The sequence below is a fragment of the Eleginops maclovinus genome, chromosome 7 (genome assembly GCF_036324505.1).
Source record: "Eleginops maclovinus isolate JMC-PN-2008 ecotype Puerto Natales chromosome 7, JC_Emac_rtc_rv5, whole genome shotgun sequence".
Classification (NCBI taxonomy): domain Eukaryota; kingdom Metazoa; phylum Chordata; class Actinopteri; order Perciformes; family Eleginopidae; genus Eleginops; species Eleginops maclovinus.
Window position 1 is genome coordinate 10527906 of NC_086355.1, and position 144179 is coordinate 10672084.

A 144179-nucleotide genomic window follows, 5' to 3' on the forward strand; every position below is an offset into this window, starting at 1 on the left:
AAGAGAACAAAATAGCAGGAAGGGATGGAGAAGGGAAGGGGTTTGAAAAGAATAAGAAGAATTCGGTGCTGCTTCTTGCAAGGGAAAAGAAAAAAAAACATTGATGACACCCGGTTCCATTCTTCCGCTCTCCCCTTTCTCTGCTCCTCGCCTCGCAGCACGGCGGGCTAAGCTGGGAGCTGTAATGTCATTAAATTGCAAATGCTTTTTTTTCATTTCCGACACACACTGTTTACTTATCTGGCAAAAACATATGTTGGAAGGAATCCGTTAAATTCTGCCCATTGCCTTGGGTGAAAGTGCAATAGAAACGGGCCCACTGAGCTCCTTCTGTCGTCTCCTTTTAGCACTTTGCCTTATCTACAAGGCTGCTTAGCAGCAAACTGGCGAGTTCAATGAAAAATGAAGATACAGTGCAAGATTAGGGAAGAACAGTGAGGGGAGAAATGCTTGGAGAGAGGGTCATCCCATTGCAAATGATTTCACTCCTCTCCATCTGCATAAATGACTATTTTTAAGGCATCTCCAGCGTCTGTATATTTTTCTCACTCTGCCACACATTTAATTTCACGCCCCGTGTTCTGAATATGCTTAAATGCATATCTCTGATGCACCTTTAAGCCAGAGGAAAGAGGATGGGGGGAGTGGGGAGGGTACGAAAGCAAAATTAAAGATAAAATGGTGTGATTTGCACTACAAGTCTATTACTTTATGGCATTTACATATAGTTTACCTCTGCAATTCCAAGATTTTTTTTCCTACCACCTTCCTATCAGTATTTGGGCTTGTATAAATATGTATAAATCTTTGTTGAGAAAAAATAGAATTCCTAGCACTGCACTGGAAAGTTTGAAGGGTGCACTTTCTTGCTTCAACTTCTTCTCTTGCTCCCACGAGATTGTCAGCATATCTGCTGGGGGTGTTCTCTCCCTGCTTGCCCCAACAAAGACACAGGCTTCAAGCACTTTGTGCTCCGTGATCCCCAGATACTCCTCCCCTCAGTGCAAGGAGTGGGGAGAGGGATCCTGGGTCAAGGCTTGGCCATGGCTTTAGAGGAAGAGCCTGGAAAAGCAAAGCCTGATGCAGGCGAGGAGCAGCATCCTTGTCAAATGAGTGGGTGAACAGCTCTATGAAAGCACAACATGGACTCCAAGTATTTCATGAAGATTGTAATGGACAGTATTTACAGAGGACCAAGACTCCCACGCAGGTCTCTCACATTGACATGATGAATAGTGACTACATATTTGCTGCTACTGCTATCAGGTGTTGTTCTACAGAGGAAGTTTGAGCTGCGAGGGGAAAGCCCGCCCCTAACAGCAGAGAAGAGGAAGGCTGTGAATTGGCCTGGGAATGAAAAGGAGAGAGAGAGCGGCTATTCAGAGCACGATTCCTTTCCTTCATTGTCTGCCCGCTTAGATTTGAATACGCTCACTCAAAGCAGACGAGAAAAATGCTTCAGACCCTCGCATTGTTGGCTTTCTCTCTCTTCTTTTCTATTTGCAATTAAATGCATTTCAAATGGAACAACTGTACAGAAAGCATTTGTGATAAGAAGGAATTCCATTGCCTTTAACCTCCTTTGTAATGGCTTTGCAATTTTTGAGCACTCTTATTATGAGAATTGCACAATCAAAACATATCTTTGAATAGAAAATGCCATACAACTTAAGTATTGCTTCATTGAAAATTAAATTGCATTTAGAAATCATTTTTAGCCCCCTGTGTTCCTCATTTCTTAAGCCAATCTTAGTGTTTCTGTTTTGTTGCTTTGTGTGTAACATTGTGCTTTGACAGGACCCTTGTGTCCTGAGCAGTATCATACATGCTGGTCCTGAGCATGAGATGAGATCAGTCAATTAGAATTAATGTCATCTGGTCATTTACAGCTAAACACCCTCCATATGCATTGTGTTTGCTTTGTGTGCAAAGCATCAACTGCAAAACCAATCTCATCCTCCAGACATGCATTTTTGAAGGATTTGAACGCTGTAAATAACTCCAAACCCTCTCTTACGAGGTTTACCCCTGGAGCACTTTGTAACTTATCAGGGCTGCCTTGTGCCTCCTCTAATGCCTGCATTATGCTCAAATGTAAATCGGTAAGCTGCCAGAGAGGTGGGCGGGAATCACTGAAGAAAGAATCACTGAAGGGTCTAGCCAATATTCTGATTGGGGCTTGCAAAATAAACAGTATAGTTTTTTTTGTATTTGTTTTTCAGACCCAGATGTTTAGTTTTGTTGTTGTTTATGAACAAAAATATATCTGTTATACTTAAAAACAATAGTTCTTTATTGTAACACATAACAAAAAGCAATTCTCCCGCCTTCGGAATATTAATATTTGCAAAAGTTTTGAAGGTTGTGGGTTTTCATTTTCAAATGCCAAGCAATAAAGTTAACTCTGAGATTTTCTCAGTGAATGATGCCTACGGGTCTGTTTTGTATTTCTAATTTCCATCTCTAATGGTACAAGAGACTGATTAGTAATTAGAAGAGACTCATTTAAATGCATGTAATGAGCATTATAGGTTTCCCATATACTGCGCACTTCATTCTGATAAAAATGGATAGCATCTTTGTCAATTTGAACGCATGTTGACCTTTAATGTCAATTAATCTACAACACAGTTCTTCATGCTGCTTGTCCTTGAATTGGCTTTATACTTTAATGAGTTTATCGTTGGCATCTCCCAAATAATTGACCTCAAGCATGTCTTGCAGCATAACTATTAATCTTATTTTCCAGTGAATAATTTGATCAGTTCGCACGAGAAGAAGAGAGGGTTTTACAAGTACAAAATAGTGCAGAGGGATATGTGGCCCCTAGATATTAATTTAGAGATGGATAGGAGTCTTAAAGAGGATTAAAACTCTATGCAGGCTAGTCATTTCATATGACAGCATACCACCCAGCCGACTGTATATACTGTCAGTCACCGCCTGGCATGGTTGAAATTTGAAATGGTGACAGTTAAAGTACAAAGATGTCCAATCCTAGACTATTTCATGGCATATTTCTCGGAGCATCCTGAAGGAAATGCAAACTGTTAGGGCCAGTCATTCCAGTGAACCAGGGCCAGCAGGAACAGCAACACTGCCCCCTGCTATTGTCTACAGCCACTGCACCCCCCTCTCTGCACAGTATCACTCCTTCTCTCACACTACAAAATACTCTCTATTTTTGTGAAAGTAAGTTAGTTACTTCCATAGTTCCTACAAGCACTGTCAATGTGTTTGTATGAAGATCTCAATTAGGACATTTGTGGTTGCCAAAACTAGAAATGTAAACATAAAACTAGGAAAAGACATAGAAGACTTTTCTAGTTTGGTTTTGTGACATAAACAGAGAGTAATGTACCATGTAAAAGAGATTAATCACACAAAGTATATTTAATGGTTTGATAGGATAGCATTTGTTTCTTCAAATAATTCCATGCCCGGATTAAAAAAATGCTAATATTGTATTCCCATTGTTGGAATAATTAAAGTAAAAATAGTTAAATAGCTGACGTAAAGTATTGCAAATGTATATTGCACTTTATCTAATTTACAAGCAATCATATGACCTGTGATATGTTGTAAACTAGCCATGATCTACTGGTTTTATTTTGAAATGTGCCTTTTTTCTGTTTTTTATATTTTGTATTTTTTGTATGTGTTGTATCCTTGCTTGAAAAGATTGGATCAGAACACGCATAGGCTACATGACCCATACTTAATCCTCCTTCATTTTAATAAAAGTTTCGTTTATTTGCATTTTCACAAACACATTAGAATTAGTGATCAATTAAAAGAACAAAAAAAGGAATATGAATATGGAGAAGTAAACCAAAAACACACCAAGGGTTGTCGAGTGGATCTCACATTACATATCATCAACATGAAATAATAGCAAACAAAATAAAGCAAAAATGTATGAATTGGTTGCTTTTAAACAGTTTCCAGGACACCGAGCTCAGTTCTCTGCAAATGTAACTGAAGTGGCTTCAATTAAAAACATATAAAAGACCTTCTCTTGTTTAGCTACAGGATGTTCCAATGAAATGTATGCAGAGTAGGCTTCGTGTTAAGTGCAATTTCCACAGAGCTGTCAAGAAAATGGAAGCATTTCTTTATCCACATGGTAACAGGTACATCATTTAACAAATGAATAATCACCGGTCTTTGAAAGACTATTAACAGAATGGTTTCCTTTGTCCTTCTCCAAAGCACGCTATTATGAGTATTCTTATGTTGGACCTGAGAAGTGGAACTCTAAATGAATAGACAGTGAATAGATGCATTGAGTTTTATACCACAGAAGTGAAACGTTTCTTTTCACTATTCCTTTGTGGTTTTATATAAAAAGATCTTTGATGTCTCCTTAAATCATTATTTGACAGTAATAAAACCATTTTAATCATTTCTTATTTTATTGTAGACTGATGAGCAGATATTTCAAGATGAAATATGTTTTATAGTGAAACCATCATCCTTGTATTAAATACAGTAGTCACCTAAGCAATCCTGCCATTCGGCTATATGTGAAGGCTTTTCCCTTCATGGCTCTCTGGCACCATCCTGTGTTCCAGCAGGAATAAATCTGTTCAGTCAAGTCAGTTTCAGTATAAAACATACCAAAGCGTGTTAAATTAATGGAAACAAGATGTCTTAAAGAGTAATATTTGTATTAAGATAATTTGAAAGGACATGACATGACTGGTGTATTTCAGTGTTGTTAAAATTCAGAGTATTTTGAATAAATAACTAGATTGTAAATTGAGTTTATTATTCCTTACACTAACTATTGAATAAAGAGACATAAACAAAAAGTAATTTAAAAACATGACATGCTATATCATTAAAAAGTTATTAATCTAGTGGTTATGAAAAGATTGACAAATATTATCAGCTGCTATACATAATCCTAGTTAAGCATTAAAGTGCTGCATTCAAAGGAATACATCTTAAATCAGATAAATTAGTTTTGTTATATTTGTTCTCCTTGTTTAGTTTGCTAAACTTTTAGGCAGGCATGTTTTTCTTAATTTGAAAACATTGGTTTTTATCTCCTCTTTAATGTGATTTGGGTTATGCCTTTTTTTACAAAAAGATATGATCATTTCCTTGACAGGCCTGAGCATTAATTTTCCTCTCAGTTACACAATTTAGGATTTTTTTCTGATATAAATGTGAAATAATTTCTATAGAAACATTGAATTGACTCATTCCAGAAATTCCACTCACTAATCCTGTTGAGAGCAGTGAACCTCACATGGTCGAGTTTCCTCATGATCCCATGTTTACGTCTCTTCCATGTACAGACTCTCATACTGTAAGGGTATCTCAGACTGGGACACTTTTTCAGAGTCTCTTTTATTAACATAAACAAAGAACATTTAATGTGATTTAGTATATCTTAAGTTTAAACCAGGATTCTAATTATAACAAAGCTAGACTGCTGTATTTCTTTGCAATGACAGTGAAATAATGTGCTTATAGGATATGAGCGGACAGAATGACTTTGTGCTTCAAAATCAATCATTATATGGATTGATTTATGACTCTAAAAAGAGGTGAGGAACAGTACCAGACTACCAGTTTTTTATATTTCTCCTAATCTAACCTGAGTAATGATGAGCAGTTAATTTACTTTATAGCTCCCTTAACAACAGTTTCAAGTGAAAAGGTTTGAAAAACTCGTGTTAGCTTTTTCTTTGGAGTGGTTAAAGCAGTCACATGCCAGACCACTGCATAACAGTCAAAGGCATCAGGAGTTTCACTCATATAAAGTGTCTTTTATGAGGGGAGCTCCTGAACAAAAGGCTGCTTTACGAAAACAAGTTAAACAATAACTATTTCTTAGATGCAGTGATTACAATCATGTTCATTCATCAATATTAGCACCTTACAGGAAAGTATAGAGCAAGTGATTATCTTCCTGGTAGGTCACAAGTGTGGGATGCTCATGTGTGAATCCATGTGTGGTGAAGGATTTCAAATTATAGGTTAAGGGTTCAAAAGGAACACATTAAGATAATAATTGTTTGTGTTTTTGTTATCAATACATTTTGTATGGTTGCTTTCTTTTCCTTAAATTCAAATGTACTTTATTGCTCAAAAAAAGAAACATATTTTGTAAGACGCATAAAAGCAAAATAAAAACATACACAGAAAAACCTAATACATGCTGGTGATAATACAAGAGAGACAATCCACATAAATGGTGTGTTTGACGTGCCCACCTCACTGAATTCAGTTTCAAACTGTACTGGTGAACAGGACACTAGCTCACATGACAGCCATTCATTCATTCCTGAGCGTCATCGACACCATTCTTTGAAGTACTCATTCACACATTCAATTTTCTCAGAATTATTGTCACAGCCGGTATTTGTTTGTGTTTCTTTTCTAGGAAGGAACAACACAAACTTTTGGTCTGCTCCTTGTTGTTTGAGTTTCATAATGCATGCACTGTAATATATATGTGCATGCTGATTGATTTTTGACTCAACAAAACGTTATTTGATGTCACACTGAGCAACAATTTTTTAAAAATACTCTCAAAACTCAAAAATTAGACATACAATTAAAAACACAAGATGTATTTATTCCTAGAGACGAAATCTTTTATTATTAGTATTCAAATCCCAAAAGTACAAAGGTTTAAGCAATATATGCTTTAAGTGACAAAAGTATAAACACTTATTCCATGGTAAAATATTCCACTTACTGATATATTAATACATGTGACAATATAGGATATCAGTGTGTCTAAGTGTTTATATATCACCAGATAAACCTGGGGATTTGTAAAACAGTTAATGGGGTAGGAAAGAGAAAAAAACGGACTGGATTTGATTACCTCCTTATACTTTAATGTCAATTTAAAAAAAGTTTAGCGGAAAAATGACTCGGCCTTAAAGGGAAACTAAAACATCAGAACCAGTTGTTTAATCCTACATAATGTATTGTGTTGTACGAGCTTATTTCATTTTGATTGTAAAACCGCAGTCTGAAAAAAAGGAGTGAAATATACAAATTAATTTGATTAAAATATTGAAGGGAAGTACAAGTGCATCAAAATTTGACAGTATTTTAGTTATACAGTACTTTTTCATCCCTGCAGATGTCTTATGGATTGTGTTTGAAAGAGAACAATATACAATTGTTAAAGTTGCTCTTTCATCCCCTCACATGCACATCACAGGCCTTTGGGGTGAAAGGTTTGACATATGGAACAAAAAGATATTTAGCGGCTCAATAAATTAATCTAAATTTATGGTCTACTTAAGTGGATCATCGGCAATACAATTTACTGATTTACTAAAGGAGTTATTGCCTCTGTGATACTGGCCCCACATACACTTTTCCAACTGTTATTTTATTAACATACAGAAGCTATGAATGGCTCAACAAATCTCCACAGTTGGCGGAAATTCTAACTTAATTGCCACTCTCTTGTTTTTCTATTTTTCACCATTTTACATAGAACTACAGTAACATTGAAGTCTTTTACACTTGTACAAAGTGATATATTTTATAGTTCCTTCAGGCAGTTTCTTGGTATTCATACAGATCTTAGTCCAGCTCACAGCTCACAGCTCTGCTGTCAGGTGATGATCACAAGACCCAAGACTTAATCCTGCTCGGCTCTATTTAAGCAAGGACATAAATCACAGGCTTTCTTAATATGCATGTAACCCACTGGAACACTACATGATTTGGCTTTAAGTGATGTTTACACAGAATTTAAAACTATCCCTGAATCTAATTTAAAGATACACAACGGGACCGTAGCAGACTGAGATTCCACACTCTCCTGGTGGAACTAATTGACCTTATTACTGCTGAAAGTTGATGTACAAACTGATTTTTCACGACTGACTGGAGGAAACAAACTGGTGAAATATGATGAACGCTCTGGGTCTCGGTCTACTTTGTTTGCTGCTCTGGCCTGAGCCTGCAGATGCTCAGTTTCCTCGAGTGTGCTGCACAGTTGAGGGGATTGTGTCCAAGCAGTGCTGCCCTGCTCTGGGCTCAGACCCTGCCAATGTGTGCGGCTCTCTGTCAGGGAGAGGAGGCTGTGCGGCTATTAGAGTGGACAGCAAACCCTGGGGAGGACCGTACAGACTGAGAAATGTTGATGACAGAGAGAGGTGGCCCACAAAATTCTTCAATCAGACTTGCAGATGCACCGGTGAGTAATTCACAATGTTGTGAAACATTTAACCATGTAACTATGTTTAATTAATGGCTCACACTGAACATGGAATAACATCAACATGATTTGATGTGTTACTTTTCTCTGTATGTTGCAGGTAACTATGCAGGTTATGACTGTGGTCAGTGCAAATTTGGCTGGACTGGACCAAACTGTGACCAGAGGAAAGCTACTGTTGTGCGGAAAAACATCCACTCCCTGACCCCCGAAGAGCTCCAGGAGTTCCTCAATGTCCTGGAACTGTCTAAGACCACCACCCAACCAGACTACGTCATTGCCACCCAGCATTGGTTGGGACTCCTGGGACCAAATGGAACCGAGCCCCAGTTTACGAACATCTCCATCTACGACTTCTTTGTCTGGCAGCATTATTACTCTGTCCGGGACACACTTCTTGGTAAACGAGCAGTGTCACATTTCTTTAAAACTGCTGTAATTATTGCCAGAATGATTAGTTGTTATGATGTCTAGACCTAATCAATATTTTTTTAAACACAATGAAAAGTTTAGATTTTTTGTGGATTTAAAATGATTAAAATGTTGGACGGATGATAGAAATAATTTTTGATGAAATTATTTGTCAAGGATTCAAAAGTATTCATAATCATTTTACATATAACAGTATATTAAACAGGATGATGTCTTTGTGACTTAGTGAGGTCACCTTGTGATCACATTGAGCTCATGCAACACTGTGTCTCCTTTTAGGTCCAGGTCGTCCGTTCAAAGCCATAGATTTCTCACACAAAGGACCTGCTTTCATCACATGGCACAGATATCACCTCCTCAGCTTGGAACGAGAGTTACAGGTATGTGTAATCTTCTGAAAACAAAAAAAAAAACATTACACTTTTTGTTCTGGCATGACTGGATGTGATCAGCAACAATGCAAGGCTTTATTTCTTATTAATCCATTTTAAGAATCAGACAATCGGTCCAACATTGGAAAAATGGTAGTGAAGTAGAGGATATTTAGATCCTTGAATTGAGGGAGTCACAGTTACAGTAAGGTAATTGGGGGCCTGCGTATGGACCGTCAAAAGTGTTGATGTTGATAACTGTAATAAACATTCTAACTAATTATGTAAACTAATTTCAAAACATTTGTCTGCAGAGATTAACTGGCAATGAGAACTTTGCGATCCCTTACTGGAACTTCGCCACAGGCCAAAGTGAGTGTGATGTGTGTACCGACTCTCTGCTGGGGGGCCGAAACCCAGATAACCCGTCCCTCATCAGCAACCAGTCCAGGTTCTCCAGATGGGGCGTGGTGTGTGACAGGTCAGCACAAAATCATGATGGGAAACAGTCTATATAATTATTGGTTTGATTATGATGAAATAATGCATGTTTGGGTTTTGAAAATCACATCTTAATGTTTCATTTTATTAATTTCCAGTTTGGATGAGTACAATCGCCTCGTGACTCTGTGTAATGGCACCAGTGAGGGTTTAATTCAGAGAGGGATAATGGAGAGGGGAAACACGTCCCTTCCCACCATGACCGACGTCAGAAGTTGTCTTGGAATCAGAGACTTCGACAGCCCTCCATACTTCACCAACTCCTCCTTCAGTTTTAGGTACTAAACTCTAAAATGTATTACCAATTATTATTTAATGTAAATACCTAAATGTATACCTGCTATTTCTTTGCAAAACTTAACAGACTTTGTGCTTTCTGACACACAGAAATGCTCTGGAAGGGTACGACAAACCAGATGGAGAACTTGATGAATCGGTCAGTAACCTTCACAACCTCGTCCACTCCATGCTGAATGGAACAAGCGCTTTGTCTCATTCTGCAGCAAACGACCCCATCTTTCTGGTGAGCATCTGATTTCATGGTTTACTCTAACATCAAACAGTACATTTTCTTTCCTTGTAATCACCATGGTTTGCTTTCTTTGGTTGTTTATTTTGCAGGTGCTCCATGCTTTCACTGATGCCATTTTCGACGAGTGGATGAGAAGGTTTGTTCCATCCAACGCCACCTTCCCGGATGAGATGGCTCCCATTGGTCACAACAGGGACTTCAACATGGTCCTTTCTTTCCTCCAATCACCAACGAGGAGATTTATATTGCATCCGAGCAGCTGGGATATTCTTATGCCCTTGCCCTTGAAGGTGAGCAAGGTGAACAGTTTGATGTTTTGGGAAATATGCTTATTCACTTTCTTACCAAAGTAAGATGATAAGATCAGCTCCAGTGTACTTGTTTGTTAAATATGAGCATTAAGACTGGGAACAGCTAGCATGGCACTGTCCAACTTACAACCTGTGGTGTGAGAGAGAACGCTGGCGTAGACTGATCGCTGCTTTTCCGCTTGTATCTTTGTCTTGTTTTGTTTTTGTTTTTGCCAGTAACTGGCCGCTCTATTGTTGGCCTCATGCTAAATCGTGTCTTACATATCTTCACGCTTACTGTTCACACGTCTTTATACCAGAATCCTCTGGTAATTTACCTTTATGCAGCAACTGCTACACCAGCCACAAATGGAAAGCGGCCTTGGGTACCTGCGCTATATAAATTCAAATGATTAATAATAATAAAACAAATATTATTATTATTATTATTATTATTATTATTATTATTATTATTATTATTATTATTATTAAGTCTGCGAATTAATCTGTTTTTTTGCTTTTTTCTTTGTTTAATCAGAGCAAAATAATGTCAAACTTTTTACCTTAAACGTTTGAAATTTCACCTGAACACAGATAAGACTCTAAGGCTATAAATTTGTAAAATGTTAGAAGAGTCACTTGAATGCATTACTTCATGGGGCAAAACACTCATCAACCTTCTTTAACAATACAATCATTTTTTAAAGATTGAGAATCCATGTTAGTTAACGGCATTGCCATTTACTATCTAGTTGAGTGTTTTTAAATTGCCATACGGGGGCAGTTTCTGTTGCAAACAAGGGGTTTTAAAGTTAGTGTTTGAGTCAAGAGAGCTGAGAAACGTTGAGTCAGTGATGTCAATTATAAGCCTCATCAAACCTATCAAATCCCCATTTCGAACATCTTATTATGTGGAACGACATTTAGTTTTTCCTGCTGCAAATATTTCTCTATGAATATCAGAATCAGAATACCTTTATTCGTCTCACAGAGGGGAAATTTATCTCACCTGTACTTCATTTTTTTTACAGAAGATGGGCCAGCTGTGTTTATGCTGGGATCCACTCTGGGGGGAGTCTTCATCGGCCTCCTGCTGCTTCTTCTTATCTTCGTGCTCTACCTGCGTCAACGAAGAAACAGAGGCTTTGAACCTCTGATAAAAGCAGACTTCACAAACAGAAAGTACACAGAGGAAGCCTAGATTTCCCCCGTTGTTCTTAAAAACACTTCAGTACTTTAACAAACCTGAAAGAGACGGAGCTGCCAATGTACTGTATTCCCTACTGTGATGCAAGGGACAATATTAACCCTAAATATGAACTAAAACGTTACTTTTGAATATTAAATCATATCTCAAATAAGAACAATGATTTAACAATTATATCTGAAAAAAGACCAATCAAAATTGATGTTTACTTTAAGTGCTTTGTTAGCATTCCTATTAGTGAGCTTCTAAAAGCATAACCCCCTTTATATTTTACAATGTCTTTGTAACAGCCACTAAACATACAAATATATTGGAATGTTTTTAATAAATATTTATTCTCAAGTACAGTAACAAAACACAACTGCAATCATTTTAATTGCACTGGAAAACAATAAGGCATATTTTCTTAACTAGTTATTCACCCCTCTTTGTTTGAAATTAGAATCAAACTTCACTTCATTAGTATTTAACTCCATACAGAATTGCATTGATTGTAAAAAGACGTTGTGTTTCCAGCTAATTTTATTTGTCAGATAATTTTTCTGACCAGACATTGAGTTTTTAAATTTTATTGCAAAAATATTACCATTAAAAGTTCAATGATACAAAACATAAAAAGGGCATCCTGTAAGATCATAATAAAGAATCCTTTAAAATGACACATTTGTTCTATATTTTTGTTCTTGCAATGTGGATGAAAATGCTGAATTAAATGCAATAAAGAAAAGCTTAACGAATAATCAATGATATACTGCGAACACTGGTTAATTCCTTGAATATGTAGGCTTAGCTGGCCTGGTGGTTATGGAGCTGGCGGCTCTCAGAGAACAGTGGACGTACAAACAGGCTGGTTTTGTCCTCCCCCCTCAGCAGTGCCAGGCCTCTCACATTCTCTGTAAGTACGCTCTACTGAGGAGCTGCACCGGAGCATTCAGGCCTGTCCGGTCTCCACAGATTCCCATTTCACAGGTGACTGTGGTCGGCTTCCAGCCTGTCTGTGCTGCAGACATAACCATTCGAGCTTTACAGATAAATTTAGGGGCCCTTTCTTTGCATTTCCAGTAACCACTGTGTGCTATTTCTTCTCTTAATCATTTTCTGACCTTTTAAAGAACAGTGCTAATACATATGCAGAAATAGCAACACTTGTTTTTACAGTTTTGTAGAGCTATACACACAATGCAAATTTTAATGACTAATCCAAACTGTGAAATAAATTACAGGATAAGCTTTGGCTAATCAATCACATATTCAAAAGTGTCAGTCTTTTCTTTTTGTTACTGTACATTGATATTAAACATTTCTTGAAGTTTTGAAATGTATAATATTTGTGAAAGTACTTGTAGAGTATTCTGAGGAAGAAACATATATCTTTTTGGGGGCCAAAGTTACTTTAAGGACATTTCAAAATTCAAGCAGGGCAAGATTTCCATCTGTGAGAGTGATGTATTGAGTTGGTGTGCCTTTTATATGGACAATGTCCAGGTCATGATTTTTCATTATTTGGCCTACAAGGCATGTATAATGTCAGCATGGTATATTTAAGAATAGTTCAAATATCTAAAGAAATGTATACCAAAAAAACATCATTTGTAAATCTCAAATAGAGAGCGATGCTTACCGGTTCAATGAAGCTCTGAATAATTGGTGAATGACTCTTTATGGAGAACAAATCAATCAATCATTATATATTAGGGTGGATTCAAATGTTTTCTCTGACATTCATGAATAACCATCTATCCCACAACCCTACAGAACCAGCATCACTGGGATGGTAATACTCTACACTTGTGGGACCTTCTCTGTAAGTAAGTAACTGTTACCATTCATTCTGTCCAGGCTGCTAACTCCTGAAACAAGCACTAAAAAACAGCATAATAGGAGATGTTTTAAAGATTTATCCAAGGCAAATTAATATATAAAAATGTCAATCTTATCCCTTTTAACAAAATGTGAGTTTAGCACAAGGCGACTGTTGCACAGAGCAGATCCATGACCAACCAATGATACACTTAAGCTAACAAACATCATGGTTGAAATGACTGTGAAACATAAGATTAAGCAACACGATTCAGTGACTGCATCTGATCTAAAAACAAACAGATATGTGATGATAAACACATCGAAAATCAATAATTGGCACATGATTTAATGGCAATGGAACAAGGATTCAATTAAAACTTGCGGCAAAAACAAAATGTTCCTTTTTTTTTTCTTCTGTCATTATCCTCTGTACTTGTTTTAAAATATAATGTTACCTAATGTGACCACATTCTCAACCTTTTTCAACACAAACATTTTTTGCGTAAAAAAGAAAATCAAAACAATCAAAGTGCGTTTTATATTTTTCCACATGGAGAACTACATTAATACCTGCCATATGTGCAAGAAATCTCTGAAGCAGAGTTTGTTGGGTCGGCATCAGTGTTAGGTGGTGAGGTGATGCCATAAAATGTCAAGTGTAAGGATGGCACTGCACGATCTTTGGGAAAGTGGGAAATCACGATGCATGGCTGCTCTCTTTTTCAGAGCAGACTCCTCTAGCCTCGAGGTTGGCAGCATGGATAGTCGGCCTGACTGTAGCTCCAACCTGCCCGAATACAAAAACTGCAAAAAGAAAAGAAAAACCCTGCTGTCCATGTTTAGCTGGTTCCTCCAGCATTATCTCCATAGCTGGTGGAGTGCCAGGGCTGAGAGGGCCAGAATGGTTGGCAGTGCTACAGAGGATTCACGGTGCGGGGCAGAGTCATCCACAGGCCCGCGCCGATCAGCTTCCACCACCGGGGCTTCTGAGGCAGCACCGTCCATTTCTGTGGGGCAGACTTCTGTGCAGCCGCTGCCACTGCCTGAGCCACTGCCTTCATCACCTGCGACACCATGACAAAACACAAGCCAGACCAAGTACATCAATGAAAATGTAAACAATAGTCAACAATTCATCCAACGGCGATGTGATTCAGCAACAGATTGAAGCCTCTGACGCAAAACGAGTGACTGCTGAAGCTATCTTATATTTTTAGGTCCAGTTTAACAGGATTCTGCAAACAAAGATCCCCCATAGAGAGTTAAAGCAATTTGCATCTTTTGCACAGTCATGTAAGGCTGCGATAACTAACATTTTTATTTTATTAAAAGTGGATCAAACGACTGTCTATGTGAGAGGTGTTATTCATAGTAATAAACCTCCAGCCAACTATAACCTTTCTGCAAATCCCATTTTAGCTCCTTGCAGCATTTTAGCGTCTTTAAGCCAACTGTTTTGACTTTCCCCATCTTCATCTTTTTCAAACACAGCTTTGATAAACTGTACACCCTATGCCAAGCAACAAGTGACAGGCAGACAAAGTTAGAGGCTAGATAGTTAACATAGCTTGATATTTTACCTCACGAATTGGTGATGACCAAAACAGAGCTAAGAGGAGAGTTATAATTGGACATTATCAAGTGACACAATTTCACAAATAATGTTAAAGTAGAACTTGTCTTTATAAGCTGGATTTGTGTGCTAACAGGTTTTCTGTATCAGATTAAAAAGTTATTATATTTGAGTGTTTTATTCTATTTCTGTCTTCATCAGGTTTGCTGGACCGTTTGACATTGTGCTTTTTTACACACTGCCTGCTATTTTCTCACTCTGTGCCTCTTGTGGCTTTACTTATGTTGATTACCTTCACCTCAAGGCTAGGTACTATTTCAAAGTTAACAGCTTATCAAGATGAGTGACAAGTTGGAGCATGCATTTGACCAACCAGGTCCTAAAAATACATTTCCTGCCTTAAGACAAAAAGTAACATGTTGTCAAGTGTGTGCATGGGGAAAGTGACAAATTGCTTACTTGAGTCTTGGAAGTAGATGTCATTGCCGTTGTAGGCATTTTTCAACTTGTTGGTCATCACCCTGAGAGCCATGATCTGCTGGCGGATTAAGGTGTCCGGGCGGGTGATGTCCACACTCACCTCAGGGTTATTCAACTGGTTGGTGAGTCCATCCTTTTGGACTTCAGGAAAGTATCTTTAAAGGAAAGAAATACAACATATAAAATACAAATAATGGCTTGTTAAAAGGAAAGGAATCCAGTGAGTGTCAAAGAAAAAAGTAACTAAGCGGTCCATCATTGGTTTTCCAGTGAGAAACTATTTTTTTAAATGTCCAAAAACATTGAAAAATACCTTGGAAAAAAACGGTTTGTGCTTTGGTTTGATGGAATTTTCATTTTCCTTGTGAATTCAATAAGGCATGTCATGAAAATGTCACGGTATTGTATGTAATAAAAAAGTTATAGTTAAGTATGGTACAAAAAATACACAAATCAATGAATATTTTTCAAACTAATTATAATAAAGTATGTTGTGAAGTCTCTCTAGAAGTATGTGTTTTACTGACATACCATCTTTTGAACGTTCTATGTCACAAAGATCCAAATTGTTACAAAAAATGTCAGGGTAAAGTAAGCCACATAAAAAAGCCATAGCATGCATAAAGTATGTCCAAAAAAGGACAATACTTAATACATGTAATAAAAAATGCATAGAATATCAAAAAGAAAACCCTTTTTTAAACCAAGTTAATAATATAACCTCATGGTTGGAAAATGAGGACCTCTGCTGGGGATTTTCATAAATGCTCTTAATTTGGGTAGGGACAATGAAATGGGGTAAGTAACAGTTTCCAGATTTAATTCCACTCAGCTTAAAATAATATCTCTATACATCACACTAACTAATTAACTTAGCTTGATATGAAGCTACTGGCAACCAATTGAAATGCCTTGTTCTCCTGACAATAACAAGTTACACTTAACCCATTTTGATGGTATTATTTTTACTTTCAGTTCAATCTTTTTCAGTTGTACTATTTGACTTTCTAATGTGAATTGATAATGCAAAAAAACAACAACCCAGAAACGACAAAATAGTTTTCTAATTTTGAAGGAAGGATTAGACTTGAGTACACTGACCACTAGACAAAGGATTATAGGCTGCGAGCTCGCTCACGTGCAAAGAATTATCCTTATCAGGAGTCCGAAGTCAATAGTAAGAACTAGAGAAAGGCTAAGGGTGCACTGATACATAAATATTGTTTTAAACTGGAGGTATAATTCTCACACAGACTTGAGAATAGCTCTCAGAGGTTAGAACAGTGTTGCTGAAATACATCCGAATCATGTAATGTTTCTTGTTGGAGTCAATGTTCTGACAAACTTGTAATATATTTTTTCAGAGTAAGCACATCAGCTGCCTGCAGTCCTGTCTGATAACTAAGCAGCAGGCCATCATGTGAGGGACTTTCAGAAATTCTGCCGCACAACATCATTTTCCAGAACAAACCTCGGAAATCTCAGTGAGTTATGGAACATTTGATGCACACTGGGCATCATTTATTTAGTTATATATCTATTATATTATATTTGTTATGTATATATTATATTATATTTGAATATTATGTATATATTTGTTGCATATCTATTTTTTTTACAGAAAATACCAGCCAATTCCATATCCAACACCAATATAGAAGATACAATGACCATGTTTAGAGTTATCAAAATAATTGAAATATGGAAGCTGAACATCTTTTGATCATACAGCTGATGGTATGGATATAGGTAGCAAAATCAATTAACTGTGACCTCAGCCATGGCGGTGGGCATTTAGTGCACTCATGCCACTTTTTTGTCTAAAATGAAATCAGATTAACAGGGACGCACTCTGCTAGTTGCACATTTTAAAGAATGAAAACACAAACAATTCTAAACTATAATACTGACAAAAAGCCATTGAAACATTGGAATATAAAGTAAAGGGTGAATACAAACCAAAGAGACCACTTCCTATTTTAGTGGTTGATTAATAACAGTCAAAATATGCCAAACCCTTGCACAGCTTTGTTTAAATAAGGTTTAAATCTGGTTATTATTTCTAGGATTAATCCGATTAGACAGAATTGAACCGACTTTGGACTTGAAATAACCTTTTGTTTAAGCCTGCATTAGCCCGGGGCCCTGGTGCACCTACCTGCCCTTGGTGTGTCCATTCCAGCACTCCTCATCGCTGGCATTTCCAGCGGTCACTCTGTCCTCCACACACATCGCCTCGGGCAGCTTGGACCAAAATTTCTTTGACAGCTTCAGTTTCTCTTTTATGTCAAACACCTAAGCAAAGATAGGGGTCAATACATAAGTGGAAAAAACCCTGTAAAAAAATCCAGTCTGTGTTTCAATATAGCAGTTTCAGCCTTTGAGTTAAAGCTGAAAATGATGCACATATCATATTTGTACAAACACAGACACACAGTAATTAATGCTGCAAATATAAGAGAATACATTTGTATTGGCAGCACATTAGACATTTTGTTTATTAAGGTGTTATTCATCCCAAGCATGATATAGGCACAAATATAGCGTGTGAACAAAACTTTTCCTTGAACATTGTTGACAACCGTTCACATACCCCATTCCTTTAATTATGCTGTAGCCTGCAAAGCATTTCATCAATATTACTAATTACCAAACATCCTTGGTAAAGCAAGAAAAACATTGATATATGCCCTTGAAGTTTCTAATGACAAATGGTAGGTACAAATCTAGCATTTGTGTCAAGTACGTCCTAACTGAGCTTAAGTCTTTCTAAAATATCTCATTTGAAAACTCATTATAAACCTGCCCCACCGTCACTTATTACCCCATCTTATCAAAGGGATTAGACATCTTTGTATTTAACCCTAAGACATCTTAACTCTTTGACTCCCCCAAAAAATGATAACAGTTTAATTCTCCTTCCATGTCGTCTATCGAATGTTTGCATCATGAGAAAGTAAGACCATGCAGGCTCGCAGCAATAATTTCAGCTTGAATGTCAGACTTAAATATTTCTTTGCATCCCAGCCATGTGACATAGTCAGATATCATTTCCTGACTTGAGCCTGTTGAACTCCAATCTTTCATCAAACACAGAATTTGACATATTTCACTGAAGCTGAGGGAAAGCCTGATAGCAGCAGGTTGGCCCCATTATCTTTTTCCGTCTGACTTGCTGTTGGCTTACGTGAAATTGTGGTGAACCTGAGCAGAACATGAAAGGTGCTGTACTGACTGTGTGACGCTGCTGTAGGCCCCGACTCTGCTTTTGATGTGTTAATCCTGTCACACTGATGCCAAAGCACTTCAGCGGCTCTGATACTGCCCAGAGGGTCAAAGCTACACTCAATGCAAGCGATTGACTGGCAATGTTTGACTAAACCTCACACATTAAGTTTATTTTAACAAGTGAGAGATTAACACTTTTTCTTGCAGGGAAAACCTGTAGCAAGTGTGAATTAAACTGGGAATGAGTAACTCATCTTTAGTTTATTCACATATTTAATTAGCACCTCACGTGAACACACTGCCAAAATACACTTACACATATTTGACTCTTGGCTAAAATAGAACCCTTATCATATTAATTGACGTGCTAAGATGACTAACAGTGGCTTAATGATTACTACATTTCATATAATGTGCACTATTGACAAGAAATAACCATTATAGAGAGTGACTGAAAGTTGGATGCTTCCTATTTCAACCAACTACACAACACATCATTTTGAGTAGTTTCATACGATTCCCTATTGATAAAGAAAACTTCAAAAATTCACTGAAAACCTCCCCAAAAGTACCTGATGAACATAAAATAAACCACATGTCAGATGCAGTAAGGATATAAAGAGGATAGGCCTTTTTTACAAGATAATACATGTGCATTTGGGAAAAGTCTGCATCTCTTTATTGCGCATTGCCCATGAATAAATAATACGACTGCAATGAGCAACCCTGGCGTGCAACATGCTGCAATGCACACTAGATGGCACTACGTCTTTGAGAAATGGGGAGACAGATGAACGCTACCAGAAAGCAAATACAGTAGATGAAATAGAAGTGAGAAAATGTATTCATCATTTAAACCAATTATGTCTACTTGTGATGTTTTCTTCTCGCATCAAACTTCACATTCACATGAGTTTGAGGGGTTTAGCATGAAGACCATACTATATACTTGCAATACAAACAGATGAGATGAAGAGGACTAATGAAAGACTATAGCATCAACATCAATCATGTCCACATAATCATCCCAGTATGGTCATGGTATGTGAGGAAGGAGGTGTGTGAAGCAGAAAGCTTTATTATAATCAGCCTGCCTATTACTGACAGTGTTAATATTGTCATTAAAAAATCACAATGGAGATCACAGAAAACAAAACACCTCCCAGTCGCCTCATATCAGGAAATTACAGTGCATTGTTTTTTATGACATCCTAACAGATGAGTTTAATCATGAAGTGTGATGGTTATTTCAATCCATGATGACATGTAATGTGTTATTAGTGTGTGATATATATGGTTCGGTAATGAGGGCTGACAAGGCAGTTAATAGATACATTTCCTCACTGGAAGCCATGATTGTTTTATATTATCATTTTCCTTTTCCCTTCAAAGGACCTCATGAGCAGATACACTGCCAACATTTGAATCGTAAGTGCTGGGAGAAATTAACTGGACAGATTTTTTACTGCATGCAAAGCAGCATCATTTGTAAATTGTGCGACTTATGTACGTGAGCTTTTGACACACACAACCCATTTAAGGACATTTTAAATTGGTCACATAACAACTACTCCTGTTTTAATACCGCTAATGAATACGAAATAGCACAGGGGGAAAAAAAGCTGTTTTTGGGAGATAGTTAGATTGTTGATTTTACAACAACACAACATTACTCTCCAACTGTTATTTTTTCTGATTCAATATTTTTATTATACTGTTAAAAGTATAGGCACATTTTCGCTCAGTCACAGCTTGATGTGTCTTTCAAACTGATGCACAGTAAACTGAAGAATAGAACAAATGCATATATTTTCCACTTCCATAAGCTCTTTAAGAGGAAGGCTCATCCTTCATGGCTTACTCTCTATCTGTTTAATGCATCAGATCATCTACGGTCTCTATTTCTTAAAGGTATCATATATACTATTCCATAAAACTTTGTGAAAATTCTTCTCTGACCCCATAAAGGGCGACTGTGGCTGTGAGGGAGAGCAGTCGTCTTTAAAGCAGAAGGTTGTGGGTTTAACCCCAGCCCATGCAGTCAACATATCAACGTATCCTTGGGCAAGATGGCATGGCCAACGGTGTGTGAATGCATGAATGTAGAGCAAGTGGTACTGCTCTGCATGAATGGGTGAATGACTCGTAGTATGTAAAGCGCTTTGAGGGGTCGACAAGACCTGATAAAGCGCTATATAAGTTCAGTCATTTACTATTTATTGGACTTAGCCACAAACCAAAGATTTGAATCAATTTAATTGTTAAACAAGAGTTTTAAAACAGATGGGATTGGTAGATAATTACAGAAACAAAAAGCGGTTTTGTTGGGAAGGAATTTTGGTTGCAGATGAATACACATCTGGTGGCCAGGTGAGTATACAACAGCAGGAGAATTTCATCGATTCAAAATAGTAGATCTACGGCTGTGTATATTTCAATGAAGAAACAGGGGAGTTAGTCGGCTAATCTATGTGTTTTTAATATATAGAGTTTAAAAAACAATGGAGCTCTATGGCACCAAAAATACTGCCCTGCCTTATATCAGGCTTTGGCTTTTTTTGAAAATCTAAAGAAAAATCCATTTTTTGGGGGCTTTTCGTTGGACTTGGTAAGGATGCTAAAAATACAAAATTTTGCACGACTTATCCTCTAAAATAACTTACCAAATAAAGGTTAACAAAGGAGAGATTCGTGATATTGCATCAAATTAAAACTTGCAGCAAGGTGTAGTTTTGCCTACTCTTCCTCCAGTGACATATTTTTCTCCTTTGCCCTCTGTCTCCCTGCTTCCTGTCAGGAACCATATATTAATTCATGCTGTTTCTCTCTCTCTCTCTCTCTCTCTTGGCCCCCTCACTACTCTGGTCTCCTTTTCCTTCTGTCTCTCTATCTGCTCCACCAGTCCTAAGTGAAAGTGAAGGTTTCATGGCTAGCTGACCTGTAATCTTAGACCAGACTCCTATTCCAAAAAGCTCTGTGAAAAAAAGCCCCTGGTCTTCCTTTCAGACGTGATATAATAGTGTACTGTATGTTCAGTCCTTTCTTCGCTATAACGCTTCTGCTCTCTCCCATCGTTTCTTCTATACTACCACAATGTAAATGAGCTGTACAGCAAGATTGTAAGCACAATCATTTTTTCTGCCTCTTATAATTTAAACATTTTTTTCAATCATATGCGTAATCAAATCAATGATCTATAATTTCTTCTCTCTCTGTTCCTGTTCTGTCTCCTTAGGAACAGCAAACAGGAAGTTTACCAAGCAGCTTGAGACAGAAGATTAATCCAGCAGTAAACAGCATTGAAAAGAGGCCCATAATGAGTTACAGCTCACACAGCTTTGCACCGCCTCACCTCTATTCTTTTTTCCACCACGAATAAAACCTGGTGAAAAACAACATATTAACAGTCCAATGTTAACCCTCTGTACAAAAGGAATTTGCTATCTTAAATAAGCAAACTTAGGGAATTGTTGACAGAGAACAATAATTTACAAAAAAAAACCCCAGTATGAGTCAATGAGATAAAGGCATTAGCGGCTTAACGCCTGTGTGTACAGATACTCCAAGCATTTCTCGCAGTATTTATTATCAGTCTTTTCTTTTACGCACACAGACACGGATTATCGTTAACAGAGCGGCTTCTGTGTGCCACCTTTCAGCTCAGCACAGTCATGTGAGCAAACTGTACATTGAACACTGGTTTTCGGATGCCCTTGCCTATTCTCAGATCAAAAGCTGACGTGTCACAGGCTTTGAATCTGCAGTCACACTCCTGGCAACAGCACAATGACAGCGGTCGAAGCTCTTATCTGGCAGGATGATGCCCGGGCGTGCTATTTGCCTTTCAGTATAAAAAAAGGAAATCTGACTATCTCTTTAACTTTTAGTCTCATAACACATCATGCTTAGAGCGATGCCAGAGAAGCCCTACAGATGGCTGTTGTGTCGCCGTAAACTTCCCTTTCTCACACTCACAAAAAAACCCAGCTCTTTAGTCACGCCTTCTCCCCCTTGTAATAACACCTCTCTCTTGTTCAATTAACAATTTGACATTTTTCCAGCCACTACCTAGGGATGCCGTCACTTCTCGACATGGATGGAGCATATCCCTCTGCTGCAAGTTTGAGCTAAATTAGTGCATGTTCAATCTAATCATAGACCCGGCAGCAGGTCTCACCACTCAACCACAAGGGGCAGGCAACTCCTCGATCAACTTATTTTCCCTGGCAGCTGCTCCTCCTGTCTGCGTTAAAATAGTTTTTCATTTGATACGAATGCAGTATTCATCCTGCATCTCAATTACAGAGGTCAGGGAGTCGGTTCTGCTCATACCAAGACCTTGACGATGCCATGAGTCTCTCCCTGACCAGTGACCACTTTGAGGACAGGCTGGATAGTTTCTCACAAGGAGGAAAGCCACAGTCGGAATAACCCTGCCTTTTCATCACATTCTTGATCAAGTTTATATTGTGAGTCAATCTTTAAAAACTAATACACTCTCCACCCCAATGTGGTCATGAGGCCAACAGATCGACTGCCACAGTGTGAGGTATCAGGGTGCCGACGCCCTGTGGGTGCATGTCCCCGGACACGGCTATTTAATCTTGTGTCTAACATGACATAAAGTCCTTCTCAATCGCTCAGGTCTACACATAAACAGAAGATTCTCTCAACCAAGGCCTGCCATCTGGACTTTAAAGTACTGTTAGCACAAAAACAAAAATGGTAGAGTAAAAATAATATTGGCTAGCCCAAAGCATACCAAGTAAATGACCTCTGTGATAATGTTTTGAGTAGTAGTTGTCCCACACTTGTCAGGTCTCATGTTGTCCTTGTCTGGAAACACTCATCTCAAAAGTGACTGGCAGTGTTGCAGAGCAGGTAACTAGCTGAGTGTATTATTGGTGTTGCCTGTTTTTATCCAATCAATATCCATCAAGAGAGGGCAAAAGTAAATATGTTTTCACTCTGTGACTTCACAATAGATGAAACTAGAAGGACATCGCCCAGTTGTTTATTCTGCACTACTCCCACAGATCGGAATGGTAGACCAAAGCAAATCATGGTTAAAAAACAGCAGAACCACTTTAAAATTAAAAACAAGGATGGATATGACAGAGCAGCCGTGGTTTCTGTCCTCTGCTGACGGGCTTCACTCTGTGTGTTCATGACAAACAGGTTTTTAGCATCATTCTGTGGGCTATTGCCCTTTCTTCAATTCTCTGCAGGAGCCGCCCTACTTGTTTCCCTTGATTACATCTGATTATGTCCCAGCATAAATCTGCCACAGCAGAATACTACGACATGATTTACCATGGACATGTCGACAAAGCCTCAGCCCGAGCAGCGCATATATCTTTCTTATATCTTACGGTGACAGCACTGACAGTGACAGCACTGTGATATTGTTATATGCTGCTTCCTGGGAGTAGATACTTGAGATAAAGTGGAGTTCTATTGTTATTCAAAACTGGCCATTATTTTGCATTTGTTTAGATTTTGAAGCCCGGGATTTGAGCATTATAGCAGATATCCTGCGAGATGCATTTTAATGGTATATCTGACAGAAAGTGATGGGAGGATAAAGATACTATTCAGGAAATAAACAAAAGGTAATGAATATTTATCACTTCACTTTCACCCTATCACATACTTAAGATATAAAAACTGCTGCCTAAAACAATACACTACACAGTCTTGATGAAGTTGCATAATTACAATACTTGATTTGCTGCCATACTGTGTGACAGTGTTGTCAAAATAAGTTTTGACTCCATACATAAGTTAAAAAAAAGCTGAACACCAATCTAATCGCTCAGTTGTATGACACCCTGGAGACCTAACTTTATTTTCAACTTTCAAAAGTGTTCATAAATGTTGCAAGGAAAATAATTCATCATGCCTTTAATTCAATGTGACGTTGAATTTCTGTGTACCTTGGGAAAAAAGGAAAAGATTATGCTTGTTCCAAAAATAGAAGAAGCTGTGTTGTTGCAAAAGATGCATAATTACAACGACTTTGGCGTCTTTAGGCTAATTTGATTTGCCAAGATGGAAAAGGCAAAACTACATAAGTGATTCAAGGGATATTTGTGTTAGCCCGATAGTTAAAATTAATACACAGGTGTTTTTGAAGCCCAACGTTACTAGCTTCAACACATTTTGCAAATAGCTCAATCAGGTCTTTTATCTTATAAATGGCAAACCACTTCATGTTGTTGAAACTCATGTAATATTTACGTAATGTCAATGAACAGTGGGGCCTACTCAGAGGCCCGTTTTACATAATATTGCCTCAAACCATTTGTTCAGTCCCGTGGTATCTTCAGAATAAGGCAATATGGTATATCATGGTGAGCAAAATTAATCACACAATGATCCCACAGTTGGGGGAAAAAAATGACAGAATATTGATGAAACAGTGGTGAGTTTGTGCTTGTGATTCGCCCAAGGCCACGACAGAAGATGTTTGAAAAAGGGAGATGATTAAAGGGAAGCTATGCTCTGTGGAGAACAGAGCAATCATCAGCAGGCCTGCTCTCCCCACTGCCCGAGCTCTCCAGAGAGGCAGGCAGCATAGAGTGTAATGGGGCCAATGTGCCTCATTAATGTATTGACAGATATGGAAAAGAAGCAGTGTCTTTATGGCACCGGTATTAGTCGTTGAGAAGGAAGGGACGATGCATAAAATGATTTAAATAAATCAATGCGCTTCTTATGAGAAAAATTACAGTCCTGCATTAAAACCATTGGTTAAATTAGCCCTTGATGTAACCTGAAGAATGGATGTATTGTAAAATGAATGAGTTATGATGATAGTATATGACATTTTAATTTTATTTAAGCTAAATTGTTATTAAATGAATGTGTTGAGTATTGGCAGATTACATCTTCACTCTCTCTCTGTTTGTGCTTTCTTATTTAACTATGTTAGTGTATTAAATGTGCAACCATATATGTAGACTCCATTTATAGTTGTCAAGTCCCTGTCATCCCCCTGGATAATACCCAGATTAAATACACAATTATCCAACTGTATACTTCTGATTGCTAATGTGATTGCAGCAGTCTTGGTTGTTCCTGTGGCTTGGACATAATAAAGGTGAGGTGAAATTAACATGGAGTATTAGACTCATACAAAACTGACTTGGCAGAAACACTATTTAACATTTAACACCGTCAAACTTTCCCATTATGTGCTTACTTTGAATGATGCCATTCAAATTTGGTAAAACTTTTAAAACTAGACCTCTGAATGTTATGTCTGAGCTCTGTATTGGACAGCCTATAATAAAGCTCTGCTGACACGAACACATTCACTAAATCAGGGTGTTCAATTAATGTCATTTATTCTAGTGAGGATGGAAACCAGAAGCCAGATCTCCCTTCTCTGGTTTTGTTTCCTTTTGTTTCCCTCTTCGAAAGCTCCTTATTATTGTGTCTCAGTTTTTTTCTGGTTGGTAGCTGCTTGGGAATTTCGCATGGTAAATGCCACATGTTTATCCTTATATGGTCCCAAAAACCTTTGATAAATAAGCGCCAAGAATTCACTAAAACAGTTCTCCCATTTGATGTTTACTACCAGCCATGAACAAGACTTTGAAAGTTGTAAAAGCACTAAGATGAAATATGAATTTGAAATATGATTGAAATCTTTTCATATAGCCTATACAAAGTCAAACGTTTTTTAGTTTAGCATTCTTGAGACCACAGCTTTGTAATACTGCTTGACTCGGTCATGGGTTTACTTGTGTTGCCTTGTGAATGACGACAGTGAACTGTGGATGATAAGTATTGGGTTGTTGCACCTTTCCGATAACTTTAGAATGTGTGACGTCTTTATCTCACCACCGAACCAAGGACATGAAGCGCGTACTTTGAGGCTGTAACAATGTTCACTTCGATGACAGTGGGATTGAGATATGCCGCTCTGTGATACGTCACCTTGCATGTTTGTCAGATACATTATTTAATTATGAAGTACCACCTGACACAAAGTGATGGCTGTGTTATGAGGGCTCTGCTTTCTAATAATCCTCATGCACAGCTCTGTTCTCTCCCAGAAGGTCTGACTTTTTAATCATGCAATCAGAGAACAACGCTCGCGGCCACGACTGTGTGCTGCATGTTTTGATGTGTAACACATTTATGAAAAGAACCAGGAAGGGATCAAACTGTAATTTATCTCTAATGGCGTTCATTTGTGGTTACTGTGGTCCATTCAAAGCAAAGTGTGCAGCCTGGACCATATGGTTGCATTGAGTATGCAAGTAGAGAGACGTAGCTGCACACACCAACACAAACTGGCCTTTTTAATTTCAATTAATGTCCTGCTTTACACATACACAATTGCAAATATTGACAACTGGAAGCTATCCAGTTTCTTCGCAGTTCAACTAATGATGTTATAGGTACCTTGCTCAAAGATAAGACAAAGGTGTTACTGATGGGGTAACATGGTATAAGTTGGATATCGTCTTTCAGGGCTTTCCTATTTCTGGTGTAGGGATGAGACCAACAACTGACATGTAACTGACAACAGTTCTTGTAAATAAACCTGCAATAGGGATGTTTTTGAAGCTGGAGCTGCTAAAAGCCAGCAATTATCCGCATTTACTTCAGCATTCAGATCCTTTACTCCTACAAAGTAAAAGTATCAATACAATTAAAATGCAAGTAACTATCATGCTCAGAGGTAGACCCTTGTCCATCCCACATTAGAATTTGAAGAAATATACTTAAACCACAGTGCTTCGTGAATTAGGAAATTATGTTTAATCCATTTGTGTTCCATATTAATTTGGAAGTATATGTAAGCAATTTGTTTTGAGAGTAAATCATTTTAGAGGTAAAAAAACCCACTGATCTCTTTTCTCTTTTTCTGACAGCTCTGATGGAATTCAGGACTTATCCTCAGAACAACCACAAAGTTAGAATGTATTTTAAAAGTGAAAGAAACCCAGGGTTTCTGAAGGTATAACCCCCTGGAATGAGGAAGAGATTTTATTCCCAGGAAATCACATACTGTCATTCCAGACTTTCAACTCTATACCACAATGACTATACCCAAGCACCCCCGCTACCTTAACTGGAGATGAGCAGTTCACCTGACATCAAGTTTGAAAAGGTCATCGTAAGACAGTGTGGGTGATCGACACTGAGTCAGTAGATACAGTATAAGTGAATAATGCTTCAGTGTGTTGGTCGTTGAAAAAGAGAACGTACAGTACTGTACTATCAGTGCTGTGTGGGAACAAACAACAAAGGTGCTGATTTAGTATGCCAGTTCCTTTAGCAATATGTGAAATGTATCTGTATGTGGTGTAGAAAAGCATGACTAGTGAGTACTACACATGCAGTTAGCTGGAAAAGCAAAATAATCATGTGTGGAAAAAGTAAGAGAAATGTCCTCTGACAATACCCATCATACAACCAATAAGTAATAACCATTTCAATTCATGTTTGTTTCCCACATTGCTTTAGTAATAAATCATAAAGATGCCAGACCAAACCTGTTTCTGCTGAAGGGTGATTTACATTTAAAGTTATATTTGGTATTTGTCAGGTTATAATTTCAGAGCAAATATTTACACTCGAGTGCCAGCCATAACCGAAGGGATTGTTTAAATTACGCTCAAACAATGTCTGGCTGAAGTATCATGCCACATGGGCATTTCTAGACTATTTATTTTTGTGCGGTCTTAGAAAAAGTATAAGTTATGTTAGAATCTGTGGAATCCACATAATTGCCTGGTTTGGGCAAGATTCAGTAAATACAACAACTTTGAGAAAGGAGCTGTGGATAGGCCCACTTTGCTTCCATTAAGCTGAATCCAAAACAAGAATGTAACAGTGGCTTGACATGTTCCTGGACGGCAGAAATATAAGGCCAGGGTCAACATTTTGAGAAAGGAGCGGTTGTGCTTTTTCTCCTGACAACTGACTTTACCAACCACACACGGATGTTTCCTACTGAACACGGCAAAGAATGAGAGAGATTGTGAGCATGAATATTCAGTTTGACCTAATGTTAGACCATTATAAGTACTAAATGAAATGTATGAATGAATAACATTCCCTTAAATAAAAGTGAGCAGAGACTAAAAGGGAGGTTGTAGTTTTTACAACACAGCATATGCAATGAAAAGAAAGTTCAGTCTGATAAATGATGAGAAAAACTACATTTTTGCACCTTTTTCACACTTTTCACACTCTCCCAATCAGAGTCACGGAAGGCTGGAGCTAAAGTAAGAGAAAACCCCTGGGCACATCCCTGGTCTCTCACAATGCTAACACACACAGACAGGCAATACCACAGTCACACTTAACAGCAGTTTATTGACTTGCATGGTTGGCATGGAGTACCAGAAGAAAGAAAAAGCAAACAGGGAGAAAGCCAAGATTAAAGTGCAAAAACTTTCTTGCTGTAAGGGAGCAATTCTAATCATTGATCCACCATGGCGCCATCTTTCTTACTGAAAAGACTAGCCAAAAGGACAGAGTGATTGTCTCTATCGGGCTTGAACCAACTACTGAAATTGGCACACTAGTACGATAAGGCAGGTAGCAGACCTGGGGATATAACGCACATCACACTGTCCTTGATCTATGATGTCACAGTAAGAGGTGGCTTTTGGTTATTTTCTATAAAGTCAAATGCGGCTCAGAAATATGTTTATCTCACTTGACCTTCTCTGGGCAGAATGATGTATCTGCAGAGTCAGACACTGGAAGGCTGTTTTCACATTCATCTGCTAAAGAAGGGAAACTTTTCTGCTCACCTTCAATTTGAGTTTAAGACATATATGAAAGCGCATGATTTATTATATTATCAAGGTTTGGCCATTCTGCTTAAAAAAAGGAAAGGATTTCAACCAAGTCTAACTGATTTATTCCAATAGTTATCAGAGGCACGATGGAGAAAACATATGCAGTATTTCAAGAGACAAACAAATGCATCACGTTCTGTTTACTTTGGTTTTCTTCAAGGGTTGTCTCTTATTTATTGTGTGACACAATGTTGGAAACCACTTTGTCCTGCAGTTTCCACAAAAACTATTTTCTTATAATATTATGTAAGTGTTTTTTTGTGGCAGCAGTCAGGAATTTCTTTGGCAAGTTTAGACTAACCTTGGGGTGTATTCCTGAATGCATGGTTGAAAGCCACTGGTGATTGTTGACTTTGGATTCCAACAGTGTTTACTTTTGCCAAAAGTACGAAAATGCTCAACGGGGGAGACAGGCGGGGAGAGAAGGAACGGCAGAGAAAAGCAGGTTTAAATATATCTACACAGATGAAAAGGAAGCTATAATTTGTTAACAATTATATGTAAGAAGCCACGATCATCAAGACTAGGTTGAAACTTAGTGTATACTTTAGCTGGACCGTGTAACAGGATATTACATATTCATCTGTGTCTTTTTTCTACATTGTATTTGTTCTTAAAATACACCTAAGTGGTTGAAGTTGTGTGCACAGTAAACAAACAAAAACACCAAAATATTAGATTTAAAAAGATGCAGGTGGAAATAAGATTCAAAACATTGAGACAGTTTGAAAATATTCAGGTTTAGAAAAATTTGGAAAACATAATCTAATTTTTTGAAAAAGTACTTGTTGTAAGAAGACCTTGTTTTAACTGAAAAAAGTTTGGAGGCAATATTACAATTTTTTTTTTTTTAACAGGGTACATCAAATGACCTGGGTGCGCAAGCAGGGTTCAAACTCCCAATATGTTATACCGAATTGGAGAATTCTGAATAACAGCAAAACAAGTCAACGTGTTGTTTTATGTTAGGTCAGAAAGGGCAAATCCCCCGTCATTCAGCACCATGGACAGGGCCGCCTGTCACTGAACTAAAAGTGAAAAAAGTTCTCCATGTGTGCAAGGCTCATTGAGAGTTAAAGGTGAGTAGGCAAGCAACAGCCTGACAGCTGATCGAGGCATCTTAATACTGCTATATATAACAATTAACGTCAATGTGCTGGAGATAAACAAAAATAATAAAAAGATAACCTGAACAAATGCATTGATGCTGACATTTAATAAGTTTGCCCTGGTAATCCATGGTTAAATCAGTTGTGCAGTGCAGCTTTTTCTTAAAAATGTTTTGATCCTATACCCCAAAAACGACCAAGTAGCCAACAAAATGAGGAATAGTAATCCCACATTATTCATTATGTATCGACATTAATTTGCATAACGTATCCTGAGGAAGATAGTGGTGTTAGTTGTGTGTGTAGTGTGTCAGCATATCACTGAAATGACTGCAGGTAATAAATATTTTCCAAGTTGGAGTGTATAGTTTATTTATATACTGACAATAGGTCTAGTAAACGATGCAAAATCCCATTCAATCTTTCTTTGTGTGTTCATGTTGTGATGCTCAGAACCTTCCAACATTTCCTGAGGTAATGCTTTCCCTTTGTTTAGCTGTTGTAGACCTTTGATTGTAATTGCTACAGCTGTTTCAGAGCTGCAAGACAAGCAATGTGACTTGCTGAGTATTTAGCAATCACCTCACCTCATCATTTCAATTCTCCTACATGAAGTCCTTTTGCAATTTGTGTTGCTGCACTACATAAACCAAAATAGGTGCGCATAGAGATGCCATCACAGTCTTTGAGAAAAAAAAGATAAACCATGGCCAACAGTGAACAAAACATGTTCACCTTGCCTGTTAGGGCATCTGTTGTTTTCTAAAAGAAGAATAAAACAAGTTAAAAAAAAACGTCTAAATCAATCTTTTACTACTACAGATATTTTTCTTAGTGATATTCTGATAAACCCCAACCAGTCTTAGACTTACACATAACCAAACTGACCAAGCCTTAATGAAGAGAGCTTTCCAAATAGATCAAAGATGTTGGAGCTGCTATTTGAGGACTTGGGTTTCATTAATTAGTAATAAGCAAAGAGTGTGTATATTCATAACCTTGAAACCACTGATGATCTCCTTTTTATTTTTTACATCTGATTGACTTTTAAAAAGTATCCACTGAAAAAAAGGGTGGATTGCTTTTAACAGAGATACAGCTGTAAATCAAAGGATTCGTCCTCCACAAACATTGTTCCCTGCAGTCTCTTTTATACAGTCTCGCCTTTGTTTGTATTACCATACTGATAAAATGCGAACCTTGTAAAACACAAGGGAGACAAAAAGGACCAATAAAACTACACTAAATTGAACTGAACCAAACTTGTTACAAATGTCAAATTAAAAGCTCCACCTCTTATCTATAATGTGCCTCTGAGCCTGACAGACTGTTGTTCCTTTATCCCCTCTTTGGACTTTCAAATCTCCATTTCTCTAAGAGCTTTGAAGGCGTGTGCTCTGACGGAATGTCAGGCAATTAAACAGTCATGGCTCATTGAGCTGGAGGTGGGCTCGCTACTCCAGGCTTCTCCATAGGCAACAAAAGAAATGAATGCAGACTCTCCCTGCCTTCCCTTGCACATTGTGTGTCTCGGAAACTTAGTGGTTCAATCAGAAAAGAAGTTCTAATGAAATGACACCTTAAACATTGCCAGCTTTCGTGAGGCTGTCACTGTCACAGTTAATTATGTTGTGCTAGGATGTAAACCTGGACAGTGGGTGAGACAACACAGATGTACCCAGTCATGTCTGCTAGACAAACTATAAAACATAAATGCTGTCACATTAGTGATGGCAGGGGTAAGCAGCTACCTCAGACTAAAACCTTCACACCATCTCCAAGCGTACAGCATAGAAGCATGAAAAAATAACAGGCAGCAGCTTCGTCACTGACAAAAAGTCCCCATGCATTATGGTATTTTTGTGATATTTCTGTAACAAGCCCCAAAACCTGCTTAAAACCTACATCTGAACTTCGGAATTTAGTTAATATATACAAGCCACCCAACCATCTGTATCACCTTAACTCTAACTAACAATGGTAAGTAAAGGGAAATGCATGTGATGCTTCACCTCTTTGGTTACACGACAAACAAACAATAGCATGTATCCTGATGCAACTTCTTGCTTCAAGGTGGACCTTTAAATCATGAATATGAGTGGCTACTGATTAATCCACAATACCTCAGTTTCTTAATTAGCTAACCACTCTGGTGCTTGCTTCAAGTGACAAAGAGTTATAACATAATAATGTGGAGACATGATTTTGGCATTGTCAAAGACCAGTGATAAGGTAGACCCTGCTGTGTTTTATAAACTGATAAATTAAGTCCGGAACCCCATGTTACCTGACTCATTGTACTACACCTTTTGTAAAAAATAGTTCGATTTTTCTCAAGTTTTCCAGATATAGTGGAAACTTCCTTAAGACTACCTCATGTGAACTAGCTATCTGAGCAGTAGGACATGTGTCTGTGTGTTCCTGCCATGCCTTTGCTTGTCTGCAATAAGTTAAAGGTTTGGTATGTGAGATATTTGACAGCTGGAGGTAAGCTGCAAGAGTGACTTCACAGCAGATGTGTGTGGTATCTTTTAATTCAGTGTTATAAAAAAAGAAAATGACTAACAGTTCAACATGTTCAAACAAGTGAAAAGAAGCACCCTGAAATACGCTGTTAACATACTGCCAGAAGAGTGCCTTTTTCTGTAATTCAATGTCAGCTAAGCAAACCCCAGCTGACATTTAAATGGTTTATTTTTGCCACAACATGATTTATTAGAAAGGTAAAGGTTATATTTCACTGTTGGATAATATTTTTTATGATATTTAGTTTAGAAAAGTAAATGCTGATTAGTACTGTTTCATTTACTGAAATCACAAAATGTAAAACCACACAAGCACTGAGCACACCTGTTTCATTACTGATTTGACAGTGTAATGCTACTGTAGTAACAAACTCACTGACTTCATTGTTTAAATGGATCCTATTGTGCACCAGGCAACCGTTTACAATGAAAAAAAGTTTTAATTATCCACAGTACACTTATTTTCTCCCCAGCAGACAGCAGGCAGACAGAGTTAACAGATAGTTTGTGAACACTGAGGAGCTCTTAACAGCTAAGGGTCAGATATGTTCTCAGTAATTAGTAGACAAAGAAAAACAGAGCTGTGACTACATGTCAATTTGTTTGGATCACAACCTGCAAACGAATGCTAACGATGCTGCTTTGATTTTTAGCTGGCACCTGACTTCAGCTGTAATGATGGACGGGAGCAGGACTGAGAAAACAAAGGAACCAACTATTTACTTTTCCTACCATGAACCATACTTCCCCCCATTACAGCATATTACAAAGGGTCACGATTTGCAGCTTGCTTTGTCTACCACGATCAGCATTCTGCCAGCGAAGGGATGTTGATGATATCATTTGCTGCTCAGGTATACTGTTCTAGTTATGGGATGTAAAAACAAGCTCCTGTCACTGAGCTTCATCTTGTGCGAATCTCCAGGCAGGCTAATTGCCCAGTTATTCATGAGCAGTCTGAAGCTCCCACTTCACTCTAGCATTACAGCAGATGCTGGTTTCAACACTCCCCCACCAACTCTTCACAGCTCTCTCCCCTGCCATTTCTGACGGAGCAGGTCATCTGCTGATTTGTTGGCTTCCTCGAGAAGTTGGCTCTATTAGCTGAGAGAATGAGGGTCTTCGTCGGGGATTTGTTTAGAATAGATGCGGTGTTCAACAAAGGTTTGTGTTCGACATCCAGAGTGGAATCGTAGAACACCATGGCACGTGTTCAACAATTCCTGTGGTGTAAGCGGCTCAACTGCAAACTACCATGTTTAACAGCTGATACTCTGATGATATATTACACCGCAGGCGCTATAATCGAGGTCTGGCTTGTTCCTGTCGTAGGTCCCCTAATAAATTACAAACAAAATGCTCCTTAGTAGGCAACTTCATGAGACAGGTGACACTGACCTTTTTGTGAGATGGAAATGAGACTCGTCTGACATTTACCGGCCACAGTGTTTGTTTGCTGTAATCTTTAACGCTGAGAACACGTTTCTATCTATCACCAACCACACAATATTACAACATCATTTGTGCTTCGTCACAATGCGCACAACAGCTGTAGACAATAATCCCAGCAAAGAAAACACAACAGAAATGAATATAAAACGTTGAACCTTACACTGTGTTGCATCGCATTCCAAACAATCCTCTGGTTTGCAGCATAAAAGCAGGGAAACAGAAAGTCTTAATTAATTCAGTGTAGGTGGAGGAAATCATTGACGGACATATAACGCTAAAAAGGCGACGGCTGTATATGAGACATCAAAAATGTGTGGAAAATAAATTAAATGTGCTTGATTAGCATTGAATAAAACACATTATTAATTTATTGTTATGGGATTCCAAGAACCAGATGGCAAAACATGCTGCTGTTCAAATGATGTATTCATTATCTAAAGGAAACAATATTAAATTGACACAATGCTAGAACTAGCATGTTTGAAACTATGTGGGAGAGACAGCTTTTCCGCTAAACTGAATTAGTAATATTTGCTACTTCTCAAAGGTCATTATAGGAAAACATATTTTTGGGTTTCTGACATAGGTAGCTCTAAACACTTTACTTGGAAAAGGGCTCGAGGGGAGAAAGGAAGGGCACAGTGGCTGCAAAGGTAATCCATGATGAGAACTGTCTCTCAGCTAAATTGGTCCGTCAGATCCGTGTTAACCTTTACCCTGATGCAGCATTTTAGGTTTCAAGGTTGTTTGAGATGGAAATCCATGTATCAAGATCCAATCCAACAAACATAGAGCTAATCTGATAGAAAATAAAGGTGTGCTTTACAGCAAACAATTGCTATGGTGAGCCTCAAAAAATCTATCCATCTATTCTTTCATCCCTTTATTTTCTGTTTGCCAAGTACACAGAGATGAGAAGGGCACTGAACGCAGCACACCTTCCACTGCCCTCTTGGGGTAAAGCTGTTGATTCGTTAACAAACACAAATCGATAGAGGGGCCTGAATGGAGGACAAGTACAAAGAATTAATTTCCGGCTCCAGGGGCTTACAACGGCAAATCTACAGCTTTAATCAACAGTGTCAAGTCAGTGAGACAAATGATGTTTACACTGAAGGAGCGTCTGCCTGAAAACAGCAGCATTGACTCTGTATCCTTACCAGTCTGTCTAAGCTTGTGCCAGCTGCAGTGGTAGGGCGCTCCTCTGGGCTGTATGGCCTGAAGCGAGCGCTGAACACATCCGAAACACCGCGGGTAGACCTAGTCATTCCTGCGGCTTTGGGCTGGCCACAGCCTTGAAAAACCTGCAATTACAAAAACATGGGCACCCAATTGTCAGGGGTTTAAATTACTTAGGAAGCGGAAAATAGAAGAAAAAAAGAGATGCTGTTTTGTTAAGGTCTTATGAAGCATTTTTCCCACATTACCCATGTGACGGTGCTTTTCATCAAGTTGAGGTAACCATGCTGATAGAAAATTCAACTAGGAGTTTTAACCAATGCTATTTAAGATGATAGAGTAACATTTTTACGGCCTTTTGGGAAAATACCACATATACTTAAAGCCATAAACAAAGCTGCATCTGTTGCATCGGAAAAACCAACAGAGCATTTAGCTTTGAATAAGAACAGGCATCCAAAACTGCGTAGGCTGAAAAAAATCTTCACAACCACCTACATTTTTATTTTATTTCTGACTACAATTTTGTGGTCAAAGAAAAATGCAGTAAAACACAGGAATCACATTTACTACTGTTAGTTGAACTAAGATTACCTGACCAAAATTAAAACATATAATTCAAAAGCAAGACCTAAAATTGGACATAATTAGCATGGGTTTTACTACACACCTTAGAAACAGCCCTGTATGACTTCATGAAAGCTTCCCTCTCAATTTTACTTCAACTTTGACATCAGCAGCCTGTCCGAGGTGTTACTTTCTCTCTTAAGGGAATAAGCCTAATTGACATACCCTGTAGGAGACCTGGGCACTGTTATCTTGCATATTCATGATGGCCTCTGAAATCTTGACATCAATAGGCTCCATGACAGATTCAATATTGAAAGGTCCCTCCAGCCTCTGTGCCACCAGCAGCATGGCATCTGTCAAAACAGTGGTAGAAAAGGAGGGGTGTGGGGTGGAGGGAGGAAAAGAGATGCAGACAGACAATCAGTTAAACAAACATTCACTGTATTGCATTCACTGGCACTGGTCAAGACCTCAAATACAGAAAAAAAATCTTCAAATATTGCAGTTATTGTCAAGTTCACTCAGTTCAGTCGTGCCCATTAACAGTGATTCTGTATCTGCGAGTAATTGCTTTCATTTAGTTTAGACCTCACATATATTTGTTTCTACACTTTTAAACTGCTGTAAAAGTTGTCTTCAGCTTCTGTCAGCTTGACCAGAACATTTAACTATTTTGATAGTAGTTACTTTCATTGCAAAAGGAACCAAGTTGTTTCCATTTTCTCAAATTTGGATAGCTGGTTATCTCCGTTTTATATCACTGTACTTTTTGGTTTTTGGCTGAATAAAACAAGCAAATTCAAGATCTTAAAATATAATAATTGAACTCAAACTTAAAAATCAATCATGAAAGGCTTAGCTTCTAGGGCATTGTTTTAGTAAAAGCTTCAAACAACAAAGTAGTGTGTATTGCCTTGTGGATACAACATTCTATTCTCAATAACCTCAGACTTCATATCACAGTCCACCAATACACATTTATTAAGCATGAATGTATGTAGATCAACTTAATCAAGTCAACAAAATGCTGTTATGCTACATGCAACGAATAGAGCTGATCAATCATTGATTTAATAAAACTTTCGAGGGGGAAGCATTTATTTACATCCCCTGTGGCCAATGATGAATAAGGTCAATTGCTCATTAATGTCCTTGTGTGGACAAGAGCCAGAAATCCTTGTTAAACATGAGTCACTAATTGTTTTCATCCCTTTTAATTAAACCCCTCTGACCGTGTAAAAAAAAATTGTTGCCGTCGAAATATTTGATATTTACAGCTATGGTCGTGAGTTGAAAATGAAGGTTAGAAGATGTGCCAACCCCTTCACACAAGTACACACATTTGGAGTTTGGTTGAAACAAAGTTAAATAAAATGTTCTAATGCATATACAGTGTCACGCTATTGAAACACTCAGACAGCATACTGATGCATTGAGGCACAGGGACCCCGCTTTTCCCAAAAATGGGGTGACATTTTTTCCACTGGTATAATTAAAAAATCTCGCAAAAGAGGATTAACAAATTGAGATAAAAGAACAATAATAAGTCCCAACGACTGTAGGTCTATTAGTACTAATGAGGGGTGTCCATTTTTAGAAAATAATGATTACAAATCTATAATTATAAAAACTGACACACCTTACTACCTGTGGTTTTTGAGCACATTACATTTGGTGTTTTTATTTATATTAAACTTATTTACCGAGTGTAATGAACAGGTTCTTATAGAGGGGGGTCTGATATTCAAAAGTCAATGGTCATGATTTTAAGATTTTATGGCAGTTTGTCCAATAGTAATATGATGATGAAGTGGGATGATACATATCCTTTGGTTGGTCCTCTGGTTGTATAGAATGGAGATCCGATCAGGCATACTTTGAAACACACGTTCACACACAGACACACATTTGATGGAGTTTAAAGTTGGAAATACTTAACCAATAACATTTATGAAACAGAGGAGACAATGCCAATCCTCAAAACTTATTTTGAATTAAAATACTTTTAATAAGCTGTTGTCCTTTTAGCGGTTCACTGTGTTAATTGATATGGCCACGAAACAGAAACCGTGCCAAAGTGCTGTCCAGCCCACAGGGTTTGTACTAATGTGCCAGAGTCTCTGTAATGGCAGTTCTAATTTGAATGCAGTGCCACAGGGAGTTGGACATCACTAAACCACAACTCATAACTGAGTCAGTCCCAGTTCTGGAGACGGTACTTAACTCATCTGCCAGGAGAGGTTTCTCCATCCATAGACCTCCCAGCACAAGACCTCCCCAGTAGGCTGTCATAAAGACTCTACATCTACGCCCTTACTAAATAAGGTCATCCTGTAATTTGGTACTAGAGAAACAATGACCTGTGTATTTAATATCCACTACATATCCATCCATGCCATCACCACATCCATCATAAGACAATTGTGTTATTTGCTCACACACCGTTAACACACAGATACTATTCCAAAAACCAAAGCATAAAAGCCATGATGTAAACCATGTGTGGAAACAATGGATCTTAACCGAAAAAAGAGAACTTTTTTTTTTTACTCTGTGTTAAAGCAAAGTCTTAGAGGGGATATTGGAGACAAACAGTGTACATAAATAATTTAAGAAATTACAATGCAGTTCTTTGAGCATGTCCAGCTTTTCAATCTTGTGGGACCTGAGATCCCTAATGGCAGAGGAATTGAGCCAATAAACATTACCCCAGCTCTGGCTTCATTTCCTTTCCAATTATGTCGAGGTCTGAGTCTTTGAAGAGCTCTTCTGTTTGTTAACACAGAACAATCTAATAGCCTGTGATGCTTGCTGAGATTTTGTGAGTGCCAAATTGTTTTCTGCAGTAGCACTTCACCGGAACCATATCTAAATGCAGATGACCCCTGTACCAGCAGAAAAATCAAACCAAACAAAACAAAATGAACTAGTCTATTAGCACTGATGCTAATCAGCTGCCATAATGTGTTTCTTGACACTGAACCTCAATTTAGGCAAAGTGCTTTCTCCGAATTCTTCGAAATAATTTGGATTTGGCATCGCCATATAGCTTTCTGTTTAATCTGATTATGATGTAAATTCATTCAAGAGCCTGGGGTGTGTCTGCTTACTTGATAACAAAAACATAACATTTTAATTCAAGCATTGGTTAAAAAAAACTGTCAAGTACAAAAACTGACAATTTAGGTCAGAGGAGCCAACTGGGAACAACTCACATTTCATAATAGGAGAAGAGAAGAGAGCCTCAAGCAACAGAGATGATGGAAACCACAGTGACTTATCTACAACTTATCAGATACGCTCAACAAACAGAGGGAGCCAGGAACTTTGTCTTCATACAAAACTGAGGCAGAGAAGATAGGGAGCGACAGCACTAGATAGAGAAACAAGAAAGCAGAATAATAGTGGGGCTGATGGGGTTGAGTCAGGCCAGTGTACGGCTTTGTCCCAGGGGAAGGGCTCCTGCGCCTTATGTGGAAAAACTCTCTACCTACATGGAGAATTAATGGCCATCATTTATAAGGAGTCCATGAAGTCCAGTCCGCTGTGGCATTGCTGCCATTCTGAGCCAAGTTTTCCCTGCATCACTCTTGCAGCACTGAGATAGGCCACTGGCCAGCCGGAGGAAATCTTTTTATCATCATGACACAGCCATGCAAATAGATGCATCTTGTCCTATTCTGAGCTGAAGGCTTTTAAAAACAACAACAGACACCATGCCGTGAAACCACAGCGTGGTGAGGACATTTTGTTTCATATAAAAGGCTAATGTTTCAGTTTGGGATGTGAAACATGTTTATTTGCTCTGTCCTGCTAAACAGACAGACAAATCCAAGGAGGTAATATTACTCTGGGCCTCTTTATCGAGATTGATGTCCACTTAAATTCAGGCTATGTCAGCCAGCGGCAACCTCCAGCAGACAAGGACAAATAAGGAAAGTGAACAGGCCCATCTACGGCTCTATGTCTGTGAAGAGTTCCACAGAATGAAAAATGGCTCTGTTGTAATTTGGATTCCGCAAAGCATAGCTCATCTGTGGTTCAGTCAACCAACTAATGGTGCTATATGAAACGGTATAGAAATGTATTCCAAAAAAAATTAAAAATGCATGTTATTCCTTCACACCCTTTGTCACACTTTGTCCTGGTCAAAAAAGTCCTTGAACATACACATCTCCACGTAATGGTAAAAATAAGCTTTCTATTTAAAGTATCTACAGAAGTAAAGAGCATAAGCAAATTATTATGAAATCACTTTTCTTACCCAACCTTTCAAGCAGTTTCAAAATGCCATTTTCTTTTTCTACTAAAAACCCTCACAAATAGATGCTCATGTTCCCAGGGGAATGATTCTGACAGACATTGGTGATTTTCTGAACGTTCCTTTGGCCCCGGCAGCAGGTCCAATTATTCTGTTTCTAGTAAATGATCTCTTAGATGTATTGGGCTAATATTTATTACAGACATTCACATCTCCAAGACAATGCATCCTGGCAATGTTGCGTGAGGTGAATATATAACTCGTTGATCTCCTGACTTATTATCTCAAGCCACCATAAGGTCAAATGTATTCGCAATTTAAATGTAACCTTACTATAACATGCCTCTCCCCCTTTTTCCCTATTAGTCTTCCTATTAGGCTTAGACAAATCAATTTGTTGAAATTATCAACTATTCGGGGTCAACACAAAACAACACATTGAAAAGTATACAAGACTACTAATGTTAAAGCCATTTACTGGAGCAGCACTGATACGGTTCTACACTGCTAATGAAACTAAGCAGCATAATCCAATAATGAGCCCTTCACAAGCAGATTGTGTTACTAATGGGTTTGGAGATGTAATGGAATTTCAGTCAATGGATGCTGACAGGAGTGTTTTAAATATTTTGCCCACAAATATGTAAGAGTCCTTCCCCCCAGTCAGTATCCTTGTTTTCACTCTGTGAAATCCACGTTACAGGGCACATCACCACCACAAAACTCAGAAGTGATCTGGACAGGATCAACAGCAAAGACAATGGAGCAGCTCAAAGCAAGGACAATGTCATGCACCACTGCTCATGAATACACCAGAGTGGATCATTTCTCTCTTTTTACAAAATGTATCTTTCTGCACATTCTTAATTGTACAGGTGGGAAGTGAGTCTTTATTTAGAACCACTCAAGCACATCTTCATGCAACTGTGAATGATTGGGCAACCAAAGGAATACAACACATAATGGAAATGAATGTGTTGTCACTTCAGATGCTTTTGCACATCAAACAGTGAAAAGGTTCATCTGGGACTGCATTGTAAATGAGCCCAATATGTTTTACAACATTTGTTTAGTGTGTTTAGACAAATGACGTAAAAGCGTGCCACAGCCTGGGTCAATATCTGCCAGAAATACCTCCTGTGTGCCGAAGCTATATAAAGTAATGTAATTTCCTCAGGCTTTTAAGTTAACAGTTGTCTCACTGTTGGGAAGCCTTAATAAAGGACTCACAGTTTTATTTGAAATCTGTACATTTGAAATGCCGCAAAAAGCTAAATTCTAACAATATATATAATTGAATTGTGATTACATATAATTGTATTGTTATGCAAGAGTTATTATCTTGTCAAGTACCATTTGAGCAGTGTGGTGAGCTAAATGGTCTTGATTTTTTAGACATTACATGTTTTTGCAATGAGCTCTGAAAGTCTGTAAATGGTTTGCATGGATTTCATGTCTTCAAAGAAAAAAAGCTTACCCAACTCGGTATGACAAAAACAAAGCAACATTGCAAGTAAGCAGAATAATCTCAAAGTTGAAAAATCTAACCTGATTAACATACTCTCAAATGTCTTTAAGTCATTACTCTCTAGTAAATACAAGAGAACCACAGGTTAGCTCAGCACAAAAACAGTTGGAAATCAGTAACCTGGCAATCCGTAATGAAATGCAGCCAGCTCTACCACATAGTTTAAACTCAGTGCTGCAGAAATGTGAGACTAATTTGAGTTTCGTTGCACATTTGAGGGCAACGAAAGCAAGTTGTGAAAACACAATGACACATCGTCATCTTTTAAGCTGGCAAATATATTAACCATCAGTTTTGCATTTTATACATCAGTTACAGAGCAACAATATCCTTCATTTGGAGGAGAGTTTCTCAAACATGTAAGTTTATTATCCACTCTCTTTCAGCTTGGTTTTTGGTCCCTATCATCTCATAAGGAAAATGACTCTTCTGGAGCTAAATATTTCGTTATGTTTACCAGCTAGTGCTGAGCAGGAACTACTGTGGACTTTTTTGAAGTTTCAATGAAAATAGCGATAGTTGAAAATACCACAATATGAGAGCAGTGAGAATTACCTTTGTTAAATTAGGTAAAAACTTCTGTGAAACATCATTGATTTTGGTTTACTAATAAGCGTCAACCCTCCTGGTGAATTTCCTTAGGTATAAGGAAACAAAGGCACATTTTAAAGTATTATTTTCTAAATTAGGCTGAACAATAATATTAATCTTAAATCAAGCCCCTTTGATGTGTCAGTATTTATAATCAAGATTTTTGACTGCATATTTTGTTTTCATACTAGCACACATTAGTAGTTTTTAGAGGGAGATGTATGGCAGTGAAGCTTTGTATTTTCTTTGTCTATGGGTGGTGAAACTAGCCACAAACCATCATCATGAATCCATTTAACTCCAAACGTGTGGGTGAAATGGCTTTTAGACATAGCTGTTCCAAGGCACTTTTCTAAATCATTTATCCTCCGCAAGGAAGTTCACAAAGGAAGGAAACATGAATAGAAATTAACTCATTTTCTTTTGACATTACATCACATACAAGACAATGATAGCAAGTCCTATGGGAATCTAAATGTGGGGTTTGCAAATTTGAGGAGCTGAAGACCTGTGGCTGCTTTTTTTTGCTGCTTGTGAGTGTTCAAGCTCTCTGAATTCAAACCCGCTGTAGCTCTGATTGCACAATCAGGAGTTTTTTTTACCGCACATCAGATGCAAGGAAGCGTTCTGTCTCGCCATCCAAGTCTAGGACCAACTAATAAATCCTTATATGCTAGAAAAAGCAAGATTCCAAAAGTACAGAGGTAGCAGGCTTGCTGCGAGATATGTTGACAGCCATAGAAATCAGTGGACGTTGCTATATAATAGTTAGTTCAAAATAACGAAGTAGAAGTAATTGAAAATATTTTTCATACAATCAGTGTTGACTACCGGTAGTTTTATCTTGATTATTAATTCACACAATCTAAGGATAAAAATAGTTTAAAAATCACATGGCTGCTTCTTTCTATACAAACATGTACATGTGGTTGTTTTTGCATTAATACATATTAAAAACATATATCTAAATGAAATTGCTTAATATAAAAGCCAGTTCACTAAAACCCAGTGTTGTCGGAGGCAAGGCAAGGCAAGTTTATTGATATAGCCATATTTAACCTGGTTGTGGAAGAGGTTCATTAAGCCAGGTTGTCTGATGTGCATTGACCTATTCAGACCTGTTGCAAATGCTTAACTCACGTGGCTTTGTAGGCGGGAAAGGAGTGTTAGCCTGCCTCATTATGGTAAAATGTAAAGGTGTGATGTTTATCAGTGATTAAATTGATGCTGGGGAAAGGACACCATCAGTAATCTTGTGAGCCAAAAATATTTGGGTCTATTTGTCTGGTCGGAGGTCTAGCCATAGGCTGTCCGTTCACAGTGTGTTAGGCACATTTTTCCACACAATATTTTATTCATGAGAAAATGTTTCAAAAAATAGAAGATTTGTTGCTAGAATATATGACTTCAATGTTCAAACATGGTGAGGTAGTGGCTGGATCCAGTTACCAGATGAAACAAATCCTAATTAAAAATAAATGAGCAAATACAATCGCTGAAGATTACTTCCTATGTGTTGACATGTCTATCTGAGGAGAACAGCAACAGCCCGGTAAACACCAAAGCAACAAGATAAACAAAGCAAACAAAGCTGTGGCACCAGCAAATATGTTTGAAAAGACTGCATTGGTCAATATTCATCATAACAACATGTGATTGGTATTAAAGCAACAAGAATGTATTCAGACAGCCTGATAAATAACATCAAAATGGTTCAAAACTGCCGGCTTCAGAACATCCACAAACAAAAGAAAGCACAACCGGAAGAGTTCTAAACAACAAAAACAAGTAAACACACACTGTCAAAGTGATCATCTTAAAACAGATATCCAGTGATTTATGCAGAAAGCACTATACATCCCAGAGGACCTGGCACGTGGGCCTGATTCCGTTCAGTGTAGTTCTCAGGAGCAGTGAACAAAGTGACAGCTGTTCATCGACGCTTCAGTTCCTGTAACTAAAATCTAATCCCACTAATAATCACATCAAAATGCACACAAACTGTTTTTTTTTCAAATGCAAAAGTACTTTTTATAACAAATCACTTTCTACGGTAAAATATTGTATTTATAATGTAATATGCTCACAATATACTGCTTAACAGCAATGTGTCATTAGCATCTGGTTCCATAATAATTGCCCACTGTCTTTAGGAGCAGATTGGGGAGAGGTCAGCAAGGATTTGTCCTCTGGTAGGAACAAATGGATTAGAGACTGACTACTCAGCAGAGCCCATTTAATCTACTGTATAATTTATTCACATTGGATTTACTCAGTGTAAAATTAAGGAAGAAATGCACATTACAGGCTGATATTATAGCTGTTTAGCGTATGTTACCTAAAACTATAGGCACCATTTTAGCTGCTGCCTGAACACATATTTAGTCAAACTACATGGCAAAAGTGTTTCATAGAGTATCATTGTATGAGATGACCCTGACTAAAGCTGTATTAGTTCCAGAAACAACACCTTTCAAAATGATTCTGAAATGACAAAGTGAGACAAGCATATTTCAAACTTACAGGGGCTTTTTTAAGTCTACAGACAGCTTGTCTTTTAACTGGAATTTCTTGGTCATGTCTGAATTGCTTATCTTATTAATCTTTTGCTTTGGGGCAAGAAAAACAAGCACATGCACAAGGACATCTGGTGTGGTAGTTGAATGGTAGTTGAATATATCCTCATCATTTATTGTTCACTGGCCTTAACAACAAATAATTCATTTAAAAAGAACCTGGAAAATCTAATCAAAACATGCAAAAATGTAAAACTTTAGGTAGTTATTTTTCTCTTGCTGTGAAAGTGCAGTACATCATCTGAAAACTAGCCAATAAATTCAGAATTTATACATAGCAGTGCAGCTGCTCTTCAAACTCACAGCTGTTTAAGATTGTGTTACGACTGAGCAAACGGGATTGAACTCAAATGCACGACTCACACCGGTTTTAACAAAAAATAGGTTTATTCAAACCAAAGATCCTCTATGACGGACACAAAACAGCATCAACACAAAATCACTCTTAAAGAGGAAAAAACACTGGGAGCATGAAAAAACAATAGCAACTAAATCACGACGTGGCTCGAAGCTCTGAGGCGTATTAATGGCTTAATGACACCGGTAGAAATTCACCATGAACAAACACGAAGTGGCACAGGACAAAGGGTGACGAGGACAATAAATACACCAGGTAATGGGGAACAGGTGGAAACAATCAGGGGCGGGGCGAACAACCACAGGAGAGGGATTCTGAAATGAGAGGGAAGGTTAGTATTCAAAAATAAAGGGAAAAGTCACAAGACCAAAACACTTAAATAAACTTAACATAATTTCTGAGATATGACAGTTGCCTGTTTATGGAGGACACAAACTTACATTATGGATACCTGAAAGTAAGACCTTACTTTGTGTGAGCTAGTCAATGTTTTTGTTGAAGTTCTGTCACAAGTTGGAATTCATTAAACAGCAGAGTGTTATTTCCTGCAAGTGGCTTCGTTTAGAGAGAGGTTGTACGGGAAATTGTTGGTCTCCTGGGCAGAGCCTCGAGGTTTAAAGGATTTATCACTCTTTGGATGGATTAATTTTCACCTCCCAATATCTTGTCTGCTCTGGTCAGTGGAGCAGGTATCTGATGTTTGTTGGAATGAAAGCCATGGGAATCAAGATGAATATCTTAGTCTACACCGGCTCTCTGGCAGCTCTCTGAGGTGTTCCTCCATATTTCTCCCGGAGACCTCGAGACAAAGCTTGTGATGCTTTTTACCAACAGATAAAACCCATTTTAGCAGACCACAATGTGTAAATAACGGGAAAAGGCCTTACAGTCGGACAGTTTGACTAATAGCTATTTACTGCTATGTAAAATAACGATTATAATCCTAGACGCATCATCAATACGGCATTCCACATTTCAATATCTTCATCTGTGCTGAACATGGCATAGCCCTCCTGGTTATTTAACACCAAGAGTCAAGTCAATACCTTTTCTGTTGTTAGACCTTAAGCTAATTGAAAATCATTCATCTTTAATGAGCATGAAATGTCAGAGCCAAAAGACATACAACTGGCTTTTAATCTTTAAGGGAGCAATAATCCAATTGACAAGAGCCCTGATGAAGATAGAGTGAACGCTGTCCCGCAATTTAAGAAAGCATAAATGTAACATGGTCAAATTTAAGTGGAGCCGTGTCGGAGCTGATAGTGGAGTTGATGTAGAAATGTTGGTTTCTTTAAAATACACTGGGACTGTATCTGTAAACAAGCAACAACATATGATACTGAGACAGAATAGTATATATTGTAAAATATTAGTAGAGACTGATGGCCTCTTCACTGTAGAGTTTTAAAAAATAGATGAATAGAGATAACAAAACTGTACATTGATACAAACTTAACAGGTTTACTCTGCAGTAAATTTTTTGTAATTATTAGAATATGATTTTACGTCAATTTGTTTCATTATCAATTTATCTGATGGTGCTTTTTGAATAATTTATGATCAAAAGCAGCAAATGCTCGCACAAAACTGCGTACAGGCTACTTCAGGTTTTAAGTGGTTGGTTGAGTTAATGAATGTGTTAATAATCCACTACACTCCCGCTTTCAGAAGAAAGTGCCCTAACAACCTGTTCCTTCTGCTTCCACAATGAGCTGCTGTTGAACACATAGAGACATCCTTTATTTCCTATCATCATGCGTTGTATAGCTTCAGAAATCAATTTTTAGAAACCTTGGCTGGCGTTTCTCATTTCAGTGTATAAAAAAACAGAAATGAAAAAGTCATATGCTTTGATATTCAATAAAGTTATTGTTTAGAAAATAAAGGAAATTATTTTAATGCAATTGCTCTTTTTAGACATCTCTGTTGTACAGGGTCATTGCTGTTCAAAGTCCACATCAAATATATCTTCAAAGCTCCATTGCGATATATTTTTGATGATAAAACTGATTCTATTGACTCTGTAATGCGAAAATGTAGGTAATGCTGCTAATCCAACCATTCACCCTAAAGCTCTCTGCAGCTCTCATCCTGTTTGATCCGCTCATTGTTTTGGTTCGCTGGTCCATATAGTCCCAATGGCTCTCAAAACTATGTCCAGCTGCTCCAAGGTCACGCGCCTTCACAAGCTGGTTGTACACGACATGCACACTGTAAAATGGACGAGTGCCAAAGATAACGATGGATATGTGATAAGCACGGAACATTAAGCAAGCCAAAGTACAACAACAACAACACAAACAAACGGACCAAACATTAGCTTGAAGGATAGTAAACATGAAGGTAAAATCCTCCAATGCTTAGAATCTGCTGGATGTGTAAGTTGGTATTTGTTGGTTATTGCACAGTGGATCGATGGGGAGGTATCTGTTGCTGTGAGTGTTAAGTCTCAGCCTTAGGTCTCAGTGAAACAAATTTAGAGTCAATTTCGTATCTGTTATTGTTTGTGACATTTTTCCAGTGAAACAGAGTATGTGTGTAGGGGAATACTTTCAAGGGGGTTGTGATCAAATCTCTCAGGGATTTGATAAGTGAGCTTGATATGCGAGCATTCGCTTTGGGAGAATCCTCAACTTGCAATTATGGATCAGGAGGTGGAGGATGAGAAGTAATTATTAAATAAGATCTCCACCACTCTCTTCTGGAAACGGAAAAGCACCTCTCTGCCCCGTGATATTGCTCTGCTAATAAACCAAAAAGCTTCAGTAGGTTTTATATGATGGGACGGATTAGCTTGTTACCCAATATCATGTTTGATTGGATACATTTTTGTAAACATCCACGATGCAGGATGATTAAAAAACACATTACAACATTCATGTTCAGTGGTGGGATTTCAATGTTTAACATTTTAATTTTCACCACTTTAGATCAACCCCATTGGATGTTTCTAACATGTAAATGACAACACGTTTCATCTATGTTAGACATCCTATGCATCATTGAATAAATATATAAATATTGCACTCATGTTTGTACTTTTTGTCTCTGAGCTGAAGAAGTTTCAATTGAACTTCTCCTCACAAAACTTGACACTCGGCGCTGTGAACTTCTGCCCTATAACAAGTCCCCATTTAGCCCAGCAGGAGAGCAGAATCCCATGAATAAAAATGTTTCAAACGCTGATAGAAGAATGACTAATATAGCAGCTTTTTATGCAGCTTTTTTTAGGCCCAATGTGTGTCAATGGAAATGATTTTGTCAAAACGTGATAACAACACAGCACCAGCTGTAACCTCTCCTAAGATAGAAAGTCAAACTAGACAACATAACACTCCTGTTTCTGTTATCCTGCAGACTTACAACATAAACATGTTGACCTGAATCATATTTTAACATTTCATGTATAATATCAGACCATTTAATACATTGTTAATGCTTATAGGTGAATATCTAATCTTACGAAAGAAAAGAAAGGCAAACTTATTGTTATCCTTCAAGCAATAACTAACTGTGAAATGTAACCTGCCAGATCAGGGAAACAGAACTATATAAATTAAGATTTATAAGTAGATATCTTTCAGTGCTATACATTTAGTGGGTTTTCAATACACGTCATATAATAAGATCCCTTCTTTATGACAGCAAAACAACAGCCTTAAAGTACACCAATGTTTGAAACAGAAAAGCTTACTGTTCAACAAGCCTGAAAGACAAAAGGTTTAAAAAAACACACCAAGCACTTTCTCTGATATTAAATTGACTCCAATGAATCCCTAATGTAAAAGGTATTTCAGCTATTGCCAGTCAGAACATCAACAACCCGCTTTTCATCCTTTAAACGGCTTTGAGTTTATTGTTCATAGTATTTTGTTGGTCAAAGACATGCAGCTAAAAAGATGATTTGGCTTCAGCACAGTTCAAACTGTTTGTAAGTAATTCATGTTACTTGATGGCTACAGTGTGGTTTTCAAATGCAGCTCTGTGTAAAACAATAAATAGTTGTAGCTGTTACACAAGGGAGAACGTGGAAATTGAAACAAGGCCTTCATTATTGAGAGTGCTAATCTGATGTTTTTCCCCCAAATCCACCACATCCATTAGAGCCATTTCACTACAGTGCAGAGCCACACACCAAAGCATAAACACAAAAACCATGTAATGGGTCTGATGGGAAATAACCCAACAGCAGCGGCAGTTAGGTGTAAAACGGCGGGAGCGACGCTTGATAAGACTTACCGATGTACAGGTTCCACTCTGGATCCAGATCAGCCTGATTTGCCAGGCAGCCCTTCATGACATTCAGGCAGTAGTTCTTACAGGGTTTAACTGCTGGCATGCCCTGACAAAAGGGGCAGTACAGCATCTTGGTGAGTGCCCGAATACATGCTGGAGTGCTGCTTACCTGCAGGAACAGAGTGTGACAGCTGTCATTAGCACCAAAAACTCACAAAAAAAAACAAAAACATTTTGTTATTTGTCAAAGATATAAGTTAGCATGTTCAGAAATGCCGTACGAGCCGAGACAAGGCTCTTAAACCTCCTTGTGAGCTGTCAATTACCGTGTGTGTATGATCATTGTCATTTAATTTAATCCCACATTTAAATGTCAAAAATTACACTATAATAAATATTAATTTGCTCACTCATCAGTCAATCTAGCTTTCATACATTTCCTTCATCTTTGTCGGTTGTTTATTCCCATAAAGGAAATCATTGGTATTGTGTGACAGGCGCAGTTTGAGGAGGGCAGTAAGGTTTTATCCCTCATCCAGCTCAACAGGAAATACAAAGATCCAACAAATAAATAGCAGATATTTAGAAAAGATAAGCCGTACATAAGCTGACATTAATTCTTCAGTGTGTTTCAACAGAAAACCTCCTCTCCAAAATCCAAAATCTCCACATCAATGTAGAAAGAAGACTTTACAAGCAATAATGCTTATACAGGCAAAACATTAAATTGACCATTGTGTTGCAGAGCTGGATTAATGAATAAATAATGAAGTACAATAGTAATGGAGAGGGCTGTAGTCGAATCTCTGCAGTAAACATCCATCACATATATTCGAGGCACCTGTAAAATGTAGGACTGTTACAGAAATTGATTTAGAAATGCTGAAACTAAATAATGTATTTCTTGACATATGATCAATACAAAAGCAGATGTCTTGCTTATGATGCGTTTAGGAGCTTCCACTTTCAGATGTGCCTCAGTTCTAAAGCCATAATTATGACATGTGGAGGCACATTCAAGATGTTTCAATCAAAATCACAGGATTATTTTAGTGGGTGGAATTTAAATGTATTAATTAGCCACAATTTAATTCATAATTAATTTGCAGAATGTGGAAAACAACATAATGAATAAGTTTGACAATCGGTTGTGACACTAATTGAGTATTTACTTCATAGAATGTTGCTTTGTTAATAAAAAAAAGCAAGTTTCCTTTTTCTATTACACCACCAGAGCACAAATTGGAGTTACTTTGCAGCTTAATGTGGCACATTGAACGTATGGTGCTTATTCAAACCAAGCATCTGTATGTTTTTTGTATATAAAATTGACTCGACTGGCATGACTCCGGTGAACAGTGGGGTTTGCTGATTTAGATTCAGTCCTCATGTCTAGACTTTTGTGAACAAACTGCAACAACTTCTCAGTGATTGTCTGCTTTGCTACGTGTAAGCTAGTATGGTGACATTTCAGATAGCAAATACAAACTGGACTGTGTGACCTTGTAAAGCTGATGTAATTACATAATTTCTTAAGAGCAGGCGGCACTCAACATTCTTATCCTGCACACTGAAATACTTGCACTCTGGAGCTCTGTCAAAATGTTTGAAATTGAAGCTCCTGGGTTGCAGCTAATGGGCTTGAGGACACTCTTACATTACTCAGCTTGATTTGCTTTGTGCAAAAGCTTCTGCTAAATAAACCTTGTCCTACCTTTGCGCACAAATCAACAACATTTTTTTTTTTTTCTTGATGATTATCTTCAGCGCCACAATGACAAGGAAAACATTTAGTTTGCTTCTGAAAAGCCCAATGTAAGTGCATTATCACAGCATGATAGGGAGTCTACTTTCCATCCCTTTGAAACCTATTAACCTGATCACACAGCGACGCAGGCAAAAGTTTCTGTTCATACCTTTAAAGCAGATCAACCTACAGAGTTGCTGTGTTTTTGTTTCAAGCAACCAATCAGACGTTGGTCATGTCTCTAAGTAAAAGCCGCCACAAGTAGCCCAGAGTATTTAATTTCAATGTATTAGCTACTGTCGTCATGCTTGTCTTTTATGCTGCAGAATTAAACTTTATATGATTTAGCAACAATTAAATATACACTTCAGTCAGACAACTCACTTGTTCCGTTGATGTTTATTAGAATAGCATATACTGTAGTTTGAGTCACTCCACATATTTACATATAACATTAAGTGATGATTAAATAACTATCCCCTGAGCCTACTCGGGAAGCTAGGGTGGTGGCGGGGCAGATGAGCAGCAGCAATGTGGAAGCAGCAGCAGCATTAGCAAGGCAGACGCAGGCAGTTCTGGCAGCTTAAATAGAGCGTCAGGCTTAGGAGAATGTGTTTGATTGGTTGTAAGAGGGACAAATATGTAAATGTATCATTGGTGTTCGATTTCACTGCCTGAACTAGCTCACAGACTTCGCCCCATTTGTGGTGGCTAAATACACCTAACTGTTTGGAGATGACATGTAGCCTGCAAAAAAACCCTTAAGCAAAAGGTATATAACTTTCAAATCAACCTGTCAACATGTACTGCTATATTCCTTATTATAAAAAAGCTAAGATGGGTAATGTTTTTTTTCAACATCTGTTGGATATTCCTCACTATTAGACAGCAATTGATAAATGGGGCGAAGCCTACGAGCTAGTTCAGGCAGTCAACTCGAGCACCAATGATACAATCGCACATAACGCCCCTCGTCACTCTTGCAACCAACCAAACATAGTCTCCTAAATCTGGCGCTCTATTTAAGCTGTTGGATCTGCCTACCTCTGCCTCGCTAATGCTGCTGCCTCCCCAGCTTCCACCTGTAGGCTCGGGGGCTAGTTATCTAATCATCACTCAATGTTCTATTTTAATATGTGGAGTGATGAGGCCCGAGCCTAGACGCCATCTCAAACTATATACAGTTTCTAATAAACATATTAATGAAACACGTGAGTTGTCTGACTGAAATAAAATCCTGACAAAAAAAAAAGATACTATCAGGTATCTGTGGCTGTTGCAGAATGGGACAACTAAAAAGATAAAAAGTCATAATCAAGAAAAGCTTTTGGAACAAGTGATGATAAAATCTCAGAAATCAAATATAAGTCTGACTGAGACAAGGGTCCACTCCCTTGAATGAGATGAAAGTCGGGCAGTAACATTTTGTCTCAGCTGTAGTCGGTGGATATTTGAAAAAAAAAATTATAAGAAAATAAGAGAAAATAAGAAAAAGACAAATCACACATAAGACAGGTGTAGGGCAGCCTCAACAAATGGACAAGATGCTTTTCTCAGCTGGTATACAGTAGAGGACCTTAGGAGGTATGAATTATTTATATCATAAGTTACATTATATTTGTAGAAGTAGAAATAGAAGTGACTGCATTCAAGTGACTGATAGAATGAAGTATCCCTCCTGTGGTATGTACACAGGAAACATTCTGCAAAATATAATATTTCAATATTACAGAGTTGTAATTACAGATGCAGCCCATTAACGGTCACTGTGGTTATAATGAAAAGACTGCACGATTTTGTAACGTTGTTTACATTTTGCTTATTGAATGTCAAGCCTACTACAGTGAGTGCATTCAGTAAAAACAAGTTTTTAGCTAAAATGTTTCACAAAAGTATCACTAACCAGACAGTTGATTATAAAACTTGAATCACTTCTGATAAACAGAAGCAGATGTACTGTTGCTGTAGCGGTAATTATCTGGGATAACTATGAGCTTTGTTTGTGAGAGACAGACTCCAAACATGACTTTCTGCTTCTTCAAAGCTCCGCCGGGTTTCGTGTTTTGTCTCTAAAGCTGTGAAAAGCAATAAAGTCCTACATCATCTTCTTTAATTCAATACATATCAGGGCCGCAATAAACTTGGATGTCACATCTTAAGAGGCACTGTGCCACAGACTTCTCCATCAGCGTGTCTTATTCCATTATGCTTACACCCAATCCCTCAGGATGAGTTTATACCCTGGGGATCAAAGGGCTGCGGTCCCAGACACATGACCTGGATCTCAGGTCGCACTGAAATGTCAAGAGGTGAGGCTGGGACATGCTGGCTTGTGAGAAACGCAGAGTGTAACTCAGTAAACGCATACTAACATCACATCCTCCGTGGCAGACTACTGGGGAGGGAGGAACTGATACACATAGTGAAGGGATAAGTTTAAAGTTCAACGAGTGCACTATGGTGTAGCTGCAAGAAAACACATTTTATATTTCTTCGTCTGCTCCTTAGTGTCTTTCTTTCTGTTTACAATGATTGAGTGGTATTATACTTTCAGAGCCTTCGGTGTATACAGTACAGCAGATCTATAAATATTTGATAATCCACTGATACTGATATCAATAGAGTGAAAAGACACCAGGGTGGTTGGGGATTGTTGCAGTGTAGTCCTTGTCATAGTGCTTCTCTCAGCCCTTAAGATGGTGTGTACAGCCCTGTTGTTGTTAAGTGTGACTAAAGCCCAGCCTTAGCCTCTTGCTTTTCCTTTAATCTTACTTTGTACATGTTCAAAACTACACGCACTCCCAGAGCAGTATGATACACTGCAAAGGCGGCAATAAGATTACATCGCAACAAACAGAATACCAAGGCTAGAGCATGATTAATGGCTTCTGTACACTGGGTGAACAAATGTTAAGAAATAGAGCAATAAACAGTTATGGCACAACATTTATTTTCTCTACTTTTTCATTGCGTGGGCATTTCTCCTGAGCAATACACGGACCTTTCGACAATTGTTTTCTAGACAGCACCTGAACAAGCTGCCTCAAGCCCTAAGCTTCCTGAAGACATGCAGAAAAAGAGCACACGTTTGTCAGTAAAGTATCTGTGAGGAACTTGTTTTCAGTTCAAAACCAGAGGGAAAAGTGAGCTTGCTGTCAAGGTAGAAACACCAAAGAAGAGCTTGTGAAAATCTCAACACTATATTCAAACAGAACGAAAGTGCGATCTAATAAACATGGTTTTGTTTAAGGATAGTAAATAACAGCAGTTGATTGGGTGTTTTATTATCCAGTCAAACTCATTCAAAGTGGTGAACGCTGTTACCTTGGACACTCTCTGGGCCACCTCCCGGCCAACAGAGAGCCCTTGGACAAATGTGCGTGCAGCGATGAATGCCCGGGTAACCTGAGCCTTGAGTTTCCTGGGCACGTCTCCAAAGGGCTTCAGCTGGTCGGTGTACTTACTGATACACTCCAGATAGTCCTCAGTGATGACGTACTGGGAGTTGAGCAGCGTGAACATACGCTCCAGTAGCCGCGACCAAAAGTCATTAAGCATTTCCTCCAGGTTAACATTTCCTCCTGTGTAATAGCGCTTCAGCTCTGCAAACAGGTTCTCAAAGACCTCTGAGTTCTGCATGTAAGGCTTGCCGTAAGTCCTCACAAACATCTCATTCAGGGACCTCTCCGTGTTTTCCAGTAGCTCCAGGAAGAATTCTGGAATAAAAAGAAAAGAAAAAAGTGTTAATGCCATATTTTCTTTCATGTGCAACACGTGTTGGGGTAGAGATTATACTGTACATGGCATACATAGACATGGTTTATGAGATGCACTGTGAACATCCCCTGATGGAAAAACAAATCCAGCAAAATTACATTAACTGTGTCTGATTAGAAGATAGAAGGCTGCTCAAAATAGAAGCATGTTGATTGCAATGCTGTCACCAAAAAAATCAATTAGGGCTTCTGATGTCAGTTTCATTTTGAAGCATCACAGCTTGGTGGGTTCATTTTTGACGTTGCAATGTGAACCTTCCTCATATATATTGCTGGAAAGCAATAAGTTCTGTGTTTGCAGTGCATGAGGTCTGTATTGTCCATATTTCACCTGTAAACCCAAAACATATTCCTGCCCCTCAATAGAAAGCATATAATACGTTGCTGAAAGCCTTTTGCTTGCAACAGCAAAAGATAAAGTCAAAAAAGTATATTTTATTTATTTGTAAGACTTTCTGCTTTTCTGCATTCTGATTTTCAAGCAACACCTGTTGTTTGACTCATGGCCTCTTTAACTCACCACAAATTGGGATGAGATGATAATATTTCTGACCATCTGCTATCCATAATGATAGTCTTGGGGTACAAGAACCAAGATTAAAATATAAAAAGGATTTCAAACCTTACATTATTTAACTGCAAAGCAAAATATCAAACTGCAAAGAGGAGATTCAAATAGCAGGGTTTTTGTAGAAAAATATAGCATGAGGGCGCTAATGTCAATTCCGGCCAAAAGACCGAGTCAGCATTTTGGTATGAGGGCAAACGCCAAAAGTAAGAGGGCGCAGCGTGCTGTTAACCGGTTTAGACAAAACCCTGAATAGTATTGGATACGGTGATTGTCTTTTATTGGACAATATGTGCTTTTCAATGTTTTACATCAGAATTTTTTGATTTTGGCCACTCGGAGATGTGGAAAGCTGTAAATACATCATTGACATATTATTACTTCATTAAGTCGATGCGCTGAACATCAAACTGTCGCTGATTAACACTTTTTAGAAGACATTAGTATTCCCTTGAAGCCTGGTAAAGGACAAAAAGTCACACACAGATTCCAATACTCCTTTGTTTTGTTTTAGTCTCTGCTAACCCCTGATGGAAACGTGAAGTGAAAGGCTATGTTGACCCGACAGTCACCAACTTTTTTTTGCCTTCTGCTTGGTGCTCGCCTTGTCATGTATAGTGTGTTTATCAGAGAGTGCAGCTGCCTGCTCTAGATCTGGACCAGGGTTGATGAGAGCTGAGGGACTGAATGAAAAAGTTTCTGGCCGCAAAACAAAAACCGATGATCTGAAAAACTCTAAAAGACTTTTGAGAGTTGTGTTAATAATTCACTCCGGTTGAATGCTGAGTGAAAAAAAAGTGTGTAACAAAGCCAGTAGTAAAACAAAATGAATAGGTGGGAATCATTAAAAATAATGAGAGCGTGGGTTTTCTCAGTAAGCGCTATTGATACCATGAACCTTGTTAATACGAGTGATTTGTTTCTGCATTTTACAGTAACTGCCATCTTTGTATATTTCAATCATCATGGCCTAAATCTGTACAACAATTCACAGAAGCTAGATTAAATGACCAAGCCATTAGTCATTTATCAGAATGGCACTGACACAGCTGTAATGGATTTGAAGTGGCTATAAGTGCTCTGCAATGCAGGTAAAATTACAAATTACAGCAGTAGAGACATAATGCTACCCTAAATCACATCTGGTTAGCTATATCAAGAGCTGTCCATTTTGTGAAACCAACAGAAAGTCAAATATGAAAAATGTGCCTGATCTGCAAGGTAGTAGAGCACATGATGTTTCATAATGTTATTACGTGATTGAGACAAATGTATTTTTAGCTGCAACAAGCAGGGTAAAGGTCACATTTTCCACAGGAGAAATGCTAGATTCAACTCCCTGCATACATCTTTTCGGCCTCAAACTGCTTCTCATTTCATTTTCATTGTTTGTATCATTTAAAGGACAGTGCACATTGATCTGTACACGTGCCAGTGTTAGCCAGCAGGATAATTCTGATTATCCAATTCAACATGCTTGTTAAAAAATAGCTCTCTCTATTCTTATCACAATTAATTACTGTTCATTAGTACGTTTCATGAAAGGTACCAGTGTGTTAAGTGTAAGACATCCTCTGGGGATCTGATTAAATTAGTGTTACTCTCACACACGTTTCCTGCTATCTGAAGAAGATATGTCTTTTTCTTTTAGTAGCACATACAATATGCAGGACTTGTGATGTTGGTCAGAGTAATTCTTGAGAGTAAATGAAAGACTGCAGTGAGAAGTTCTTTACATAAATAAAAAACGAGGATTAATTTGTGTGTCAGAGATGCGCTGCTAGTGATGAAAATAGTCTGACAGCTTCAAAACTATTTTCACCCAAAACAAATGTGCATATTAGAAAAAAGAAGTCATCTTAATGCAGTCAGGTTTTGTGTCCAATACATTATGTCTGTGGAAGTATTGTGTGAATATAACAGATGCAATTAAGGTAGATTTATTGTTAATATGGCAAGTGTAGTTGATATAATTCTAAGCTCTGTTTTGGAGTGATTACATTGAATAAATTCATTATGGATGAGCTTAGTATAATTCAGTGAATAATGTACGGAGTTAAAACAGACAACTTAATCTAATTAGGGAAAATTCATGAGCGGGTTATATTATACAATAGTGAATTTATTGAAATGTCAGAGACTAAAATTATCAGGAAAGCTCACATAAATCCTCAACACATCTTAGTAATTAAGAAGTCTGTCCGAAAAAAAATGGCTACAGTGCTGCAAATAGAGGATAATGATGCTAAAATGCTGGACGGGAAATTTAAATACTCCCACCTAGCAAAGAGTTCATTACATTTCGCTGATAAAGCTCAGTTTGACTTCGATGCCTCAATGTGCGCACAGAGCTGTGCAGAGTTTACACAGAGGCTTTCTTTTTGAGAAAGCCTGCGATTCTGTGATTCCACAGCTGCTTGCTCTTACAGAAACCTCATGATGGATGCTCTCCTGGATGTCAGAGATGCCAGTATAAGTCTCAATTTGAGAAATCTATAAACAATGCACTCCTACTATAATCTAGAGAAAAAGGGAAGTTGTCTGTCAGACCACCGTTTCTGGAGACGACAGGAAAGATAAAGCAAATAACAGAGGTAAGTGTGAATAGGATGGCGTCCATTGTGAGGACCCTCATGGGAAGTGGGCAGCAGAATTAATTACTGCAAAGACTCCTGAACTGTGACCAGCCATAACTTAGGAGGATAAAAAAGGGTTGGTTTCCGACCACAATTTCCTTTTTTTCAGTTGAGTAATTACACTCTTTCATGAAAAAAAACAGTGGTGAGGAAACTGTGGCAAGGCTTCCAGGTCCATATTTGACATCAGTGCAAGCAGAAATCTGTTAAGAGATATTTGTGTACAAACATAGTAATCATAAGCATATCAGGCTGCAATCAACACCTAAATCTCGTATTTAATCACATAGTCTGTGGGTTAAAAGTCAATGTCAATGTTTTCTTTAGAAAATGTTCGCTTAAAAACACAGTTTGCATCTTAAGTACTTGAATAGAAATAGCAGGATGATTTTCGAGATGGAATTATCAAAATGTGTGTGAACCTGTCTCAGTCAAAATCCATACAGTAGGTAGCTTAAGGTTCAACAGGGACCCGGAGGGGAGCAATTTATGCATCAATACAACGAGGCTGTGTAATTGCTGCAAAACTCAGGAACAAGCATACAATTGGTTCACCTTCATTCATGAAAGCTGCGTCCTCTAAAAACCCAGTGGAAATCCGTCCAGATAGAGATTTTTGTGAACACTCTGGCAGAAATGAATACAGTTGACAGAAATGCAATTGAAGGATGCACTCTCTACTCATTTAGTGTTGAATGGAGATGAACATATCCAGGATGTAGGGAGAATATTTTTAAACCACTGGAACAACTCCTGCACATTGTCTTGCTTTCTGCTAATATACAATGTTTAAGTTTCTTTACATCACAAGACTTCAATTCACACATAGGAGCTGCCGCAATCATCCAATTATTTATAACTAAGGACTGCCGAGATCGATTGGACTGATGATCACCTACCTCTAAAAAATCCTAATAAATCCAGTTTCATGTATATAATCTCACTATTGTAAATAAAAAAAGTCAAACGTTAGGAAAATATTGATTTCATTTAAGAGCAAAAATACTGATGTATCATGAATCTTACAGCGTAATCAAAATCAATTCATTAGGTCTAGGGACTAAAGCCTTAATTTGCTGAAAGGATTTTTCAATATAATATTGTAATATTACATATTAAACAATCATCTAGCCCCAATAGTGTTTAATAGTCACAGCTCAAGGCCCATTCATTAGTACATTTATACAGAAACATCCATATAATTACAAATGTATACGAGGCAAGGGATACATTAGTGCAGAGGACCAATAGTCTTCATTAATGCACATGTTATACAGGCATATTTATGAAAGGCTTTACCAAAACGTAAAGAGGTGTTTGTTAAATACCCAGCTCCAAATCAGAGAGACCTAAAACAGTTAACATAAACCAGTAAACATTCATTGTTTAGTTTTGAGGATGTGGGGAGGAAAATCATAGTTTGTTTGAACATGTCACGGATAACTCTGTACTGGCCTTGGAAGAGGTCTTTTGGGGGAAATGTGAATATGAATAAAAACAAATTTCATGTTAGTTGGTTTGTTGAGCTTCAGGATGTCTGACTTGGGCTTCTGAATGTGATTATTTTATGCATTTTTAAGAATTCTTCCAATTTAAAGACTTTTTGCAGAAGGAAATGCATGAACTGGTTAGATTGACATCATTTATTGTATATAAAATCAGAAACTGCTTAAGGGACTGACAAAAGAGGCTCAACTGTTGAAGTCTTTGGTAGATAATGTGCGTAAGTATTGAAAATGTTACGATATTTTATTTTCAGAGAAGCATTGTATTTTATTTCCATGATCAAATAAACGTAATGAAATCAGTACAAAGATATTTTTCAAATGATTTGTTAGATGTCGTCTTTGTAAACAAATCTGTAATGTATCAGTGACGCTATCTTAACGAAATGCACGAGTTGCAAATGAGCTGCTTAGCCTTCATGCTGAAGAATAAACACTCCTTTATCTCAAGCAGAGCCACTCAGTGTCTTGTTCAGCCAGTCACAGAGGGAGCCCATCTCTGTCTGTGTGATTATTGGAACCTCATAACGCAACACACACATCAAAGCTCTTATGCCTGTACATGAAACTAGCAATTGTGCTGCCAAAAGGAACACTTCTAATTGCACATGTCAATCACAAATGGATACCTGATTGGTCTGACAGGAGGCACTAGTGTGCAGAGGGCCGCTCTGAGTGCTATGCTAGTGTACAGAACATGACAGGCTGACCTTTTCTGTCTCCATTTTCAAGTGTTAATTCTTTTAGCCTGCCAATTGTGAGTCACACAGTGGCAGTTAAAAGGAGAGGCTTTCATGTAAAAATCACAGCTGGTATATTAAAAAGGTGAATAGTCTGCAAGTGAATCAAGAAAATAACAGTTCTAATGTCATATCATCTAACTAGATTCTATTTCAAGAGGTACCAAATATGCTGGATCACAAATGTTGGCAAACAATCAAGACTATTTGCTTTTAAAAGGCTTTTTTTAGCCATGGATGTATACCTGTTTTTGTTTACTAACATGTGCTTGTCTCTACAATGATAGCTATGTTAGCTTTCTCTCTTTATTTTGTTGCATTTTATTGCCACTTTTGCTGTAACAATGTATATTTCCATGCTGAAGGATTTCTTATACATTTCAATACAAGGATTACAGTCACAAACATGTTCATATAAAATAATGTAGTGAACAAGAGATACTGTGGCCTCTCGTTTGATACTACCTTTACTCTCTCCAACTGGAGAGTCCAATAGACTTAACTAAACAAGAGTTTTGCTGAGCAAGCATGGCCTTTTCAGCACTGCCCAGCTCCACATTCATCTCAAACACATCCACACCTGGCCAACACAGTGCAGCCTATTGTGGTTGGAAGCTTTGGAGGAGTTATTTCAGGTTAAGTGCTTTGCTCAAAGGCACATTAACAATGGCTGCTGAGGCAGGAGCTATATGATACACACATTTGCCACATTCTAAAAATTAAAAATGGACCCATATGCAGTCGATACAGCCCAAATAAACTGGGATAACTTCGCCAGACAAAGTCATTTCATTCCAGCGTATTTATTACATGCGTTTTACCTTAAAAACGGTCAAAGATCTATCATGAATTGTACAAAATAAGCATATGCTATCAGCAACAAATGCGACTGTGGCTTTAAACAGAGTATAGACCATATTTTGGGTACATTAGCCGCAGAATCCCCCCCAACAAATAAAGACAATAGGTAAAAACAAACCATTGTCTGCTGTTGTTCATTAGTAAGACCTGAATTGGTGACATTTCTTGTGCTGTTGTTTTAGTGTGCAGTAAAAACTGATGCCATTTTGTGCCCTCCGCCTAATATTTTCTTAATACCCTGCCAGGAAACTTCTGACGAGAAATAACAGTGCGAGTCAGTTACTCCAAAAAGATCAATTGTGAAGGGTGAACCACATTAATATTCTGTTTGGCTACCCAGCACCATGGTGTTCATGGTCAGAGGAGGGTCAACAATTGATTAGCAATTAAGAACCGTGACTTAGTGTTTAACGCGCAGGGGAAAAAAGCTCTGTGCCAGCCTTTTATGTAATTTCTCTGAGCAAATGTTTTCCTAAGGAATAGGAAAACAATATGCATTGTTTTATTTGTATTCTGATTTTGAAGAATGTTTCTAAAATTATTTTAATGTCATTTGATGATGTGTTTCTGTTGCACCTTATCTAAATGCCTTCAAAGCATTTAAAATTGCCTTGTGTTGAAAGGTGCAATTGAATTTATTATAGAACAGGCAAAAATACGTTTGCCACAATTTTTTTCCCCAGATGATTCAGCTTCGTTCTCAGATTCACACAGCTGTACAGTGCATGTATTGTTGTGGGTATTTCTGTATTTGTGCTCTGATGATCTTGGCATAGTCGAGACTGTGCCCTCTCACTGTGACACATAGGCTGTTGTGTCAGGTATGCGTGGGCTGGCCGGCTACTGTCAGCTTCTGTAAAACTCATCACAAACTCTTCATAAAGAGAAGAGAATACACACATACACTGACCCGTGTAGGTGGGATCCCAGAGCCAGGTGCTAAATAGATGGTAAAGAGCATGTAAATGATTGGTACTGTTAACTGTGTTCAAAATCATAATTAAGGCTGTCACAATGGTTTTAGTAACGCTGTGTTATGAAGAAAAAAACATTGTTATATAAGTAACATGGAGTCAAGGAAAGGACAAGTCTTATGATATACTTATTGTGCTCAAAACGCTTAAAGGTTTTTGGCTGGCTGGTTCAATTTCAGCTAATGTCTCCGGCTTAAAACCACACGACTCTCAGCACTCAGATTCAATTAATGACGCGAAGAGATAAGGGTGGAATTCAAATCCAGCAATCAATATTTTAGATTTCCCCAGCGGCTGGTCAGTAGAGGCCCTCAGCAGACTCAAAGTCTCCAGACAGCAGAGGGCTACAGAGCAGAAACCCGAAAATGGCATCTGCTTTGACGCTGATGAAATTATGGAGAATGGCAGCAAACCCCAAGAGGAACAGGGGTGCCTGGAGTCATGCATCTAAGTGCTCCTGGACAAACCCCATTTCCTCCCTCACTGTAGCCCTCCCTATGACAGCCACTACCCTGACAGGAGCAGATCAAAATAGCAATTATTTATTTATGCATGCTTCCAGGAAACACACGTGTGCTAAATAAGTGAATATTCCTGGAAAACAAAAACATGGAGACATCAGTCGGGCGTTGTGACATTGGGTTTCTGGGCAATGTTCAATCATTTGAGAGTGGCATCTGTAACCGAATAGTAGGCTACTTGTTTCACATAATATGTGGGACAATTTGAAAAATATGAGCAAGGTATTGACCAGGGAGTATTAGATTGCACTATTAATCACTCAGGCATTGTTCAAATGTTGACATTGGACATATTAAAATAGCCGAATATGAAATTCTATGCTTAACCCTCCAACGTTTGGACCAAATTATAATAACTTTGGATTAAGATATTTATATCAAAGTATGCTTATAGATCAAGCACCATGCTATGAATGGTTTAAGGCACACAGAGCTGCTGACACATAGTGTGCATTATGTCACAGTAGTTTATTTTTGACTTAAAAGTCTCATTGAAATGCATTAAGATAAGCCGTAGGAAATTATTTCAAATATTCTAAAGGTTCCGCCACTGCTGACTGACCACAGTATTCTGATATAAAAAGAAAACGTGCGTTGCCTTTTATGCGAGTCAAACACCTGATAAAACATGATGATAGGGTCGTATAAGTCAATGTTGCGTTATTAGTCTGATGTTGTGCACCATCAGCTCAGTAGTCTCAGCTGTACACTGGCAGTACAATTACTACCCAGCACCAATTTTGAATTCAAAGGTAATTCTAGATTCATGGCCCCTAGTCTTCTCCATTTTCAGAGAGATTGCCGTTTTGCAATTTAAATTCTGCAGATGACAAGCGAGCAAATAGATTTAAAATACAGAGCAGAAAAATGTCAACAGAAGTACAGTTATGAGATGCCTGATATGCTAATGCCATTCCAACTTTGATTTATGTTGTTTATGTGCAAGTGCTTCGATATGAAACAGGAAGCTTGTTTTCTATTTTACTGTATATGCAAACCATGTCACAGGAAGACAAGATTATGCATTAAATGTAATCTATATGCTATTAAATAAATGAACTGGATTTTATTATCAAATGCAAACCTCTATCAATCTCGATGCTACAGTACCTGTATGTGTTGGGCATACAATACCCTTTTATTTTTGATGAGTCAGCTTTTTCTTTGCTGCTCCTCCACTGAGGACTACTGTAGCTTCCCGCCAGAGTCTCAGCAAACACCAAAAGCCTTTTTCTTTCTGCTTTTTAAATATTATACTTGTGGTTTCTCCATTTCTATTTTCTTCCAGCTGTAAATCACTTTGTATCCACTACTTTAGAGGGTTCAATAATAAATAAAGGGTGCTTGTACTGGCACTGTTGAATCACCCATCATTACACACATGGTTGCAGAAGCTTGATGGTTACATGGATGGAGCTTTGCCATTTTTTCATGATCTCAACTGGAAAACTCAACCTTTATCAACTACAAAAAGCAACATTTGATCTGGGGTTTTAAAGTTAGGGGCTTGTGTACGGTATATGTCAAGGTTAAATGTAAATGGGTTTTAAGAAAGTATTACCATTATTCCTCTATTTAAACAAAAAGACAATATTACTGTATTTTCCAATGAAAGATTTTGTCCTGCCATTCACTTTTAGAAATTGGAGGATTACCAACAGGGACAGGTGGAGAGGTAGAGTGGGTCTTTGTTTAGTAATGAGTAGAATACATCCACTCCCATAGCAGTAGCTCAGTGGATGTGTGTCTGTCAAGACAGTCACCATAGGGCTTTGACAAGATCACACAGAGAAGAGGACCACCAAAAAGCCGTAATAATGCAGAGTTTGGCTCTGAGCTGCTGCTCAAGCTGTCACTCTGCTGTGCAAGAAGCCATGTTTGTCTAATCTAACAAGAGGGTTCTCCACTACAAGGCATATTAAGTGATTTTCAAATCAAATATGTCTCCTCTTAAAGGGAGGACAGCTAAAGCACTACGAACAGTGAACCTTTGTAAATTAAAACATATATTCAAAATCCTTTGATTTTCCTTTTAGCAGCATTTTGTTCTATGGAGAAAAAAAAGAGACAAGTAGGAAGAATAGTCAGTATGAAGCATTGAGCGAGAAATATAAATTGACTTACCGTCAAATCTTTTATGTCTGGAAACAAAGGTGCTTCTCAATTCATGACTAATTTCATCAACAAGATTCTCAAAGTCCTGTTTGCTCTGCTGGCCAAATGTGTCCTCCATTTCCTGGGTGCAACATGTGTTTCCCTGAGGACATACCCGGAGATGTTCACCTGCAAAAAAGACAAAAGTCCATTCAAATTCCAAATTGAACTTTAGAAATCCTTAACTTGTATTTTGGCGTCAGAATAAAAAAGAAAAGTTATTTAAAAATTCATCGAAAATGCAGTAACTTTAACATCTTGAGCTCTCCCTCTGCATGTTGGTTGCCCTAAAATTATGTAATAAAACTTTACAGCAAAGAACTCATTTTGGACACGTAATCAGTTGAGCTGATAACAGTATTTAACTTTTATAGTCTCCCATACAGGAATGTTACGGGAAACGTGTGCAGGACTGTGGTTTCCAACATCCACCATCAGGTCTTAATTAGCAGTGCATTCAAATAGCCTCACTCCCTCTTCCAGTCCAGCAGTGGCTCAGTAAGTAGGGGGCTTGGACTGGGAATTGTAGGGTCGCCGGTTCAAGTCCCCGAACAGACTTGAAAAAATATGGAAAGTGGACTGGTACTTGGAGAGGTCCCAGTTCACCTCCTAGGCCCTGCTGTGGTGCCCTTGAGCAAGGCACTGGACACCTTCAATCCCCCCTCCCCATTGCTCCCCGGGCGCTGCACAATAGCTGCCCACTGCTCCTAGTACTAGGATGGGTTAAATGCAGAGGACCAATTTCACTGTGTGTGCTCTGCTGTGTGCATGTATGTGACAAATAAAGAGGGTTTCATCCTCCGGTTCTATCTATCTTAGTTACTGTTGCTATGCCTCACAAGCAAGCAGTGTTAATTTTGGCAGCTATTTTAGATTTAGTCTTAGTCTTTGGACGGAAAATGGTTATTAGTTTTAGTTACATTTTTGTCCTTTTTATCCTTCATAGTTTTAGTCTAGTTTTAGTCGACGACAACTCAAAACGTTTTAGTCCAGTTTTAGTCGATGAAAATTCATTACATTTTAGTCAACTTTTAGTCAAAATGTTTTTCTCTCTATAAACGAATTCAGTTAGGCAAATACAGGTATCTGAAATTGGAATCAAGGTGACATTATTAAGTGTTGGAATTCGTAAAGCAACATTTCCCTCTCTTAACACTGTGTGTAATATCTGGTGTTCTGCTATAAGGGTCATACAGAGGCAGATCGCCCATCCCTTTAAGAGAGAGAGAGAGGGGCGTGGCGCTGCATGTGTGTGTGTGCATGGTAGAGCGAGCGAGAGTGAGCGAGTGTCTATGTCTCTGGAGAAGTGAGTAATAGGTTTTAATAAATACAACGGCCTCCAAAAGAAAAGCTTGCCTGTCTACCTTATTTGGGCAAAGTGGGTTATTGAACCCGAAGCCTGAAGGGGAAAATAAAACATCCTGCATTTTGAATGTCCGATAGTCCACCATTAACACTTAGTCCCGTCTCGTCTCGTCTCGTCAACGAAAACAAAATATAGATTTTGTCATAGCTTTTATTATCAAAAATCTATGTTTAGCTCGTCATCGTCTCGTCTTAGTCATGTAAAAAAAGGTCGTTGACGAACATTTTTCGTCATAGTTTTCGTTGACGAAATTAACACTGCAAGCAAGTGTTGGGGCCTCGTGAGACATGGCACCACACGGAACGGGAATAAAATACAGTAGCAAACATACATTGTATTTAATGGCAAATATTTTGAGATGCCAAAGGATACTGTGTTAATGATTTAAAAGTTTTTTTTTTTATGCCTTTAAAACATATTAAAACGTTTAAACAAAAATATATACAAATGAAAGAGGGACAGCTGATTTTATTAAACCACATGCTAATGAATTAAAGTTTCTCTTATGAAACATGTTTTTTACAAGAACTCTCACAAACTGACACTTTAAGTCTCTGACACTTTAACATGACACTCTTGTCAGGGCCCACTTACTTTCACATGAAATGCAATCTTTCATCACTATAATTTTCTCTTCACAGAAAATTAGTTTCCAATTTTACAGATGAGCAAATTCTTTGAATGGCTTTTGCCTTGCAGTGTTGTCAAACATATGCATTTTTAATGGATTCTGACTTTACATTCCCCCTTATAGATACACTGGTACCAGCTGTTCTTTATAACAGCCATTTGAGACTAAGGGCTGCAGTGTCACAATCCCTTGCCTCCTCTCAGTCACTCACTCACAGTACTCTCCCTCTCTTTCCTCTCCTACTGTGCTCCAGTTGAATATAATCATTTGTGAGTAGTCTTGTTTTATAACCTCTTAATTTCAAATTTGTATCACACACCCACGAGACTCTCACACAATTATGTGGGAAACATTGGTATTGTTATGTTTATATTTGAATACAATGAAAGCAGAACTGAAAGTGAACCTCTACGTTCCCTCTGCTTTCAAAATAGGAGCTGGGATATTTAAATGATTTAAACACCAGGTGATGACAAAGAACACTAATTGGTATCTGTCTCTTCACCTTATTAATAATTGTTTGGTTGATCAAAAGTGGGGTCAACTTGAATCTACAGATACATATGCCCACAAAAATGTAAATTGTAGGATCAAATGAAGGGCAAAACAATATGTTAATTAGATCCCAAATAATCATCAAGTATGATATTTCACTGATTGTTCAATTGTGCCCCCTGCACACACAATATTGCATCTTCCCCACACAAAGCACAATAAAATCAGTTTTTTCTTTTACAAAACGAAGAGCTAATGTACATCGTCTAGAGTCAGCATGAGCTTCCAATCAAGTAAGCAGCTGTACGATTCGTCCTGCATGCAGCAACAGATAGATTGCACAGCAGCAGAACGGGAAATAGATTTCACTTGCTGAGCGCCATACTGAGTGAGCAACAATATGATATCAGCGCAATATTGCTTTGCACATTTGAGTCTTCAAATGGTGACATGTGGGAACATCTTCATTAGAAAGCAACACCCATAATGCATGTAGTATGAAATATGCATGAACCTAGTATTGCCTTTACAACAGTCAGTAACCCTTCTACAAATAAACACCAAAGACATGGAAATAAGAAAGTCACACCTTGTCAGATCAAGCATGTTAGAAAATGGATTTAAAATTATTTTTCCCCAAAGTAACACAATGCAACAGGTTACCCTAGATAGCCTTGCCCTGGCCTCCTGCAGCACCATAAAGTACCGTAGCGTTTTTTTCGGTAAATGCAACAAGTCCTCAAGACTACCTGCTTGTTGAAGTAAAGGGCCAAATCTAGCAGCGTCAACAACGGCTCAAGTTAAGTTGGGTTGACTTTAAATGTGGAGCAGCTATTCTAAAGTGACAAGCTGCTCCTCCAATTCTGTCAAGAAAAATCAAAGGTCAGACATGCATTTGAATTGACAAACAGAGACCCCTTCCACGGTTATTTGTCCCACAGGGGGGAAATTTAAATTTGCTACAACAGCGACAGAGCCCAACACAGCTTTACAAAAGAAAAAGTGCAATTAAAAAATATGAAGATAAAGAAAAACACACAATTTACAAAATACAAATCCTGTAGTGAGATATGGCAGCCAGGTAAATATTGTAGTTATTAATAATGGCATATTTCTGTTTATATAAAGCGCGTAAATTGTTATTGCATATATACTTTATATATCAGTAAATTAAACAAAATCTAAAAAAACTGTGCACTTTTTGCACGTGGGGCCGTCAGAGATGCAGACTTTAGTTGCTGGCAAGAGCAACACAGGCTTTTCTAAAAATTAAAACCGACCATACATCATTCTTTAACATACTAATTACCTATAAAAAAAAGGGCATAGAACTAAACAGAGGGTGGTAATGAGAAAATATTCCTTTCATTGGGTTACACTTTATAGGGAGTGACATTTGACTTTAAAGTGTTTCATCATTTTCACCATGGGTGTTTGATTGCCATAGAAAATGTATTTTTCGGAATTGAAATGTGAGATTAAAGTATCATAGTTTTCATAATGGCCGAATGTTTATAAAATGTTCTATTAAAGCATATTTATTTCACAATAGTGTAATTAATGTAAAGCATGTGAACAGGGAATGTTACATATTTGATTACCCAACAAAGTCCTCTTTATGGTTCTGATAAGCAAGAACACATATATTTATATATTTTTAAATATAAACACGCCCATACCCAACTTTACACTCTGCCTTCATTTTGACCTCACCTCACTCTGCACCTGTAAAGTTTAGTGACTGTATATTGCACTGTTATGACGTCATCATCTCACACTCAAGCTGCTGCAGCTGGTAATAAGGGGAGAGTTATACACAGCACTCAGGTATTCTCAGAAAGGCTTTGATCTTAGGGAAAGAGGGACCCAGTTCAAATATGTCACTGGAACATTCAGGCTTCTGATGTGTAGCCCTCCATGAAACTCACGCTTTCAACATCATAGACCCTCCCTTTGCACACTTCCTCTACTGATCAGGCCTGCCCTGACTCACTGAAAAGCCACTGAAATTTGAATTTCAAAACAGCACTTATCACAAATAAAGTTATGGATGGATTTAGAAACTTTGTAAATATCACACAGTGTCCTAGCAAGTCCCTCTGACTACACACTGCGAGTGCAACCTTTTCATCAGATATGTCAAGATCACCAAAAAAACCATCTAGACACGACAAAACTTCTGTATCCTGCATCAGTCTCAACAGAGCAAAAGCATCACTTAAAATAAGACTGTTGTAAGTCAACATATGGGAAGGAGCTTTCAAGGGACTTCACCACTCAGCAAAGTGCAACAACCCTCTCTGCCAAGGTTAAAACAGCAATGTGGCTTCCCAGATAATCTATCTACGAGCACTGACCACACACACCCACCACAGTCAGGATGGAGTGTGCCAGACAGTTTTTTACAGCAAGGGGAAACAATGCTACATCTTAAAAGTTTGCGGCAGTGTCATAAAAACATTTTATGGCAAATGATTTGGCTATTCCAATATTCTTCATTTTTTCAATACAAAAGATTAACCAGCAACGAATTGAAACTATTAACACGTTGGCCTATGTCCAGCAAAAAAGCCTGATATAGCATATTCCTCCTGGCTGTACAACTCTATTGTAGTTATTGTTTTTGTTACTTGTGACTGTAAATAGAGATTGTATGGACACAGTACGGTAGGTGAAATGATGCACCCTTTTATTTGGAGCATGTGAGGCATTAGCGTTTGGATCTTGTCGAAAGTAGAAATGAGTCTACCAGAAACACAATACCTCAGAGTCCAACTTTAATTAAATTGCATTAAACACAATACATTTCCCCCTATTTTTTCAATAAATTGTCGAAATACATTTAAAGAGCGTATAGATAACCATCATACAGAAAAACACAGCTTTGCATTAATAACATTTATTAAAGTCTGCGTTTGTCATAGACGGTAAAAATCTACAAACTACACAATCTTGTGTACCAACGCGTTAGAAGAAGAGAAGCGAGAGAGAGAGAGAATAATATCTGTGTAAACTGTGTATGATTTTTAACTTAAATTTGGATTATTTTGCAGGGTAAAAAGAGAGTGTGTGTGTTCATGTCTGCATGTGAGTGATATCTCAGCAGTTTAAGTGACAGCTGATGTTTTTCTTACTGTTGTCAAATTGTTGACAGTTAGGATGGTAATTTTTGTTTGCTTATTATCATTTTCTAGTAATGTCTTTTATCCTCCTATCCTTTTTGTTATCTCGAAATACACATAAAAGGAATATTCTTCCTACAGTAAACACAGTTGCTTCTTCGCTGAAACAGTTGATCTTCATAAAAAGCCACTTTAGTTTACTTCAAGTTAGGAACATTTAATTTGTGCAACATTTCTGGAGTGACTGAGTTATAAATATGATATGCTTCTTCCTGCATTATCAAAACCAAACAATCATCAACGTGTATTATAGAACAAAACATCACCAGTCCTGCAGAATAATACATTTCTCCTTCATTGATTTGGCGATGCCCTGAAGTCCTTTGTCGGACATAATTGGGTTCCAGATGAATTGTTAGCATTTCTATGGAACTCAGTAAGTTTCTCCAGATAAACTGTAAATTAGCACTGATACAGCTCTGTGTTTTCAATCATTAAGTATACTGTAAAACTACAACACATAAACACACCATCCATTGTTATAGCATAGTTTTAGACACAGGTAAAACAACTTGTTGGCATTTGTTGAATGTCAAAGTAAGGCTTCTCTCTCTCCTGTCTTTCACTCACACATGCAAAAACTCATCATAAAAAAACTAGAATTTACAATAATAATAATAATAATAATAATAACAATACTAATAATACATTTTATTGTAGGCGCCTTTCATGACTAACTACTGTACTTCATCATTAAATACGTCATTTACATTACGGTTTAATTTACGTTTATTTGATTTATATTTCATCCCCTGATTTAACTTTAACTTTTAGTTTTTAGAGTCCCATTTTGTTTGCTGTAAGATTGTATTAACTTTTCTACACCTCGAAAGTGAAAACTAGAGCGATGTGAGGATGTGACCCATGAGAGTTGCAAAAGGTTTGTGGAAACAGTTGTGAAAAGAAAAGTGATCTTCATGTCTGAGCAGATTGGGATAGTTTTTTTTATTTATTGGATCTGCACTGAGCAAAGTCTTATGCTGATAGAGCTTTGGTGGTATATCAAGTTTGATTTCCATCTGAAGCTGCTGGTGATCCTGAGCAAGCCTTACTTTAGTGTCTGAGGGTGGATTATTTCCCTCTTCTACTTGTATCAAAGCTAGCCTGTGGCAATACATCTTGAATGAAGAGGGCTGTTGAGGTGAAACAGAGAGACTTTTCCCAGCCTAACCTCACTGTACCAACCCGTTCCCTGTCCTTTGTTTGTCCAGAGCAAACAGCAAGATGCATAACTTGCTGATAGCATCGACCCATGGCACCAGATGTTTAACATGCATACAGAGCAGCAGATCCTGCACACATTATCATATTAATGACAAAACAGATTCAATTCATACTAATGTAATGTCACTAGTGTTAACTATTTACCAAAACTGTGAAAAATACAATACAGAGACTTAATGACAGAGGTTTATGCATGCACATTTATTAACACCCATTGTATACAAGCTATCATCACAGGTTGCAATTACAGTACTTCATGTCACTCCCATGTCTGTAATTTATCTCCTTCTCACCAATGATGAAGCTTATATACAATACATACACTGTATATATATTCTGCCTTCTTACTGCTTCTGCTGACATGTTGATGCATACCTTCCTTGCAATAGTAGAATCTCATTGATGTATTTATGGACTGCAAATATAGATATGCAGTTATAATTTCCTTTGTTGTATTGGTAACATTTTAACCATCATTTGCAAGATCAAATATTCCCGTTCAGTGTGTATAATCCTACAGATTCAATTCTTTTTTCTGATTCTTGTTTTTAGATAAACTTACTACTTGCCTGGACTATGTGTATCTTCATTTTGTTATGCTTTATATCTGTTATTCTTTGATATTTCCTAAACCCCAAGCATGTTCCAAAAGTCATTGTTAAAAAAAGTTATAAAACTATTTTTTGTTCCCAATTATTTCTTTATACTTTTTGATGTATCATTTCTATTAGATTTATCTGATTGACCCTGCAGAAATTAAGAAGGGAAGAAAACTATAGGGAGGAAGCAATGAACACAACTACAGACCTTCACTGTCTGCCTTAATATGCTCTGTTGAACACAATAGTTTCTAATCATTTCTATATGAAAACATGAGGACATCGTTTACAAACTTCTGATTCAGCCTGGAGAGTTAACTGTCCAAGTTCCAGTGCATAGGCAAAGGTAGGCCAACTCTCAGAAGTATTATTCAGTGTACCTGGCAAGAGAGACCCACAGCATGTGTGCCCCGCCATCTGCTTTGTCCCATGACTCCCTCCGACAAACTCACAGCCACACTCAAACCTAATAAGATACGTTTTTTTAGTGTCATTGCAGTTTCTTCTCCTTTTCACATCACTTCATCATCTAAAGGCAATAAAAGGCCATCTGAAATCTGGATGAATTTTAAAGCAGTAACATGTAGCTTAAGAGTTTATGTGTTGAATTCAGAATTCCTTCATATTTGAGTTCAATTTGCAGTTCACAAAAACTCTGAACTTCTTAATTTTGCTCATCAAAAATAGCTTCTCTCCTTTAAGGAAATAATGTTCACTCTCTCTGTCCAGAATTACAGTCCAAGTGCAAGCCAATAAATAGGCCTCACACAGGCATGTCATAAGTCAATGCGTGTTTGCTTTGACGTCAATCATCTTGGTGATTTATTTATCCACCTTATTTCAGAAATGTCAGTCACTAAAGAAAACCCTGGTAACCCCACATGAAAACAAGAGCTATAATGTAATTTTATTTTATTCAATTTAGCTTTGCTCAATGTGCTCTGAAATGGCTCAGTTGATGTTTGCTTTGATAATACAAACCAAGAAAAAGGCTTTCTGCGTCTAATCCAATGCCAGATCGGCAACAGAATCGGCCTGCACCAGTTGGAGCCGCATACAAAAAAAATATTGCACTCATTTCAATTCTAACTTCCTGTTATGATATCAGCTTTAATACGGCTTCTCGAGAGCTTCTAGCTAATGGGCTTGAGAAATTCTCTTTGGAAGATTTCCTGCTAAACATTTTGCAAACAGTCTGAGCTTAAGTGATTTAGGCTGGCCTATTTGAGACAAGGGTTATTTTAGTCACATTATTGAATCCAAAGCACGGACAGTACACAAAGCAGCAAGCACTTTCAAACACTGTAGAGAGGAGGCTGTTTAAGGACGCTGTCTAAGTGTGATGTCTTCAGAACAATGCATGAGCAGACCACCTATGAATAAATGAACAAATGCATGACCAAATTGACTAATTAATTAGTCTTACTTCCGATGTAAGTGGGTGGTTGGATATAGATGTATGAATAAATTAACAAGTTATTGTCTGGCTTTATGATAATCACATATATAAATGATACTGTGTAAATATCTTATTCTACCTGTCATATAAACTCAAAACAGACTTAAGTTGCCCAATAATTTCACCTTGTTATAAAGTAAATCAAGGGTTAGGTTGCTTTCAATTGCTGTTCTATCTAACACTCTCCACTCAATGTTGAATGCTTTCAGACATCCAAGGCAGTCAATGTAAATTGTTTCCGTTTCCTGCTCTGTAGCTGAAACATGTCCTCTAACTAATCAGATGATGAGATCCTCAAGAACCACAGCAAATGAGGATGGAATTGAATGCATACGAAAATCAGCATGGACTTATATGTGTGTACTCCACGCAGTCTTCCCTTACACCTACATAATGTCTCCAGAGGGTTTTGTGTACAGAATAGACAAGTTTCTTGCTGAAGTTCGAACTTGCATCAATCAAAATCGAATGACATTATTCTCATCACATTTTGGGTCATGTCAGAAGTCATAATGAAAGGCATGCTCATGTTTTAAATAACTGGGGGATGCTGATATAGAGGAGTATGTCCTTGGGTGAATGAGGACAGGTTCAAGAGAAATGAATTCTTACCGACATAAAACAGTCTACAATAAAAGCAGCACAGTATAATGGTATGATGGCATTCTTCATCCTCAGGAGAGTCAGCGTGAAGGGAAAAAGGACAGGAATAAAGATGTTGGAACAATTTCATACTCCTCGCAAATGTGTCAGTGTTTTTTTTTTCTTTATGTCAAGATATTTCACAGCAACATGCCATGTGCAAAGCTGTGTATATGATAAAACAGCAAAGTGTTGCCTCAACGGTGTGGTGATTCATATTGAAATATTTTTAAATTTACTATAAAGAAAGCTCTTTGAGGAGGAAAATATAAATGCATAACTCGCCCCTGTCACAGCAGAAAACACATTTTTAGAGGCTTTGAAGAAGTTGTAGAGGAGAAATGGGTTTTATAGACAATATATTTCTATAAAAAAGGTCCTTGTTCCCAGAAACTGTGCTTCACTGTGACACTTGAATATTGCAATTACACATTTTGGTTCATATGTGAAAAGTTGGGGTATTCTAGTACAGAAGATAAGGCCATTAAAGTGAAGAGGGACTGCTTGAACACATTCTAGACTAATCCTTCAGAACCAATGAAATGAATTGGTTAATATCTAAATAATTTCATTGTTGTTTCAGTGAAAACGATTGTCTTTGTAACATGAAAAAGTTGTTTTTTCAATTGTGATAATCTTCTGATATTTTACAAACCAAACAATTAGTAGAGAAAGTAATGAGCAAAACAATTACATTAAAAAGCTGTTTTAGCCCTGCATTACTTTTACAGTTAGGTAATACATGATAAAGCATACACAAAGGCTAGATCTCCCTCGTATTCATCAGTGCCAAGAAGATATACAACCACGACCCCGAGTAAATACCTATGGAATATTCATGTGCTATACCCTTTTGCAAGGTGCACCAATATCATTACAGCTGAAATTAATGTATGGATTTCCCTAACACCATGTGCAGCACATTTAGGAACGACAAGCCCCAAATATGCACCGCATGTAGCACTATGTCTGGCTTTGATATTTATTGAGGAGTGTGTAATAAAAAGCCTAGTGGGGGCACGAGAAGGCTGGTGTGGATATTCGATCCACATGGGCAGCACGCCTAGAAGCCCCTGAGAATGAGACGTGAGCCGGCAAGCCACTCTCTTCTGCGTCAACTTGTTAAGTGGAGCATGGCGGAGGACTGCGCTACAGGCAGCAGCTGGTGGCTGTTTGGAGACCTCAAGGGCCTTGAGACCTGCACTGATCATTACCTTTCACTCAGCATTTACAGCGTAGTTTACAGACTCCGACCATTATTAGCTCTGCTACCTTGTTACAGTGAGTGTCCTCTTGTGAGCAGGCTGCTTAAGTGAGAGGGAGAAGACCCAACTGCACAACACACAGATTCTCGGTGCAGCTCGCTGAAACACACCACACCTAAGTGTCGTCAGGAGCAGTGTAAAAGGCAAGTATCCTATCCAGTTGCACATCATGTCTAGTCAGACATTGTCAACAAGACAGGAGTGGCAGACGAGTTGCTAAAGATAGATCCAACGCCAGCCATGAGGCATTCGAGGGGGCTTTGTTTCATGATGGCTAGGTTTTGACAGGCAGATGAGGTGTCAGGGAAAACTACCAGCTATACGTCACAGTCGAAAGCCTACATTTGATCCTCATGTCAATGACGAGACTCACATTGATCCTGTGGATTGTTTTATGAAAAGTCAGGGAAGGATTAAATAGAGACAGTGATATTTTCTCAACTACTTGAAAATGTGTAAACAATTCTAAAAATAAATAGATAATCAGACAAGTTAGAAAAATATCAGTTTAGGGATATTCGACAATATTACAGGACTAGTCATCGGAAAATGGTACACACACACAGGACAACATGGTGGCATTTTATGATTTACAGGTGATAAAAAATATGACTGTCGAATCAATCTCAGAATGTGTCCAAGGTAACACCTCTTACCCATCTCCCACTTCAAATGGAGGAAATAAAAAAAGGATTATTAAGAGCCTTGTATATGTGAAGAGAATAATGTCCCTGATGCCTTTAGTTGAAAAAGATTGTAATACGAATTAACACATCAAAAGGAGTACAATGCTTCTGTTTCTGTTACAAATCAGGCATGTATTGTTCAGTATGTGTGGGTTACCCTGGTCAAGAGTCTCGAAAAATAAAAAACAATAAGAAATAGGATCAGTGACTCAAGGAAATGTGTTTATGAAATAAGGAATAAAAGAGTTCTTTCTCAGTGGCTCCAGGTTAGAATTTAATTGGACAGTTGTTGACAGGAACTAATACATCAAAACAACATCTATTCAATCTCTTGTTGACAACCGGAGCACTCATTCTTTCACATTTGGAATTATTCTTAAGCCATGAAACAGCTATTGCCATGCCGTCTCAGGAGAATCACTTCAATCCATTTTCCTTGTTTTTCACAGTGGATTTATCTCAGATGATTTTTACAAACATTAATTGTTTATGGCTGTGTTCACACCATCATTTATTCACTAACCCATATGATAACAGCTGTTTATCAACCGTATTAACAAGGCATATCAGGCTTACAGTATTTCATGAAGCTTCAATAACCCAGTGTCTCTTTCATGCCCCTCTGTTTCGATCCTTAATTTATTCAGAAATCTCAAAAGAAGCAAGCTTTGTTGCTATATTATAACAAATGTAAGTCAATGTTAAACATCTGAATCATGTTTTCCCTCTTAACATAATATTCTCTTTAAATTAGGAAAACAAACAGCAGTTAATAACTGCCAGCTAAAATCCATTTTGGTGTTAAACTGTGTAGGCTCTATTAAAGTTTTAGAATAGCAACAGAAAGTTGGACACAAACCCTGCTGAAGGCAACCAAAACAATAAACAGAAAGCCTGGGCCACAGACAAGATTATGATTTAGAATATTATCCAGAAACTACTTTTAGTGTTTAAAAAAAATAGATACTACCCCTGAGGACATAAGTTTCCCTCCTTTTCTACAGAAACCCAGATCCATCAAGATTCACAGCATCTTTCTTTTAGAAGCCGAAACAAAGTATCAGCGCATAGTCTGTCAGTTCCCGATTGACTGACAGAATAAAAAGGTTTTGGTTTTGCACTGTTGGTCAGAAAACCTATGATAATTGCCTGGCTTTATGAATGTGTTCATGCATGTGGTCCACTTCTATAATGCATTTGAATTAATCAAATGGCCAAACAAAAACTGACACTGAATATCAGAATCAGAATCAGAAATCTGCATAGGTCGATTAAAACCATCTACACATGCTGTACTAAAAGTAGGAAAAATATGAAAAAAGATGTTTACATTACCAAAGGTTCACCAGTACACCTCTCCCAAGTGTATATAAAGAAATGTAATGAGTATAATACAAAAGCAAGACTCTTTATTTGTAATTTGTTAGAATAGTCTTTTTATAACTGTTCTTTATTTATTTTATTTAGTTTTGCTACGTATTCTTCTTTCTGTGTCTTTGTATGCACCACATATACCAAAGCAAATTCCTTGTATGTGTAAATCTGCTTGGTAACAAACCAATTCTGGTTCTGATTCAGATTCTGATGCTAACTGCACAATAGCTTCAATGTAATAGCACCATAAACATTCTCTAATGTCTGAATAAAATATTATTTGAAGTAAACTTTCAAGTTCATATATTTGTTATTTATTGGTTTTCAATACCCACAAGCTCTTATTTGTTATATTGCTTAATCAGGACCTTGAAGTCGGATTGTAATGAATTTGCTGGAAACATAAGCTTTTTTTAAACCACAAATAAAAAAAATGTTCATGTACAGTATATGAAATACAGAAAAATGTTTAAACTGTGACAGAAAGTTTTGTTTCTATGTTGGAACCCATACTAAATAGTGAGAAACTTGTTGAGTTTTCAGGGTCTTTGACACAGAACTAGTGAGTTATATGACTATAAATTGTACAGGAGTAGCTAATATACAAAACTCTATTTTATGGTTCTAATTTACATGTATCACAGAAGTACAAAAATAAAATAAAAATAAATACCTTATTTGATTATAAACGGAGGAATCTACGCTTTGATATGCTTTAAGTGCTGAGTGTTGTTCTGCTTCCAAAGCTGCAACCCTAAAACCCTTGTATACAATGTTTCCTACAGCTCTCAGAGGGAACACCTGCAGAGAGAGCCCATCATGAGGCCATTCTAGCATTCATGAACATGATTGATGACACGGAGATGGAGGCAGCGTTTGAGAAATCCCCTCTGCCGCTGGAAAAAAATGATGATTGTTTGGATTCTTCCTCGCTGATAGTGCCCCCCTCTGCTTCTCAGTAGGACACATTCACATTACTTTATATAGCAGAATGCAGCCTGAAATACTGGCGTTACAAATTAGGCTACAAACCCAAACAGTAAGTTGCGCTTTTAAAAGTCCAATTATCGGAAAATGTATCCCAAAGATGTTGATGTTTGCGGAGGGAAATGAAAAAAACGTAGACGCACCACAAACCCATCAGAAGCTGTGATCCCCGTCTTTGGCCAGGTCTGTCTCCACATGAATGAGTGGCAGGAAGGTCACAATAATCCAACGATACATCACAGCAGCACTGGTGTATGCTGTGAGGGCACCTGGCCATTTCCTCTGAAGGCACTCCCATTTAGCCCTTTTTAATCCTCTCCATCCCATTACATGACAGAAGAGAACCTGTGCACATTACACGCTTCAGCAGAGATCATTTGCCATGTTGTGCATGCAGCAATGGATCACATAAAACATCAGCACCGTTATTTCTGTCCCATCTCCATCTCCTGACTGCGGGTAAACAGAGCCGGCCGTCAATAGACTATGACATGCTAAGAAGTTCTTCTGAATCCAGCAGTCTGCAGTGTGACTCACTACCCATATCTTTCCATCTTGTCTCAGACGTTCAGTGACAGCTGGGGCCTGACTGCAGGGTGCAGGTTTGATTTTTAACCAGAGCAAAGAAGCGGATTTAAAAGGCTAAAATTGGACACACTTGTTAACAGTTGAATTAAACAAATATTTCCGCAGTGGAGGGGGAGATGCTCTGGGCACTTTTAGATATGTGAACACTTAAAGACTTTAAGAGCGATCCACAAGTTCATGCTCCTGTGGTTTAAAATTACTTCAGCACGAAGCTGTTGACAGCCTCCAGCCTGGCCTGGTCAGCAGGCAGAAGCATCGCTTAAGTCTACTGAAATTACTGTTCCAACTGAACCTTTAAGCTTTGGATCTTAAAAACATCTCTGTCAATAACACTGACCACTGCTTTCATTCCACCTGACCTGCTCCTTCTGTTTGACCAAAAGTGTGAAATTGTAAGACTTTCATTTTTAGCTCCAGGAAAAACATATTGTTTCAGTGGCTGAGCAGTGTAAAGGAGTACAGAAACCCTGCAATAATACCCTGCTGTTTTTCTCCATTATATGTGTAGTGGTTGTAATAAGTGCTTCATATTACCAAAAACATATGGTGTAATCATAATGTGAACAATGAATGAATATAAAAGTAAAATCTGCAAGAAGCAAATAGCTTGTTATAACACAAATCCTTCATTAACATATTAATTGTGATTAGAATTAAACAGTAATGGGGTTTACTTTTATGAATAAGTCAAAATATCTGGAATAAAACTGTAGGTAACATCAAAAGGGATAGCTCTGTCTAATTTGATGTCTCATATGGTCTCTAATGTAATGCCGTCTTATCAAAAGAAACAGGAGCACTAGACACACATTCTATTGTCACTAGAATTTGATGTTGGCATCTCAGATAACAAAAAAATCAAACTCCAAAGAGCAGCCATTTAACATGAAGGATGTGGCAGCAGTCAAACCATCACCATCATTTGTAGAGGTGGACCAGTAACATGAAGGTTGACGTTTTTGCCAAATCATCAGTAAGTTAATAGAGTGTGATGGCAGCTGTAAGGCTGACAGAAACAATAAGCTATACAGGAAGCCTTAAGAGGCGCTCTACACCGAGTCCCACGAGGGCCAACTAATCTACAAGTAGCCTACTGGAATATTAACTTGCAGGTAATGTCGTCAGTCAGGATGATTCCCATCTGCCACATGGACTCTGAACCCCTTCAGTGCCACCTACTCGACTGCCTATATAGGGAATTTGCTGAAAATTATAAGACTTCGAAGGCTTGTGTTTTGAGTGTTTATATTATAGTCAGTAAAACCTGCAAAATGTGAAGAATATACCACAATGAAATGTACTTTGTGTGTCCTACACACACTGTTTAACCATATATCATTGTTTTTTATCCACAAAGTACACTTTAATTGGAAAAATAACATACGTATGAAATGCCTGATTTATCTAAAGTATAGACTACTATACACAAGACTATTCTCATTAGAAGTTTCAAAAGTGAGATCAAATTCAAGACCAATTCAACATTATATGAATCTCCAGTGGTACCAAAAGGTATCACCACCTTTATCTTAGCTAAGATATGTCTCACCTCAAATATTGTTTGCATGAATGAGAGGCAATAAGTCGCAAGGCTGAAGGGCATGCCCATCACTGTGTGAATTTGCTGAGGTGTTGATAATGCGTTGTCTCTCCTGCAGACACGTAAGGTTATGACTCATTCAAAGACCACATCAAAAGACGTTTATTCAGGGTGACAATGTTCGGAGATGAGAGAGATTGAATTTTTCACTCATTTAGGAGATTAGTTGTGATGTCAGAGACTCGGATCCAAAGGATTTAATCAGTGGGTTATTCAACCCATCTCTGAACAGGTGTGCCTGTTATCAAATATGCAGCCTTTTACATGTGCCAGATTTCCTACTATATAGAGTGTGATTGGCCCTGAAACACAACAATGTCAACCTGAGAGACAACTCAGCTGATGTAATTACTTTTCTACAGCTGCACACATTAACATGATAAGAAGAATATGATTTTCACTGATCATGTGAAATCACACAATACTATTTTGGATTGGATTTTAAAATAAAATGTACGCACATGATGAGAATGTGTCTCTTTTAAAAGGGTTACTACAGTTCCCAAGCCAGTAGGTGCTCTAACTAGACATTATTAAAATGGTATCGTTTTTTCAGTTTTAACTCTGTCCATTTAATACACTAATAGGACATTTATTATATAAGTCATTTAAAAATAACTGCTCCAAAGGGTAGTAGTGGCTGTAATGATGTAGTTGTCTCATGATTAAGGATTGCAAGGGCCAGCAGTTCCACTTCACCTTATCACTTAATTTTCGCCAGACAGGAGTTAATCTGCACAGTTGATCATTCATTATCTCTGCTTGGTTAGTACAGTTGCAGACCTCTACTGGACACATATCTTTCCCACAGCTGCCTGGGGCACTCACTCTTCACACATTCAGTATTGATGCGGCTGATGGGATATTGTTGTGGCAGGATGGATATACAATCAGTAAACCAGCTCTTAACTGGGTTCATGCGTTTTAAATGAGTTCTCCTGATTACAGTAGGCCTGTTAGTTTACTGATGCAGGATGATTGTTGCAGGAGGCTGCAGCAGCTGTGGGTGACCATCCAGTCAGGTAGATGAAGAATATTTTGGTATAACTTTGGTCCGTTTGATTTGCAGCAACTTAGTGAGTGACAAGTGGTTGAGTTGCTGTTTGACAGATTAGTCTGATGCATACAGTGTACCCTTGCCACATCCAACCAAAGACCTAGAGTTATGCTGTAGGAATAAAGCTACTTAGTATATTAAAAGTTGCAATTACGGATTTTAAACTTTACCATACAAAGCTAAAATTGAGAATCAAAATACTAAGTATATTTGTATTCAAACCGTTCCGTTTATTCACAAAGCAATTTATAATGTCCTCTTAAGCAGATCGTTAGCCTTATTGACTGGTGGCACTTACCTGGGATCTCCTGAAGAGGAACATGTGCGAAGCTGAAGCCTTTCCCGATACAAGCCTCCCTCACCTCGCTGCAGTTCCGTGCCATAAAAGCTGCTCTTGCTGCAATAGCCAGCACAGAAAAAGTGCAAATGATGGTCCCTAGTCTGAGCATTGTTCACTTCTTTGAAGATCCTTATTGTTTTAGGTTCTCTGCTGTATCCTTGCTGGTGAAAACTCCCCTGCAGTAGATCCGCAGGTACTTAATGACTGGGCGGTTAATGGTTGCAACTCAACTATTAGTGTCTACCAACACATTTCAAGCAAAAACGGGTTTCTATCAGAGAATGACAAAAAAATCCCGGCAGAAAAAAGATGACTCCGAGTGTGGAGACGCCACAAGAATCCAGGCAGTGAGATTCCCGGCGTGTTGACTCAACTTCGCTGAGCAGACGAAGCAGCTGATTGCTGTGCTGAAGTGGAACTGCTGTGTGGAGAGGAGCGCTGTGTTCGCATCAGATACACCGGCGATGCAGAGAGGGACACAAAATATGGAGTGGAGTCCAGTCTCATCCGTTTTGGTAGGGGTTGCAGGTAGGCACCTACAGCCGCGGAAAAAAAACAAGAGACCACTTTAGCATTATCATTTTCTCTTGTTTTATTATTTATACACATGTCTTTGAGTTAAATTATTATACATTTTTTCCTTTATTGTATTCTACCAACATTATTTCTCTGTGTTGAAATTCAACAAACACTGGAATGGCTGCCATACATGTAGAGATAAAGATTTAAGAAACATTTGGAGTGGTCTCTTAATTTTTTTCCGGAGCTGTAGACCAGCAGGGAGGTTTTGGGAATAAATCAATAAATACATAACAGTACTCAGGTAGGAAGGTTGGTAAATTGTGAAATGTAATATAAGTCTGTTTTCAGAGACTGAATGTTGTTATCAGGTACAGTATACACAGACAGTTTCAAATTGGAAATCTGTAAAACCATGAGGAAATATTTGGGAATATTATGCAATAAGGCAACTATTCATCAATACTGTGAATGTTTATTGGTTTTATCTTGTGCACCTTCTAATCGCTGTGTCTAAATATGAATTGAAACACTATAACATAATTTAATTGTATTATGTTATGTTCCAGTGATGGGGATTTTCCTGAATTGAGAAAATTAAAATGCTGACAGTTTTTTTTCCCCCCTCTTCTCATTCATCTGACATCAAAGCATACACTAGTTGCATGGTATCAAACTGTATTAACCAGAGGATTTAAATGATGTGTGGAAGACCAGAAGGCAAAGCTTTCATGGCTTTATTGATTTTGCAACAGCTTGATACAGGGTAGATCATCAGTGGATTAACATGGCTGCAATCAGGTGCCATCATGATTGATTATTGATGGATTAGTATAGAATAAGGTTGGTCTGTATAAGCATGGTGCTTATTTTTTCCCTCATCTGGGGCATGAAATAATAATTGCTATAAAATGTTCTAAATCAAGTTTGTACTGTACATAACATATCTGCCAACGCAAACTGAACGTCTGCTTTGTGTGTACCTTAAATTAAAACTATATATTGTATGTATGTATGTTTATATATATATATATATATATATATATGAAGTACTTAAAGACATTCCCCATTGAAACCCATGCATCAGCACCTACAATGGATTGTTTTATTTGAAGCAACTGTATCTGCATTGTGCTTGTTGTTCTGATTTTGTCTCATTATGGTTTACTGCACTTATTGTAAGTCGCTTTGGGTAGAAGCATCAGCTAAATGTAATGTAATATTTCATTAAATCACTTTGTTCTTCATGACATAGGATTATCACATTTTCATAGGGGCTTTAAAGATACTTGTCACAGAGAGTAACCACGCACTGGACGATTTTGTATCAAATAACCAAATCCAATGATTTTATGACCTAAATTCTTTTTGAAAAGTCAGTTATTACTTTTAAAGCATATTCATGTTGCATAATGTAATGTCTATTGACCACAGAATCAGTTGGTGTATCTCCAATGTTAAAATTGTAAACTATGATTTTATGACGTTTTTGCAAATGTTAAAATGGTTGAATGCTTTGCTTCACAGAATATAAGGTACAAAAGTAGACTTATGTAGTAGGAGTGGTAAGTCTATTCTGAGCCATCCTTCAGTTCCCCAAGATTTCTGTGCTCTACTTTTTGAATCTTTTTTAACTGGACATGTCACAGTTAATTAACGTATCCAACTTTGACACTCAAGGGACGTTTCATCCAAATGGAAATTTTTGATACAATGGAAAAGTTAATCTAATGGTAAACTCTCAGTTAAGCTCGCTAAGCTGTCAAGTTGCCTCACTAGACTTTATAGTGCTGCATACAGTTCATATGGGCTGCATTAAGTGCTGCCTATGCACACAATTTGTAATACAATATGTGCATACTTTATTTTCAGTAACATTGCATTGCCAACATTGCCAGAGATGTAGACCCTCCTGTGTGTTCTGAGTTTATCTTGGGGTCTCCTTCCAGCTGGCCATACCCAGCTCTTTTCTATAAGAGAGGTGTAAAAATAACAATGTTAAAATGCAGGAGAATGATGATTCACTAAAACTTTTTTTATTATCTTGGCAAAACCACAAACATTTCCTTGCAGAACAGTCAACACTTCATCCATCAAGGTAATTAAACTACATCTTTGTAAATTGCTTTACAGTGCATATGGATTCAAACAGTCAAACCATATTAGCTAAAGAATACATTTTCAGGCAAGCAAGAGAAATAACTCATGTGATCCAACAGTTAAACTGGTCAGGAAAAGCAAAGATGCTTAATCAGCACCTTGGAGAGTGTCACATTCTTACCAGGTTTATGAAACAGCTCAACGTTATGACTTCTATAAAAAGGCAATTGTGCAGCTTTGAGACCATTTGCCATTTCTATAACCAGTCACCATATCTCAGAGAGAGACAAACCACCTGTGACAGTCCTTGTTTGGCTCTAATTTGCAGCCGTTTATGTTTTGGTCATCAGCTAAAGGTTATGGGGTCATAACATCTCTTCGTGATCCAGCATGCGCCACTCTAGCTGAGAGCAATAACTGTTAAATGCTGATGATGTTTGGCTAATGACGGCCAGATGTTCACCAGGTTTTACTAGGTTTTGCTGATTGTTTAATATTTGCTGGAATAACATTAGCTGGCTAAATCATTTAAGCGCCTACTTTTTTTGTAATCCTAGTCTGAGTGTGCAGGGTATTTCATCTCACTGGATATTTGCTGCATATTGAGCATTTTGATAAAAAAATAAAACCAAATTCCCTGATTTCTGGCGGCCTTTTAATTAATGACTACAACAGATCAGAAGCTGTTGAATTACAGAAATAATTCAATATGAGTCGGTAAATAATACTAGTAGTAGTAGTAATCTACCTGACTGGAAATGTTCTAATGCCCTTTGTGTGTCATGTACAGACAAATAATCTTGCTTTTTTGTGTCCTATTATAACTTGCTTTCTTCTTCATTCCATTAATTCATATCACTCATTAACACCTTTTCTGAAACGCAATAAATAGCTTTTATGTTTGAAAAAATCATCCATCTAAGAGTTTCCAGCCATCACTAATAAATAATCCACTTTCAGCTATTTTATGCAGTGAACTTCTCAACCTGGCAATCCAACTCACACCTCACTCTGAACATTCATGTTTAGTGTTTTTTTTTTAAGTTTGTATTTTCCTGCATTGTAAATGGGAGAACTAGTCCATATCAGCATCAGAGTCCCCCTTCAAATACCTCTGACATTTGAACAAAGGCTTTTGCACAGGTAGTTGTAGGTGTATGGAAAATATACTGCTGCACCGAACAGATGCTCAGAGGACAGGGGCTCTTTTTCCAATCCCAGTGAAATTACATGCTGTATTGCAAAGAATGACCCATTGAGAGAGGAATGAACAATCAGCGGCTTCACCGATAGTAAATTAGTAATCAAAGTAATTAGGCTATTCCTGAGCCTAAGGGGTTACCTAGTCACCAAACCCTTGACTCTGTGCACTGCAAGTCCCAAGCCTGCGCCTAGAGTGGACTCCTGTGATTTTACTCGATGTGAAGGCTTTTCCAAACCTTTGTTAAAGCTCCTTTTGAATTACTATCAGATGACAGGCCAGTTTACCAAGGGCTGTCTGACAAGGAGCATGAGGCTTAAAACAACATTGTGGAGTCCAAAGCCTTCAAACAGTCCACCATACTTTGTTTGCAATTTCAATTTGAACATTTGTGTTTGTAGACACACCTTTGTGTTTTTCAATCTTACCAATGTTTCAAAAATGCTTAAAAATGACCACAATTGTTATTTTACATTCTACTGCATATTACAATATCAATTTATCAAAAAGTATTTCTGTTAGGAAATCATGAATCATAAAACACCTAGGTTGTACTAACTTCTCAACTGCAGATTGTATGCTCAAAATAACTAATCACAACGGGTGCAAAGCTAATTGCCATCCCCTGAAATCAAGTCAAGTGATTCTAATTAATTCAGTTTAAACCACATTTTCACTCAGCGTTTTACTTATTGCATCCTGATTACATATTTTTACTGTGCAGACTCAAGGGAGAGTAATAATCTGACATCATCATGCATTCTCAAATACAGTTTGGAATTAATGTTTACGATCTTATTTCCAAACGATCCAGATTAGAACAAAGAAATTATGAGATTTTACAGACCTCAATTACACCCTGGAAAGAAATAAGAACCTTAATTATCGGATGAATTAGGAAGTCACAAGACCCATGATCATCTCTGATTGTTTCGCCATGACTGATGACTGTACTTGGATGAAAGTCATTACCAAGAACCCCCCATAACAACTGATTATTCTCTATTTTTGGGCTTGTTAATTATGTCATTATTATTAAAGAAAGTGATGTCATAAAATCATGTATCTTAGAAAATACACATAACAAGCAGAGCCCAGCACATAAAGGGCAAAGTAAGTAATGTTAAGCGTGATGGTATTTGTGAAATGTGGATTTTTATCCTCCCTGCTGGAATGAAACTGCTTTATAAGAAGTTGTACTTGTTCCTTTAAAGTACCTTTGTGTAATGATCACTTCTTAAGTATACATAAAGACGTGTACATCTGGATATGATACAAGAATTATACTTGTTCATTGAGGTGATTGTATTTCATTAGAGTAAATGAATGTGGCACATCACATTACAGACAGCTTACAGGTGAAAACCAATGTTTTTAAATGTGTGATAGAATTACACGTCTCTGCGTTAGCACTACTTTCCATCTTCTATAAAGTATGGCCAGAGAGGTCCCACACATTTTCAACAAGCCCAGGGCAAGAGAAGACTCTGCATGTGTTTTTGTTACTCATTCTTCATCACTTCAGCAATTGTTCATTGCATTAGAAACAAACATGTCTTTGGGGCATGTCTTGGGTTGAGTTTGAGAAATGAATCCATTATATAATGAAGAATGATCAACAGTTACAGTATGCAAATACAGCACACAGCAAAACATTTTCTACATGATAAATCCTTCGTGTCTGCAACAATTCACTGCAACATAACACTATTCAGATATTACCACCCAAACCAAAACGTACTGTAGTTTGTTAACCTCAAAAATAATAATCCAATTAACTTAAATTCACAGTTTTTAATCATTATCCAATCCAATCTTTTCCTATCTTGAACAAAGTAAAGCTCATATCCTTTTCCCCTAACATGCTGAATTCATTTGCATTCTACCAACATTGGATTGCAGTCTAATCTGAATGTGCGCAGAGGAATTCCACTTGACAGATTCTGCAAACACTAGCAAACAGCTCGGATAAAGCAATAAAGCTGGGCAGATTAGCACATAAAGATAAGTGTGCTGTCATTAGACCTGACCATTTCAATGACTTATCTTTAGTCTGATGGCCATGGCTGACCCAGTCTCGTCTTGGCTCTTTTATGTCAGGGGAGCGTAAAGATTGTGGGTTTTTTTTCAAGTATAATCACTTAGCTGGCCATCATTTATAATGTTCCTTATGTTGCTGTAGACTTTGCAAATACTTAAAGATAGATAACTTAGACACAAGTTAATGATTACATTTAATGATGATTAAAGGTGTTTATTCTCTGTAATTACTCTCTAATTAGTTCACATGCAACACATTGAATGCAGAGGAACCTTAACCAATGCAGGCAACAAAGCAACACAAGTCCATCAGTGAAACCATCCATTTATAGGGAGTGACATCACATTTACCAGCTTTAAGAGATACTATTTTTGATCATATCACTACCTGCAATTTATGCTACCTTCCATTTCCCTGGATTGCATGCCAGTTAAAAGCCATTCATTTTCAACCAGCGACTTGTTTTTTTAAATCTGCATTTGGATCTTCATGGGATTTCTTCATTCTACTGATGTTCAGTAAGACAGATTTAATATGCTGTGCAATCCTTCAAGCTTTGCCCCTTCCCTCCTTCCAGGGCATCTGATGCAGCATAATGAATCAGTGGCAGATACTCTTAGATGAAGCCTGTGTCAACGTCAATGCTATGGATCATTTTAGAAATGATCCGAAACATGTCATGCATTTGTATATTGCTGCAGTGCTTTTTATAAATGTCAGATTAATTTTCAAAGGAGTGCACTGAGATGACTAATTACTTAAAGTCAATAGCTGAGAGCAACTAAAATAAATGCCATGCAACATTTCTAAAAATAATGGTTGTGTAAATCCATAGTAATACACAAATGTCAGAACAATAAACACAAAATCAAATCAATAAGCTTCAGGCTGAGATTAGGTTTATCCTTTTTTCCTCATTCACACTTCATCATCTGTTCACAATTGCCTTATTGTACTGTGTTAGTGTAAGTGTCTGTTATATGTAACAAATACACTAAAATTAGACTTAAAAGTTTTGACTTTGACATTGTTTAAAAAGGCAACACCATTCATACAGCATTAACGATCTTCTGCAATGTATTAAATGTTATCATAAATATAACAACTCTCTGTCAGAATTTATGAAAACAAATATCAAATAAACCACGAGACCTTTCTGTTTAAAATACATCTGCGAGAATTAGATGAGGCACAGTCTTCCTTTTGAAGGTCAGTCGTTATTTTTTGGCTTTAGTTTGAATACATGCACACATTTAGGGACATTTGTTTTCAAGAAAATACATTTGTCAAATAATTTACTCCGTCATTTATTCATTTAATTTAGTTATTTGGCCTTTGGTGATTGATGAAAATACACTGCAAAGGTATGTTTCTCCTAGGGTAACATAGTAATTAATTACTTTTACTAGACTCTGAAATGATTTCTAACAGTGATCCAAAACTTCAAAAGCAAACTGATAATGATATCTTTTCTACCACTTTTTTTTTTTAGCACGTTTCATTCTTTTCCAGACGTCTAACACCTGGCTAAACTCAGACAACCCAGGTGAACGTAAGGTAACGTTTGGCTTGTTACTTAAAAAAATTTATTCAGCAGAGCAGACTGACATTCATCCAGACAGTGCCGTCACAAGAGCAGGATGGATCAATATAACCCAATTAGAAACAGAGTATCTCTCGGATCAAAGGCCTACTCCAATCTTAGGAATGTGACTACTGGACAATAACTTAATATAGAAGCCAGTTGTTCTTGTGACAGCAGCATCCCATCCTTTGACACTCCTCCACTGCCACTGCCAGAATACCAACAGTCTTTCATTGTTATAGCCCTTATGCAATCAATTTCAATCTAAGACTAGTGGTCAATCACTCTCTAATGGCGGACACACTGAGCCTGCAAATAATAGTGAGGGAAGATAGGCTCGACAAAGCTCCTGGAGTCCGAAGGCTCTCTGCTGTCTGTTGTGCCAGGTAGACTATAGCACAGGGAGTTGTAAACAACACAGCTGGGACAAACAAACCAAATCCTGACACTCCTTGGCTCTTCTCTGGTTTAATCCTTCACTAGCTCTGTATCTGCCAGAAACCATAATGAGTTGGACCATTCTGTGCGCCCGGAAGATGTTTTTAAAACATCTTGCAAGTCAAAATACCTGTGGGAATCGGAAGGACACAATACACTTGATGGCTTATAAACACTGATAAGACAAGATGGATGGGAACAGAGGAGCTGCAGCGAGATCTAACTGTGCTCTTACTGAAATGTCCAAGCCAGCTTACCGATAGCATGCAATTAATTTTCTGTGGTGTGTGCACAGGCATGTTTATGAAAGAGCAGATGTAGTATGTGGGAAACAGTGTGAATGTTAATGCAGGAGGATGTGTGTTTGTGTATGCTTAGGGGGTTCATTTTTGCTACCAAGTTGATCCCAAAACAAAAATCACTTCACTCAATATTCATGCATTTCCCACAAAAGCAAACCAACAATCAGGGTCAGCAGGCAATACTGCATTTAGCATTAGTTACCCAAATGTATTTTAGCTGGGTATTTGAATATTTCGCGTCTTTCTGACCAATCGATCAAAAGGGCAAAAGACTGATACACAAACACTATTCAACGCTCATTCTATTAACACAATTAAAGCATCCTCTTCAGTATTACAATTCAGCACCTTAGCTATTTACATTTTCAAAGCCCTCTCACCAAGGGATATCCTGCAGTGCATTGTCTCAGACGATAGCATCTACATTTCCTTTCACAAAAAAACATCAGGAAGAAAATATCCTTGTCTGCCTTTCTGTGCTTTAAAAAAGGTCACCACAAAAAGTTGATGGGGTGTTTCACAAATGCATCAGCATGATCATTTTGTGTATGTTGCTTTAGTCCAGGCACTGCACCCAACTGTTTTGGCTAGACTTCTCAAGATACAGTAACCACAAAACAAATCTGTTTCAATGACCAACACATATTGGGAATCATTCAATTGTTTATTGTTTCCAATTTATGTACCAAGAAATGTTTGCTGTATTCATTTTATCTTTAGTTTCATTTTTCAATCGTAATCATGCAACATAAAAGTATTTGTACTTCACTTTTGGACATTTTGCACCAGCTAAAATCTGGTCAAACATTTCATGTGGTTTTTTTTATTGACACAAAACAAGTTAAAAAGCTTCGAACAGGTCCAGAGGGGATGTGAGTCTTCTTCTGATTAAAATGAATTTCCATCAAGGAAGTGACATGCTCGGAGAATTCAACACTTTCAACACTACAAGAATGTAGGGGTCCAGGCACCTCAGGGACCCAAGTCTAATTTGCTTCAAACCTAAAAGGCAGATAATAATGCTGATCTGACAGCCAGCCAATTCCCAGCTTCCCTCATCAAGAATACATTCAATTTCAAACATCAAACTGCTTGCAACAAAAATGAAACCCTTTGAATGAATGAGTAGGATGTCAGGGGGAAACCTCAAGGAATCCTTGTTACATTTGACAAGTTTGAAACATTAGCCCCTGTGCTTATGTATGGTCCAACATTTTAATTAGACAAGGTTTTATTTAAAGTCACACACCTATTCAATGTTTTGAGTAAAAACAAATGGTTAATAACCACTTTAGTATTCATAAAAAAACTGAAATTAAAATAAAGATTCTTACTGTCATCTTGTGATGTGATACTTTTTCATCTTAAATGTGTTCCTTTGGCTAAATCCTGCAGATCTTGCAAGTTTAGGTAAAGCAAAGATACTGAGATGATGTCAAGCACGACATTTACATTTAAAAGTAAATGATATGCATCATGTTCAATGTGCCCCACATTTTAGGAGAGCATATCAAAGAAACATAACTTAAAACCAATATCACTGGAACTTTTCTTTTCTTTATATTCACTGCAATAATCATAATAATAAAGCCTTAAGGAATCCTTGATAGACTTGATTTGAAATACAAACCAAGCACTAGATAATTATTGTTTGGTGCTTGTCTTTTTTTGTCACTGCTAGCTATTGGCTATGTTATATTTTTTCCTCTATACCACATCATTTAGGTATTTTCTGCTTTAAAAAAAAAAGTACATACCTTTATTAACCATGCATCACTCCTATCATTGCAATTTATCTGTAAATAAAGATAAATGGATGCTTGATCACCATAGGAACAATCAATGCTGGTGCAGTCAGGCAAAACACAATGTCATTCCAGGGCAAGAAGTTGATGGAATTAAAAAATATATATTTATTAATAAATAAATGATTGAGACTTATCTGGAGCCAAGCAATTGTGTCAGCAATCGACAAGTTTCTGGCAGTTCTACAGTGGTAGGTAATGAAAAGAAATAAGCCAGAGAGTAATCACGGTGATTAAAGAAAAATATCAACGGATAAAAGCAGAGATCTAAAGAGAAATCCTTGTTCATCTAAATGGAAATTTCTAATAATATCATATTTGGATGTTTTGAAAAGTGGGGTTTGAAGCCATTAATACATTTTAAGGTCATTTTGTGCCATGAGGCAGGTATAACCTTAACTATAATATACTAACCTGAGGCTGGGCAGGAATTTAGGGCTGGTTATTATAGTCTTCTGTGAATTAAGGAAATGGAGATGAGGATATGTATTATTTTGCAGTATGTGATGGACTGGAAAGCTCTTGCGCTCAGCTCTGCCTCTTCTTTCCTCCCTGTGGCCTTGGAAGCTCACCTACAAACACTCTGAGAATATAAAAGTCAGAGCATTCTCAGGCAGTCGTGCTGGCCACTGAGAATGTATTTTAGGTCTTGTAAATTTCTCATTTTTGTTGTTTCTATTTCAGCAAGTGATAAGACATTTAAATCATTTGCACACTATTTATTACACGTCTCAAGGCTTTTAAAATGTAGCTTTCCTGCTAAATTTTTATAAACATAATTAAGTTTCTTGAGCCAATTTTTGCAAAGAAATTGCATATTTAAATAAAATCCACATCAGTCTTCATTTATGATTTCTCTGGGCTCTTTTTCCCAGTTACAGTGAGATGATGTGAACTTGGTCGGTTCATGCTACATTACTGAGATGCCGCTGGCACAAAGGTTACAGCTCATTAATTCAAAGTCTGTATGACTTGTAGCAAGAAGATGGGGGTTAAGAGAGGGAAGAATACTTAGACCTCGTAACTATACGTTTTGACAGCTGCCATTATGATGTACAATTCTTATATGTGAATTTAAATTTAAATGATGCTCACCATTTTGATTGGCAGCTATTGCTGTAGAAAAAATCTCCTTCGATGTAATCATTTGGTTTCAAAGGAACAGTCACCCTGGAGCCAAACATTATAGATGCAATTTCTGTAGCTTTAGATATGCCTGGATCACAATCCACCCACTTATTCATCAATAAGCTCCTCAAGCCTCCTGTTTGCATGCAATCCCACACATTTCTATAGTTGGAGATCTTCTTTGATTCCTATACTCTATTGTTTTGCAGTAACATACCATAAGACAATATAGTCAGATTCCACTGCATAAAATGTGCTGTATACTTTCTGGTATGTTGTGAAAAGAGTAAAAGATTGTGGCTGCGAGTCAGGCCATGTTAAACTGTACTGTAGTTTTCATGATGTTTGGCGATGGCTGTCTCTCTGGTGGGCAAGCCACTTAAGTCCTTTCAGAATTTAGTCTGGCAGCGTCGCCAAGTTTCTTGTCAAAACTGTCAACGAATAGTAAATCTCGACCCAACTCTAAAAGTGCTTTTCGGATCACATTAGCAGAAAGAATGATTCTTACATCTAGGACAAAGGGCATGCCAGTAGTTGTGTGTATAACAGGGGATCTCCCCAAACCACATTCAGAACTGCCTAGCAGCAATTATGAAATGTAGTGGAACAGAGAGCTATTGCTGAAAGGAAATATGAGTTTATTTCTGACAAATGGTACATCTTTAGCAGCAGTCAGTGATGTGTGTCATCCAGAGTCAGCCCCAGCTGTCTCATTTGACATTGCCTGCAGGAGTACGAGTGTCAAGTGTGATGTTCAGACACGTGGGGTCAAACCATCAATTCTCTGGACCCTTGATGGTGACAGATACTTTCCCGCAGCTTTGCTTTGTCAACTTTCAGAGGATGGGTCTGAAATACTAATTCAGACAGAGTAATTAGGCAACATAGTAATCTAATAACTCAGGGGGGAGATGACAAATGATATGAGTCATTAGCCACAATGGAACTGTAAACACATCGTTTCACTGTGAGTAAGGTAGAAGGAGGATTGCAAATGCAAATGATACCCTTCTTCAACAATATGCATTTACATGCAGAATTCAATCAGAAACAACTTTCGCTTATTTTAAGATGTTTGATAAATAATTTTGGTTAAATGTTTTACTTTTACCACTTCGGATGAACCAATGTACATAAAGAAATAAACCATGTGACGCATCATGCTGGGATACAGTATAAAGTAAAGCTAATGTTGACCACCAAATAATATGCTGGAAATGGCCTACGCTGTCCCATCATAAATGTCTTTCTTAATTATAGCTGACAATTGAAGATGATACATTTATCGCTGAGGTCTTCGACTTTTCACCCACACTGCCCACAACAGCACGAGTCAGTGTTACAAAACCACTTCTTTTCCCCTTGAGAGGAGTTATTAATTAATGAGATGCTGCTAAGAGGTTTGAATCTTACTCCTCTCAGTTGGTTTCGTCAGAAAAAAAACAATGTGTCACTGAGCTGTCAGTAAATATCTCTTGTCACAAGGTTTTATTTTCCAGAGACATGCGTATCAAACATTTTATATAGGGACAAAGTGAAGATGTCAGTCGATGACATTACATCCCAACACTCATGTTCCAAAAATATGGCAAATGTGTCAAAAAAAATCTTAACCAACTTTATGCTACTTAAGAGAATAATACACTTTGTTCAACTTTAACAACATGTTTATGCTGCTTATGGTGTATCGTGCATACCTGCTCTCTTTCAGGAGAAACCCAGATTTACAGTGCAATGTCTCCAAACTCCAAAAATGAAGCGGGGCCAATGAGTCATCTTACCTTGGGTAACTTAGCTTCACAAATTTAAAGCAGTTACAACCACTGAAAGTAACTAAGTGTGTTTTCCAATCTATATGCAGACAACAAAAACATCAATGGGATATTCCTTTGGTTGATCTCTGTGTTACTGGGAATTTTGTACGGATAGACTATTGTCCATAAAGATTTAATACCAAAAGGAATTTTATTCATACAGACGTCATCCAGTATGTTTTCAGAGAGAATGTACTCCTTGAGGGGAAACAAGGTATGCGCAGAATTAAACTGAAAGCTTTGCCTCTCTTCTATTAAGCATGACTCCAGTGGTGAAGGCCTTAATGAAATACAACATATGTAATTTTTGTAAGCTATGTTCCATGTTGCCATTTTAAACATAGGAATGTGTTGAAAGGACTCAATCCCTTTTCTTCTTTGTCTGTTGACAAATAAATAAATAATTTTCTTGAAACACATTTCTCGGTTCTTGTTGTTGGCCCTGACTATTGGTGAAACTTGTGTATGGGTGAGGATAGAATATGCATCAGCCTATGTGTTGAACAGTATGAACAGTGTGAATATGTGTTCATTGGTAAACAGAAAACGGGACAGAAAATGTGAAACATTGTGGTATGGATTAATAAAGCTGATGTTTTGCGAGTATATTCAAATTAAACAGTAGTCGAGGGAGATGGTAGCCTCCCTCGCATCAAGCAAAAGTCGCTTTACCTACCACATGCCTTTCACAATCCCTCTGAAAGCTTTGCTGTGTTCTGGTAAAAAGTCTGATTCCAGTTGTGTTACACACTTACCCACCAGATTTCCAGAGACCATTACCAAAGAGCTGTTTTACTGTTAAGTGAGGTGTGGCAGAATTTAGCAGGAAAGCTAAGATCCTTCACGGTCTTCAAAACTTGTAATATTTCTTTGTTTGTTACTACCTCATTTGTCAGAGCCACTAAAACTGGTAAAAGTACTGTTACAAGAAATTAACTGTGAGAGTTTTTCTTGTGTAAGTCACAACAATGTTTTGTTGTCCCAGTTAGGAAAATGTCAGGTTGTAGGGGAAAAAATGACTTGGTTTTGGGCACAGAGATTCATCAAATGGCTTTGGCATTTCTTCACCTCTATACGGAGCTTTTAAGCATATTTCAGCTGAATTATGTGTTGATACATTTTCAGCTTACAACTATACTGTTTTAATTTGGTTTTGCGTTTGAACAAAAATAGTGTGCTTCACAGTGTGATACATATATGTCCAAACATAATCAACATTTTAATAAAAACACCTGACTGATAAAGATCATTGCACACCAAAAAACACACACATGAGAACAGCAGATCGAGAGTTAGTGCTACTGTTCATGAAAAGCACTAGAAGACCAGATGGTACATTTCTGATAGATTGAACTATAAAATACTGATGGATGCACACAGATGTTTCACGGCCATTTGCCCTGTGTGGACTTTCAACCATCCAAACCCAAGAGATAGCAGCCAGTTTTATTTTATTCCACTTCCCTTAATCCATAAACCAACATTAAGTTCTATACAAAGAGTACTGCTACACTGCATGTATGTCCTGAACAGCACTATTTAATGTGGTTTGAGAAAACTGCTTGGGAAGGACACAATTACAAATACCGTAAAACACTGGAGCTGTCGCTGTCCCTGCAGTAATAACCCTGAAATTGTCTCTTAGACAGCAGGGCCAGAAAAGAGTAGAGCCTTTGTTGCTTCAACACCTGCAGTAAAGCAATTTCTGCCAGTTCTGTCTTACTGTTAGGTGTACTGGAAATTAGTTGAGCTGATGAGAAAATATAGGAGATTTTTCAAGGCAAAGGGAACTTGGCCTCCCGAAGGACAGGAATTGAGAGACAGGTGACAGTAAGGTTGAGTATAAAATGGGACACAGGCTGGTAGCTCTGAAATGGTGTGGTTAAAGACATTTCATGTGAGTTAGCAGCCCAGTTAACTCTAATACCCCAACTGTGCTCTTTCTTGCACTTGCCTTTGGAGCCCTACTTAACACTAGAGTTTTACACAACTATACTCAAACTGGCATATATTTTACAAGGGCTTTTTTGTTATTTATACACCATGTCAGTCGGTATAAGTAGCATTTATACAGAATTATCTAATTAGAATTATATAATTATTACTAACTCAAGCAAATCACTAGGGTTCATCTTGACATCACAACAAACCAGGAGTGTGTATAGTATATTAAGTAGGCAAGAGATTGTTTCCTAATCTGGTTTGGACATTCTTTGAATTCTGTCAGTGTCTTGCTTCACAAGCCACAGTCAGCAAGTGTTCTGGCACAGAGGATTGTGATTAAGCTCCTTGTGAAAACTCCTCATTAACTGGCTCAGAAAATTAATTGTTTTTCATTGCTAATTCAAAAGTTCATTTGCATAAATTGACAGCTGCGTTGTTCCATATGCATAAGTAAAATAAGAGTTCATTCTCCGGTCTGGCACGATCCTGGAGATAGAGTCATGGTTAGCTCACAGAGGTCAGGTGAAGGAGCAGACCCCCGTCAGAGTGGATGCCAGCAGTGGATTGCAGCCTCAGCAGCATGGCTGACACAGGCTTTTTTGTGTCTGTTAGCAGAATTAAACAATCCCCTGAGACATAACATCAACACTCACAAGGTTCCTTCTGAATATTCAATTAGCCCTACATGTATTAAAAGGAGCTAAACAGGTTTCTGTTAAATTAGTCGCACCCTGATAACCATACTTTTATGGAGCTCTCTAGGTTAAAGACTTTTGAAGCAAATAAACACATTTATTTCTACTAAATTGACTCTCATCAGTGCCACATGTAGTTATAGGTGGAAACAGTGGGAGCTGGGTAATTATTACCATGGGAGCTTATGTTTAAGAACAACGTTGATTATGTGTTTGAGGCCATTTGTAGAGAATTGAGAGATATTCAATTTCAGCGAAACCAAAAGCAGCCACACATGTTTGAAGAATGAATCAGACTTAAACGTATACATCCTAGTTCTCTAAAACTCTTGACAAAGTTAAAGCAATAATTTCACCAGGAAACAAATTTAAGCACACACAAACAGCCTCCCATTCGTCCAACCCTTGAGGGAACACTGTATATTGATTACGTGTTACCTTGAGTTGTTACTCAGAGGAAAGGAGAGAACAATGCATCCTGAAAATGAATGAACAGTCTTTAATTTAGCCATAATATTTTATATCATCTCCTCTCATCCAGGGAGTGTTAGGGCAATACCTGTTCACAATAAAAGGTCAGTTTTGCATTAGCCATAGGGGAAAAACACCAGCCGTGGTTAAAGGGGATAGGAAAATGTCTATCATTTCTAGCAAAGGACGCAGAGAGAGAGCGGCACAGAGAGAGTGGCTGAACGTTGAATACAGATTAGGGAGGCATAGGTCCACGAGAATAACACAATCAAGCAGAAATGCAGAAAGCTTAACACTTCTAGCAAAGACCCCTTTTGTGCTGAGAAGATTTGTGTCTTAATTAGTGTGTACCTTTGAAGGACTTCCGACAACTGGCAATTGCAAAGAGACAGACATTCATTTCCCATGGCTACATCTAATAGCATTTTACTCCTCATGGCAAATGTAATACTATGACATGTCCCAAACAACATACAGAAATATTTAATAACCTGAGCGTCCCATCATGTTATTATGATGATGATAATTTTCTATTCTATTTTAATATGACTGTCAAGGGGAAAAACGGCAATTAAGGACGACTATTTTAAAATGTATTGCATATTTATTCAGACAAATAAAAGTCCCTTTTGGCTTCCTTTTCGGTAAAATAACAAGATTGATATACTGTGAAATCCGTTTCAAATTGGATACAAGACGCATTCATTTCAGACACAATGTCCCTACTTATTCAGTTTCACCCAACAGGGAACCTCTTATGTTGAAAATCCTCTAATGGCCAGTTGATGCTCAAAATGCCAAACTGTACTTGATGGCTTTTATTCTAATGTGGAACAAATGACCAAAAAGAGCTTTTCACTTCGTTAGTCTGTGCTAATATTTCCGTCTTTGTTCTTTTGATTGTTTGTTCTGGTTTTCAAATGAATAAGCCTTGCCTGATTTGCACAATAGTGCATGTAAGTCCAGTTAAATGCTATGTCTATGCTAGCATGGTCACAATCTGTTCAAGTTGTTTTGTTAAATGTTTAGAATACCCACCATCTAACTTTAGTATGTTAGTTGACATTTGCTCAATTTATCCACTTGGATGCTCCCACAAATGTTCGTACACAAATGTTTGTTGATTTTCATCACAATGCATCAAGAAGTTGTTGAGCTGTTGGATTAATTGATTAGGCTTCTCAACACTGAGCTTCCTTTCAAGTGGTATAAATATTCTGTAGCCTATTTGAAATATGGAAGACAAACAAATCAGTTGATCTCTGAAACATTTTGGTTAAATTAAAACACCAAGTGTCAAGTGACGTTCCACAATCACCCAGAAATCCATGTCTTATAAGGGCGTCGGATTTTTCTAGACATCAAAGTAAATAGAGGTTGCTAGAGCAATCAGCATGGTCTGACAAGCAGGAATGCATCTTTTGAGTTCATGTCCTTTCTGGATGCTTCCCATTTATCTCAACTGTCAGGTAAAGAGGACATGATAATGAAAGGTGAACACTCCAGTGAATGGTTCTCTCTGCCAGCCTACCATGCAATGCAGAATAATGAAAACTCTGCTCATTGGCTTGGGGTTGGCCGAATGTGTGTACATGCGCATATGTTAGGATAGTGAGAGCCTTCATCTATTTGAATTCTGTAGCACATTCCTTTAAATTGAATTCAGGGTAAAAAGAAACACTATCATCCTTCCAGTATTATAAATATATATTTAAATAGAATGGTTGTATAAGAAATATTAGTACTGTTTCATTCCGTTTGTACAATCATTTCATTCCTCATGCAGTTCTTTAGCGACTTACCCCTAGTTATGCTTTATTAGTCATTCAGATACCTCCCTCTGCTGGAAGAATAGGTAACTGCACATGCAATTTAAAGAAGCCGTACATTTTTTTAAAAATTCAATTAAATATATGTATATATGAACCCAATACACAATAAGAACTTAACTTCTCCGACAAGCCTTAAAGTACCTGGAGTAAAACTCACCCAAAACACAACTACATCATTTAGGCCACATGTAAAACTTTCAATTGTGCATGGAGATATCAGGAATACATTCTACCATTAAATGTTTCACAGCAAATTATATTTGATACGTGTTTATGAAGATGTATGTCATGACTGTAGCAACATATGTATTACTTGATCTGTCAACTTCCAAAACGTTTTTTTAAATCCTCATTTAGAGAGATCAATGTTGACTTTCCAAAAGTCATATTTCATCCAAGATCCACCAGTCATGCACCAAGCTTACAACGCATTGAAAAATAAGGTTAAACTGTTGTGTAAATTAGTGTTCTAGTAAAGCTATGGCATAGTAAAGAACATGACAACATATTCAATGCAAGAGATCCATTTTCAAAAGCAATGACATTTAAATATCAGCAGCACAAATTGTTGGATTATAAATGAGGGAAATAGGAACCAAAGGAGGGTGAAAATGAATTCCAATTGTGCACCCCTTTTTAGAAACGAAGACATTGTCTTTTGTGTTCTAAAAATAAAAGGAACACCACCAGATTATATGGATTTCATTATTGAATTATATGTTTCACAGTAAAGCAACCTTTGTTCTTAAAAAAAACATTCAATCAGATGATTAATTGGATTATATATGTGGTATAAAACACAAAAGCCATAGTGAGTCAAATGAACAATTTTATTTTCAACTTTGAATTGTCACAAATAGTGAACCTACATTGTTTAGTCACATTCAGAATAACACATATTCATAGAAATGTTACCTCAACTATGAATTTTGTGATGAAATTGATTAATGCTACACAAATAAGAGAAAATGTAGATGGTGACTTAAAGATGGCAATTCAATAGAGCAGCACAAATATATCCTAAATGCATGTGGGCAGTAGAACGTGGCGCAGAACAATTCCCCATGTCCTCAACAGGCCGGGACAAGTGCAATACCAGACAAGTACAGAGCATTGCTTCCTCTCCCAACCTGCACAGAAAGGGATCACTTCTGATAGACTCATTTCAGTTCTATGATCAGTTTTGCATGGATTTGCACAGCAGTACAGTGATAAGCTGAAAGCAAACCAGCAAAACTAACCAGAGACCCATGTACAATAGCTACCACTGCAGTTTTCCAAGAAGAAACATACATCTAGGAGTACTTTAAGTGCTCACACTGCAGTAGAAATTCATAAAACTACCTGCACTATAAGCACTTTAATACTACTGACACATTGCTGTACCCTATAAACAAATCTGTAGTGGGAACTGTACTTGACCATCATGAAGGAATAGGTGAATTCAGCTGAAAAACACAGGCCACCATCAGTTTTGCATAGATTTGCACAACTTAATTCTTCTTGCAGTACAACTATGCAAAACTAATAGGAGACTGCCACATTTAAAGTGTGTATATTTATACACAGAACAATTGATACATATCAGATGAGAGTCCCATCATCTTATGCCAGAAGGAGCACTTAGGGCAGTAGGTGCTAGTCTACTTCACTATCTGCACTAGATGCACCTTAGCATAAGGACTGGTAAAAGCCACGCAAAAAACACTCATTTTAAATGATTTCTCAACAGTACTTTTTTAGAGAAGCCTACAAGATAAATTTGGCCTGTAATTTACAGTCATTTCTAAACAAACAGAAAAAACAAAACTGATGTCATGGACCGTTTAACACTGAAAGGACATTAACTGACAGAATGCCTTCAAAATTAAGCAAGTTTGATAAGAGGGCCTCCTTCAGGAACAGCAGGGCACATCATAGCAGATCAGTGACGGGGTCCTGCCTGGTGTGTATTGATGTGCTATTTGGATTTAGTCCACCCTGTACAAGCATAAGGTGGCAACATCTGTAAAAACACCTACTCCTTTCGTTACCATTATCAGAATAGTGCTGAAAGTGCCTTCACTGCAGTAGATTTCATAAAACTACCTGCACTGTAAGCACTTTGACACTACAGTGACTCTTCATGGGAACGTTTCAATCAAAGAATGATTCAGGATGCTTTGAAGTCCACAAGGAGCTTTCCAGAAGAGATACAGGTGTGCACAGGGGTCTGAAAGTATAAAGAGGAAATAGCAACAAGAATGTTAGCAACTTCAATTTATTACTGGAATCATCAATCACCTAAAAATCAAACATTAACAATTGATGACGTCGTTTGTTTTGGAATTGTGGAACATGTTGGTCTCGAGTGGGCAATTGCGAGGTGATTGATTCCTTGAAACATTCCAAATATTTAGATAAAACTGGGACAAGCTGCATATCCTAAGATTTGGAAATTGGAACCAGAGAATGTCAGGGATTTCTCTGAAAAAAGTATTAGTTAAATAGTTTGAAGAATACCGGTTACTTAAGCATTACTTTCAATTGTAACTTGAAATTGGGTGCGTTGTATAACCTAAAATGTCCCTTGATATGTTATACTTGTTTAAACTTCATCATATATTCTATTTTAGTCATTTCATAAGTAGGCAATATCAAAAACGTTGGTTGTAGATGTACCAGTGGGACAGTCATTGGCAATGTTGCGATTTCATTCTTACGCAAGGCCTTAGTATCCCGAAGACGGCGATATCTTCCCAACTCGCCTAATTGCCTACAACCTATGTGTATTTTGATGCATGCACAACACATTCATGAAACTTTGTGATGTCAAACACAGGTGCATTCAAGGAAAAAACACGCCATCGAGAAATAACCACGTGTCGAAATGTCTTCAATAACAAAGTTCAATAGGAAACCCGAGTGTGGAGCACGGCTGCCAGGAGATAGCAACACTTGCTTGCGCTCCAGTCACATTGCTGTACCCCTCCCCCACGCGCTAACATGGCGCCCAGGAGTCCACATTTTGAGTGTTTTATAAACCTAGTTCCACCGACTGGAAAACACAAAACGAGTGTAACTAAATTGGAGGCGTTAAAATGCCTGTATATTCACGAAATCAGGTGCATGTTAAATGTGAGCTCATTATGACTGAGCGCACCAAGCGTATGATACGAGCTACTGCAAACTTGAGCAAGAAATGCAGCACACAACAAGCTAGTAGTACCCGAGGGCTCATCAAAACAGTCCAATGTAAGCATGTGCTAGCCAAACATGCTAACGCGTGTAGCCTGCAAGCACGGCTTGCTTTCAAAACGATTGTTATCCAATTCATATGTATAATGCTACATATTTGTTTGCATTATACTTGGCATTTTCGTAAATGGTTTGAAAGACGCGCTAAGTTAACAGGCTGTTGTTGAATAGCACCCTCAATCCACTTCACAGCATTCTCTTATCTTAGCCAACTTAGCTGCTTTAGAATAGCTTACCCCTTGCAGGCTTACGCATTAAATATCAGTGCATGTTCCCGAGTGCTTGTCGACACTGGCATTTCCACTTACCACACATTCTGTGGTCAATAAAACCCATAAACATAATGCAAATCAATGTTATATTTGATGTGTTAGCCGCAGTAGCTAGCTAACTCAGCAGCTCGCGGGATAGCAAGGCGCGCGGCCTGCTGCAACCCCATGTGCTGCTGCTTTGTTCTGCAGGCTCTTATAAGTGTACATCAAAGCACACAGATAAACTGAAAACTTAATGTTCAACCAACATGTGGCCGACAACCATAGCCCACGAGTCTACAACTTGCAGCGACCACCAAAGTGTGTAACGCACAATTTTCACGAGTGAGTATCACTTGCCCGAGGTACCGACTTGAGGTGCAGCAGCAACACATGCTTTTCAAATCTCCCTCATTCTCTAACCATGGAGGAGAGGTTGCCATGCGATGCGCGGCTTACAACATTGTTTTCAACCGCGGAAATTGAGATTAAAACATTTCTCCCTTATGTAAAACGTGAACGTGTGGCTCCGGTGTTGCACACAGCGCCGAACATTTTACTTTCCGGACATTTACCGCATCTCTCGAAAAAGCTAACAACAGGTTTCCTGCCAATAACATGCGCGTTATAAGACACTAGCTTCTAAAAAAATCCACCATCTTCACTCACTTGTACAGACTTACCGTTTACCCACACTGTTTCAGGGGTCGCGGCAAAACTGAGAAAAGAAGAAAAAGACTTGGTAAATTGAGTAACAGCTAGGACGAATAATCCAAAAAGCACAACCATGTGCTACTATTATGATTTGCTAGGAGTTTGTGAATCGTAGTAAGATTGCGAAAGTGGCGCGAGTAGAGTCTAGGTTTAACCATGTGGTGAATGAAGGGCGGCTCCCAGCCAGCGTAGCTAAACCCCAACTCCTTCATTAGCATAAATCAACTACTTCCTCTCCAAGTGCCACTCTCAAGTTTCACCCCTCGATGTATACTGTTGATCAACATCAAATAGGCGATGAAGAATTTATTTGTCATAAGTAAAATTTAAAAGAAGTAAATTAAAAACTTAAACAAGGAAGCTAGTAGCCTACAACAGTGAACAGGCGCCCACATATTAGTATAAATTATTTTAGTTGATGTTTCCTTTGGTTGTGTTAGGAAAAACATGTATTTTTAAAACGAATAAACCATAGAAATATATATATCCTTTCATTCTAACGAAAAAAGGGCATTTTCTGACATCAATAAAATGATGGCACACATTGTTATTCTCATTATCTGTAACAATACTTTGTACCCACTATTTCAATCTGTGTATACTATAGTAAACGAAATGATATCCTTCAATTAATTATCAAACCTTTTTAAAGTAAGAATTGAACAGATCACTCAGATAGGAGCATATTTTTTGCCTTGATGAGCCTGTATTAAATGATTACCAGAGTATAGTCATACCACTTTAAAGAAGCCTCAAATAAGAAAATAAATATATTTTCCTTTGCTAAAAGGTTTTTAGCACATAAAGCATGATGAAATGAGTACATATTAGGCTCTAGTGTTAAGAGGTATCATAAGAAAAAGATATATTTTTATACAGAGGTTTTTGATGAATTGCTAAACATAAACTTTTTTTCCTGTTACTATCTGAACTGTACAATGTCAAACATAGGCCTGTTTGCATTAAACTCGATTTATTATACAAAAATAATTGGCTTAATCTTAAATTCATTTATTTCTTCTCTTATACTAGATTACTGAGATTTAGATCATCATTCTTTTTATTTGCATCATCAGAGCAAAATCAAAATGATATAGTTAAATGTCTTGCTTTTGACAACACGTCAGTTCACCTTTCACCTCTAGGTTCAGTCATGTGTGAAATCACAGCCGGTTCTGAATCATGGCTGTAAAGAGAAACTGAAGCTGGCCTCCTGCTCACACAGATGTAAAATATGAGGACTACTGGAATTTGAATGTATAAACTATTATTTAGTGTTATGTTTAAATATGACAACAAAGTAACTGCAAAATAAATAAATAAAGAGTTGATAAAACATGGATGTTATATATATTTTTTTAAATCCTAAATCTACTTTGAATTACTTTATGTGACAAGTATTAATAAAGTTTATTTCACTTTAGTGTTTTTGGATGCATTTAAATGTTTGTTTCCCTCTGCATCTGTTGTAGCATACAGCCATTAAATTAGTATTGCAATTCAGTTTGCAAACAAAGTTTTCTTTATCTGTAACTTAAATTAATCAATTATATGAACACTATATAAATTGTAAATTGCCAAAAATGATTTATCTCTCTAGAGATATATGGCTTGAGGACATAATTGATCCACAATGAAGAACTGTCTGACCGGAGATAGGCTGTTGCCTAAAATGAATTAAAATATAAAGTGGCTCATATCTGAATTCTGAGAAACATTTTGATAATATTCCTAAATGCCAATCTTTCTTCCGAACAATTCAATCCGTAATTTAACCTTAACATGTTTAATGACAAACAAAAATGCAGAATTTTGTTGCCTCTTATTGCATTTGATCAATTACATTATTTTTAGTCTTGGTTAGAGGTTATAACACAATCGCTGTTCTGTGTGCTTAGTTTACATAGATTATAATACTACGACAACACTAGAATTGACCTTGAAAGATCCCAAAAAGAAAAGATATATATCAGCTTTTTTTTGGCAGAATTATTTTTATTGAAAGAATAAACTGTTTTACAAAATTCCAAAATATTAGCTGAACATTGAATAAATAAATGACAAATGTTTGTACAAAAAATAACCCCAAAATATATTGATGCACAAAGGGAATGCCTTACATGTGGGTGAACTAAAAAGGATTCTTGAATTCAAATGTTCCTATATCATAATATTTGTCACATTTTCGGCCAAAAATATACCCAAGGAACAAAACAAATATGCAAAATGGAATAACACAGCAACAAAGTTACAACTTGAATTTATATTTAGAAAAAAGTCTCCAGTTACAGAACGAACGAATATTACATTATAGCATAATTATTATGCTTGTAATTATATAAAAGTTGCCCACTGATAAAGTATTTAAATACTTTACACTGTTGATTGAGGAGGTATGGACAGATGCATATATTACGTATAAACAGATGTATATGGCAGATATGTATAATATATAGAGTACTATAAACAGATGTGTATGACCGCAGCAGACAGAACAGATTGTTGCTGGGGTGATGGGGGTCCTTTATTATTTTAATTATTTTATTTTAGAACTGTACGCTATTTTAAAATGTTATTTTCGAACAAATATAATAAACAAATACACATATTTTATGCAATTATATATTTTACCATATGTGTCAAAACTGTTGATATCAGAAAATTATATGTAACCCTTGGCACTATGCCAACCCTGTTAGTTATGCCAACCCTGTTTGTTTGCTACTATTTTCTTTTCAAAACCCGTTTCGTTGTCTGCGGTCTGAACCTGGTCGGCTGCCGTAGGTCGAGCTCCGTCATAGCTGCTTTCCGCGGAAGCCGTATCAACCTACCAAAATAAAGTAATACCAACATTCTAACACAATACTTTACTGTCGTTTATTATAAACCTAATTGTGACATTACATTTTCCCCAAAAATAGCATACCCGTGCTTGACATCTTAACTGTTTTTTCTATCATATTGATATTTACATCATCATGATCGTATAGTGTATAATGGCCATGACTTTTATTTTGAAGATTGAAGTACTTGGGTTACAGTGTGATTGCAGCATGTTTCTAGAAGGGATCTTTTGACTTTCAATCATGGCCAAAACTTCATGAGGGTTTTACACGTTTCTGTATAATCAAAGGTGAGTTCAACTGTGTTATTAAAGGAAATATATACACGGCTGCATGAATTGTTTTTGAATTAATTGTACCGGATACTAGGAAGCAATTTAAGCCTACTTGCACGCTACCCGAAGGTTGACAACACATTACCATTCTGCCATTCTATGTTTCTGTTCGCCTACTCAAACGACTTGTTACTGCGCAAAAAAGCAATATATAAAGTAAGATACTAGTTTAATGATGAGGTGGCATCTTGTACTACCGTGATTAAACTCATCATGGTTTGGACAAAAAAACATAATGGAGACATTTCCTTACTCGTTTTACTTGGATAGTGAAAGATTTAAAATGTAATTGGTAGTAGGTCAACAGTTTGTGTTCATTTACTCAAACGATTTCCATGCAGAACATATTAATTACACTACGTTACATTTCATTTAGTTGATGCCTTTATGCAAAGTGACCCTAAATAATTGCAATAAACCATAAAGATTCAACTCGGAATAACAAGGAAAGTGCAGATACATTAGATTCAAATAAGCCAGCCTCCCGAGTCCTGTTGTGTTCGTTAAACTCTAAAGTGTTTTTATTTTTTTTAATCAAATGGCCAAGGTACAAGCAGGTGTGCTTTTAGCCATGGTTTTCATTAAGGGAAAGGCATTTATTTTATACTGTTTCCATGTTAATATATTTAGGTTATGGCTTGGCAAGAGAACTTGCCAATATAGTTAATCCAAAGTAGAAATACATTTGGCTGAAAATTACATAGTAGGAATAGAATGTTGGTTTGACTTTGCAAGCTTTCTTTAACGATTCTGCATTTGTCTTTTTAGGCTGGCAGATTGATGGCTGCCTGTGTGCTGTGTCGACGGGTGCCCAGGCCACGATACCTCCTAGGCTTGAGAACGGACCGGACCCAAGCTCAGCATGTGCCTGTCAAACAAAAGGATGCGACTGATGATCACAAGGAAAAGAAAGCAGCATTGCAAAAGCAGGAGGCCTCACCCCAAGAAGGATACAGGCTGTTTTACAACCCTTCCTCATATCACCCCTCTGTGTGGACCGCTGCATCCTCCAAGAGCCAGACAGATAATGAGGAGGATGAACAGTGTCTATCCACACTCGCACCTTCCTTTTGGCAACAGGGCAATCGCTACAGTGTGAGTTGCTCCCGTCACCTCTCCAGCTCAAAAAACACACTGCTTGACTTAGCATTCAACACAGATCCTGAACCTGAGAGGCCTTCAGTTTCTTCCCTCAGAAAACCCACACCGCCAGATGTGAAAGTAAATACACGTGCTTTCCTCAAATGTCGGCCTGAGTATGCCTCTACGACCATTGACCTCACCAAACGGCCTCGCCTGATTGAAATGGAAGAGGCCTTGCCACTGCTCGAAAAAGTGATTGTTTTGAAAGGCAGCATGAAACCATCTGATGTGTGTCACTTTCTTACGGAGCTCAGCCGCTTGCACCGTGACAAGATGTCATTTGTGAGGAGTGACCAACGCTTCTTCATGCTCCTACGATATTCCGTGGAACACCTTTGCTTCTTCACTGAGCTGCAGCTTCTGGAGGTGCTTCAGGCGTTTGTGTGGCTTGACATGCCCTCCGACCACACTATACTTAGGCATTATGAGGCAGAGTTGATCCGCCGGGCCAACCAGATGAGTTTACATCAGCTGCTGTTAGCTGCTGACTTGTGGCGTTGTATTGGGAGGCAGGTCCCCCAATACTTACAGCACCTCTATGATTCGGTCCGTCTGCATTGGGAAGAGATGGAGGTCGCTGAACTGGTGCATCTGTTGTATATAATTGGAGAGGGTAGGCAGTGCCCAAAAGACTTAATGCATCCCGTAGAGCAGCAACTCATGCGTCACCTACATCAACTGCTCCCTGAGGAGGTTGGTGCTGTATGCCTGGGGCTCTTTAAGTCCAAGTTTTCAGTATCTGAGGGTGCAGTCACTCGTATTGTTGATAAGGGGCACTCCCTGATAGAAGACATGAGTGACTTTGCCATAGTGAATGTTCTGAAATTCCTGCGTTTCAGCTACCTGTATCACAGGGCTTGGCTGCAGGCAATGTCTCAGGAAGTTCCTCGACGGGCCAAAAAGATGGGTGTCCAGGGGTTGATGCATGTGGCGTTGGGCTGCTCAGCGCTGCATTACCGTGATGATAACATCCTATTGGCAATTGCTGAGAGAGTTCCCTCGCTGGTGGCACACTGTAGGATTAAAGACTCATGTAAACTGCTGTGGGCCCTGGGCACATTAGGGTTTCTCCCAGTCCAGAGCCCAAGCTTCTATCCAAGCCTTACAAAGGCACTGAGAGAGAGAAAAGCTGAATTCCAGCGATACCCTGAGCATCTTCTTACTGCTCTTTTAGGCCTGGCCTTTGTCTCCCAGTTTCCACAAGACCTTATTACAATAGCTTTGAGTCCTGACTTTGTCAAGTCAGCACTGAGTTCTACAAAGTTGGAGCTGAAAAAAGACTTACTCACTTTAGATGAGACCGTGGGTTTGGAGTTACCTCATTGGAGTGGCCCACGACTGAGCTGTGAACTGAGGGAGGAAGTGACAGAAATGCTGTGGAGGTTTGCTCAATCAGACTTGTGCCACAAACCAGAGGTTCTGGAGGCAGAATCTGCTCTTCAGGATCTGCTTGGTGGAGAGAAGTTTGTTTGTAAGAGAATGATTCTCCCCCACACTCGCTCAATCGACCTGGAAGTGCATTTTGACTCCAGTGGACAGCCAATACCTGTGGACTCAGCATTGCACACAACGACCATACCTCCAGAGCACAATTCATCAACATCTGTTTCTCATCAGGGTTGGGAAGCAGTTATAACTGATGAACTGTTCGCACAACTAATAAATAACAAAAACGGCACCAAACCTTTAACCCCGTCTCCTACATCTGAGCTTAAATCTCCTCACAGAGTAGAGCCTGATGATGGTAGGAGACAGTTTGACACAGGGCTATACCTGACCAGTGACATCATAGAAAATCTTGCCAGACCATGTAGCCAAGACTCAGCACCTCAGGACTCTAGAAACACTGTGAAACTTGCCATCCAAGTTTCAAGCAAAAACCACTATTGCTACCATTCACAGCAGTTGATGGGCCTTTATGCCATGAAGAGGAGGCACTTGAAGTTGGCAGGATACAGGGTTGTAGAGCTTAGCTTTCACGAGTGGTTTCCCATGCTGAGGAAAAGCAGGGCTGAGAAGCTTGCACACCTGCACTGCAAAGTGTATAACAGTCTGCAATGATTCTCTGAACTGTAAGAGCCCCAAAACATCCCAGCAGATTCAGACTTTAAACTGTGTTGGCAAGTTGGCTGTTTGGGAATGCACCAAAAAACGGCCTGTTTAAAAAGAGGTTCATTGTTAATTCATCCACATCCATCATTTGCTTTTTGTGTGTGTGTTTAATTCCAAATTCATGTCTGAAGAAGTTTGTCAAAATGTGTGACATTTCAGGACATTTCTTGAAAATAATGCATATTAAAAAATCTAATTTTCATTGTTGTGGCATTATATAATTACATACAGTTTGTATATTTATATACATTTTTGTTTCTGAATTTAATAATATTTTAGCTTCCTGCCTTCAAGAATATGTAGAAGAGTAAATAGAAAAACTGTTTTGCATCATACTTTTTTTACATACTTTTTTTCTTTTTGGATAGGCATACCACAAGTGTATTAACACTTTTCAACTGATTACAAAACAGCCTTTTCCAGTTTTTAGTGTGCACATGCACAGAAAGAAATATTTTAAGCAGTAGTTTTTGCTGCAATTCAGTCCTTTTGTTTGAACTTTTACAAGTGTGTGTATATATAAGGGCAAACCCTTTCTCATTGACAAGTGTAACAAAACCATTAAAATACACATCCATTTTTACCAGGATAGCCGCATGTATACAGTTCCAGTACATTCCATTAAAAAAAACCTAACTACACATTTCAACCAAATAGACTTATAATTCCACAGTTTCTTTCAAAAAGAAAAGAGCTAGAAACACTTTTGAATTTTTTCCATCATATTTAATTACACAGAGTAATGCCTGAAAGTCTTCAGAGACTAAACTCAAGAGGTCAGTGAATATTTGTTGTTCTTTTAAGAGGCTTGGTTTTGGCCTACTTGAACTTTTCAGTAGCTCTTTAGCAGCTACGTATTCTACAAAAGTAACAAACACAAATGTGTCATTCTATTAAAATATAAATTAGTTTTGTATGTTGGACAGAATAAAATCTTTCAGTACTGTCTCATACTATCACTAACTGCAACCCTCTAATAAGTATTGTACACATCTCCCTTAAAGGCTCAACATTAAATATTATTATTATAACATTAAATGTGAAGGGCTTTACACAGACTGAATGTATGACAGCATTTATGACGTTAAGTACATTCCACTGTCATCTTTTTGTGACAGCCCTTGATGAAAACCATGGCATTTACATGGCAGCTCCTACACAACTGTAAACACTACCTCTGAGCATACCAAGTAACAGACTGGTTGCAGTCCCACTGACTCTGGGAAATGAGTCCTTTCACAGTGGGATGCAATGTTCCCAGGTGGACTCCCCCAAGACGTTATAAAATGACTTTGCTCTTGAGGTCATCTGTCCGTCTCTTAAATCTACACTGCAGCAGGGTTCTGATGTGCTTACAGATGTCACTGTTTGAATTGCTTTCCTGTAGTTCAGAGGTAATGAAAAAAGTCCTTGTTCTTTGACACATACAAAATTGTATTCTATGACCTTGTATAAACATGAAGTGGTGGAGGAATAGTAGAACAAAACAAACAGATCTATTTATATTGTAAAGAGCTGTCAGATTTGCCTATTGTAAGGTTTAAGTGTCTCATTTTTCTGACAACAGATCTTGATTGCAATTCAGTTCGACAGCTCACAGGTTGCTCAAGTCCTTTTCAGAAAAGCTTGCATATTGCACATTGTTTGATTATAAAGGCTTTGAAATACATGACAAGAAACATTTAAAAAAGGTATACAAAAGCTTTTGTTTATGTTTTGCTGACTGTCATATCCAGGTTGGGGAACATCCATAAGCAGGACATCCTTGTTACTCCCTGAAGGAAAAGCTGTGCTGAGACCTTGGTGTTAGGACACACTGCAGACACTACAGGTGTGTTGTGTTCGCCTTAAAATATTTATCCTTTCTCTCCCTCCCTTTCCCCTCCTTTCTTTTGTGACCAAGATACAAATGTTCAGGCTTGTATATTGCCAGGTTCATAAGAGACAACAAAAAAACGTTCAAGGTCCTTGTCTGAAGAAAAAGGCAAGAATATCCGGCCCAGACACAATATCCGATCTAATCATCTAAATGTGTCAATTTGGAGAACATTAAAAAAATAAAATAATGCTACAGCATAAAGGCTTTAATCATACAATTGTATTGAGTATACTGCCCCCATCTCTTTGTCGATTCAGTACAGTGGACAGTAGAAACCTAGACAGAAGATTTAAGCTTGCATCCCTTAACTAAAGGATACACAATTTTATAATATCAAAGAACTTTGCATCTCTTCACTTCTGTCTCCTGCACACACTCCCAGTCACTTGCTGATGGGAGACAAGTGGTGTGAAAGGAGGAAAGGAAATGAGCAGTGGGAAAGAACAATTCAATCATCACTACATCAGCCAGCATGCATGGGAGTGGTTGATGACCCCCTCAGGAGGAGCTAGAGGAAGCTGCTGACTGCTCTGTTGCTCCCTGATCTGGAGAATTAATGAATAGAAACATCTTTCAACTTGCCAGCAGAGGGCACTCTCAATTTAGGAAACAGCACATTGATGAAATGTTCCAATGAATCCTTGACATTTCTGTGGAATATTTTCACATAACCGTAATTAGAATAAATGCAAAGTGTGCACAATGCATCCAGATAAGAAGTTAAAACAAGCCCAAAATAACATTTAAAATGAACATAAGTTTTTTAATTGTATCAATATTAAATAATCATTTCAACTGACAAATATTTTGGCAAACCTGACTAAAAGAAAAAAAATACATTCAAGTACATTTTAACAAGGTAGAGACGAATGATAAATAACTCTCCTGTTCTTCACAGATCTGAAAAACTACAAAAAGAAATTCACATTTAGGCACTTTCAAGTCAGTGCCATCCCTGCAGCTATGAATTTCACAGTTCTGGGTGTGCAGGAAGCATGCTTTTGAAGTTGAGATGATTCAGTTTCTAATTTAGCGCCATTCTCTCTGGATTCAAATACAACTCATTGGATGGCAAAATAAATTCCTTATCCACATGGGGTTAAAACATTACCTCTCTCACTGATGTTGTGTCAGCTCCTTTGTGTCTTCAAGTTGATGCTAACAATGACTAACATGTTCAGGGATTTTGGACTGCCTGCCACATTACACTAGTTTTATCAGAGTGTGTGGAGTAATGGGACTGATTATCGGCTCTGATTGGATCATTATGCTGCTGTAAAATTGTATTCTGAGTAATCTTCAAAGCAAGGTGCTAAACGTTCTCTTATTTGTTCATGACTCTCTGATGACATGGTATTTAGTGAGTTATTACCTCGCTATAAATAAAAGTAACTAGATAATAATATTAAGCTTAGACAGTCTCTTCAAACGTGACCAGTATTCCACCCGTTAATGGAGGAGGCTCGGTAGAGTGAATGCTCTCTCAGTAATCCCTGTCTTATTTGCATCTGAATTCTTTTGCTTGCCTGGAAACTAATCCAGCGCCGTCTCTATGTAGCATCACTTTGCATCATCATTTCTTAAGCTATCTCAACATAAAGATACTACAGTCTGTCTGCTATAATTCCTTAACTTAGTTTATTGTATGAGACAGACAAATCCTAGTGTCACATATTAATAAACACCCCTACTTCTTGTCAAAGAAAAATCCACTTCGTAGACCTAATCTAGTTTGAGTGCAAATTATTTTCTGTGACGTTGAGTGACAACAAATGAACCGCATCACAATCTTGCTACTCCTAATTGTCTCTGTATCAGTCTCTCTCAGTGCCACTTCCTTCCTGACCTCTTCAGAGGCATTCAATAATGTGTCTGGATCCTTGCCTTTAAGATTCCAAACACACACTCTCTGCTAAACCAACTGCCGCAGGGACGCCACTGATAGGGAGTGTTTGCATTCAGCCCTTGTCTTTGCTGCCATTGATAGACGTGTGTTAACTTAACCAAGTTCAAGATTTGCAGCTTGGTTCCTAATTTATTGGGGGATAAGCCTTTTCACCTCAAGGACACAGTGGATTTGGCTGGATTTAGATTATTAGTTTTGGCCCAAATGTCATACACCATTACTCAAGCTATAGTCTTCCATAGAAATATATGATGTAGCCGTCTGACCAGGGGCAAAAACATTGTGTTAGAGCATTTGCGTAGCTTTAGATTTCTATTTGTGTGTACATGATGATTGATTTAGTTAATTAATGCTATACATAGAAACATTATGACCAGAAGGCATATTAAAGACAGAAGGTTGAACACAAACAGCATTGGCCTTATTATAATATGCAGCTTTGCTTCCCAGTTCAAAAGTTCACAAGAAATAAACATTTGCGTAGGAGAAATTCCGGTATTTAGAGCATATGCTGCTGTAATTAAAAATCCCCTCCATCATACTGCAGGGATTATTTTCATCTAGCTTGTTAAAAATGAAGGTATTGGGGGTGGGGGGTTGTTTTCAAACTAATTAACATTATGTGTCCCCCTCACTGTGTGTGATAAGATCATGATGACACAAGCAGCATTGTGTTGCATAACCACACTGCAGTCTTCCTACACTTTACATTTAGTCATACCAATCTTGATTGCTCAAAGCAGGATGTGTGTCAACCCAATAAACACAGTGGGAGTGCATAGAAGAGTCACTAATACAGGGTCATCAAGCCAATAGGAAATTCCATAATCATGTAAATTCAGGAGTAGTTTACCATGCTGGGTATTTAAATGTGCAAAACATTAATTAGCGTTTCATAGGAAACGATGCATGTAGGCCTACTTTTGGACATCATGCGTAAAAGCTTGTACTTGCTAAACAATAAGCCTATATTTTGTGTGGGTGCTCTGTAGTTATGCAACTTCTCTTGCGTTTCTGACAGAGTAGCCACTCAAGCTTGCTGCCCCCAGGGTTTAAACATTGTGTAATTTCAAACAGAAAATTGGGCTAAAATACCAAATTGCTATAACAACCAATAAACACAGGTGTCATCAAGTCAATCTAGATTAACATCTTATAAAATCATACATTTAAACGTGCATTCATTGATATTTTTTGGACATTTACGTAGAATCACATATAAATCAAATATTCACTCACACTCTTTTCCACTCTGCTTGGTCTCCACCAATCCCTTAGGGAACTACTATATGTGGCACATTATCTGCTAAATGCCCCTGTTAACCATCTGAAACCGGACTTGTAGCAGACAGTTGCCTGTGTTGATGGATACAAGGTTGAATAGGTTGCAGCTCCTGATCTTTCATTTTACTGCTGTAAAGATGAAACTAAAGATAAACCAAACAATCAGCTGACATGACCTTGAGCAAGGCACCGGACACCTCCAATCCCCTCTCCCCATTGCTCCCCGGGCGCTGCACAATAGCTGCCCACTGCTCCTAGTACTAGGATGGGTTAAATGCAGAGGACTAATTTCACTGTGTGTGCTCTGCTGTGTGCATGTATGTGACTAATAAAGAGGGTTTCATCCTCCGATTCTATCTATCTACATGTGCTAGCTTGTCCTATAGCTAACATTGGTTTTATACTTTCTTTCAAACCTAGATTAAGAAGCAGCCACATCGTGATCATACATTGATGCCATTTGGTCATTTGGATGTTTTTTTAGTAAGGCCAACGGATCTGAGGTTGTTGCTTCAGTTACTTATTTAATTTATTTTTCATATGCATTTTGAATTGGGTTCAGGTTTTGTCTTTCATCTGAGATAGTATATTTCAATTTCAGTCTGACACATATCAGAATTCAGGATGTGTACTCTGCAGGATGAGTGAAGATGAGAAAGAGCTACCATGAAAGATCAGGAGCTGCAATTTTGGCATGGATCAATGACATGCTTTTTTTAGGCACATTTAGCTCAGTGCTCGAGCAGATTATATTTACAGAGCTATTGCAGAATTTTAAAATGAAAAGTATATTGAAAATACTTGAGTCATTACCAGAAAGATACCAATGGCATGATGGCAGTTCGTTGAGATCAATCAAGTTGTAAACCCTAAGAAGGATCTGCAGCTTGCAAAAAATAATGTCAAGAAAAAACTAAATTAAGGAAGTAGTTTAAATAAATGACTCACAAAAATAACTTCTAATAAGAATCATCATATGTATTTATGTTGTAACATTTGAGCTTTGTTGACATTTGAATGTGTCAGGGGGTTGGTGAAGCAGGACCCAAGTGCAGTAAAACAAACGGGAGGCAGGTATGGGTCCAAACAAAGCAAGCTTTATTTAAATTAAAGCAGTACTTTCAACCAAAAATAACCACACCAACCCTAACCAGGGGATACATGGACACTGGGAACAGGAGCAGACAGATGAACGGGCAGGAACACGCAGGTAACATGTACAACATCAGGTAGCAAACGACGACGACTGAACAAGAGACAAAAGGGGAACCAAGACTAAATATACAAGGCTAATCAGAACACCACACACAGATGGAGAGGGGAGGAGAAACACAGGGGCAACAGGTGAACACAATGACACAATCAGGGGAAGGAGGGAAACTAAATACAGGGAGCGAAACTTAACATGACACAAGAGGGGAAAACATATCAAAATAAAAACAGGAAACAGACACAAAACAAGGATCATGACAGAATGTAAAACCAGTTCAAAGATAATAGCACACCATATTTTGGTCTCCCTTCCATATTATTTTAATTTAATGAGTTAAAATGCTACATGCAGTTGTAGATCAGTGTGCTGTGGTGAGACACTAAATGTAGCTTGTCCCCAAACGCCCACCGCAAACATGTTTATGTTTTTCCAGCCTTCCACAGTCCCAGCTCATCAAATAAACAGACATTAAGCTTCCTGGTTTATATGAATATGTTCCTATACTGTTGGCAGTTAATATAAGACTTTAAGACCTGATTTTCTTCTGTGTGCCACATTTCTAGTGTTTTTTGTAGGGAAATGTTTTTGTTTGTGCTGTCAAAAAATAGAAGCATGGGAGGTGATGCAGGAATTGCAACATCAAGGAACTGGTACACACATCAAACCATAAAAGTTTAATCCAACATGCCTCTTACGTAAAACCAGTCCCAGTTGCATTAAGTGCAAGATAGAATTTCGAAACACTGGAACAGCATAATCAGAATTTGCCTCCCTTGATGGTGTTCCACCGAGTGATGCACAGGAAGCCCATGAGCCTGTATTAAACCTATCCTCTACATCTCCTGCTTTTAAGTGCACGGAAACCGTCTTCCGTCTAATGGGAGTTCATATTTTAGTCAGCAATTAGAACCTAGTAACCCTGGCAGACAAATTCAAAGTGATGGGTTAGCTATTGCGTAATGATTAATAACACGTTCTTGAACACTCAGGGATCAGGTAAATACAGAGACAGAACACAAGAACACACAAACACATAGATTTGTAAATGAATTCTTTCCTTACTACATTATATCATCAGGAGCCATGCTGGGGAAGACAGTTGATGAAATGGCTGGAGGAATTTAAAATCTTTCCAATGTTCCAACTTCCTTTTATGAATAATTGATGAATTTTACAGTACATTCAGATTGCCTTGACATTGCAAAAACATTGTGCTCTGCTGCACATTATTGTAGAACGCTCCCATTTCATGACCATATGGTGGGGGGGTTGAAGAAGATGGTGATCGTGACTATGTATTGTGATGTTATTCCTTAACAGCAGACTCAGTTTAATCAAATAGGAAAGGCAGTAGGCCTTTCTGAGTCATACCCACCTCATGACAAACACTGACTAACAGCCATTTTGACAGAAGCAGTAACAAGCGGCATTAACAACATTTTTTCCAATGCCAGTAGGTTTCAAAGTGCTGCTATTTCACTGATTGGAACATTTTAAATTGGAGCTCGGCTTTCAAACAGCCAAAGTGGACAAAAAACAAGAGGGTATACCAAAAGGGAAAGGATAAATGTCAGAAAACACAGCAAAGATGCTTCCTATTGAAAAAGATTCAAAAACAGAAGCTATTTTAAGTTACCCAGAAATGTCAAGTCTCTAAAGAACAGCAGTTCCACAAGCGGTCTAGTATTACACAGACATATTCTTTTACATTTGCAGAAATAAACTAGAATCAATGACACTCTCCACAAATGAAGGACGTTCCTTGTTGTCTTTCTCGCTCACTTTACTGCTTATACTCAGTTTTCAGCCAACGCAGGTTTCAGCAGTTGTCAAAACCACATTTTTAATGGGTTTGACAGTACGGCAACCCTAAGTGGTTGACCTCATTCCTGAGGATTGACGCATTACGGGACCTTCTGATCAGACAGGGTTTTAATAATTTCTGTATTCGTGGCTTATTGCTTATCAACGTATCCTACTTCTGATTAGGCTTCATTCCTGCTTTAATCCGGACAACTTAATTATACAGGAGATGTCAGACTCCCAAGGACGGTCTTATTTTGAATGTGGTAAATCCAAGTGTGAATATTTGATGTTGCCACTATCCTGTGCCATAGAAATGCAGTTTCCTGGGAGTGGGAAAAAGACATATATACATACATGAATGAAGAAATGACATGTTGAATCATTGTTAATCTGAACGAAACCATAATGTACATTCAGTCTTCAGAAAAATGGAAAAAACAAACATCTAATGCACATTATATTTAAGTTTATTAGACTGTATGGAATATCCATAAACCATAATAAAGACAGCGAGTGTTTAGCTGTGTAAGAGCAAAGCTTGGGTTGATTAACATACTTAATATGCTTCTGTCCTAATAATAAAATTAGTGTGAGACCATACAAGCAGGGGTATAAGTTGCTATAGCAACGGACCTTCAGGGATGCATGCATGCTTGAGTGTTTTCCTGCGAGTGGATGTTGCTTTGATGCGGTAGCCAGTGGCTAGGTGAGGAGTTTTAATGTGTTGTGACCAGTGGGAGAGCCCCCCCGTGGATAAAAAAAAAACTCATCCAGATCAAAATCAACACTCTGATTAAAGTGGGAGCAAAATTGTCGTAATCTGGCCGCATGAGTGTCACATCTTCTAGGAATGGATCTCTATCTCTGAACGATCTGGTGTGTCTCACTGCATGACATTTGGAAGGATACAGACACAAAAGGACATGCAGTTCTAGTTTGCTATGTTTTCTTTTCTGCAGGATTGCTATATTGGATTCAGAATTTTTTAATTAAAAGCAACTATAAATATGCATGTAAACCTCTACAGAAACCCAGGTATTTTCAAATATGCAGGATATGTGGTTAATTATTAACAGACATTGTGAAATCTAAAATAGTGTCTCTGAATAATTAATGTAACATTCTTATGAGTTTCTTGTCGCAGAGCAGTTTGGGGATTGATTTGTTGTCACACATTGTTAAAAAATGTCTTCAAATTTTAACATCACTTCGCTAATCTTTTGATATATTTAGCTCAGAACTGCTCTGAGGAGGTTGCGCAGTGAGTTCAGCTGCAGCAGGTGGCTGTGCTGTTACACAATATGCAAATATTATTGTTTATGCTTTCCAGAGGGGCGATCACTTAGTTCACACCTGAGTGTGTTACTGTATTTCCAAGGGTCCTTGTCTGTGCCTGTGGTAGTAAGATCACATTCTTCTGTGAAAATATGCAAACAATATGCCTTTCAGTCGTTACAAAGAAATCTGTCTGTTTGTAGCTTGCTTTGTGTTTCAAAGAAACCAACATTTTTTTATGTTTTAATCAAGGTCTTTATAACCAAGATACATGCAAAGGGGATATTCTCTTCTCTTCTCTTCTCTTCTCTTCTCTTCTCTTCTCTTCTCTTCTCTTCTCTTCTCTTCTCTTCTCTTCTCTTCTCTTCTCTTCTCTTCTCTTCTCTTCTCTTCTCTTCTCTTCTCTTCTCTTCTCTTCTCTTCTCTTCTCTTCTCTGTCACTCTGAGTGTTGTTTTGAGTGACAGAGTGTGTGCAGTCACCTGAGCTGCTGTGCTGTGTGTGCAGATACAGCTGGGCTCAACATTCATCAGGGATGGTTCTCTCTCTCTTTGGATGTGTTACTGTATGAACAATTTAGTGCTAGCCTCAGCCTTATGGCATTACATTTGTGCTTGGTAAGGGCACTTTTGTTTTTTCACTTGATTTAGATTTATGTCAGTATTTTATATCCAAACTTTTGTCTTAAGGATAAATATGAATAAAATAAATTGTGTGCCTTGCCCCAGCATGACAATGACACATTTATTTTCGATAACATATGTAACAATTTCATTTATCATTTAAAGAATGCATGGCAGAATCAGGCTTAGCATACAAGTAGGTCTGTGAGGCCAGGCACAACAGTGTTGAAGCTAAATATAGAGTGTCAACACAATGATAATGCTAACATCCTAATGTTTAGCTAGTTTGCAAAAGTGGATCCCTAAAGCAATTGCATTTGTTTCTTAGGGGGACATGAAGGTCTGTAGCAAATTGAATGGCATTCTTGACCTGCTAGTGGCGCTAAGGCGAAAGTATGGGAATCACACACAAGATTCAAAGTCACATAAAATAAAGGCTAGGTTAGGCACATATTATAGTTTTATAGTTTACAAAACCTATTGTTCTTTAAAGCTTCACTTTGTTTTTGTTGTTTTTTAAACTTCATTATGACACCTTTCAAATATTCCAAAGGCAAATGTTTTTGTTTGTAGCAAAGTGGAACAATCCTTGTCAAAACTGGCGAAGTTTATAAGTGGTTGGCTGGACAAATTTGACATGTCTCTACGGAAATCTTGGCAGTCCACCAACAATAGCCTGTCAATTATCCACTCAACGGTGAACAACTGAAGTAGTGTCTTGCATACATTGTTATACGCTTCGTCAGTATAACCAGAGCTGACACATAGACTTCTCAGTGTTTTGGCTTGTAAGGAATTGTTTAGTATTACAATACTTAACACAAGGAGAAACTTGAAAGAAGTGTTTTGATGCACTTGCTTCTGCCTGCAGAAAATAATGTATCCCAGTGTAGTTAATGAGGAAAGATATGAATGGTCGAATGTAGCTAATGCCGAGGCATTGAGTTACCCCTCTTTGAAGTGCTGCTTTTTGAATATTAATCAAATTCATGACCTATTTGCTACTTAACGTTATGTAAATTCCCGATGGCCTTCTTGCCCTGATGCTTTCATAAGATGCTTTTGGCACAACCATAATATAATTAATAAGGAAGTACATAAACTTTGTAATGAGGACCAAGGATGTGGCTTCAACACAGTTTTTGCATTTTTTTGGATGTCTGAACAATTGTAAAAATGAGCATCAAAGTCAGGATCTTATTATATTATATCAAAAAAACCTCTGGGTGAAGACATTTGTTTGACAGCAGTGCTCCCTGGGGTGTAGAAGATGGTTACCCAACACCCCCACCTTGCCATCTGTCTCGATCCATTGTAGCTTGTTGTAAGTCCCACAAGGATACTTTCCGTGCACAGAGACAGAAACACAGAAAAGTGCTTTTAGGAACCACAGCAAACCTGCAGCCTGTCACGAGAGTTGAGTATGAAATGAGAGTCTTGCAATGCCTTGAACTATGTACTGCTTAAAAGTTATATTCAAGTTTAAATATAATTCAGTTTGAGTTGCCACCAACAAAACAGAGATGAAAGTGTGTGTACTAGTGTTTGTAGACAATACTGTGTACATATATTCTTGGTGGGTGTTCTGAGATGCACTAAAACGGAAATAAGTTTTCACGTGGTTCTATGAGACAGCTTTAAGAGAACACATCTGCCATACATATCTGTTTATAGTACACATATCTATATATTGTACATATCTGCCATATACATCTGCTATACATAATATATGCATCTGTCCATACCTCCTCATTCAACAGTGTAAAGTATTTAAATACTTTCAATGTATTCCACATATGTATATATTTCACATCCTCAAATCTTTATTGTTAATATTGTAAATATTCTTCTCTCTTTTTGCACTATTTTATTTATCTTTTGCACCATGCATGTTGAGTTGTTGGAGGAGCACGCGACATAAGATTTTCATTGCCAACATATACGCTGTATCTGCTGTGCATATGACAAATAAAACCTTGAAACCTTGAAACCTTGAAACCTTGAAAGTGGATAGTAGCCTGTGTCTGACATGTCAGTATTTATGTTACATTTTTTTAAACCTTGTCCTGTGCGGTGTTCAAGTTACCAAACAAGATGCCAGAAGAATTTGCTGTGATGTGGGCATCTGGGTTGCTGTGTCACCCGAAATGTCTATTCTGCTTAAGTGTCCTTGAGCAAGAAACCAAACATACATTATGTATCTGACACTGTGCCAAGGCAAAAAATATTGCATTTCTAAAAAACATTAACATGTAAACTCGTATGAGTGTAGCGAGTAATCAAGTTATATGAAAACACGACAAGACTCCATTTACAAACTATGAATTTCCCCCCAAAAAATCAACAAAAACTGTAATTGACTCAAAATTTAAAAAGGGGAGTTGACACAAAATGAAGTGAATGAGAATTTTGTTTCTTGAAGCATAGGTGCACCACTCTCAAAACATTTAACTTATTAACACGCATCTACAGTTAAATGTGAAGTACCTCTGCATGCTCAACTCCATTGGAAGGGTAATAATGTTGTTTTCTGAGGGGATTTTCATGTAATCACATCAAATATTTTCCAATCTCTCCATGGGTACTTCAACAATGACAATTCACAACAAAATGTTTGCAGGAGTCTATAATAATTTAGAAAATCATAAAGTAATAAGAGATGGCTAAGAAATCATCAATTAAACATTTTCCTACATTTCTGGAGGACAGTGCCCTTACAGTTTACTTAGACCTTTTCCATGCCTAGCTGGCATCACTTATATACAGTATATATAATGTTGCCCACAAGAAGAAATGAACCACAAAACTTACACTTGTGAATTGATTGTCGGCCTGTGGAGGGAATGCAGGGCTAAAGTAATGTAACATGGCCATTTAGTCCAGCATGTTATGTCTCTTTCTTTGTAATTACGGCTTTCAAAGCAATACTCAACAGGGAATATGTTCAGGGAATAATACTCAAGTCTCTTCCATCGTATAAAGGTTTAATCAGCTGTACTGTACTTGTCAGAACAAAGTGAACATTTGAACATTTTCAGACGAGTGGTTAGTCTCCTTCTTAAAGCTGTCGGTTCAGTTGTGAGAGATGGTCAGGGAAGAGATGAAGGAAACGTGCAACAGTGCAGCAATGGCTGCATTTAAATTCAGGCTGACACAGTACATGCACAATCTGTAATAGTCCGCTCACACTTCATAGTACTTGCTTCAAAAGCTTCACAGCCTAGTCGGATTTATGTGGAGTGTGAAATTATATCACATCTAAAAAAAGATTGTTTAAAATAATACAAACTATAAATAGTTTTTACTGTGAAATTAGTTTTAAAGCAGAGAGTGATTTAGTTTATGTAATCCTAGATTTTAAACTTAAATGTATAAACGCACCCAACAGTTTTGTTGAATTGGTTAGCTTCTGTTAAAAATCATTCTAACCATCCCAGATTTTATGTATGTCATTGTGTTTTGGCGTTGCTGCTTTTTCATTGAGATCTGTGTCTCTCCCTTTCAGGTTCCATCTCTTTCAAAATCAGGAGGAGACACAGCCATAGTGGTTCACCCTGGTGAGCAGCATTTATAAATAAACCCACCACGAAACAAGAAACACATTTAACAGCCTATTCACAAATGTGGTAGGTTGTCCATTGACGCTTGTTTGTTGGCACTATAATTTACAGGCTAAAGCATGCGAGTCCGGCAAGATACAGAGAAGGACATGCCCTTGATGTGCTGAAGAACCACAAGGATAATGGGATGATAAAAAGAGGGTGCATATCAGGCATGGACTGGAGGTTAATGTGAAATGAGCAACTCTGCAGGGCAGCATATGAGCTTTATAGTGTGCCAGTGACTGGAAAAGGGACAAAGTTTCATTCAAAGTGGATCATTTTTGAATTGGTGACTATTATTAGTTGTCTGGATACTGCCAGGAAAATTTCAGAGAATGAAATTATGCATAGTGCCAACTGACTGACGTTGTAATACAGAGCACTCCAGCTATGAAAGCCTCTTATAAACATCAATTCACTGTATTCACAACACAGCAATTTATTTCACCTTTTGCCAAAGCTTTTCTTTCCTCTAGATGTGAAATATTATTCTCATGTTTAGCGTATATGGGAGGATGAAGAGGGATTTTGTTACTTTTCTCAGGTTGGCAGTCATAAGCCTGGATAAGCCCTCATAAATATTAGTGTGTCTCAGACATACTGTTTCTAGTTGTGGCAAATATACTGGCAAAGTTTAGCACATCTCGGAACTAAATCCCCCTTTCTGGGTTATGTAAATACCACGCTACCCCAGCAGCAATACATTTCTCTTCAAATCAATCTAAAATGATGGACCTTACCGTGGCATGCAACATATTCAAGGACACTGGACACACATAAATGTTAGTTTATGTTCAAGATGTAATACATCAATAATTACTGAAGCCTTTTACCTTGCCTGCAAGTTGTAGGAAGAACTTTAAAAGAAAAACGTTGAAAGACGAAAGAAAAGGATAAAGGTATGCCACAGTGGCTGGCTGAAGTCCTTGAGGCAAACATGAATACACTCTGAGTCAATAATTTATTCACCCAGACACACACACACACACACACACACACACACACACACACACACACACACACACACACACACACACACACACACACACACACACAAAGGGCGATAGGGAGAGACAGAAAACTGCTGCAAAGGAAAACAGTAGACTGAAAAAGCTTCAGGGACAGAAACACAGACTGTGAGTAACAACTGCAAATGCATATGTTGCCAGATGTTAGATTGTTAAGAAAGAACATAGAGACATATCAAGTGGGTTTAAGTCAGTGGTATCTCTACAATGTTGCCAGCCTGATGTAAGCAAATAGTAAAGTTGTTTTCCTTTGGTGGTTGCTTACAGTCATATGCCGTCTTCACACTCCCTGACACATCTCTTCAAGCTTACATAATGTAGATCTGCCCTAATTTCCCTCTCCCTAGCTGAATTGGGGTCTTCAAGCAGCTAAGCAACATAACACGATCAATCTGACAAACACATTGAGTCGAAGGTGATCCACTGTGCTTTGTTGTCTTTTTGAAATTAGAATACACGAAAGAAAATCCCGATCTTTTGTTTGTCAGTCACAGGTAAATACAGATCAGATGCATTGCATCTTTTGCAACTCAGCTCAGTCTTTCATAAACAATGTTTACAATTTAGAGACGTCAAAATGCTGAGGTACAAATTAGTTCACATTCAGCGTAGTATACTTTTGCTCCAGGTTGTTTTTCTCTGTGCCAGGTAATTGGATGTTTCGATAGATACTGCTATGTATGCAGGTGTCGGGTAGCATGTGCATAAAAAGATGTGTTCATTTTGCACAGTTACAGTAAGGTCACATATCCATACTCAGGCTTTACACACATCAAGAATAACACAACACAACATAATGTGTTGCTTTGAGATGATTGAGAACAAACATTTTGAATCTAAAGAGTACGAGATACTCATATTTTGTAAAGTACTTTTTGTAACACTGCCCTGGGCCTGCCAATGTTATTTGCGCGTCTGTTTGAACGCTGTAGGCATCAGATAATCATTTCATTTATACATGACAGAATTCATCTTTTGAGTTCTTAGTCAACATGTCTTTGGGTGGTGAAACTCAGACACCACACTTACTATCTATGCTACTTCAATGTTGATTATGCAACACAGCCATTTTTGATATCTCCCATTTGCCTATCAGAAACCATGACAATAGCTTGATGTGAACATTTGCATTGTATTTTGTAATCGTAGTAAAGGCCAGTGTTTTCCTTTCTAACATTTTCAAAGCTGTCCTCCCTGTGCACTATGACATTTACTTCACGCTTGTTTAGAGGGTGAAGGGAACACAGAAACCAGGGTATAACAAATTAATGCATATCTTTTATTCATCAGCTAACAACTAAAGAAACAGCACAATGTAGATATATTTACCCCACATATTCCTAGTTGTACTGAGCTTTTTTTTTGTTTTTTTTGCAGTAAGAGACCAGATTCTTGCTTTTCAGATCTAATGCAAGTTTGCATGGAAATGCTGATGACGTGTTCTATATACAAATGTGACGTTGACATAAAAAAGCAATGTTTCATATGAAATTCGCCCCAAAAAAGAAAGAAAGTCAAACGTAAAAAAGTTGGGGTAAAATAAGACACTGGCTGGATCTCTTATTATTTGCAAATTAAACATTTGCACATATACACAGGACAGTCACATTTCAATTCAATATATTTTTGGATTATCAGTATTTGCACTCTCACATGTGACAGATATCGGCATTTGGTCATTGATAACAAAAAGCTGAAAGAGCAAAACATATATCAAATGTGTATTATATACAGTAAACACTGTGTTCCGTTACACAGCTGCCATCTCAAGATTCATACAGATTGAAAGAAACATCATGACAAACAAAGTGTTAAAGTTGTTGGATTTTTCTCCATCAACCCTTGAAAATTGAGTTATGTGTTGTTCTATTTTTCATCTGTTGCATTAGTTTTGTTGCACAAAATGTACCACACATTTAAAAAATAGCAATTATTTAAAGAACTAAAACAATTAACTAAATGTTGGACACTGCTCACAATAAAAACATTGTGTTCTTCACTTTCTGTGCAGGTTTACAGTGTTTTCACCATTAACTTTACATCAATATATTGATTTCAATAAATCATACATTTAGTACAACACTGTGCAGTTTAACATCATGCTGCACTGTGTTGACTTCTTTTGAATTGTTCCGATAAATTTGCTCATAGCAGACACAGATCATATTACGAAATAATCAAAAAAGGACTGTGGACTTGTCAGAGGCAACACACCGAGACTGGATACTTGATGAACAGCATGACTAATGCTGGTAATACATGGTGACATGCAGACACAGTCCAGATACACATGTCCTCTAATTAGCTGAGTTAAGATGACAGGTTTAGGGCATAATACTGCATATGAGGTGAATTTACACTGTGTATTAAGGAAAGCCACATTTTTGGGCTTACACTATTGACCCAGAAATGTGTTTGACTGCATTATGACTGGATGCTGTGCTTTGATTCTCTTAGAGCATAGACCATTTTGTGCATGAAGACAACTCTATCCATCATTCGGTGTGCTTCTCAATCTATTAGCTCTTGAAGACCTTTATGCATTTGTTACACACACCATCAATCCCTTCTTAAAAGAGACATACAGCGACTGCTAATTGCAGTCAAATTGCCAGATTTCATGCAACCCAGCACACAAATGAAACAATGCCAAACAATTTGTGTTTTTCATTGTGATGCAATACACACAAATCCTCTCAGCATGTTGCTTTAAACACATTAAATTAAACATTAATGAAGTCTTACAAAAAACATTCATCCAAAATGTGGTACAGAGGTGCATCGGAATATTCTGACAAGCTTCTGAGTGTTCCATTTTAAAAAATTAAAAAGACATTTATGCAATTTGATAATAGGATTAAATATATCGTGTTTATGAGACACTGAGAGGATGGGCTGTTTGCATTTTGTAAAGATTGTCTGAGTTTACTCCATATCTATGCATAGTGCACAATGATTCAACATGTAGTACTTCCATGTATACAGCTATCATACCTACTTCTATGGCTATAAGCACATGTTACCCTATTGTGCATCTTATAAAGTGACATCATTGTTAACCTGTAGAAGTCAATAGTGCAGTTTTTTTTTAAAAACGCAATGAAAGAAATAAAAGAAATATTTGTTTGTACAAAAATGTGCAATCATTTAAAATATGTTTAAACATTTTTAGTTGAATTCTCGACAGGAGCAGGGAGATACTCATATTATATTGTAAATCTACTCAAATGTGTTGCAACTGAAAGACAGCTTTTGTAAATGTATTCAGACATATCCGATCATACAATAAAACATACAATAATAGTATCTTCTCGGTGTATGTTTGCAAGAACATACATATTTTAACATATGATATAGACCTTCAAAACTCCCATTTCAGTTACAGTACATCTGAGATTATAATCTTTTAGTTGCAACATTTCTGAGTAAGACAATGCATTGATATGTAACGCAATACAAGTACAACACGTGTCCATCCACGTGGCTCTCATCACAGATTTTGTTCAGTGTATTTTTAGGAAATATTAATTAATCTCTTCCAAATCTGAGAACAAGCGAGCAGAGATTGACTGGTCTCATAATCTGTGATTTGAGATATTACATTGTAATTACTTTTATGATCTCATGCACTTAATATCATCATCCCAGAGCTGTGGAAGCGGGAGGAAAAACTGCCTCCCTAATGTATGACTACATTTTGCACTGGAGCACAATTTCAGAGTATAAAACAGATGTGTCTTTTCTTACACCTACACACATAGGTCAAATTCATGTTTACAGATACATTTCCTGTTAAAATGAATTTGATCTGATTGAGTTTTGTCTGGGTGGGTATAGCTGTTAAACAAATGTAGTTTATTTTAGGAAAAGAACATATCTGCACACTTCATTGACATGATGAAATGCAGCTAATTTGAGAGTAAAAGCTCTGTCTCACAATACTGTCAATGAAACAGCCTTAGGATGCATTTAACGTAGGGATGAGTCATAAAACCCTATCATTCCTTTTTGATATTTACAAATGTAAACCAAACTGTTGAATACCACAGGGGTTAAAGGAAAAGAGATACTTGAAACTGAAAAGTGTTCCACTTTGTTACCCAATCCTGTAACACACAATTTTGAAGAAAAGCATAATGTAGGTCACAATGCATTGTTCTTATAAAGGTCATGACATAGTTCTGCCTGTTTTTCAAACAGGGTCTGATTCCTGATTAAAATAGAAACATTGTAACAATGCATCCAGTCTGACCACCCAGGTGTCAGATCTCTCAAAACTGTGAAAATGTTGTTCGCTTTTCCAGAACTTCAAGGTAGTCTGGATCAATATGAAGCTTTGCTTTTAGTTCCCAGTACTCACTCCTGTTGGGCTCCACATACACAGTACTTGGTGCTGCACAATATAGTATTGTCTGTTGTATTCTATCTGGCTGCACGTATTGATTCCTTGCATCAAAGTCTGAGGTATACAGACTTGAAGAGCGTGCCGCATGCCTGCATGGTAACGTATTGCTGTAGCGTGTGTGCTTGTCAGGCTCAAGTACATCTCTGTAGTAACACTGATCATCTCGGTGAGGAGTGGAGGGTTTGTTAAGAGGCTCTGGAGTGGTGGCACTGTATTCCAAGCTTATTACATTACTTGCTGCCTCTTCATCCGAGTTACCCAGAAAAGCACCGCTCAACTCGTCAAAGTCTCTAAATCCATCCACTGATTTACTGTCCGTCGGGGTTTGGGCAGTAGTTCTGCATGTGGATTCTGCGGGAGGTGGGATGTACTCATATACATGTCCTGCAGATGTTCTGACTTTGGGAATGGATCCCTTTTTGTAGAGTCCATATTCCATGTTGAGAGAGCTAATGCAAGCATTCATGGAGTTATTATGCTCTATTTGACTCTTTTGATGTCTCTTTTTCATTACCACGAACAATCCTGCAGCCACAAACACAGACACAATGAAGATGAGGAGAAGTGCTAGAATCATCACAGATAAAGGAATGGCGCTGTATTGGGTATCAGAGTCCAAGGATGTTTCTATGGTGATAGTGCTGCCAGGAAAAGATTCTCAGAGGGTGGGATCATGGAGGCAAGTATATCAGAGTTATTAGGGCAGAAATTTGTTGTCTTAATGTATCTCATATCCTCCCCTGCTAGCCTCTTAGGCGATCCACAGATGACATTGTTTACAACCGTGCCTGTGCTAAGCTGCTCCAGCCACATCTTCAACTCCAGTATGCTACAAGAGCAATCCCAGGGATTCTCAAACAAATCTACCTGCACCAGTGCTGTTAGCTGATCAAGCACGCCACTGACCGGCAGGTATCGGAGATGGTTGTTCCGAAAGTTCAGTCTGGCCAATGTCAGGCCATTAAATGTTCCAACTGGTAAAGTTTTCAAGAGGTTATTGTTCAGAAAAAGAAGCTGAAGTTTGGGAACATGCTGAAAGGTGTCATAAGTAACCTCTTTAATGACGTTGTATTCTAAGTATAAGAACTGTAAAGTGTGCAGGCCATAAAACATGTTAGCTGTAAGATGGTCAATCAAATTCCCGTTAAGGTATAGTCGTCTTAGATGCGTCAAATCACCAAAAGCTCGGTCATGTATGCGAGATATTCGATTGTTACCCAGGTGAAGCAAATCTAATCCAGTCGCCTCAATAAAATCTGATCGACGCACCACAGGGATATAATTCCCAGTTAGATACATCTTTTTGGGATTGTAAGGTTTGGGATTTAAGTCGGAGATGTACTCAATTTTTCGCTCCTGGCAGTTCACATTCAGGCCAAGGTCTGAAATTTGAAGGTTACATGTGCAGGCAGTTGGGCAATCTAAAGGCACAGGGGATTTTGTTTGATATGAAATAATTTGCCCATAATTTTGTGGTTTATTTGATGGGATGCGGGCAGTGGGCCTTGATTTTAATTTGCCTGACTGGTGGGGTCCCTTTGTGGGTCTTGATGAGGACCGTGCAATTGCAGATGAAGTGAAGGAAGCTGGGAGTAGAGCTGGTGTGGTCCTATAGTATGCATCGGTGCTCAAATGTGGCAGCTGGGGCATCTCGTATTCAGCAATGGCTCTCCTCGGGCACAACTCCTGTTTTGAAACTTCATCAAGGTCTCTCCCATGAAGCCGGAAAGGGAACTCACAAACAACATCTCCAACTAAAGCTGAATATGATATGCTCTCGAGCCAGGTTTTAAGTGCAATGAGCTCACACGAACAGTTCCAAGGATTCTCCTCCAGCTGTAACTCCACAACGCTGTTCATGTGCTCCAGCAGACCTGAGTAGGGTAGGACTTTAAGCTGATTCCCCCTTAAGTCTAAATGAGTCAATGGTACATACTGGAAAATGTTTACAGGCAGAGCAGATATTAAGTTGTCATTTAGAATTAGGACCTCCAGATGTTGAAGTCTGCTCAAGGCATTAGGCGCCACATGAGTGATATAATTATTATCAATTTGTAGATATTCCAGACTTTCAAGGCCAAAGAAAAACTCTTCCTTTAAGGCATCTATTTTGTTATTGTTAAGATGCAATCGTTTTAATTCCTGAAGTCCATTAAAAGCTCCTGCTTCCACTTCAGATATGTCATTATTTCCCAGATGTAATATTGTAAGTCCTTTGTACTCAACAAAGTCATTAGCAGATAGCTTTTTCAAAAGGTTCCCTGTAAGCAGCAGATGATACTGGGAGAAGTACACTGGGCTTATGTCTGAGATACTTGAAACCCCTCTGTTTTCACAGCTCACTGTGAGAATGCCCTCTCTCTCCTCACAGGCACACAGTCTTTGACATATTTCTCCATAACTGCCAAACATCTCAACAATGCACACTGACATTGCACTTAGCAAAACATATGAAATCCAAAGAGGCATCTTCGTGCACAATGATGGCCGAGCTCACAGTCCTGCTAAGGTATCCTCAATGTCATCTAGAAATAAAAGACATACATGGTGATGTAAAACAGTCATACTGCAATAAAAGCAACTTGCACACAACAAGCTGTAGCCTGTAAAAGTCAAAGGTTAATTTGCTGTTAGCACACACAAGGGTCACTTCAGGTTGTGTGGCTATTGATTCTATAATGGCACAAACAAAGCAGTATAGAAAGCAACTCCTCAAGCTATGTAAACAACAAAAAAGCAAGGTCAAAGCAGCACATAAGCAACAAACAATGGACTTAATCCAACATGAGGGCAAGCCACATCACGTTTGCTTGTTAAGAAATGAAAATAAAATAAAATAGGCGTACAGTTTGAATTAAATATAAATTAAAAGAAGGTTAGCTGAGACTCTGCATGACAGAGCACGCCTTGTCAGACGTTTAACAGTCAGCTTAATTTCTGACCAAATCCTGGTAGACATACATACCTCACGCACTTTGATGAAGATGAACACTCGTTGGGTAGTAATTCAGCGCATCTTTTATTTTTAATCCGTCAAAACGAAGGAGAAAACACAGTGCAAGTAGCTTACGTTCGTCGTTTTTAATGCACCGGAGAGGATGAAAGAAACGCTGATAAATCATAACTGCCAAATGCTTCTGTTTTACGACGCTGTGCCGGAGGAGACACAGCTATGCCTGGTAACAAAGTTGCTTATTCGCTCCCTCTCACGCTCTCTCTCCCACTATCTCTCTTTCACCCTCTCTCTCCGTGGAAGCTCACGCACGCAAGCACGCACGTACGCTCACTCGGTGGTCGGGAGGATGTCAAGTCATTTCATGCACAAAGAATCAGCTCAGTGGAGCATCGAGATACATTCCCCCCCAAAAGATGTTGACCTACCTACAGAAAAGATGTACCCAAAAAAAATCAATAATTCACCGTGCTTTGAGCGCTCCTTCGTTCAAACGGTCTGTTAAACAGCTTATCATGTCATTCATTCTGAAAACAAAACCCACTGGATTATTATAATCAGTCTATCCCGTAATATATATTTATTTATTTACATCCAAGTTTTTTTTTTTTTTTTTTTTGTACATCCCACCTGAGAAAATCAGTAGTTAACACTGCACAAGGTGCTCTGCAGGTGCCCATACCTCAATCTACCTCAGTGGTCAGAGGTTGTTAAGTTTTAATGATCATAGTTCAGTGAGAATATTGTGTAAAAAATCAGGTAACAGTCATCCCTTGAATGAACTGTAAAACGGAATCCATTATAGCCAGTAAAAAGCTGCACTAAAGTGCTTATATGGCCCGTGCAGAAGAGCCATAATAATCATGTCATCCACTGCCTAATGCATGAACACACTAGGGCTTTTCTATGGTATGTATATTGCTCTACCCCCTGCAAAAGCAGAAAGCTGCATATAACAAGAAGTAGTCTTGTAATGGTGTTATATTTGCCTGAAAGGAAATGTTAAACTATGAGTCACAGAGTATGACTCATTGCCCTTATTACATTTGTTTTCACCTGATCTTAATGAAAAAAACAAACAGTTTTGGCACAAGTTCTTCCAGCAGTATAATTAGAATGAATTATTCAACTCTCTCATTTTCATATATCAGATGTAGCATCTGGTGGCACATGTGAGTACGAAATGTCGTGTCAGTTTAGTGACAGAACGCAAAAAGTAAGGAAAGAGACCTGTCATGCTCATTCCCACCTGATGCAGTTGTACTTGTGTGGAAACGTGTCAAGCATGGCGTTGTATATCACTGTGTCCTCGTGGAGCTATATCCATGATCCTCCCCGCTTGGCTCTTGTTCACATGGGAGCAGAGCAAGCACATCAGGGACATTGCCTGTGGCCCATATTAAAGAGTATGAAGACTGTATTCATCCTGCATGCAATTCATTTGCTTCTGTTTTCTCTGCCTTCAGAGATTTTTGCTGCATATTTGGCTAGGCCCTCAGAATTAGCTAAACCTCATCATTACACTACTATTTTTGCATAAATTAGCATTTAAGTTTCTTGCAATATGATAATTAATTGTTCAGCTGGTGTAAAATAGCAGACATCACGATCCTCTGAATGAAAGGATTCAGGTTTATTTTTTGAATATTAAGAACATTTTATTTCATATTTGACTATGTAAATTGTGTGTGTTCACATTTTGTTTTTACGTTCAAACATATCTCTGCAGTATAAAAATGTATGTTGTTCATCCATGGTCACAATGTGCAGAGGGAACATGAGGCATACACAGGCGATGCATGATACGAGCCTCATTTAATATCCCTCCAAGTCTTCCACGACACTGAACATAATCTTCACCAACTGGGAGCAGAATACAGCAACCACACACACACACACACACACACACACACACACACACACACACACACACACACAAAAGGAATCAGCATAACAAATGTGTGGAAAAACACGAAGATGACTAACAATAATGTGCTCCAAGGTCAGTATTACACAAATGGAGTTGGAGCTGTGCCACAAAGGATGATGGGTATTGCTTCTGATATATGTCCCTTACAGATGGTGGAGTGCACTTTGTCATCTGTGTCCAACACTCTGCATCCCAGGAACTTTTTCTGCTACTGTCTGACAGAAACAATACTCTGAGGGCTCTCAAAAGCTTCAGAAGCTGTGTTAAAAACACAACACAGACCTTTTTACATTACTGTGCAAACACATTATGCAGGATTTTTTTTCTCCACAGAGAACACTCGAATACTTTTGCCCCCTTGATTAATTACTCAAGTGGGGGAAATACAATTTGATATAATCTGGAAAAATAAAAATGTAACTGACTAATTCCAATATTTGAAATTAAATATTGTATTTGCAGGCCAGAATAGGAATCCCTAGAACGGAAAGAACCACACATGCAGTGAGGCGATGGTCAGACAAGGCTTTAAGAGACAGGACTGGGAAGAGTAGGCCGTAAGGGGAGGACATGTAATCTGCCTGACACACTGCATCATCTTTGAAAATACAATCCGTCGGGGAGATGCAGTGTTTTTCCAACAAGTCCCTTGTCTTTTCTGAAATGAAGCCTTTATTGAATGACAGAAAGAGGTCGTTTATGTCAATGTCAAAAGGTGTGTCAGAAAAAGCACAACATGAATATCAGGAATGGCGGAAACCGAAACAGTAGGAACCCTTAGGAGAAGGAGAGGAGAGTGCAGCAAAAGAATGTGAGCAAGTTTGTAGGAGCATGAAAAACATCTTGGTTACAAGAAATCTAACAGCAGGCAGCCTGAGAACATGCCTCACAGAGTATCTCTGGTCTCCCAAGAGGAGGATGGGGGAGAAAAAGATGATGGCCATATTATCAGCCATAATGGACGACACTTCTTACCTCCCCATGGATCCTTAAGTGCCCAGAGCAGCTCCTTCTCTCTGGCAGTCAGCTCCATAAAAAAGGTGCTCCACAACATGTTTTTCATTTCCACTGCAAGGCCCTGCGGTCTCCTCCATTCTCATCAGACCATAAATAACGCTATTAACTGTACTTACAAGCATTTTGTTTTTTTACTATTAATATGAGTATCTACTTTTGTATCATCAGGCAATATGATGCTATTATTTAGTGTAAACATTGATCACAAAAAAATGCTTCCATTCAAATTCTACTCATAACATGTCTATCTACTTTGTAATCAATGAACTCTTATTTTATTCTTTTTAAGTATTTGTAGCACTTTGACAGTCAAACACTTTTGCATCTAATGTGCATGTGACACTTAATTTCTTGAAGTCAAATGCTTTCATTTATTTTGTTTTTGAAAACAAGATGGCTGTTCTTCACCTCTGGGTTGTTTGTAAGCGCATGCATATGACTTCTTCATCTTTTAAGCAACCCCTGCAGCCCACGCTACCCACCAAACGGCACACTCTTAACTCATTCGCCACAACACTTCATCCAGACCTGCCCCGACCTCAGATATCCCTTAACACCACCAACTGGCACCCTGGACTTTGTGAAGTATGGACATTGAACTGTATTTCTGGGCTCATTCCATTTGACCTTTAAACGACTTACCGTTATGTTATAATAGAAAGTTTCCCCAAAAACTGATTCTTACACCCCAACCACCTGAGGGTGTGTGTGTCTCTCTTTGAGTTAGTACTCCTGCGCTGTCCTATATTATAGTCCCATTTTTCTATGGTGTTATCTCCTATATAAAAAGCTGTTAGAAAGTGTTGCTGTATTTTCCATTAAAGCCCATTGAGATATTAATGTAGTATTATCACATTAACAGATACAATTAACGACAATGAGACATGTAATTTGATTTAATTTCTTGAACACCTTCGTATTAGAGCAATATATTATTATATTATTTTTAGAATCATTAAATGTCTCTGCTTTTTTATTAAACTGCCCTTCTCCTGTCACATTTTAATGTTCCCTGGCGGGATCTATAAAGTTTTTCCTATTTCATAGTAGCCATAATTTTACATCATAACTTTTTAATATCAAGGGCTCACCATTCATTACTCGTCCTACTGCAGATGGCTGATGCGCCTCAGAAGAAGTTTTGTGTTAAACTATCTATACTTTATGTTTGGTGTTGCACTATTGCTTTGAAGTATTTCAACTTTTCCCGTTAATAATCTGTAGCTCTCCCACATTTTCTTTGAGATCTTCTGGAAATGTTTTCAAGTGCTGCTGGGGGTCCATGAACCTCAGTAGGGACACAGCTTCTCAGAAGTAAATCAGAGCTTTTGTTTTTTATGCTAGATGCTTTGGCACCACCTATTGGTCAATATTAAGAAATACAATAGGGGAGGGGTAGATAAACAATGGAGGGATGGGAGACAAAGTGAGGATTGTACCTGAGAGTAACTGGTGGTTAGTGTTGCATTCAGATGTCTCTTTATGTATGAGTAGTTCTTCTCATTATTCGATCTGAATACAGAAAATGTAAATACTTGTTCATGTTCTGCCTTATTTGTCTTTGTCATAGTTAATCCATATGCCGTATGTAGATGACAAGGACGTGGTACTTTGTCATGAAAAGTCAGCCCTCACTGCTGCTGTATCTCTGTATAATTGGAAAGAGAAGAATGAGCAGAAGGCAACGTTTAAAATCATTATTTTTCACCACAGGTCAGGTCAAATGAAATTACTCTTGGGTGATGAGAAATCGACAAAGGAAAACGGAATACCTTTTACTGACTTAACCTTGTTAACAGTTGAGTTGGGAGTTTGATTTAAAGAAGAGAAGAGAAGTGTCCGTTGAAGAGGTGAGTCAGTACATCTGAAGAATAGAGATGAAAAAACAGGAAACAATTATCACCAAAAGCCATGGTCAGAATGTAAAAGTTATCTCCCATCCTTGGCCGTTTCATGTCTGTACCATACAGTTAGAAATCGCTAGAGTGAAATTGTATTGCAGCCATTTCTATTTGCTACCGGTACAGTCTAAACTCTGACTGCTGGTAACCACATGTGCACAAACTGTCTTTGATCTCGGACAACAGTGCCTCACTCCAACAGCTGCAAGTTTAAAATGACTCAGAGGAAAATTCTAGCTTAACATATAATGTATTTTAACAGTAAATACATTTATGAAATTGCTGCTCTTTAATTTATGAATTCTTGTATTTCATTCTTATTCTTATTAGTACTACTGTAGCAGTAGTACAACAACTACTTTTATTACTACCTACATAGGCCTACTAATAATCATCATCATCATTATTATTGTCACATCATATATTATTATTATTATTATTATTATTATTATTACTCCTACTTTTTGCTGTTGTTTTTTGAATTTTATCATTTGGCAATTGTCTTTTACTCAACCAGAACAAAGACAGATCATTTTGTTTAATTATGTAATGTTACCTCAAACCTCAGGGTGTCACTGCTGACTGCGGAAAGAGTTTAGTTTAGATTACCTTTCCTTGTAGTCCTTTCTTTGTTCCTGTCTATCAATAGGACATTGAGACATTTAACTATTCACAGCTGGAATAAAAATGTCATAATTTGCTATGAAAATGTCAAAACAAATCTCAAAATTCATTGCAGATGGACCAACTCCAAAGGTTGACTACGTGTTTGAATACTTTATGCAAATCGTGACTCTGATTTGCAGCTTTAGGAGGCGGTTTTGTTTGGAGTTAATGACACGATGATTCAACAGGAGCAGCTTACATTTTTGTTCATTTCCCCCTTTAAATCTGCCTTTTTTTTCTAGCAGCAAATCTTGGAAGTGAGACAGAAAACATTGAATTTGGCTGTGCAGGAAGAAAAAAAAACATGACACTCATTAATTAGCGCTTAAGTATTTCATAAACTGACAGGAAGTAAGAAAAAATGTTGCCTCATTTGACTCAAAAAATATATTCCAAACAGCCACCGCTTGCAAATGCTCCATGTTCTGCATGTGGAAATCAGAGGGCTGTCTGAAAGAACAGCTATTTACTATTTCCACAGCTCCTGCTTAGAGCTGATGGGAGCAAGATAAAGTCTTGACATGCTCACTATAGGTCAATTGCTGTGTAGTGTCTGTATGTACCCAGATACAGGAAGGCTTCCTACCCTCTTAATTAAATACTATTCCACCTTATCTCAGTTACTCATGCTGACAAGACTCTTCTGCAAACTAAAGACATATTTTCTTTGGCTGACAGATCAAATGCTAATGAATAAACAAACAAGCAACAATCACCATGCAAGTCTAGAAATGAACAAGATGTGCCAAAGCTCTCTGAGGATTGCAAAAACCACACTGCTAATCTGATGCAGGAAGATCTCTGCAGGCTTTATCTTCGACTCCGATGACTCAAGAGCCGAGGTAATTACCTTGGTCAGAGAGGTCGTTGTGGAACATAATGGAAAAGTAACTGTGTGGGAAGTTGAACTTAGTTACATTTAACCGTGGGGGCGAAGACTCTGAATTTCATTTCTAGAGAAGAAAGAATATATCAGCTGTGTTTAATCGTCATATTTCTAAAGGAGATAAGACAGACACAGCTGTGTTGTGTTGTTGTTCAATTACTGTGACCTACATGTGTGACAATCAAAATTTGACAGTTTTGTCATTTTGTCTTTGGAGTAATTGTTTTAAAATTAAATTCTGGCTAACACAGAGCTACTTTGATTGTCGAGTGTTGATACTTTGCCGACTTTCCCCCACAGAAACAGGTTGTTACTGAATTCCCTGCAGAGAAGAGACAAACAGTGGATTGCAAAAGTATGGCAGCAGGGTACTTGAGCTTTATTTAGCTATGTGCTTTTAATTCACAGGGGGATTGGGTGCAACGCTGATTGTTCACAACCAGAGCATTAAAAAAATGGAGGCCTCTGTGATGTTGCCACGGTAACACACATTGTGCCTTTAGTGACAGCCTCTGCTCATCTTTTGGTGATCATTTGCAGCCATGATAGTATCCTACTCACACTGCACACGTTCTCTGTGCTGAATAAGTCATCGGGTTGGACATGTTTTACTCATTTAGTATGCATTTTATAGAGAAACATATTTTGTCATTTACTTGTTGACATGGTAATTAGCTCACAGTGTATACATTAGCATGCATGTTGTGTCATGTTGTCTGACAGGGTGGTGCTGTGTGTTTAAGAGTGTGTGCATGTTTGCATGCATGTATCAACATGTTGTTTCGGTTGCTGGGTGTGATGTCCCTGTTCCGCACCAGCGATGATCATTCAGCTGACCATCACCTTTCTCCCTGCTCTCATGTGGATTTAGTTAGAAAGCAGGCAGGAGTACCAGCTGAGACGGCATAAACAGCATGAGTATTTTCATCACGTTTATCAGACCGTCCACCATCCAAACAGTTATGGAGTTGCTTTCATTTTCAGCTCATATTTGTATAGCCTTAGGCAGTAACCCAGAGTAATGCCTAGTGGCAGGCAGGACTCAGATAGTTGTGCTTCACTGACGTATTAATGTCTTAACTTAATTAAGGTGAATGCTGGTGTTTGTAAAATGTTATTCCAACCAATAGCCCAGGTTTCTTTCTGCCATTCATAATCAATATTTCATCTGGATATGCATAGAAATCTCGGCATACGCCAGTTCATTCATTTAGCCGGAATTCTCTGCAGGAGATGACAGTCTGTACTGCATACCTAATTACAAATTCAAAGGATAAGGGGATAATAACGTGTGTGCAACATGTGTGAATATGTGAGAATCTGCAGCCGGCAATACATCTTAAGTTCGTCCTAAAATAGAGACACATTTTCATTCCTAACACATTACTATCCTATTAAACCATTTGAAAATTAGCAGTGAAAAGAATCTTTAAAGTTCAGTCTGTTCATCTCACTACCAAGCTCTATGGACTTTATTTATGCTTACCTTGAGGCATCTGCGTGTTTGTGCGATCTCTTTAAATCCTCCTTCAGTAGGCAATGGGAGAGCTATGAGGATTCATAAGGCCCACATCGCTAGGAGTTCACAGATAATCTTTAGAAGTAGGGTTAGGCCTCAGTACACCTTTGCTCAAAGAAAAGGTTTGTGTTTCATTTAGGCTTGTGGTAATGACACGCCCCTACTTTTTCTTCCTTAAAACAATGTTTTTTGGGGTTTTATTCTGACCTGTTGGAATTTCAAAGAGAATATTCTAGCTGTGGGCTACCTCTAGGACCTCTAATACTTTAAAGGGCCATGTATTGGCATGTTTGGGGATTGTTTTGGGGCCTTGGATTTCACAAAGACTTCAAAGAATAATAGGATAATTATTGCACTTACCACCAGAGGGAAAGAGAAATGGAGAGAGGGAGACACACACTGGGACAAACAGACATAGAGAGAGAGAGAAGGAGGGAGGGAGAAAGGGAGTAATGAGTGTTCAAAATAGACAATAAATCTAATAGCGTGCAAATTGAATGGAAACATGCTTTCACAGGAACATCAAGTCTGTGATTAATTGTATCAACTGTGATGCTGTGATCTTGTCTTTTAGGGGGATTTATTTAATGAGAATTTCATATTGGCTTATTTACTTATATACTTTTTTTACCTAGTATGGAGTGTTCAGGGAAGGTAACACAAACAGCTGGTGCAACCATGGCCGATAGCAGCATGCTCACACTGATTAAATTGCAATCGATTTCTTTAAAATGTCAGGAAACGCTAGGGTCTTGTGCCATTTAATGTGCTTCAGATGAGGGCTGAAGGTAAGGGTCTGTGTTATCCCTCATATGTCAAAGAATGTTGAGAATGACAGGTTGGTGCCAGGAGTTTAATTGGCGTTAACACTTGTGGTGTAGTGCGCAGTCTGAGTCTCCAAGGCAATGCAGAGTCAATGCGAGTCAAGAGAAGCACTGAACGGGCTTTGAAAGGGAAGCACTTATATTTACTTACTGAGATGGATTTTGGGGGAATTTTTTATAAAGCCATACAACAGTCTGGAGAGTGATGGGAGGCATTGCGTTCAAAAGAAATAAAAACAGAAAACAATAACTTCAGTACACAGACATTAGGAACACTGGGGTTCTCCTGTGCAAGAAAAATCCTTTGCTGATAAAAACTGACTTGATTGACTAATAAAACAAAGCCTATGATCAATATGCCAGTGAATTGCTTTTGTTGGATAAGGGGCCACTAGAACTGTATAAATATAATCATGCAAAATAGCCTGCCTAGATCTATTGGTTATATGGGGCATATATTCAGGCATGTGATGTTGCTATTATTGCATCAGCAGACACAGACTCAAGATATTATAAAATAACTAATGTACAAAAACAAATACAAACACAAATGAAGTGCAACATGACAAAGCAATTGACTTAAAACATCTTGGCTGACAAAAGCCATAAATACTAATTAGCCCAGTAATTGACCAGGAGGGGGCAGCCAGCCCTGGTCAACCTGCTCACTTAAAGGTATCAAAGACATGAGAAGATTATTCTTTTGGATTATCTAAATGGCTTTTCAGGGAAAGGCCCATTAATCAAAGGCACCCTCTGGTCAGGAAATAGCTCCATAGAAAATATCTACAACCTTCTCATTTCAGCACGGAGATTTCTGGCTATGCTATAAAGCACAGTGTCATGAATGACTGGTCCCACTCCAGACCCACTAATGATGTGATGATTGAACTCTCATTCACAGAATAACCCAAGACACTCAAAATGTCATATCAGGTTTGTCAGAAAAGGTTGTTCTGACAGACCAAGGTCACCAACTGTAGATGTGTTTTGTTTGCGAATCAATGGGTTGTATACGCTCATAATTTTGGGCAGTGATAGACAGCAGTTGGCCTCCCTTCTCACAGACCTTTAATCATTTCGACCACACATAATCATTTTCAGAGCACATCAAGTTGTCCAGGAAACAAAGCCTGACTCATACTGTATGTTTGCCCATTAACTGCTGTCAAACTGAATGAACGTGAAATACACATAAGAGCTGCATGGCACACTCAATTCAAAACATTGCACACCTCTTCCAAGCGACAACCTTGGGAATGTCATGGTTATATGAATTTCCTGATCATAAGATACTCTGTCTGCCTCTGCCCATAATGCTCTGTTTCAATCAAGTAAAACGTTCTCATCTTTGTCTTCCCTTCAAATTGCCCGGGGGATCTCTAAAACTCCCACCCCAAGTACAACAGATACAACTGAATTAATTTGGTAGTTGTTCCAAACAACAGATTATTAATTCTCCTTTTGTTTACTAATTTTTATTGTTGCTTCCATGTTTTTCTTCCTCAATTGTAAGAAACGCAAACATGTGTGAAGTGTGGGCTGATTCATCAAACAACAAGAAAGAATATCCGATGGAAATTATGCATATCATAGATGTGTATACTTTAGCATAGGAGTTGTAAGCTATTACTGCTTGTACTGTATGTGTATAGATAATTATGAAATGAAAACGTTTTAGGACCTGTGAAGCTGCGAGAGTAATGAGCGAGGTGGTGTGGGTGGATGAGAGGGTGAATTGGATGTGGGGGAAGGTGCTTTGTGCACTATTTAGCATTTTCAGTTGAGAGTTTGTATAAATGCAATGAAAAACAAACACAAATCTGGTTACAAAAGAATACATCATCTCTTCCTGTGACTTATTCTGAGGCTGTAAACTTTATTATTTTTCCAGTTGTGATGATAGTTTCCAAGCTCAGATTCCTATTATTTTGTTTGTCTGAAGATGCAATGTGATTATAATACTTTCCTTCCACTGAAATGGCTTGCCAATTACCCTTCTGCACTGTGGTGCTGCTTCCTATCATTTCTTGGCCTGGGGACAGTGAGGAAAACCACAAGTTTCAGGATCAGTGTGCTATCAAGGCTTCATGGGACTAGTTGTTATTGAATACTGAAAAAAATAATTGCTGTTTTATTT

At 37.9% G+C, this 144179-nt stretch overlaps 4 protein-coding genes and 1 long non-coding RNA gene across 6 annotated transcripts; 2 read left to right on the plus strand and 3 right to left on the minus strand.

Annotated features, from left to right (window-relative positions):
- The first annotated feature begins 7552 nt into the window (after nucleotides 1–7552).
- dct (dopachrome tautomerase) lies at nucleotides 7553–12777 on the plus strand. Its single transcript, XM_063887487.1, is given in 9 exon segments — nucleotides 7553–8182; nucleotides 8304–8603; nucleotides 8915–9015; nucleotides 9321–9487; nucleotides 9606–9785; nucleotides 9895–10030; nucleotides 10129–10243; nucleotides 10246–10329; nucleotides 11361–12777. Coding segments are annotated over 9 exon segments (1542 nt in total). The 5' UTR covers nucleotides 7553–7893; the 3' UTR covers nucleotides 11531–12777.
- An 892-nt stretch (nucleotides 12778–13669) lies between these two features.
- gpc6b (glypican 6b) lies at nucleotides 13670–83232 on the minus strand. 2 transcript variants are annotated; one of them, XM_063887485.1, is made up of 10 exons: nucleotides 82773–83232; nucleotides 65290–65448; nucleotides 54909–55300; nucleotides 49841–50006; nucleotides 36507–36637; nucleotides 35696–35839; nucleotides 34696–34725; nucleotides 17551–17687; nucleotides 15372–15547; nucleotides 13670–14403 (listed from the first exon to the last, which is right to left on the minus strand). In XM_063887485.1, the coding sequence occupies exons 1-10, from the start codon at nucleotides 82921–82923 to the stop codon at nucleotides 14198–14200; spliced, it is 1692 nt and encodes a 563-aa protein (XP_063743555.1). In that variant the 5' UTR covers nucleotides 82924–83232; the 3' UTR covers nucleotides 13670–14197. The 2 variants fall into 2 exon arrangements, with proteins under 2 accessions (XP_063743555.1, XP_063743556.1); XM_063887486.1 differs by lacking the exon at nucleotides 34696–34725.
- Nucleotides 83233–101505: 18273 nt separating this feature from the next.
- On the minus strand, nucleotides 101506–105021 carry LOC134867668 (uncharacterized). The gene is made up of 2 exons (XR_010166165.1): nucleotides 104861–105021; nucleotides 101506–102901 (listed from the first exon to the last, which is right to left on the minus strand). It is a non-coding gene; the product is annotated as an uncharacterized LOC134867668 (long non-coding RNA).
- A 2905-nt stretch (nucleotides 105022–107926) lies between these two features.
- Nucleotides 107927–111526, plus strand: LOC134867882 (FAST kinase domain-containing protein 5, mitochondrial). Its single transcript, XM_063888752.1, has 2 exons — nucleotides 107927–108024; nucleotides 108838–111526. Exon 2 carries the CDS (start codon nucleotides 108850–108852, stop codon nucleotides 111271–111273), a length of 2424 nt encoding a protein of 807 aa, XP_063744822.1. The 5' UTR covers nucleotides 107927–108024; nucleotides 108838–108849; the 3' UTR covers nucleotides 111274–111526.
- Nucleotides 111527–127275: 15749 nt separating this feature from the next.
- slitrk5b (SLIT and NTRK-like family, member 5b) lies at nucleotides 127276–133534 on the minus strand. The gene is given in 3 exon segments (XM_063888160.1): nucleotides 127276–130983; nucleotides 130986–132868; nucleotides 133309–133534. Coding segments are annotated over 2 exon segments (2601 nt in total). The 5' UTR covers nucleotides 132813–132868; nucleotides 133309–133534; the 3' UTR covers nucleotides 127276–130209.
- Between the last annotated feature and the right edge of the window lie 10645 nt (nucleotides 133535–144179).

Coding starts and splice junctions, on each gene's coding strand:
- LOC134867882 (XM_063888752.1), top strand. CDS start 108,850: ATGGCTGCCTGTGTGCTGTGTCGACGGGTGCCCAGGCCACGATACCTC.
- gpc6b (XM_063887485.1), bottom strand. CDS start 82,923: ATGCTCAGACTAGGGACCATCATTTGCACTTTTTCTGTGCTGGCTATT. Junction 34,726..35,695: donor GCACAAGCTTAGACAGACTG/GTAAGGATACAG, acceptor GCTGCAAACCAG/AGGATTGTTTGGAATGCGAT. Junction 15,548..17,550: donor AATGGACACACCAAGGGCAG/GTAGGTGCACCA, acceptor TTTCCTTTAAAG/ATACTTTCCTGAAGTCCAAA.